Source organism: Larimichthys crocea, chromosome III, assembly GCF_000972845.2.
Source record: "Larimichthys crocea isolate SSNF chromosome III, L_crocea_2.0, whole genome shotgun sequence".
NCBI classification, from domain to species: domain Eukaryota; kingdom Metazoa; phylum Chordata; class Actinopteri; family Sciaenidae; genus Larimichthys; species Larimichthys crocea.
In genome coordinates this window covers 51668124-51812302 of record NC_040013.1, presented here as the reverse complement: position 1 = coordinate 51812302, position 144179 = coordinate 51668124, and the positions used below count along the sequence as shown (strand labels likewise).

Below are 144179 nucleotides of genomic sequence, written 5' to 3'. Positions count from 1 at the left end.
GTGGATGGACAGAGCTTCAGCCAGCCAGAGGAGCTCCAGGTAGAGACTTCAGAGGCAGATCCGAATACTTGAGGAATATACACCCAGAGTCAAGTCAGTTCAGGATTAAAAAGTGCAGTGTTTGGACTGTTAACTAAACTTAACAATGTTGAAGAGTGCCATTATTGTTGGCTGGATGTGGCCAATTACAAACTGCCCTTAACCAAATTATTACATTGTTATGCTGGCAGCTTTACTTCAACATGTTGAGTAAGTGCATGTCTACATTGATTATTACTACATAGTTATCATATCATATCATTCTATATTTTGCTGAATCTCAGATTTCCCTGATTTGCATGTTTGAGGATTTTAATATTTGAGTGGTAGGAGGAATCACTTGAATATTTAATTTAATCTCTGTTTTTGTAATCTGCAGATATTTTGTGTTGTGCAGCATTATGTTTCTTCCTACCATTTCCCCATTTTTTCCATTGCCCCCCCGTCACACTATAATCCTGAATTATAATACAATTGCAGTGCTACTTTGGGCGATGATGAGATTTGGTCTCTGGGTCATCTACTGGCTACAAACCTTCTCATAGCGGGGAATATTTAGCATTTCCAGAGCAGATTGAGATGACACCCATTGGAAATGACAGATACCCAGCTGGATGTCTCAGGATGTCAGCATGGCCACCAAGGAACTACTCTCTCTTCATCTATGCTCCTTCCACCCCTCCTCCTCTCTAAGCTCCACTTACTTTTGTTTCTTCTGAGGGATGATACTGAAGCTTTGTCTGAAAGACCAGTTCCAAGTCCTCAGCCTTGACAGGTTGCTGGGCTTTATGACCAAGCCGATGATATATTGGACAAAGACAGATGGAGAGATAGATAAATGAAAGGAGGTAAAAAGGGAAAGAGAAAGGGAGGACAGTGATTGCTCAAGGGAGGCTGGGTCTGAATAGCTGTAAAAACAGACACTAAAGACTATAAAAACGTGGGGCTTCAACTGAATTGCTAAAATGTTTCAGCCGCTTGCACAAAAGACCCAACTTCTACCAATTCCTCTGAGTCATTCCACTCAATTGGAGAACAATTGGCTTTGACTGAACTCACGCCCTCCTCCCCCCGTCCCATAACCCCTCCTAACCTCTCTCTCTCCTTCTTGTCAGTCTGTATCTCCTCAGTTTACCCCGCTCATGGAGCTGAGCGACTATGCAGACTTTTCCAGCACAAACCCGCAACCCTCCTCCCCCTAGCCTTTCGACACGGTTTCCACGTCAACCAGTGTGACAAATTGGACGATGAGACACATGACATCAGTTCAAACGGGAGACAAGAATAAGATTAGACATGTGATTCAGTGTGGAGAGGTCAGCGGGAACGATTGAGAGCCCCAGCCCCCATAGACGTGCACGTACCCTCCATCCACAACCGAGCCAATACTAATTGTAAACATCTGATCGGCGTTCTTCACCGCAGTAGAGTGGTGTCTCCGTTGCTTGCTGTGTACACCCAGTTTCAGCCTAGTCACTATCAAACTCCAATCAAAACAGAAATATGAAGAAAAGCTAGGGCCTGCCGCTGCAGTGCGGTGGCTCAAATTGAAAGTGACAGCTTGACACATAATATGGCACCCGTAATGTGATTAGGCCAGCATGGCACTCTCTTCTTAAACTCCCACATCCCAAAGAGCGAGCCTCACGTCCAATTCCGCCAAACACACTCAAGCTTTTTCCTCTAAAAGGGGGGCAGAGAGGGCTGTCTTGTCTCCCACTTTAGTTTCTCTTGCAATGCTTCATGCTTTGAGATGAATTGAGATGATGCCGCTGTTGAATCATAACTCCCCTGAGGGGAATCGCAAACACATGTAGGGGGGTTGAGAGAGAGGCTTTTTGGGTTTAAAGGCATCGATGCCAAGAACAGAGGAGCTGAGTGGGAGAAAGTACACAGTGGTATGGATTAGATCAGCCATTATCAGAAGCAGAGCTGGCTCAGGCCGTCCTGTCAATTCATGTGATGTAAATAAGCTGTGACATGACAATGATATCACCCACAGCTACTCTTGACAGAGTTGAGAGGTGAAAAGCAAAGAAATACCAATGAATATAATGAGAAATCCAGATGAAGAAATAATGATTGAAACTGATGCAGTAGGAGGGTTTAAAAGTGGGAAAGACTGGAAAGTGAGACTGACCATGTTGCAACGACTGTCAAAGGCGGAAAAGTGAAACAGCAGTAGGGAGCTAAGCTGGGGTAAAGCAAAAAATGGACTTTAGAGCTGAGTCCAGCAGGAAATCCAATAAAATACTTCAAAAGACCATAGTGGACAGTGAAAAATCACAAAATTATATAATTGAGCAGGAGAAATGAAAAAGAATTATTGTATTTGGCAAGGGCGAGAGGGAACAAGAGCCCAGGGCCACATTTCCAAATGAGCCGTCACAGATTGAGAGATCTTGGCTCTGTTCACATTTAGCATGGAGGGGAGCTGGTACACACTTCTCCTAGCCTTTCCCAATGAAGTTTCCCTTTCTCCCGGGGAATTCCCTATCATGTTAGCGATGACAGGATGAAAGATGTAGCGAAGGGCTTAGCAGGGACACGACTTGGGAAATGAATGGATGGCAAACCCAGCAGCTGACAGGCAATTGGGAATCCAAGTGAGCTGCATCAGTTTGCCAAGCACAGTAAAATTGAAAGTCCTTAGGTTTCCAGAAATGAGGGTCATTTTTCAACTGTGTTTAAAAATGTGTCAACAACCAGCAAGATGAACTCAACCTGCCAGTTTTTTTGCTCTTCAAACCATTTATATCCGTCTGCCTCCAACTGAAATGCAAAAATTATTTTTTTGGGATATGGTGAGCCTCGCCAAACCTGCAATATGTGCCTCATCATAAAAGCAAATGAATGTTCTACATCAGCCTCCAAATCCCTTGCTTGACTCCTTCAAGAAGCATTCTCCTCTTTCTCTGCACTCTCCGTCTCTCCAGCTTCCCTCCCCAGCCTTTTAGTTTAAGAAAAGCCTGTCAAAGGAAATCAAGTCAAGTCAAAGACATAGTTGAGCGCCTGTGACAGGCTGAAAGCCACTCAAATGGGTCTATAATGAGTCTAATAATGGTGTGGGTAAGCATAATTTACCAGGGCTGGGGCCCCACTGAAACTGAGGGAAGAGAAGAGAATGATGACTGCAGCACTGGTTGGCAGGCGATGATGAGCCCTGATTCCCAATGATACGACAAGGCCGGAGCAGAAGGTGGACAAGCTCCAAGCCCGCCAGTCTCACTGTGGGCTGAGCCCTGGGGGCTGAGCCATGGCCAGACCTGCTCATCATGGAGCACTGGACTGGAAAATCACACATGACTGGTTGCTTCCACAGGGCCTCGGCTGGCTCAGCGGCGACCCTGTCTTCTTTGAAATAGAGAACTGGGTGACCTCACACTGCCTAGGGAGTACATGTAAACTGTATCTCCCATTCCCAGTTTGCACAATGTGTGTGTGTGCTGTAATGTGGGGGGAAGCAGTGACAGGCAATAGCCACAAGCTAATCACCCACGCTTCCCGCGGAGACGGCTCCCTCAGGACAGGATAATCTAAAGTCCCTTGGCAGAAACCAGTAAAATGATGTAAATAAATACACATACACACACAGGAAACAGCAGCAGACATACATGTCCTTGTTTGTACTCCTGGCGCTGTCCCTATTGCAGACAGGGTGGTGGTGAAAGGTGGCTCAGGCCCTGGGTCTTTCCCAAGAGGCTTCCACAGCCTGACAGCAGCAGGCTGACCTCCATTCTCCTTCAGCTGTTTACCCTTCAACATGAATGTCACCAACTACTGTTGTGCTCCTACATTTGAAAATGTTGATGTGGTTGAAAAACGTCCAGAAACCACAAAAATGCAGGCATCTGTCAGCTGCAGTATAGAGTTGCAAAAAGCGTGAAGCTGCTTGTTCCGTAAGTATTTCCCCAACTGGAAATTCCCATTTCTTCCTTTTCTCAATGATTTCCTACATCCATCCCAGCACAGAAACACAGTAGTCTTCTGGAGAAACAGTACTCTGAGTCGATGTTACAGCAAGTTAAATTTTACAACGTTTCAACCATTTCTGAGGGGGAACAAGAGTTGTAACATATGCAGAGCACTTTATTGAGAGAAAAAGTTTAGCTCGACATCTGAGGATTGACTGAATTGAACTGTTTAATGTGTTATTTCTAAAGTCTAGCTGGTGTAGCTAGCTTTGCTTTTGCTCATTGTTCAGCAGACATTTAAGCTTGGTGATATTTTGTGAGTAAATGTTCCATGGGAGTCATAGCTGACTTCTTTCCTTAATTAAATTACTGATGATTCAAGCATCTCAAGCCCGTCTAAGCAACTCCAGACCAATGTTCTTGCTGTGAGGCAACAGTGCTAACCGCTGCACCGCTGTGCCGACCAACTTAATATTGTCTTTGCAGAAATTACATCCTGGATACCTGAAATCTCTCTTCAGTCACATTAAACTCCTACATAAAGTGTTCATGTTTGAAAGTTATGCAGTTAGGTGCAGCTTGCTTTGTTAAATGTGAAATAAAAGACAAAAACGTGTGCTTTGATTTTGCAGCATCGCTCCAGTGGACAAAATAAATGATTTTTCTAAAATAAATAAAAAACTTTGGACAGATGAAAATGAGGAAACATGTTTCTAAACATGTTGTTTGGCCGGATCTGGTTCCTAGGCTGGTACTTTGAGACCCCTGCTTTTACATAATTGGAGCAACGACCTGAACCTCATTGGCCTCGGCTATGTCTGTCATCCAGGATACATGGCCTCAGCGTTTGTTTAAATTTTGTTTTTCCTTATTATGCCAAGATAATTAGTTGGGCTGTGTGACAGTAGTTAGCCCTGAGGTGTGTGGCAGAACAGCAGAGTGTCTGTTGCAGCCGTAGGATGGCATACACAGCTGGGGAGTGTGTATGTGTGTGTGAGTGTACGGCAGCAGCAGCGGCAGCAGCAGAGCAGGGGGTTGTGGGAGACAGCCATCAGGGCCAATGCAGTGCCTCCAGTGAGGCAGGTAGATGTGCGACCGCCTGCCTTGGCCAACAGCCACCTCGTCAAAGTCACTTTCCCAAAGTCGCCCGTGACGCACGGCGCCCCAAGCCCCACGGTTTATGTTACAGACCTGGTGAAAGGGATAATAGCCTGACATTTGACATTTCTGTTTGGGGGAGGAGTGGTGAAGGCAGCAGGGTTAGAGCTGGACTTAACCTCTTTCTAAGGATGTGAAATTTCATAATGGTTCCACTAATATAAACCTTTTTGACTTTTTCCTTTGAGCATGCCTCTTTTTCTTTGTCTCCTTCTCGATTTCCATTTCCCTTCTCCAGTTTAGCTTCTGTCTCTTCCACTCTCAAACCTCTCCACACACACACACACACACACACACACACACACACACACACCTTGCTGTCTCTCTGCATTGGCGTTTCTCTCTGTCTTCCCTCCTGTCTAAGGACAAGCGTGTCCCAGTGTGTTTGGCACTCTGACTGTGTCTGATGGCTAAACTGAGGAGACAGGCTGCTGACAGGCCCTGTGCCAGAGTGGAGTATGCCAACAGGGGAGATTTGTGAAAATATGCCCTGTGTCATTTCCTCTCCATTTCCCTGACAACTTCACTCTGTCAAAAAGCCTACGTGAGAGCTCATGGATAGGTAGGCGGGTGGGGATAGAGTGTTTGTTTGTGTGTGCGTTCTCAGGCATAAGATGTCTAAAAGTTTGTGTGGGTGGTGGTTGAGTGAAGGGGTGGAGAACATGATATCTGCATGTGTGTGACAGAAACAGAGAGAGCAATGAATTCTGCCCATGTCATCACAACAAAGTCTGCAAAAGTTGAAGCCAAATCTGTCTACCAGGCATGCCTTGAATTCATCTCTAAGTTCACCTTTTTTGAACCCACACTTTTCCTTTTGGTGTGCCTGCTCTTCAAACGGCTCCCCAAATCTACCCTGAATTTAATCTTTGATCCCTCCTCTTGGAATGCAGGCTGAAAGGTAACATTTCATGCGAGGCAAAGCGGAAGAAAACAGCCTGCAGTAAGCCAGCCCACTGAACATGCTCGCTGTCAGCCGCTTTCGCTTAATTTGATGCCTCTGTCTCTACCACCGCCAGTTGAGTCTAATCTCGTTGAGCGCTAGAAATGAGTGTTGGTGACAGGGATGTCAACAGCGGTTTGTTTCGAGCTCAGTGGGAGAACAGTACCTGCCTGTGTGTCTCTGTTACACAAGTGCCCCCAGTCTTTCTCCCCCTTGTGCGCCCAAGTCAGCTGGTGTTACTGTCAATCCCCCAGACCTACAGTGACGTGCTTAATCACTCTACACTGCTACTCCACACACACACACACACAAACACACATTCGAATGTCCCCCTGGCTGACAGCTTAAATAGAATCCCACTGCACCACACATTTCAAAACATCCCATCCATCTTATGTTTTCATTTGGACGGAATCCGCAGTGAGTGACTTCCAACATGGTGTGTGTGTGTGTGTGTGTGTGTGTGTGTGTGTGTGTGTGTGCAAGCTGACCTGGCAGAGGCCCTGGCAGTTTGTACAGGGGTCACATCAGCTTGTGTGACTCTACAGATGTTGAACTCTCTCTTCTGCTTGCTGTTGATTGACCTCAGAGCTTCGCCTCCCTCCCTCTCCTCCCATGGCTCGATAATTCCCCCTCGGCTGTCAATCACCCAGTGGGGCCTGCTGTAAAGATGTCCTGCAGAGAGTGTGTGTGTGTGTGTGTGTGAGAGTGTTGGAGGGTGTGGGGGTGGGAGGGTTGTTAGTCAGGGTCACAAGTTCAGAGTAAACTGATGAGGGGAGTCATGCTTCGAGTTTAGGAAGAACGTGTGTGAGTTGAGGTGTGAGTGGAAAACTTTCAGCACCATTACAGGTGTACATGTGTGTGTGTGAGTAGAAATCCTCAGCAGAAGAAGCAGCAGCAGCAGTGTGGGGCAGATCTGTTGTGGCAGCGAGACAGCGAATCCGATTCATCCTGATCAAAGGCTGCTGTCAGTGACAAAGGACCGTTTGTTTAGCCTCAGCCTGACATGTATCTGAGAGCCATAAATTACAGGGGGAATTAGAGGAGGTTTGGTGGATTTCATGCTCGTGTGCCTGTCTGTCTCTCTGGGTACAGCGCACACACACACACACGCACACACACACGCACACGTATGCATTGACGGTCGCACAGACCACACACACATATATATGCATGAGGCTCTGGAAGTGAGGATGAGAGATGGGAGCTGACATGTGTCAGGCAGTGGATGAGAGAAGGTTTTAATAAAGGACCATGGTGGGCACTTTGCCCATCAGCTCTTCAGATATGCATCACTTCATTCACAGAAGGAGTTCATAAAAACAAAAGGCTTTTGGGAAATATATGCTTCTTTGCTTTCTGCTTCCTTTGCATCTGTCCATGAGGCTGCACCCAGCAGCTGTTAGCTTAGCTTAGCAGAAATCCTGATGCTGTGCAGCACCTCTAAAGCTCGCAAGATGATTTTCAGAAATCAAATAAAATGTAAAAACTTTTAGAAAAATACCATATTTTAGCCACAATTGTAACAAAACATAAAAAGGTAGTTACATTTAAAATAAAAGCCTTTCTTAACCGCTTCTGACCCCTGATGTGATTACGACAGATTAACCACATTAGCAGTAACAACACATTAATATTAAGGTCTATTAGCGTCATGCTAAACATTATGACATGCAACAAGGACAAATAATCTGACATATGGGGATAGTGGGGGTCTGAAAAGTTTGGGAACCCCTGCTCTAAAGTCTCTATATAGTCTATAGTATATAAGGTCACATCATTTTCTTCTTTACTCCTGACGGACATATGTCTGTTCTGCTGGAGGGCTTTGCTACCTGACAGTGCAGAAGAACAAAACAGAAGAACAGGGCTTAAAGACACTGTGCAACTTGTGTTTACTTCTAGTTAGCAGAGTACCCATAAACTACCTCAAAACATCAGTCCACTCCAGCCTTAGTTGGATTTGAGTACCCCTCTATCACACCCTGCCATCGATGGAGTGGCTTCATGGAGTTAATTTAATATGTCACAGCAGAGAAAAGAGTGACGACAATGATGCTGGAGCCATGTGTGCACATGTGAATACACACATCCAAGGCATAGTGATCCTACAGCTGTTAATGTTTAGCCTGGTTTCTTATGGAAGAACTCAACGTTTGTCTTACTGACTCATTTTCACATACTCTCAATCACATTCTCAACATTTGTCCCTCTCTTTAAGGATCACTGCATTACAATCTCTTTAAGAGCAACAATAAGAAAAGGAAAGTTTATAGTGTGCATCCTGGAGATTATTTGCTGGAAAAGTTGCCGAGTTACAGAGGTTCTCTGCAGCAGCCTTGTTTCTGTCTGGCCTGCATGACATTTGTTTGTCTAAAGCTCTGAGCCAAAGGCATCATCTGTGTTTACTCTGTACTGGCATGTTTGGCAAAAACTTGTCAATAGCAATTATCCCACTTTAGCCGAACATGACTGCTGAATTAACAAAAATACAAGTTGTTGAGCTGATGAGCCATGAATGTTGATCTGATGCTTGGAGACCTTTTGACAGCAGCCCATGGAGATGATTTGGATTTGGGTGGGAATAAATTCAAGCCTATTTCTGTGCAGAGAGAGAAATTGATGGATTTTAGTCCCAGCACACGTGATGTACAGTCGAAGACTTTTAGTTTCCAGAATTATCTTTTCAGAGTACAGCGTGGTACTGGGAAACATATTTCTGGAAGCCTTGTGGAAAGAAAGAAAAACTGCTGTAATGAATTTAAACGGTGGAAAAAAAAGCCAGCGAGATTTGACAAATTAGTTTGAACACTTTTGACTGTCAAGCCGTTAATTTATGACTGAGCAAACTTCCAAGTGTTTAGCTTGGACGCCTAACACAGAGGCCCAGAGCTCTTGGAGGTGACTATTATATGAAATATGGAGGCAGCCTTGCTATTTATTTATTTCTTTCCTTGCCTGGCGCTTTCATGGCCCTATTTGTTTTAATCCTCGCGAGTGTTGTAGGAGAAACCGATTCCTGTTCACATTAATAAAAATAATATTTTGCAGAGCAAGGTCTAATGGTCAAAATGTCACATCTATGACTCTCTCTTTTTCCAACCCACAGCCGTAACTCAACAAGCCACCCTTTTATTTGCTTCATTCTGAGCCTCCAAGGACACATCTGCCTATAACTGCATTTTGCTGGTCCTGCCTGCACACATGTGGTGGTCCAAATTAGGGTTTATGGAGCTTAGATAACAATGCCAATATATTATTTGTCCATTAACATCAAGAAATATAACAGGTTTAGAGGAATACACGCTTCTGAAACAGCACTTAGACCATCATGTGATGTTAAAACTCCATACTAATTGAATCTTTTCAGCTCCTTAAGGCATGCTGACAATAAGTTCAGTGCATGATTTCCCCTGAAAGCTGTTAAGCATAATATGTATTTTAGTTGTAATAAAACACCGCTATCAGCACAATGTATCAATCCTCTGTGCAAATGTCACTTTGTGCCTTTTGACTTTCCAAACTGCTTTTATTCTTCAGCTGTGAAAACGTTAGAAGCTCTTTATCTCTCTGCTTGACTCTAAGGCTCCCTCCCCTTCCTCCCTCTTTCTCTCATGGGATCACTCCCCTCTGAGGAGTTTGACTGAAAACATGCGCTCTTTAATCACTGGGGTGACAGTCCCTGCCCTGTGTTTGCGCCTCTGCCCCGCTGCAACAATAAAGGCAGGGTCACGCTCAGTGTCAGCTCCAGGCGTGATGTTTGAAGGAGGGAGCAAGGGGAAAGAAAGAAAAAAAAAAGAGGGAGGGCGAGAGGAAGGGGGCGGTTAGGGGTGAAAGCAAGAACTGAAGGGGAGGCTGAAAGCTCAGGGAAGTTTTGCAAGCATGTCTGCCACAGGAAGGATCTCCCACTCAACAACAAACATTAAAGAACTGACTAAAAGTGTGTTGAAGAAAAGGACCCACTGAATTTTGTGGGTTAGCTTGACTGGCTGGAGTACCTAGAGTGTGTGTGTGTGTGTGTGTGTGTGTGTGTGTGTGTGTGTGTTGAGATCTAGGGTAGCAGGCGAATCACAGGATCCCATGACCCCGTGACACAGGGGACCTTGTGCTTCTGTTTGTCTGGCTGATTGACAAATGAAGGGGCAGGCAGCAGGGGGCTGGGCCTCTGTGTGTGTGTGTGTGTGTGTGTGTGTGTGTGTGTGTGTGTGAGACTTTTGCTTATGAGAACAAGGGTGTATCCAGGTATTTCCATTATGTGTGAGTTCTAAAGTATGCATGCATGCATGCATTTATTTCTTATGTGCACGTAGGAGCAACATTTGTGTTTGAAATTTACATTTGAAAATCACATAAACAGGTGTTGGCCAGTGTCGCAAAAGCAGCATTTTAAGTTTTATCGTGTGTTTGTGTATGTGTGTGTGTGTATGTGTGTGTGTGTGTGTGTGTGTGTGTGTGTGTGTGTGTGTGTGTGTGTGTGTGTGCGCGTGTGCTTTGTTGTGTGTGTACAACTCTTCAGTGTGTGTGTGTTTGTCTCTGAATTCCTGTGGAGTTCACGGTGAGGCCAGGCCCCATGGCGCAGCGCCGGGAGAGCCCATTAATTACAGAGCAGTGACACCGGGACGGCCGGGGCCTGTAATTGATGCCTCCTGTGTGGCAGGAGAGGCGCTCAGTCACGCAGCGAAAGGAAAGGGTCACCCTGCAGACAAGCAAGGGTGGGTGGTGGTAGGTGGGAAGGGGTGAGGGATGATGGTGGAGGTAAAGGGGCATCAGCTCTTATATCAGCCCCGACTTAATTGAAAACCACCATGGTGACTTATGAATTTTGTCACGCTATAATAATACTCATTATCACTATTGTCACTACAAACAGCAACTCCCAACTTATCCTTCAAAGGACACGTAGATATAGCTAATGGATGGATGGATGTTTGATATGACTTATTCCAAAATCTAAGGCTGTGATAAAACAGACACAAGTTTATCATCGAGTCCTTGAAAACAGCCAATGAGAACCTGTTTGAGGTGCACTATCTGAACTTTGTACGGGGTGAGAAGGTCACTGACATAGTGAATGATGAAAGACGCACAAAGGCCAAGAAATATATGGCAACATTTTTGTCTTTTGATTATGTTCTATTAAAACATTTTTGGTTCTGGTTGGATTATGATAATCACTGGTTTGTCCTAATAATAATAACAATAAATAATATAAACAATAAGGCTTTAACCTCACATAAAGAGTTGCAGTGCAGTATTTTTGATTGTTCGTTTAAATTGAAATAAAACACACTGTAAATATGCAACAGTTTAAAATGGATGTGGCATTTTTATATGGACAGTTTGACCTGCCTGTCAAAGAGTGGAAATGATAGAGATAGTAAGCCTCACTCTGTCCAAAGTAAAAAAAAAAAAAAAGCTCACTAATTAACATTTTGTATCTTGTTTTGTTTAATCTGTACAAAGAAATTAAAAATGACAATTTGTGTTTTTGTGCAGGCTACTTCTCAGAGATACAGAGATGTCACTATGAGGATTCCAGGCAAACAACAGAGAAGCTACACAGAAGTGTTGGGTGGATGGATAAACTGTTCATCTAAAACCAAATTGTCATTTTTGTACTTAAAAATACTGTTATGACAGTATGTTGAGGCTTCTTCTAATAGAGAGACGTTTATGTGTTTTATCATGATCACATCAGTTTTTATCAAAGACAAAACTGTCACATAGAAATCAGCCACATTTCAGGCACAAGCCTGGAGCGGAAACAGCAGTCAGATGGAGAGTGTGCCTCCCTGTCAGCTGAGGATGAGCGATGGCCTGCCAGCCAGATGGACTCCTCCTTGGCAGGGCCCTTTCACTTCCTGCGGTCGTCCTTTGATCCGCCTGATGACTAATGACTACCCTGTGAAGAGCCAGGCAGGCGGACACGGGATCCCCATGTATGTGTGTGTATGTATGAGAGAGGGCTTTTACATGCTGAGCAGGGGGTCCCTCTTTGGAGGCTTTCACTGTGAGGGAGCCCCCTGCTTGGTTTGCTCTCCTGTTGCAGCAGAAGAAGAAGAGGAGGAGGAGATGTGTCTGAGGAGACAGGGGTGATTGAGAGAGGACAGAGAGGGAGGTCAGACACAGGGCATGAGGAGACACACTCAGTAAACCACACACATACTGTGACAGGACCCCTTCAGAGGACACAGATACCCTATCTGACCTCTCAGAGTGCACCATCCAGCCAAGGACTGTTTTACTGACTTAATGGGAGTTAAGATGGGGGTCTGCACTGATACAAGACACACAGCTGCACTACAATGACTGAATAGAGTAATTTGCCATGTTTGATCTCGATCATTAGATTTAAGTTCTTATCAAGGCCCTTAAACAAAGAATGCAACATCAACATTTTAAATCTGACTCACAGTAAATGTTCTTGGACAATTATGATTTATTTCATGTCAGCAGCTGAACTCTACAAACTCTGCCTCCATGCAGACAGACAGACAGACAGACAGACAGACAGACAGACAGACAGACAGACAGACAGACAGACAGACAGACAGACAGACAGACAGATGGCGTCCCTCCTGCAGCACTGATGGAAAGTGAAATGTGAGAACTGCGAACCAGGTGTGTGAAGGATGGGGGGTAACATTGAGCAGACAGAGGAAGGGGGAGGAAGGGTGAGGTGTGTGTGTGTGTGGGTGGGTGGGGGCTTTGCTTGGCCTAAGCAAAGGGTCACCAGGTCAGTCAGAGGTCAGGGAGAGAAGGTTAGGGAGGTGAATCCAGAGAGGGTTGGGGGTGGTGGTGGTAGGGGGCTGCTGGGTGCGTTAGTTTAAATGGGTCACCTCTCGGCCAGTCGCCAGGGGAAGTGACCCCGAGCTGGCCACCTGATTGGTTAATGGTTAGCCAACAAGCATACTTTGCCTTTGGTTAACTGGTGTGGCGTGTTTCATGCTGATTCATCGCTCTGGAACCAAATGAGTGACAGTGCTGCTTTGGCGGGATGTCTTTATCTTGCCAATTACTGTAGCCGGGCCTTTTGTTGCTTTCCTGCCAGCCCTTGGGAGAGATCACACGGGCTGTCAGTCAGAGCCGGCTTCCCACGGAGACACCGAGTGATTGACAAGCACATGGATTGACAGATTGCTGCGGTGGCTGTGTGTGTAGTGTAAATGACTGCTGCTGTTTCAGCATGGGGCTAATGAACTAAGATATTTCTTTTGTCACTCCTTTATGTGATATGACTGATGAAAAATAGCTTAGGTGGGATCAAAGTAGATTAAAGTCATGGAACGCAATCTGATTCGCAATTTAGGCATTTAAAATGACACTTGGAAAGGAGTGACTCATGCTTGGCAGACATAAAGTAGCTGTTGTGAGGACTAAATGTCTGAACTTTTGGGTGTATGATTGCCTTTATAGCCACTAATAGACTGTTTCTCCATAATAATTTAATAACAGCATGCCCATAGGTGTAAAGCTACCTAGCTCACACAGTTGACTGAATCATTTCAATGATAAAGCAGAGCACCTTCACAGGCTCTTTGACTCCACTGTCAATGAATGATCACACCGCACCAGGAAGGTCCCAACCTTATGCAAAATCCACAACTTTTGACATTTAAATCAATAAGCTCTGGCTGCCATTCTTCCCCAGGACTGCAGTGAACTTTTAACACCGACGACGGCACTTTGAAGAATGCAAATATGATCCACCCTTCACGAAACGTTTACAGGAAAATCAGCGGCGGCAGCAAAGTATCTAAACACTCACAATTGATTTATCACCCACAGGATGCATCGGCTCGGGTTGAAAGGAGATGAGGAGCAAACCAGTCCGGGATCAAAGATAAACAGGAATAAATCCAGCAAAAGAAAAAGGGGAGGGAGAGGAGTCGAGGCCTGGAAGGATGTGGAAATGGGAGGAGGTGACAAAAGGGGAGTGGTGGGTAGTTGATTTACTACGGGCCTTTTGGTATTTAAATCATCCACATACAACACCCCTTCTTGTGAAATCATGTGCCGCGTTCCCACCTTTCAGCCCGTTTAACCCCCAGCTGGTGACTCTGATACTCTGGTGACAGGGCCGCATTTTTAACCCAGGCCCGCCAGTGGGGTTGCTTCGCCTTCTTGTCCTTCATGATGGCCGGATGCCAGGAGAGAGCTGAGAGCATGATAGCCGACGTGTCATACCCGTAACCCCTGACAACTTATTGTCTGTAAGCAAACTTTGTGTATTGGCAAAAACCCCAAGATGTGGTGTGTGTGTGTGTGTGTGTGTGTGTGTGCTTTTGCGGGGGGGTTGTCTACAGGGTGTCAAAATGATGTAATGATGGTCGCCAAGCCATGAAAGGAGGCCTATGTTTCATTTTCCAAGCAGTGAGAAAGAACAGGAGGAAGGGAAAGAGAGACGTCTGGAAGGGAGAGGCAGAAGGGAGGGAGGGAGGAGGTGAATGAGCAATATATGAGTGTTGAGAGAGCGGAGGGGAAAAAAGAAGGAACGCCAAGCCTTCAGGTTTGATGTGGGCGTTTTTCTGACAGCTATAATTCTCCAGCCTACAGAATTTCATCAACACAAGTTGTGTTAAAGCTGTGCCGCAGGGCTGCGGCCCTTTCAAGTCCCAAGCTCTGACAGGTAGATTTATTAGTCCTGAAATTTGTACAGATCAGACGTCACTCATGGCAAACTGTCAAAGTGTCAGCGCTGCAATGTTCCTGCAGGGGCCCTTTGCTTTTTCACGGCATTTCTGCAGGGACAGAAGATTTTTCACCACCGCTCCGACTCAAAACATTATCGCTGTGTGAGCCAGAATACGAAGGAACAAAATTCATATCCCACTTAAGTCTCCTGATCCAAACATTTTTGACATCAGGCGGAAATAAAGAGTGACATAAATCATGAAAAAGTACATTTGTCTGAGATTAGCTGCAAAAAAGAGGGGAATAAGTTTAAAAGTAGTATCTGGACTTCTTTGAGTGTCTGAGTGCATAAATTTACCAAGTCAGGGTCTAGTTACACTTTCTGGGCGTAAGTTCAATAAATCAGTAAAAACCTGAATCTGGAGCTGGAGTGTGAAAAAGGAGCCAGTTGGTCAGGAGATGAGAGAGGGAGGAGAATAAATTAGGTGGAGGTGCTGAGTGACACAGAGGGGAAAAGGAGGAGGGGGTAAACACGGGGCATGTGCAGGTTAACTTCACACTGCCAGATTTATGACCTGGTGCAACGTGTTGGTTCTCAACAGGATGGCTCCAACTTCTGAGAAAGCTGCGTGTAAAAAGGGGAAGCCAAGAGTATGGTGGAGGGCAGGAGTAAGCTGGAGGCTGGTGTTATTTGAGGGGAGGTGGAGGGGTGAGAAAGAGGAGAGGAGGAGAGTTACTGGAGGAGGGAGGTAGGAGGTGAGCCGGCTCTCTTGGCTGCCTGTTTAGAACTTCCTTCAGCTCGACATCTGGTTTTGATATTTCAAAGTTAATTAGTCATATTGAGGTTGTCTGAAGATAAATTTATCATCCAGCAAAGAACACAAACATTTTGAAAAATGAAAGGAAGTGAGGTGACACATTGCCTGACGTTTAAATAAATCATTTCAACATGATTAAAAACGTACGGCCTGTTGATGGGAGTGAGCAGCTCGACGGGGAGGGTGGGACGGGGGGAGAGAGAGCCCATCATACAGGGAAAACCTTGTCTCAGCATTTTAATTACTGGGCCTGCTGCATGTGTAGCTCCTCTCCTTCATGTGGAGAAAAGAAATAATTCATTTACGGAGAAAGAACATCTGTGACACCTCTTACAGCAGCTCCATATGTGATTTTTATGATGTACTGCACAACTCTGTGGATCATGGCTACCTTCATGTAGGTGAAATGTCTTGGATGTACTTTGATCACACAGCTTCGCCCTAATTTTGTCTATTTCAATACGTCACATTCCCATGCTAAAGAGTTATTGCTTTCAGTAATAATGTATCTGTCCATAATGGACACGGTTCCTAGTGCAACTAAAATGTCTAGGTTGGTGTGTTATTAGCTATAACTAAGGTAGCTTGATAGGTGGCTAGGTCTTTGTGTGGGTGTGTACAAGTTAAATCTACCTCTGACATGTTGGACTGAAGGCGACTACTGCATTATCAAAGACAGCAATAAAACGTCCCACCATACAAAAGCAAAACTAAATTCTTTCTGTTCTATATTTACTGTCTCTTCTGAAATGGAAATATCAAAAATTCATTTATTATAACTGCAAAAACTTTCAAGTCATGGTGTTCCAAAAGACAGGACATAAAAAAAAAGTTCCCAGAGGAACAAAAAGTGAACAGAGGGAGAAAAAAATAATAATAAATCACTTCTAATCTCTGAAAAGGTCAAAATTAAAAGTGATTAATAGGTAATTACAGATAATCAGATCTCATCAGCAAATTGCCTTAAATTGGATCTGGATCAGTGCATCCAGTATGATCTCAAATGAATTGTGCCAAAATATACTGTCATGTTTCATTAATCTAACCCCAGAAATGTCAAGCTTATATGTCCATTCCAACTGTCACAGATGATATACAATCTGCTAGGCTCTGTTTGAAAAGCAAGATGTGTACTGTCATCCACTCTCACGATATTTCTCTGCGGCTGTCACACTGACTGGTGGCAGTGCTGCCTTTTCGGATCTTTGCTTATAGAATATTTGGCCTGAATTAAGCTACCTAACTAGTTAGGTCTTTTTGTGATTCCCTAGATAGTGTTTCCTTGTTAAATGAAGAAGAAAAGAAAGATCTGATCTGTCCTCAAGACCTCAGCTTTATAATTTATGTGCATTGTGTTTGAATATTCGTTTAGGTGATTATATGATAAAAAAGGCTTCACACACACAGCGTAACTCAGGTGCTGCAGCACACAGTACAATGGATTAAGTCAGACCTGCGGAAAGGCCTGAGTGAAAAAAAAAGAAAGAAAGACTGGCAACAAAAATGGTGTCTGTCAAGAAGAAAAAAGGCAAGATGAAAGAACATGTCAAGGGAGAGATGATATCTCTTCTGAGCCTGAGGCAGATGCATGCACATGCACACACACACACACACACACACACACACACACACACACACACCCTCTGACAGAATTTTAATAAAACCTGTCCGACGCCCTCTCCTTGGGTAAAGTGTGAGTGATGGCCTGGATAGACTCCAGGCTGTGCTGCAAACAGCCAGCCACACACACACACACACACACACACACACACACACACAGGTGAACAGGCAGACAGGCAGACAAAGACGACAGGATGATCTGCCCTGACTGACACTCATGCCTCATGCTTGGCTTCACCCTAATACTTGGCTGCCTTTGCTTTGAACTCACTTTGTTTGTGTGGCACACATGTTCTATATGTTTGTGTACCAATATGGACTTATATACGCATATACCTTACATGCAGGCTATTATCTACATGTGAACACACACAGCAGGGGTGTGGATTCATAGCTGTGTGTGTGTGTGTGTGTGTGTGTGTGCGTGTGTGTGTGTGTGTGTGTATGAAATCAAATACGGCAAACAACACCTTGATGGAGACACTTTTTCTGCATGGCTGCTCTTGAATCACTGTGGACAGACTCTTTATCAATATTTGTGGAGTCAAGAGGGTGAGTTTGTGTTTGATGGAAGGCCTCCAGCTTCTAATTACCTGCAGGACAAAGTGTGTATGTGTGTGTGACTGAAAGAGAGTGAGAGAGGCCAGACCTCCATAGAAGAGGCCTGTCTGTTTGATGTAATCCTGCCTGGTGAGCCAACAAACTCCTCTGCACATCAGACTGACATACTCAAATAGCTCAGCGATTTCTTTCCCCTTCAGTGTGTGTGTGTGTGTGTGTGTGTGTGTGTGCGTGGGTGTGTGTGTGGTCATTAGTGAGGGCACAACAAGACCAGCAAGATGAGACTGTGCAAATGTCATGTGAGCAGGGGTGTGTTTACTAGCCTCTCATCATAGCGAAGTAAGTGTCTGTAGGTCAGCCTCTCTGTACCTTGATTCACGGAGTGAAAAGACAGCCAAGACCTGCACCACTTGTGATTTCTGCTTTCAGAATCAATTCTTTATTGTGAGCATCTATCCAGACGGGCACTGCTCGAGTCTTACTGATAGTGAGAGGCTCCATTGGCCGCTCACAGAGAATCAGCATCAACACCTCTCTATGCTGACACCCTGCTACAGGACAATTACCATACACACAAGAGACAGTTCATAGGGTGTGTAACCCTGACCCCAAGTCCATGATCCGATACACAAACTGATTTGATATAATGCAATAGTGAATCAGAATATCTCCCTCCCACTAATCCAACAAGCATCGCAATGGTGAATCATATTTGATTGCACACAGCCCAGCTCCACAGACACTCGGCTGCAGCAATGTGCCTTTTGTTGACTTCTCCGTTCACCAACTTATCATCAGTGCTAAATTACCAACTAATCATTAGTGCGGTCTCAGGTGCCATCATCAAATGTATCTAATATAAAGATTTCATCCATCCATTTTCTGTAACCGCTTATCCTCATCAGGCTCACAGTGGGGCTGGAGCCGATCCCAGCTGACTTGGGCGAGAGGCGGGACAAATCGCCATTTCATCACAGGGCACATAGAGACAAACAACCATTCACACTTAATTCACACCTACGGACAATTTAGAGATGCCAATTAACAACCCGGAGTATCATGCAAACTCCAGAAAGGCCAAGAACCTTCTTGAGGTGAGGCGACAGTGCTAACCACTGCAACACTGTGCCACCCTATAAAGATGTAGGGCTGGAGAGTGGCTGGTCGCATACATCAACACTTAGACACACACTGATGCTTTCTTAAATTAGTGAGACATTAGGTACAGCGTTTTGAAGACTGTTAACCTGAACATATATACAGGACAGGCACCATAGTGTGCGAGACAGTAACATCCAGACTGACAAATTCCATGCCAGTTTCTTGGTTGGATCTACAGTTTTCTATCAATGTGTCCAAACCTCTGACTCAACCCTTACAGCCCTATTCGTTATCAGAATCCATCTTTCAGATGGGGAAATATTACATACACGGTTCATAGTGTACATAAAAAGAGAAAATCAAGAATAAATCATACCGTTGTTTTAGGATGATTGCCAACTGGCCATAACGGTTTGCCCACCTGCTGCATCTATAGAAGCACACAGTCAGCAGGGTTTAGCAGGCAGGGAGCTGGCTGTCTCCGTATGCAGGATTCAGACGGTGGGATGGTGGATTGTTTTACCGCAGCCTAATAAACCTGCTACTTCATTAACAGGCTGATGAATGGGTGCAGGGTAAATGGGGCAACAGTGCTGACAGGAAAGGGATGACTGTGGTGGCCAGTGTCTACAGCAGAGCCAGGGGAGAAGAAGGAGAGGACACAGAGTCCAAACACTGAGGCGGACTGTCTGACACACACACACACACACACACACACAGACACACACATACACACACAAACACACACACGCACACACGCACACAAACACACACACACACACACACACACACACACACACACACACACGCACACACACACACACAAACACACACACGCACACACAAACACGCACATAAGCATGCATATCAGGCCTAGGGTTAGATGTTAAAAGCGTAACGTTAAAAGGGGAGACCAATTTGCAAATGTACATATTCATTTAAATGAAATAATATGATATAATACAAATATTACTATTTAACATGTCAGAAATGATGAGTTACAGCATGTTCATCTGTCTTTGACTTTGTGATTGAAATTCATGCAGAAATATAAGGATAATCCCAGTTGACCTGACTAAAAATGAAATGTTGGCAAATGGTGTCATGTAACAACTGAGAAAAGTTTGGACTCAAAGTAACTAAGTAACTTGAAGTAACTACACTCAGATACAAAACCTAAAGAATGTGTGTAAAACCATGTGCCCATACAGGGTACACCTGTTTGATGAGCATGAAAATGCTGTGAATCTTACGCTAAAGACTTTGTGTTCACTAGCTTCCAGCCCATCTGTGAGGGATAAAAGTAACATGTTAGACAGCACTCTCCGCCGCCATCATCATCAAAACGAGAAGAAATATACAATAACATAAGTAAATTAACAGGTGGGATGAAAACCCCCCGAGGGCCTGTACAGAACTCGCCAAATGTTGAAATTAAAAACAGCTGTATATGTTTGCCACAGACATAAATATTTATATATAGAAAGCCCTGAGAGACAAGGACTCTACCTCTTTTTAACCCTGTAGATGCACGTGGTTTAGAAGATTTGTCATTTGACAGTTCAGACCTTGTTTATTAAGCCTTATTTCCAGGTTGTAGGACTGATTTACTGAACATAAAGAAGGATCTGGGATGTGGTGAAATTCTGCAGAGCGAGTCACTTCATTTCCTTCACGGTGCAGAGTGTACTTGTAGGATTTGTAGGCGTATCATCATAATATGAAGAGAGAAGGGAGTGAGGATGAATTTGAATCAGATTGATGAGAGTGTAATGACAGTGGGACTGAAATCTACTTTTTAACTGACAATGGGAACATTTTTATCAGTTAATGTTTCTAAAAACAGATAACGTGGAACACAGCTGCTTTTGCAACCAAACAGCAGCTGCTCATGAAGCACTGAAGGGTGACCTGAGCCAAAAATACACCATACAGGAATATCTGGGCTCAGATGATGATCATATAAAGAATAAAAACCTAAAATATTACAAAATATCAGTTTACACAGTTAAAATATTTCAAAATTTAAAACAAGTTATTTTCTGCATTTTTATATTTATATTTATTGATTTTGCCTGCACCAAGAAATGTACATAGTGAGGTACATACAAAACCATGAATTTTATGTAGCATTACATTGCAAATCCTTTATCTGTACGGCAAAAATATGTTCATTATTGTTGTACATATAGTATAGAATGAATACGTTTATTGTAACAATGTGTTTTTAAGTAACATTTAAGTCTAATTCTGCTTGGCTTGCTCCCTCCCTGTAAAAAATGCTTATAGGCCTCCACTGGACAGCCGTTGTAGGGCACATGAACTCAACGCCAACTGGGGTGACAGAATGACCACCGCTCAGTGCAGTAGGAACACCAACAACAACAACACATCTTTTTTTATATACAGTATAAATGTTGTGGCGTAACTAGTCTCAGTAAAACAGTACATGAGCCATTATAAAAGGCATATAATGCAGATATTTAAACACTTTGTAAGAATGTCAATGTTAACAGCAGCACTTATGCGTTTCTTCACAGTGTAGTCATATAGTTTAGTTTACAGCTCAAAAAACACGTTTAAGTATCGCTGAATACTGCTTTAACTTTAAGGGCTTTCAATAATTTACTCAGTGTACATTTTATAAACTACAAAACTCATTTTTCATGTATATAATATTTAAGCAGTCACTCAGTGGAACTGGTTAGAACATTATAATAAAAGTTATGACTGTTGAATAAAACATGCATTTTTAAAGAATTTATTAATTTATACTTTTTCCAGTGAAACCTCTTATGATTATGGACACCATGAATGCTATGTCAACAAGATTTATGACTTTAAACCTATTCTGCAATTAAAATCATGGGCAAACAGAATTCTAGGTCCACCACATTCCTGCGGTACTCTTTCCACCCCTGCGTGTGTGGACTCAAGCCCACGTGTGCTGATCTGCACCATCAGTGTCACAGCTGTGCCGCCTGTCACTCAAGAAAGGGCCCGATGAAAGGAGCCCCCCCCCGCCCCTCCTGTCACCTCCTCTGTTCCCTGTCGTCCCTGACAGCATGGCTGACCCCTTTCCCCCTGTCAGCACCCAGGTATAATGTGACCTGTCACCAAGGCACATTCCAGCACAGGCGGGACCCTGCAGCTGGCTGCCGTGTGGTGAGAGCCTCAGCAGAGAGGGATGAGGGTCATTCTGTCAGGTCATGTGGTACAGTTAAGAGTTCAGTGTGCTGCAGCATCGGCAAGTCCAGATGAATAGTTTAAATGTCAACACCACTAATGCTGTCTACCCGTTCAGAAAGTTTTTATTTTATTTTCTTGGTTTTAACGTTTCTTTCCCATTTAAACTGATGTAATTGAAGTTTTGATCGATGGTGCTAACAGCAGTAAAATATTTCATATAGAAAATGAATAAAAACATCTGTTTTGGTGTATAGATTATATGACATACCCTGACACATATTTACCTGAACGGCCTAAGTGAGTTATTGCCTGTTGGCCGAATTGTCTCTTTATGCAAGCATATATATAATTACACCTTTAACTCAATGCTACTTATATCACCTAGATTTTATTTTCACTTGTCCTATCTGACTTTCAGATGAAGATATAAAATTTGATCTACTGTAGCATTCAACTACCTAAAAGTAAAGTATTATCGTGTCTGAAACAGCAGGTTTTGGTTTCCAAATAGAGATGCCTACTGATTTTGAGGAAAAGAATACTGATGCTAACAAGATAACGAGCGAATTTTGGCTGAGCCTCTTAAGAATCCAGAAAGTCAAGACAAAAAAGAAAAGAGACAGTGTTCCTCTTGGAATAATCCACAGAACACACTGTCCTCAGGTTTCATCTGGACTATTTCTTAGAAGTAGCAGTACCGCTGAAAACTATTATCATTTCAATGTGGTCATTACAAATGTACACAATATGTTTTTTGTAATTTTGGTGAACTGACCTTTTCAATTTATGTATTTCTACACTGTGGGTGGTTTCAGATGTCGTATGACACAATGACATTTTAAAGAAATGATACATCTATGGTGAGCAAAAAAAGGGACATCCACACAAACTTAGAAGCCTGCAAGTCTAAACACACTTGTCTAAGTTACAAAAAAATGTCCCAAGCTTGTGACCCTATTTATTTAACAACAGGCCACTCAGGAATTTCCCAGCAGCATGAAAAGAAACAGCAGAGACAAATGTCGGGATGAAATGTCACGAGAAAGAAGAAAGAGAGGTAGTTACAGTATGAAGATTTCTCCTTTGAGATTTCTTTTGTCAACTGCCAAAAGGGAGGAGCGAGATTCCTATCAGTGCTGCAGGGTGAGACCGGAGGGTATTGTCACACAAGACGAAAAACCTTCTTTACCGAGCGGGAACACAATGTTGCCTGACATTTTGCTATTTGCATGTAATGGTTTACGCACACACACTTAACATTTAACCACGCCACGGGGCAATGTCTCAGCCTATTTGATGGCTTTCTAGCTGCCAACAACACTTGTGTCATGTGAACTGAATTTGACCCGACATACTGCTGATGTTTCTACAGTTACGCCCTCCAGCTTCACAGCATTAGACCTGTCAGCATGTAGCCCATCGCACAGTTATTGTGCCGTAATGTAACATAAGTCTGTTGTGCCCAGTCACGAGAAATCCCAAGAGTAACCATGCTGCTATTTATTACAGTGCATGTCTCTGTTGAATTCAGATGATAGGTTCAAGGACTTCTTCCCATGTGTTTGATTCAAAGAGCCTCCCTCCATTTCAGTGTCATACACACACATACTGTAAATACACACAGGTGACAGTGTATGTTTGAGTATGGGGTGTGTGATTCAGTGTGGTGCAGGCTGTGGATGGGCCGACCCCATTAGAAGCGATGGCGGGGAGGAGGGGTGAGTTGTTGGCTTGGCTGTGGCCTGGGCTGCTCGCTCGCAGGATAATTTACGGCCCCTTCATCCTGGCGGAATGTGTTTGTAGCCAGGCGTAATGGAGGCCATCCATTCTCCCTGTCAGCATTAGGAAACACTTTTTTAGCTGGCTATGGGAGGAAATGTTTGACAGAGAGAGGGCAAAGCTATACATTGGTGGCTTGCAAGGAAGGAACACTTGTGAGCTTCAGTGTTTGTGGGAATACGGGTGTGTGAAAGATGCTGTTTGTTTTAAGCATTTCTAATCTTATGAATGTGTCCACTTATAGTGCCATAATTGCGAGGGCTGCACTGGCTACTGTAGGTTTGGGCTTACAGCGTCTGAGAAACATTTATATGTGCTACACGCCCCGTTTAACTGTTTGTCAATGAAGCTTGTAAAGTCTGTTTATTGCTCTGTCATAAAGAACATGCTATTTCTAGGCAGCAATAATGTCTTGTCATCGACATATCACTGCATCCTCAATACATTTTACAAGGAGTCACTACATTTTATAAGGAATATCCAAGCACAATAATTTGACAGGTCTTCCATAGCAACAGAACTTTGTTGTGAGGACAAATTTGGCAAGGATAAAACAGTTGTGGTCTTGGCACCAACCTGACAAAGACAGCTGTGTGCAGAAGAAAAAACAAGTAGGACAATTTTGGTAAAAACACAGTGTGGAGGAAGACAAGGAGCAGCCCACAAGGGGTAGTACTGACACCAAATCTCCCGTCCTTGGCTCAGCTTTGAATCTTTTCAAGGCGACTGTGGGAAGTTAGGATGTGATGGAAGTCGATGTATCATACTCGACATTATTCTCAGACCTCTGTGTTGAGTTTGCCAGCCCCCTGAGAATGTGCAGGCCTCAGGCACACGTGGAGGGAGCTAAGCTCCAAAATGGCTGAGTAGCATCACCTCTGTTCCTCAGCAGAGCTGTCACATCGACCTTCACTGAGAGCCACAGGAGAGGGAGGGGAGCGCACAGGAGCAAGGGAAATAAATCAAATGCATATACGCTACCTGTATGTGTGGCTCCGCTTGTGAATGCATCTGTTTATTTGTGTGTGCATGCATGCGTCTGCTTGTGTGTGTGTGTGTGCTGCTGTAGGTGGGTTGCCACTTTAATTAATTCCCCTATTCCTTCCCCACTAGTAGCTCCTCCTCTCCTTGTCGAGCCTTGGCAGGTGACTCTTGTTAGCTGCACAGTGAGTGGGGAAGTGACTGTGCCTGACAATATAATTTACATTGTCTGTAGAGAGCGATTGGAGCACGGCAGCCTTATTTATGCCACATTAGGGGATTTGCCTGTGCTGCCGTCTCCAGGTCCAATCCATCAGATGGTTGTTTCCCAATGCCGCTTTATTGGACCGTGCCCTTGAGACAATGCTGAGTAGCAGGGAGTGTGTGACAGTGTGCGACAGAGCTGTGTGTGTTTACATAAAAGCATATGAGAGATCTTGTGTATCTTGCGGTGCTACTTGCATCGATTCAGTCGACAGACTGTGGCTAGCTTTCAGACAAATGGATTCCATTTTTCGACAGACCAAATTACAGCTATAACTTCAGAAGGGGTACAATGATTACAAGGCCATTGTCATATCAGTGTGCATGCACAGCAGAAAAGTGACTTCTTTCCTGCTGTGCCAAGGCTTCTTATGCAGCATGTCCTCCACGGGAGCGCTGAAATCCTTCCTTCTTTGGCTGTCAGATTTTCCTCTATTGACTTGTCTCTCTTTGAAACGGTCCCAAATCACAATCAACTCATTCCCTCGGCATGCATTTCACTGGATACCTGTCTCGATAAGTGAGTTAGATGCAAAGTGACACGGACACCCACACGCAGTGCAAGCATGGCACGAGGCTTAGTGTGCAGGAATATGCATGGGAGAGTTCTGGCAGTGGAACAGTGTAATGAACGACACCAAGGAGCTCATTTTTCACAGAGGATACAAAATGTCGGGTCCGGAAAGACATGTCGGAGCTGCGAGGCGGCAACACATGCGGCTCCAAGTGCTGCTCATTAATCATAAGCCAGGGAGCGGCGGCGAGGGGACCCATATCCATCTGTAGCGTACTTATGAGAGTATTATAAACGTGCAGTGCAGCTGGTTGACTGAGAGAGTAAACAGCCTAGCAGTGTACTGCAGAGTGTGCCCTTACAAGGGCACTGAGCCTGAAGCACCTGTTAGGATACAGTAAAAGCGTATTGGTCACCTGGCCTGAAATGCTGCCATAACACATAAACTCAGAGCTATTTAGTCCACATTTAGGACAAAATCAGTCTGGCCTTTACTCTAAATAAATGTATAATTTCCCCACTCCTGTTGTCTTGTCTGTCCTGTTCTTTGCTTTAATTTGAGCCCATCACTGTAAAAACCTTGTGACCCCCAAAAAAGAAACTCTTTGGGTGCCAAGATAAACACAGCGGTGGACGTACCAGTTTACACAAACTTATATTAGCGTAAGTCATTCTTTTGGGTGCTTGTACTTTCAGTATTTTTCAAGCTTGTGATTTTACACTATTATACTATGTAATCTACCTGGCCCAAGACTATGCTACTTAAAGTTATTGTTCACTGAGCAGACCTACAGTTTGAATTATATCCAAACCTTTCGGATGCCTTTTTTTAGTCACGCTAGGGACACAGAAAGTGGGTTAAACAGCATCTTATTTCTTTTTTACAACATTAGTTTAAAAGTTTGAATCAGTTCACGTGAAGAGAAGATTGTCAGCACGTATAAAATTACAGCTTGTGTTTGGTTAACCTTGTGTCACCCATTGCTCTGTATGCAGGAAGGTAGGGCTGCAGTGGACGCCGTAAACGCCATTTACATACCTTTTTAAGTAATCAGACTTTACTTTTTTGCTACCTGGAACCCGCTACCTCCTCTGTCCTCATGCTCTCTCCTTAGCTGATAGGCTTGACCAAAATACATGGAGCACGGACGTGACACGACACACTGCTGGAGCAGAGCACGGCCATTATAATCAACTGCTACACTGATGCATGCACACCAATGACAGTATAAAGAATGGACAGAGCATGAGCGCTTCCATGTTGGATGTACTGCTTCTTTCGCCTGCAGGCTAATCTAAATATCGACAAAGACGTGGATCTTCAGTGGACCTGAGGTGGGCCAAATGACGCCTGGGTGCTCTAATAAGCCATCTGTAACGACACTTACTGTTGGGCATTTTAATACTGGCTCTTATGGAGTAACTCACTTCTGTAGCCTGTCTCAAGTGGCCATGGCCATGGTCACCATTTGCTTAATTTGTCAGCCACGGAGGATGCAGCTTGGTGCACAGACATCACGCTGCTCATTGTGTTTGCTTTCACGTGCTAACTCGACCCTGTAATCCAGCAGCAATACAGACAAGGAACCAACAGGTGGCACTATGTAGGAAAATATTTTCTGACTGATTATCTGGCCTAGTGGGCAGACTGACCAGTACTACTAGCTGGTTGACTGACTATAGAACATTCATGGACTGATTATGAAAACTGTATTACGAAACCTTGATGAATATTGAAACATATTGATAAAATATTTGTCTTTTTGTAGTCAGCTTTGAAAAGAAAAGAAAGAAAATAGTTGGTGTAGCGATGAGTTTCATTCATGCAGTGTACAGCTCACTGATTATTGTGGTCAGGCGAAGGGTTCTTTGTTGCACCACATCGTAACCTCACCCAGCAACCACCTTCAAAGCATGGTGGCAATCCAACTATAGAATAATTTAGACAGGTACCCCCAAAATCAGGGGTGGTGAAAATCTGTAAAAGCGAACCTCCTAATCCCACCCAAATCTACCCAACTCCACCTAAAACACCCCTGCATATCCTGAGGACATGTGGCAATTTAGCCTGTAATTAATTGATTCTGCTTCCTTGCTGTAAAAAGACAATAAATGAGGGTAGGGTGTGGGGCGGGGTGCTGTGTCAGTTTGTGTAGCTAATGACTGTACAGGGCTGTGGAGTGAGGGTGGTTGATAAATTAGGCAGGAGTGAACTTCACACCCCTCCCTTACCACTGGGAGTGGAAGGGAGGGAGGCAGAGAGTGTAGGAGTAGGAGAGAGGGGAAGGAGAGAGAGAAATGACAAGGCCTATCACAGTGATGGAGTGGCTGTGCTACTCTTGGCTGCACACTGTTGTTTGCTCTCATTCTCATTCTCCGCCTGTTCAGAGACACAGACAGAGACAGAAACACGCTGCCTTTCAAACACACGTCTGCCTCGTCTGTGTCTCCCATAAAATTGTACCGCACCCCTCAGATAACAGAAAAATCTACACAGAGAGCAAAATAAACCTCACCACAGATGGAAAGAGATACATCTGCTCTGCATACATACTGTACCCTGCTAGGACAAAGAGATCAGCATCCAAGCTCCATCACACACACAGATTGATCCACAGACGAAATACTTATTACATTCGTATCTGTTTTCTGTATTAAATATGAAAAGAAAAAGAAAACAAAACTGGCATTGTTAAGGTGAAACCCCACCAGGCATGTCTCATGCTGTTTCGGTCTGTTCCTCATGCGACCCCACCCCCCTTGCTCAGATTTGGTCATTTTGCCTTGGTATATGTGCTTTGAAATATAGGAATATGCTACGAAGTTCATTTGTTTCCCTTTTGGCCATTATTTATTTTATTTAAGTTTGCACATGGTGTTTTATTTTGAAAGTCAACCGGATTCTCTATGCCGATTTTGGGATACTTCTGAAACTATCTACTACACTTTCTGTACAGCTTGAAACATTGACTTGAATGGCAGTGATTAGTTCTGCCTGCTGCTCGTATCAGCTCGTATCTGTGCCTTTAGCCTTTAGTCTGTCTGGCATTCCAACAATCACCACTTCTGTTTAGATGTCAAAATATTCTGGTAACATATTTTATCAACGGAGTCTGGTCTGGTGACTTTGGTGAGTGGTGAAGAGACTATAGATCAGTTCCCTTTCAGAGAGGACTCTTCAGTAAAGTGGTGAAAGTATTCTAAATATAGTATACACTTAAACTGACATAGATTTTTTTAGGTGGCTTAAAATATGTTTTACAGCAGTACATTGCTACACTACTGCTACTGTCCTGGTCTTCCTGATGGAGATTTCAGTGTGATCTTCCCACACAGTCTTGAGAAAAGGTCTGAACTGCAAAATGAGCTGTTCTAGCTGCACTAGGTTTTCTAATAGTTATGAAAGTTATGAAAGTTTGTTTTTATTGCATAGCACAGTTCTAGAGGGTTTAACTTAAACAAAGTCTTATTTTTATTTTTAACTTGTATAACCTGACTGAAAATACAGAGTATCAAGTACATCCTTGAGTAACATTATCGTCACCTGTCTCTCCTCTGCTCTGTGTGTGGTTACTTTTGAAGGTGCGTAATGTCGGATTGTTCCAGCCCTTTTTAACCTGTGGTTGTAAACAACACACAATGACAAGTTGAGGAGCTTACATATATGGGAGGAACTTGGAGTACAGCTGCTACCCTACAATCCCTACAAAGCATGTTCACAATGCCTGAATCTGCAACACAACTTACATTGGATGTAAGTCATAGGTTGCAGCGATCAATGCAGTAAGTAGGGTGCGTCGCAGCCCAGAATTTGATCCATTCAGTGCAATAACATTCAGAAAGTCTCAAAGAACCACACGATTAAATCATTTCATTCCCATTCAAGTTAGTGGAGGGCTGAACCGGAAGTTAGTTACACTATGGTCCACACAATGTGGAAGCACATGCATACATGCATACATATGCACATACATGCATGCATATACAGTAGTTAGTAGTAGTAACTTGATTAATAAAAGTTAGTCTACCTTAACTTAAAGCCGAGCTGTAACCATGATTTTTCTCTAGCTGGGCTACCTTGTTGTCTGTACTCAAGTGTCAGAATGGATCATCCATCGATTGTAGAGTTTGTGGTTTAAATTCACTACTTCACCTAAAGCTTGACTTTTGTAGATAACTTCAGGAGGCCAAACGATGGCCACCGTCCCCCTCTGCAGTATTTCCTCTAATATCTGCACATTCCACTGCCTGCTCCTATCCCACTGAGGTGATAAGTGACTAAACAGGAGTGCCTGCACACTTGTTCCAAATGCCCCGCTGAAAAGAACAATTCTTTGATAAATGAACTCATCATCAGATATTAAAATGAATGAGGGCCTGTAATGGTTTTAAAAAATCACCCTGACCTATTATTCTACGCACACACACACACACACATACACACACACATTCCCTCTCTAACACCTTTTCCTTCTGCTCCTATGGAGTGCAGAGTGGAACAGTCGTCACTGTTTAATTTATGTGGACAGAGGTGAAGGTTGCACAGGGCTTCCCAACTGGCTCTGGGGTTTGTGGGGAGCTGGTGAAGCTGGTGACACCCATGGAGAAAAGGGCACCAAGCAGCAGGGTAGTGTCTGCATTTACATGTGTGTGTATAAGAGTCCATATAAGCACATTTACCTTAAGCTCTTTGCTTGTGTATAACCTTGGTTTTATTGGTAATATTTGTTTCTGCACAAGTTGATTGTGTTTAGGACGGTGTACTTGTAAAGAAGAGAAAACCTTATGAATTGAAAATGTACTGGAATGAGTGCAGTCTGGTTAGTTGCTTTATGTCCTTTTAATTAAAAATCACACCGATCTCATCTACCCTGTAGGCTCCATGGTAACAGGTGGAATTTATTGACATTAATGTAGATTTATAAAACTCTTTCAGATCAGAATGTTGTTTCTGTCCCTCATATTGATTGAAATCCGTTGTCTGAGCACTAAATAATCATGATAATAAAAATGTCACAGATCATTAACATGGTGGTTTCTTTTCTTTTCTTCTCTTTTCTTTTCAGACCAGCCTTGAACAACAGAACCCCTCAGGTTTCCTGCGTTTGACTCTTTGTGGCACACTCGCAGCACTAGAACAACATTTTTTAATGACAGGAAATGTATATGTAACTCTGTTTCACATGATTTATGACTAGATTCTTTATAATAACCAACATAATTACAGGAGCTATTAAAATTACATGCAGCCAAACCAATTAAGTTGTCTGGCTCTCGGAGTGTGTTTCCTGTGGGGGCATTTAAGGTTCATCAGCAGTTAAGGAGCACAGTGATTTTATTGAGATATACAGGAGACCATAACCACTGAACCAGTACAGCATGTACAACTGTACACTCGTATGGGTTGATTTTATGAGGATCAAGGTAAATGTAAAGGTGGAAGGACAGAAATACAGTATGTGCAGTGCCCATTGGAATAAACCATACAGTACATATGAGGGTTTGATCAGTTGCTAAAGGGCACTGTGACACTATGACAGTAGTGGTAATTAACCAACTACCTTCATAATCTGTTGATTCTGATTCTGGTTCTAAAAATTGTAGTGTAATCTCAGATTTAAAAAAATTTACTGGACAGAAATGAAGATTCGTAGAGAAATTCTTACCAAATAGCAGACATCTGCAGAGAAGGATCACCTTGGTTGGAGCTTTGCTAACTACAGTGCACTGTGTTCACTAACTAACTCTCCTTCAAGCTCCTTCTGATTGTTGTGCTCTTCACCTGTGACAGGAGACTTTGCATACATGAACTTTTAAGAACCTGAAATGCCTTTTGCAATGACAAACTTTTTTTTTCTTTGTTCAATTTTACAAATGTGGAAACCTTGAGAATCTGTCCAAACAGTGTGCAGTGGTTGTTTTGTGGTCCAAATTCTTCAATTATCCATTTTTATGGTAAATGGTAAATGGACTGTACTTATATAGCGCCTTTCTAGTCTTCCGACCTCTCAAAGCGCTCTACACTACATATCTCATTCACCCCATTCACACACATTCATACACTGATGGCATTGGCTACCATGCAAGGTGCCAACTGCTCATCAGTTTGTAGATCTAACCATTCATACACATTCACACACCGATGGCACAGCCTTCGGGAGCAATTTGGGGTTCAGTGTCTTGCCCAAGGACACTTCGACATGCAGACCGCAGGAGCCGGGGATCGAACCGCCGATCATCTGATTAGTGGACGACCCGCTCTGCCTGTGAGCCACAGCCGCCCAATGTATAATTGTACAGGCCCATTTTTATAGATTCCCAATGTCTCTAAATGTTGCTGTGTTCACAAATTTTCATTTATTTTTACAGCTGAGCTCTCTTCTAGTCCTTACAAGGACATGGATGTTGTTGTTTGTCCAACACACATAGATTTTAAATGGTTCTTTTGTAAAAAAAAAAAAAATTCAATGGTGGAGAGAAGATAAATGCTGCTCATTGTTTTGTGTTTGTTGTAGGACTCTTTGTGATGAGCATTGGTTACAAATGACCTGAACTCACCATCTGAGCAATGTTTACATGTTACATTGTGTTTTGTGGTGCATTACTGAACCACTGTAACCTCTACTTTACTTTATGGTGCACATGGGTCTGTGTAATACACCACAGTTAAAGTTTAACATTCTTATATTAACATTAAAGAACACTGAAGAAAGTTTGGGCTGAGGATGACAGTACGGTATTACCTGTACCAAGCCAATTCTACTTTGTCAGACCTCAACACTATTATTAAGCAATAGCACAGTAGAGGAAGTTTGTAATTTTTGAGAAATCAGCGTAAATATTGGACAAGTAGAAATTATGGGCTGTTTGTGGCACCAGATCAAAAGTGAAGGAATTCATCTTGTAGGGAGTGTCTGAACCATTTTTCATGGCTATCTTTCGAATGGCTGATGAGATATTTTACTCTAAACATAAAATGTTTAGAGTAAAAAAGAATCTGAAGAGACTTGCATAGGTACAAAATGCTGTTTATGAATACATGGCACTGGAAGCAAGTTGTAAAATTGTACTGATGACGGTTGATAAAGCATGTTCACATAGAAAGTGAAGTGACATTTCATACAAAGTCAAAGCAAAGATACAAATTTGTGTTTGTTGACACTGGCTGATGCAAAATTCTTGTACCATCTGTGAGCACACATAGCACCATTATACTGCTTCATTTAATGGAAACATTGAACAAAAAGTAAAGGTTTTAGTTGTACAGTATTAGTATAAATTCTGACTTTTTACAAATCATCACTGTGGTGTATGTTTTCATTTATTGCAATAAGACTACAGCTGCATCTATTTAATTTGGGGTCTATACCGCTGCATTAAACCAGATTAAGAGCAAATATTTACATGTGTTACTTACTCGCACAAGTAACACATGTAAAAACAAATGATCATGCAAGTAGACTTGCAAGTAACATGCTTGAAATTCGTTTCACTTCACTCTGTGTGAACACAGCAGAAGTTTCCTGTATAAAGCAGAAACGTCACATTTACAAAGTGCTGAACAGTTTTAGGAGCTCTACACTTATAACTTGGAAAGGACTGTACAATTATACGTTGCAAATAATGTTATAAAGCTGCATTGTAATATCGGAGATCAGGCACACTAACTAACCAATATTTATCATTTAATATCACAGGCTGATTTATATATTGTTTTCATTTTGTTTAATCTTATTTCCTTGCGCTAACTGTAACCCTGGAGGATATGAGGTAGGATGCATAACAAGAATGTCACTCTCCTTCTCTGACTGTAACTCCTCCATTCCTTATTTGTTCTTTCTCTTCCTCTCCCCTGCTTTCCATCTCAGGCCTTACACCTGTGCCTGTGCAGTTTGTTTCTTGCAGTTGAGAAGCAGAAAAGGAGGGAGGCTGTGAAAGAGCGGCTGTGTGAAGATAAAGCTATTTGGTACTGTCACAATTTTCCCATTGAGGAAGCATGGGGGGAGCCGAACAAGCAAGGGGAGTGACGGAGGAGTGGATCGCTCCATCCATCATGACCATGCAGGACTGACACAACAAAAGATGGAGTGCTGGGAGAGGCCTCTCAGCTGCGAGGGGCCCGGGAACTCGAAACAATATTTTTTGGCGCCTGTCAGGCTGTCCAATACGGGAGGCCGATATATGAACTATCTAGCACTGATGTAATGTGCCTCATAAATCTGCTTTAATTACTCGGCGTGGGGACAGCCAGTGGGAGCCCGCGCCTCGATTTATGGCATCTCCTTGGCATCTTAACGACTCTGTGCTTTTAATATCATTACCCTATAATTTATTATGCTGCCAGGGTGCACACCCAAACCTTCAGCATAACTCTTGTTTATTTATGCCCGTTTAAAGGCCACTTCAGTGACACAGGCATTTAGCACATTTCAGTTGGGCTTTAATCATTTGTCCTAATGAGGCCATTATGCAGCAGTGTCCTCTGGCTGGCTCCGAATGTGGCTTGATGGTTCAGGCCAAGCCCTGGGAAGCCAGTGAGGTGGCAAGACAGAGTTTGCTGGGTCATGGTCCTGTGTGTGTGGATCTTGCTCCTGCTCCAGCTCCAGCACCGCTCTCTGGGAGGCCAGAGTCTGAATGGCAGCATTTAGTTCTGGGTGTTCTCATCCAGCGAGACTCACATCAGCCACGCTGGCAGAAACTTCTCTACTCTATCTTACTTTTTCTGTCTTAAGATAGTGAGAAGCCCTCATCATTCCCCTTCGATGTCCCTACCATTTTCTACTGTTCACCTCTCATTACCCCTTTGCGTCTCCTTTTCTCTGTTCATCCAGTTTGCGCCCTTCCTTCCTCCAATTCATCCTCCTTTACTCTTCACTTGTCTGACTGCGGAGTAGAATGAACAGAGGATGAGGGAGGAGAGAGACAAGGGCTGGGGGGGGGGGTTAAAAAATGAGTGTGGGGTGAGGACAGGCTCTGCATTTCTGCTGCCATGTCATGCTAATGGTTTCCAGATCAGGCTCCATATTACACCCAGGCGATAGCCCGTCTCACCCGTCTCCCTAATGCTAGCTGCTAAATGCCTGCGCAACCGCCGGTGACAGTGACATATTAGTTTTGCGTCCCTCTGCAATCTGATACCTCTGAGTTTGCCACCATACTAAAGATTTGATTAATGTTGTTCCATTTGGAGACCGTAATTGGCTGCGACTGGAGCGCAGAATAATCAGGCGTTCCTATTCAGAGCAGCGAGCGAGCAGAGAGGGAGGGAGAGAAAAAAGGGGGCAGCAATGCTAACGAGCGAGCTAGTTAATTAAGCCTGCAGCACAGTGGCGACAGTTACTGATGACTCCTATGACAAACAGGCCCTCCTCCTCCTCTCTTCCTCCTCCTCCTCCTCCTCCTGCTCCTCTCATTTCCTCTTCTCAAACACCTACCAACAATTCAGAGTGAGATGGTGCTGTAGGATTCACACACAACTTGCACTTTTTGAGTGCTTCTGCTGAACAGTGGTGATTATTCAGAGTGGGCACAGGTACATGGTTGAAATATCGCGGGTTCAGCTCGGGTTCATGGCTCCACTTAGAATCTTTTTGTCTCTCTCTGCTTCACCATTTCTAATGTAGTGGGATAGCCACGTGTATACTGATCGCTGTAGCCTATTCTCACCTCCATACTGGCTGTGAAGATATACTTTTGCAGAGCAACAACACTGTAAAAAAAAAAGTTATAAAGAGAAACATAAAAAAACACATAAATGTAAACACAGGTTTTAAATAAGATTTGTAACTTTGTACTTTCCTTTAAACAAAAATGGATCTGTGTATGCTTCAGCCGACTGAGTTATTATTGATCCTGCTGACCCTTTCAGCCCACATGACCATTCCAGCGGGGTAAATGTAATTTTACACATTAGTGGTTATGGTTTTGATTTTAGATTTCAACTTCAGATTAGCTTCCTAGCCTTTTATAGTCTTGTTACACTGCAGGAGGAAAACAAAAGCAGTGTGTCGTGTTTGCTGGTCGTGTCGATTGGAGTTTTAGATAAGTTTTTTTCTTTGTGTTTGGATTCTTTCATGAAATGAGATTGTATATTTAGAAAAATCATTTCCAGTCAGCAAGTTTGGTTTATGATACGGACTCCAGTAATCTCCAAACAAAGTGAGTTTTGTCCTTTTTAGCACTGTAGAAATTTTAAGAGCCTCACTGAACTGACAAAGTGCTGAGTCAACAATACTGCAGGGCAGAGAAAGGCTAAGAAAAGAGGAAACAAGAATACATTATGAAAGCCATGCTTCAAACCTCATGTAAATCATTAGCGTGTAGATAGGTATACAGTGTATGTAATGTATAGTGATGAATGAGGATTTAGAAATTTGGGTTACAAATTGGGTTGACAAAGTGTGTTGTGGTACATGTAGCTGTGATATGATCACGCCTTTTGGACGTGGTAAAATGTAGTGACTACACCTAAACAGAATGCACACGGAGATCACAAGAAACTTTTCGTGACCGCAGGCCTGTGAAAAAGGAACGCTGTCTTTCTGCTTCAGTGAAATAATTGCGAGTCAGTTGTTAGGTTGTGCGTGTGACAGCTTATTTAGCTGATGGCTGCCACTGCAATGTAAAACAGCAATTAAATGAGTGTGGGATTCATCATGTTCATGTCGTGGCCTTGTCTCCTGGCATCGCTCTCAGACACAGAATACCTCCACTGAAAGACAATCAATCAGAAGCAGCCAGACAGTAAAACTAGTACTTCTCTATTAAACAGTAATGCTATGTGATGTTCATGAGAGACGAAAGAGAAACCTTCAGCTGGATGAACTGGGATCAGGTCTCTGGGTTTGCAACTTTCTGCCCTAGCTGAATGTCCTTTAGCAAGACACAGAGCCAAATGCACACAGTATCTCTGGATTACGACCAATAGAACACTGAATCATTGGGTAATGTTTCCCCCATTGTGGAAAATATAGCAGTGTTGCAATGAATACAAATCTTGAAAAGAAACATTGGACACTTTATGTGTTATGTTGATGCTTCCTCATGCACATTGTAGGTGTGACTAAAACACACAATTTGGGGTTCGGTATCTTGCCCAAGGACGCTTGGACATGCAGACTGGAGGGGATTAAACCGCTGATCATATGACTGGTGGACGATCTGCTCTACCTCCTGAGCCACAGCCAACCCCAGTAATGTAACTGATCAGATGGATATGTGTAAAGTGAAAGACTACACTCATAACAAACCTATGGAGGGTTAAGAACAAACTCAGTTGCAGTGCAGTTCCCCTCAGCTCTACGGAGCTTTTTAGTGTCTTTCAACTCAGCAGCTAGTTTTGATTTTACAGCCCACAACTGTCATGTTGCAGTCTCATCATTTAAACTGTGGCAACTGTACAGTACCTGCTAAGAACCAAACAGACGAGCAGTGAAAGTTAGTGACTAGCTGTTAAACATATTGCAGCATTTAGTCACTAAAGAGACAGATATGTCCCTCAGGAGTTGGAGAGCAAAAGGGAGCTTAAAAAGAGTGAATACTGCACTCATCAGGTTGACAGAAAGAACTCCATTTAATGATAATGCTGTTTCATGATGCTGGATGTGTCAATAAATCTCTGTTTGGTAATAAGTCATATTGAATTAAAAGGTGATGAGATGTCATCGTTGTTTACCACTTGTCTCAGCAGCCACAAAAGTCCTAAAATCAGTTATCGGATGAGATGACCTCATGACTATATGTGTGTGAGCCTACTCTAAAATCCACTGAACAGAGAGCCTTTATCTCAGTGTAACATGTATTGTGCATTGGGCATGTCTGCTTGTGTGTGTTGTTGTTTGACTCCATGATAAATTTAGTACACACAGACTTGCTCCTGGGAGTTCTGTAGCCCAAATATGGCAGTTTCCTCAAGCTTGTTGTTATTGGGTCACTATATCTTTGTATTTGTGTGTGAGACTGGGTGTTTTTGTGTGTGTGTTGAGAGACCGGAGGTGTGAGAATAGGGGGGATGACAGCAGATGAGTGCTTTGTTTGGAGAGAGTTTTGGCCTTCCAGAGAATACGAGATCGCTGTTTTGTCTTCTTGCCAGCTCTCCCTCTCTCTCTATGTGGGTGTGTGTGAGTGTGTGTCAAGTCGGTGCAGAGCAGTCACGCAGTAGACTAATGACAAGACAAACAGCAGGTTAATTCTGTCTCTCTCACTACCTGTATGTTTATGTATGGAAAGCTCTCTCCCTCTCTGAGCTCCCTGACAGTTGTGACATTACTGAGCAGCAGGGCCAACAGTCCTTCAGTGTGTGTGCATGTGTGTGACTGATGACAGCAAACAGAGAAAAACAGCATGTGCAGCCTGGGACGGCCTGGCTGAGGAGGACAGGGGGAGGAGAGAAATGATTCATGTGTCGGGAAGGAGGAGGAGAAGGGTGGACTCAACGACTTCTTGAACTGATGCTGACCTTAGAATAATCCCTCTGATCTCTCCCTGACCCCAAAGCACTCACCAGGGTCGCTCTAATGAAGAGTGGACCGTCCTTCTTCAGAAGATATTCATCAGACGAGGAGAAAACTCATCTGCTTGTCCTTTAATACCCTTAAAGCAACATCACATAAATAAAAATTCTTATTTATTTATTTAGCGCCCCAGTTCCAGACTGTTACCACTGTGGTAAATACGGTCCGCAAGAAAACTAGGAAGTGAACAACTTTGCAAACAGCCAAACGTGAAGCTTAACAACACATAGCAGCCAGCTAATATTCCTTATGAGTCCAACAGCAAGGAGCCCAGCTCTGCGTCTGTCTTTCAGCCTAGTTGATGGTGCGTAAAGCATTCTGCACTGTTCCTGGTCCAGAGCCCAAAGTTACACAGTGTGAGGAATTTAAAGCACAAAGTGGGAATGCAAGAGGGAGCCATTCACCATCATTCAAGTCAAAATGATTTAAAATCTGATTGATTAATTTTATGATAGAAAAGTTACATAATGTAAAAATACTTGCTGTTTTAGAATAGTGATTCTACTCTTGAGCCATTGTATTATTATAGGATCAATTCCAGATGGACCGTTGGAAAAGAGAAAGAATAACTTGCATATAAAATAAAATATGATTAACTTTGTCTTGACTCAATCCACTGCCACCCCTCTACATCAATAGCAAGAAAGGTTATGGAATATGTACTTGGTGGTTTTTAAACTGATGACATGATTTCTTATGTTTGTTTGCCAAATTGTGAATAGTTAACATCAGTTAACTTAACATGAAGTGCAGTGGCTGGTGTGGTAGCTATAGCTGAAATGGCTGGTGCTCAGTGTGTAGAGATATCAGTGTTTTCAGTTCAGCTAGCCACAAAGTGTGTGTGATGAAGTGTGAAGAGGAAAGTGACAAATGTTAATAGGACCAAGTCCAAATAAATATAAAATATTATTTATTCATGTGTTTATATTGACTTGTCGGATACATTTCATTACACAATGTTTTCCAGGCTCCAGAGACATTTTTACCAACCAACACAACAAGCCTAAGACCTTAGGCCTTGTCTCCTTTGTATACATAAATTCATTCAAATTGTTTTTACAAAGAGTTAATAACTGAAGTGCCATAGTTTCCTGCAGTGCATTATAGTGAGGGCAGCACTGATTGCCAGTTCCTGTGGGAAATTCTGACCTCTTTAAACATAAAAAAAAAGTGTTTTCTTACATCAATGTGTATTTTTAACTCTTATTTGCAGCTCTGGACTTCCATACAAAGCAAAATGATCAGTGGTAATGTAGGCAGCCTTCTACAGCACCAGGATGAACAGTATGAAGACAGAGAAAGTGACACACAAACGGCATCATCCTGTTTAACATTTGATGCTATGCAAAATCACTTCACTGAGGCCCCCTGTGAACCCACGGGGGTTCTCCTTTTGAAAGCTACCAGGCAAATTAGGCCCAGTTCAAAAGGTTCTGGGCATCTCATCCATTTATAAGGGGATGATTTATTGTCCAAGTGCTCCTTCTTTAAGTGAGGTCTGGAGGAGGAATGGTAAACATTGACATAAATCTCGAGGGATTTTCCCAATTGCAAACTGCTCTCTCACTTTAGCTCTCTCTCATGCAGTCTCTCATTCCCCTGAGAATCAACACAAAAAAAATGTCTTGTAAACAAACCCATGTGTCCTGTACAGCAACAGACATGCAAAGAGGAAAACTCTCAAACTGTCGGCTCCCACACTGGGACTTAAAAAGGATGTGATGACATTTGAAATAACAGTCAGTTTTCTTTGGTTATTGTTTGTCACTGTGGCGAGGATGGAGTTTCCTTAACCGTTACTACTGTAAGACAACCTGTTCATATTATGGTCTCTCAGGACAGCTCACTAAAACCAAAAAGCATTTCGCCATTCATGCCCTACAACTGTTCTCAGTCTTTCAAGTCAAAGATGGGTGAACAAAAATATGCACAAACTGAAGCCAGTTGTAAAAGTTTACACAATAATGGGCATGTCCAATGTTTGTATTTCTGCCATTCATGAAAATGCGGAGTGGGAACAAAGATAAACTGATGGATATTAGAGAAATAACTGGAGTTCCTCATACTGTAAGTTCTCACAGAGCGCTCCGAGCTAGGTACAGCTAACGGCTGTACAGGTGAAACAATTGCAGTAAGGGGCAAAGACAGACTGCAAAAACACTAGTGGTCCAGTTTGCAGGGATAATGCAAACAAAGACAAAATTAGTGACTAGCTGGTGAGCATAGCTCAGCATTTAGAAGCTAAAGAGACAGATGTTTCCCTCTAGACCAGCACTAAAAGGAGAATATTGGAGAGACATTACACCAATTGTTGTTTCATATCTGCTGGATGTGTAAAATAGCAACTCTTTTCTAACCTTGACATATCAACTTTTAGGATGAGAAGCTTCCAGTGTTTCTCTACATGCTTTAAAGTACAACAACAATGTTACAAAAGCTGAGTATGAGGGCAAAAGAGACTGCGATGAAGGTAAAGTGGGTTAGGGTTTGACGAACAAGCTCCAAAGTGGAACAAGAAGAAACAACTTCTGTATTGTGCAAAAGAGGAAGTTACAGAATGATTCACGAGCAGTGCGTTTAAACAAAGGAACCAACAGACAAATGTAGGAACTTTGTTCCCGCAATGTGGCAAACATCCCGAGAAAAAAAAAGAGAGCTCAGATTCAAAATGTCATGCTTATCTTCTGTTGCTGGCTTTTTCTTTCTTTTTTTTGTCTGTTTGTGTCTTTTTGTGGGGACGTCAGTTGGTCAGTCGCCGCCCACGCTGCATTGTTCCCATGAAGCGCTTCATGTCAGAAGGCTCAGCTGTTTTGACACTGGAGCTTGGACTTGTTGCGGCTGATTTATGGGTCTGGAGCGGGTGAGAGACAGACAGATAAGAAAGAAAGAAGAAGAAGGGACAAACGGAGAGACAGTGTGGATGAATAGGCCTTGATCACTTGTCTCCTTGCCTTCCTGCCAGTCTGCATGCTGGGCTGTGGCTCTGCGGTGTGTCGACCCTCCCTGTAATTACACTTTACGACTTGCTCCACAGTAAATGCTACATAAATCTTGTGACGCCCCCCGATTACATCCCCCCCTGCCCTCCCCACACACACACACCCCTTATCATGCAAACATCGTAATCCCTGCCTGCAATTTCCTCCCTTTATTGGCAGTCACTTCTGATTTAATGGCGCTTTGATGATTGCACAGTAAAATGCTACATGGGGTGAGATAGGTCCAGATTGTGTGGTGGCAGTGTGTGTGTGTGTGTGTGTGTGTGTGTGTGTGTGTGTGTATGTCCCTGTCAGCTCTCACTGTCAGTGTGTTTGCTGACAGAATCCAGGCCTTGCTAGTTTTGGGTTGGCATCCTTCAATAGAGGCCTGTTCAGCCCAGCCAAGCCTGTGTAGCCATGCTGTTTTTCTGTTTTAAATCACTGTAAACACCCGTCCCCTGTTGCCTCTCTGGCACCAAAGTAACATAAAGGAATCTTAACTCTCAAAGACAAACTGTTTTATACCCAATCATCGTATGACAGGCTTGTCTTTGGCCCCACTGGCCTCGCATGAGTTATATGCTCCTAAACTGGGGTTACACAAGGTGAGGGTGCATTACTTTCTTCAACCAGTCAGAGTGTGTAGGTGGGACTTTTTGTTTTTGGAGTTTTGGAGAAAAAAATACGGTCCAGTCATTGAAAATATAAAGACAACTGATTGGTTACAGATGCTTTTATGTAAGTTCTGTTTACTTAGATTTCCCATTTATAGGGAGAGACTATCAAAGCATGTCTATGTTTTACTCAGTTTATCCAAATGGCTTTAGTTTTTACAATCATGTGAGCTAGCACTGTAGCACTGCGGCTCTACACTTCAATGTATGCCTAGTCATATGTAACACAATTCTCATAGTTTTCTCTGATATTACTAATAGTCGACTTGACAACTAGTCAACTAAGTGATGAACCATAAAGATTTTTGGTTTCAAGTGATACAGTAAAGTGCCTGGGTTGGGGGTATAATTTGGTGTTAAGTGATAATTCCAGTTTGCTACAAGTTAGGTGTTATATTGGTTCACTAAGAATTTGTAACAAAAAAAAACAAAAAGCCAAATTCTGACAGAATGATATTTTTTCTCCTGTAAAAAGATGAAGGTATTCCTGCTGTTGAACACTGCAGAAAAAATGCTATTTATGTAAACAAGAAGGAGTCATGTTCACTAGTCCTGAGACCTGGAATGCTCTTGTAGGACCAGTTTTGCCTTTTAAGGTTGGGTTTATAAAACAGTCAGCAAAATCTGGGCAGAATTCAGATCAGTCCTATTCTGAAAGGATTTTCAAAACCAGACTCACTTTAAGGTTAAATGTGTTGTTTCCATGAAGTTTGCATGTTCTCCCCTTGTCTGTGTGGGTTCTTTCTGGGTACTGTGGGTCTCTCCCACAGTCCCAAGACATGCAGGTTAACTGGTGACTCTAAATTGGCCGTATGTGTGAATAGAAGTGTGAATGGTTGTTTGTATCAGCCCTGTGATGAAGCCTCTCATCCAATCTCCTTGACCCTTGACCCTCATGGATAAGGTGTTATTTAAAATAGATGGATGGATGGATGGATGGATGGATGGATGGATGGATGGATACAACCATCCCAAACATGTCAGACCTTTACTTAGTTCTGCTAAAGTATAGCAACAACATCAAACTAGACTAGACAAGCTGCACATAGAAGAGGCTAGCAGAACACAGGAGAGGTACAAGGGTGTGTGTGTGTGTGTGTGTGTGTGTGTGTGTGTGTGTGTGTGTGTGCATGTGTGTGTGTGTCCATGAGTGACAGATAAACATGGCTCCTCCTGTGGTTTGTTCATCACTCTTTAGCTTGTTGTTTCTTCTGTCACACCTCTGTCATCGTTCATCATGAACAGCTCGGCCACGGGGTCACAGAAAGGAGTGTTTGTGTGTCTCTGCATGTTTCTGTAGTTCTGTGTGTTTGTGTGTCTGTGTGTGTTTGTGTGAGTGATAGTGCACTACCACCGCCTAGAGTATTAGTATTAGTTCCAATCACCTGTTAGAAAGTACAACAGAAGTATCCAAAACAGACAAAAATCTGCCGTTAACATTCTTTAATACTGGTTGCTGAGTCATGCCTTACCTCCAGTCCAAAGCAATGACCATCACGTAAACATAAGATGCATTCCTTTGCATCTTTAAAACAGAACTATTAACTTGTTCCTTCTGAACTTTATTTCAACAACAACAATCAAACAACTCGGATATGTGGAAGTCATTTTCATTCCACTCAGATCTGTTAAGAAAAGCCAGGCTGCTCTAAAGCTGCTCTGCTGTCCCAGGGTGTAATGTGTGTGTTGTAAACACCAGCGTGCCACCATATTGTCTGGCAGCAGATCATATTTTACCATGTTAACACACCATCTGTTTACCCTCATAAGCATTCATTACACATAAATGAGTACACACAGCAGGCTGCCACATCAGAGGGCGGTGGCACACACACAGACTGACAAACACATACAGTCTGCATACATACAGGCATCATATGCATACATACATATATACCATACAAGCTAATACAGTGTGTTGACGTAAGCAAATATGCATACACTGTGTGTTACACAAAGTCATATATTGTCTTTGACACACACACTCTCTTGTTAACACAGACATTCTCACACTCCTATACTCAAACAGCTGGTCCTTAGCATTATAGCCTCGGCTTTACCTGTTTGCAATTCTGTTCTGCAACATTCCACACAGTAAAAGAGTTTAAAAAAAAAGAAGTTACTTTTGATTGCTGTGATCATTCCTACTGTTCATGTGCAAAAATAAATTCCAAGGTTTCTATTAATGTGAGGATTCAGCAGTCTGAGTCAGACAAAGGAAGTGGGTACCTTTCAATGACTTTGTAATGTACTTTTCAGAACAAACATCCCTCTCTGTGTGTTCCTGGACAGTGCTGTTTTGGTAGAGGTCGTAGTAATACTATGATAGAATAGCAGAATAATTATAGTAACCAAAAACATCTCCTGACCACCTGAATAGAGACTACAAACTGTGAACCTTTCCTTTAAACGCCCACTGTGTCAGATTTATGTGGATCTATTTACAGAATGTAAATATTTATAACTATGTTTTAATTAGTGTATATTATATCTACAGATGGGGTCCTCTACCACAGAGTCCGCCATGTTTCTACAGTAGGTCAGAACGGACAAACCAAATAGTGGCTCTAGATAGAGCCTTTTGTGTTTTTTGTGCATTTCGTGGGTGCAGTAGTTTCTCTTTCACGCTCAGAAGTAGAGGCTAGATGCCACTAAATACTACTAAAAACACCTGTCCATACTTTGGATTGTTTCTTTAAAGCAGTGTTTCTAAGGCCGAGAAAAAGAAGAAGAAGAGCTTCAATGTATGAGGAATTATGTGTTTATCTATATATTACCAAGTTGTATTTTTTAAAATAGAAAATTGACATAAATGTATGTGGAAACTGTAATTAAAAGTTACATCAGAGATAGTTAATGACAAATACTCACCATGCTAAGTTTAGCTCAACTCCAATTTCAAGGCATTTGAGCAAATGTAACCATGTAACTTTAACTGACTGAAGCTAAGCTGGGGTTTGGTCTGCTGTTTGGTTGCTTCATGGTGTTGCCTGATGGCCACACCCCCACCAGAACTCTGAGATCCTCGAGTCAGCTGCTACTGGTCGCCCCTAAAACAAATCTGAAAAAAGGTGACCGAGCCTTTGTGGTGGCGGTCCCTGTGCTCTGAAAACTTGCCCTGGCACATCTGATCTGCTGGATCATTTGAGGTTTTTAAATCCTCCCTAAAAACCCACCTTTTCTCCCTGGCTTTTAACCAAGTTTAAATATCTTAGCATTTATCTTAACCATCTGCAATTATGGTATTATATGTATTATATGTTAATTATATGCATTACTCTGTACAGCACTTTGGTTAACCTCAGTTGTTTTTTAAATGTGCTTTATAAATAAAGTTTAAGTTTAGTTGAGTTATTATAATCGAGGCAATGATTACAGACTACAGAATACGAGCAACAAGACGCTGACTGCAATTCACCTAATGACCAAAGGTGTCATTAATAATCATGTTTTCTAAATGTTACATAGAGAACCTTTAATTTGGAGGTAAAACTGGAAGTGAGCAGTGAACCCTAAATGTGCAGCAGGTCAAAGTTGAACTGGGAAGTTGACAGTTTCACACATTTTAAACTTACCCCCACTGACTTTTTAGCATTGTTGAAATTGTTTCCAGATCACAGTTATTCTATCTTTAACACATAGAAATAAAAGCTAAAACCCAGAACAGGAACCAAATTAGGCTGAATTTGAATTTTCCTTTAAAAGGCTAAATCTCTGTCCTGATGGTTTCCTACAGCTGAATATTTTCCCCGTCATCCATGTCCCACACATAGGACGTCCAAACTGAGCTTCTGACCACAGACAGGCTTATTCTAATGGACATGAATCACTTAGCCCCTGCTTAGTGTGAGGTTATTTGCCCATATCAGCTATGTGGCCAGCTGTCAGGGAGAACATTTATAGCAACAAGTAAACAGTTGCTCTAAGTTTGTTTGCGGCTAATTATGAAATAGTATTGGGAGAGCAGGGAGGAGGGAAGAAAGGGGGTGGGACAGAGGGTTGAAGGGGGTTGTGGGGGATGGAGGTGGGAGAGGGGGAGTGTTCTGGCTGGGCTGACAGAGGTCCATTCATCCTCCATGCTAGAGCAGACAGAGAGCTGGCACTGAGGGACACAGCCCATAAATCAGAGACCATCACACTCTGCTGACACACACACAAATACACAGACGAGCACTTACACACAGACACGTCCACTGACACAAACATCCACAAACACACATGAAATATGGATACGTGCACATTTTCTATGCACACACAGACACACACTCACATAATGTATACACACAAACACACAGGCATGTCTACACTCTCAGGCATATAATACTGCCTGCACAGTGACACACAGATTTTCACTTCTCATTATTAACCCATCCTGCTGCAATGTCAGTATATTTTTATATATGTATATATATTTTTATAGCGCCATGTCTCCTGACCTACACATGTATGAATATAAATGAGATTGTTCACTGTTTCCTATACTCTGTGGTCTCCCTATCCCAGCTCAGAGAAACTGCTCCGTTTCCTTATCATCTTACAAAAACTCCCCTGCCTCCCCTCTTCCTCCTCCATCCTTCACTCCCTGTATCTCCTCTCTTTCTTTTACATCCTTTGTTTTGGTCTGTGGGTCTAATAGAGGATGCACTCTAGCAGGCTAATGATCGCCTTGGCCAGGGGTTATTGATCACACCCATGATTGATCTGAGGATCCCTCTGATTATTGGGTCATTAATCAGGCCTGGATTACCCTATCAATGGAGCTGCCACTGACTGGCCCAGTCTGGAGATGGATGACTGGGGGGGTGGAGGAGAGGAGAGGAGAGGAGAGGAGAGGAGAGGAGAGGAGATTACTAGTCAACTAGTAGTCAATTTAAATGTTAAATGTGCCTGATATATCAATATCTGAATTTTTTGTTTTGTTCTATTTTTAAAATACTGTGAACATGATTTGTCCTGTGGGATGTTTAAAACACAATAACAGAATTATTATTGTTTTTGTGATACTGTTTCACATTTACACATATTTTTATGTACTTATTGGCTGACATATGTAGTATTGATATATCTGCAATAAGCCAGTATTGGTGCATATTGGCACAGCCGATTTATTAGCCTAGCTCTGCTAAAAATATTCAGATTCAAAATCAAACAGATTTAGTGAGTTTTTGAGATACACTTTCTGCCGCCACTGCAAACAGTGGAATTGAATGGAAATATGTTTTTGATGTCTAAAACCCATTGATAAACAATGTTTTCTTGTGATTTGGTAAATACCCTTTAAAGAACCTTTAAAAAACATGTAAAGAAATGCTGCAGCTTTAAGTTCCTAGCGTACTCTAGAGACTGTGGAGGCACCCCACAGTCTTGTAGTCAAGTCCACCTGAACCAAGACCAAGTCACGACAAAGACCAGACTGTATAGAGACCACAACACAACCAAGACTGTGAGGTTAACTCAAAACCAAGACTAAGACTAGACACTACTGAGAAGCGAACATGTGGCTAATATTCACCAAATGTCTTTGGGTGAGCTGTGTTTCCTGTTGTCTAAGCGAACTGCAGTATTTACATACAGCTGTAAGTAAGACTGAGTAAAAATCAGGTTAACTGATCTCAAGTACAACAACACTGGCACCACATACACACACCATGCCTGTTCTAAACTAGATAAAATATAAGTAAAAGATCAAAGTGATCATATGGGAATATTAGTTATGCTTCTCATCCTTTATGACTCATCAAAAATCATAGTACAACAGTATATCAACAACCTAGCAGTGTAAAAATAGACAACTTACTGTAAATGTTTGACACCCTGTGGATACACATAACAGATGTTCCATTTCATAACTGCCATCACTGTCATTTTACTTTCCTGTCAAGAGTCATTTGAAGTTTTTATCATCCTGGCTCCTCTTACAGTAAAGCCCCTACAGTCTGTTAATTAAATACATTGGAAATAACTTGGCTTTGGTTGATTAACCGTGTGACAGTCTTGAAAGTGGTGACATACTGTACAAGCAGTCACACACATATACTGAGGCCCTCAGACTTGACTTCCTCGCTGCCCCAGGAGAATTCTCTCTAACAGAGTGTACCATGGGAAAGTGTGTGTCTGGGTCTTGCTGTGGTAAACCAGCTCAATGTCAGGCTGTGTGATTATGCACAGTCCACATATCTGTGGTGGCCTATAGATCATCATCTGTGTGACAGTCTGTTTCTCTCTGTATTATCACTGTCTCAATCTGTTGGTCTCTATTACAGAAACCGAGTGACACATGAACTCAGCTGTAGAACTGTTAGAGACTATAACTGGGTGTCTCGTGTTGGGAATGTTAAGGGAATACTCCAAGGAATTCGGTAAACAGACATAAACACTGAAATCATCCATGTGTTCCTCATAAATCATTTCTCTGGTGCTTCAAACTAACTGCTTGAGTCAACTATGTTTGAGTCACCACCATTACTGCACCTCAAATGTAAGAAAATAAGAATGTGTGATTAATGACATGCAGCCTTGCTTTTAAAATACCAAGGACTACAGTGACCGCAACATCCTTGTGTTTGAGAACCACACCGCCATGTAAAGATCAGTATGGCTCCCAGTGGCTTCTAAGGAGCCAGGAATATTTCAGAATGGACAACAGAGACACATGTGGTTCTGTTTATACTTCAGTGGGTGTCTGCATACGCGAACATGTACATCTACGAGCAGTCATTGCGTACACTTTGTGTGCAATCTGAGGTCGTGAATTTCAGGTTGTACAACTTCCGGTCAATTGATATTAGTTGTGACTTCATATAAAATGTTGCATGTTCAGTCTTTTTCAGCTATGCAACCAGAGGGCCTCTAAAGAGGGTTTATCGATAACTTGGTCAGGCCAAACCACTTTGGTTTGGAGGGGTGTAAGGAGTAGCAAACTTGATTGGTCACTATATAGTACAGGAAAAAAACATAGATCCCTTTATATTCTGTTCAGATTTTTTCCATGAATGGTTTTGCTTGCTTGAACTCCACAATAATCTAAAAATATTTTGCATTTTATATATGGCTTTGTTAATTTTATATGGATAACTTGTCAACAACAGCGTATTTATACACCCAGCATGTCAGAATCAACATTAGCATTAATTTGGAGTTGGATATGTGAAGTTATTCGCTCTTCTTTTGCAGATGCAGCTGCCAAGATCTGCCGGCCACTCCATGACAGGCCCTTGCTTATCTGAAATGACTGAATGGATATATCCAGCTGTAGTAGCCAGATGGGGGCGGCAATACTGAGTGGTTTGTACTGTAGCTCTGTTTTCGCCTCAACTAAAAATATCTGGCTCTTTATCTGCTAAATACTCCACTGCGGTCACCAGCTAGTTGTGAGCATTGTTGTTCTGTGTTTGTTGGACTGTTGTGACATTTATTTATATATTTTAAAAAGTGCTATCAATCATGATTTTGTTGGATGGACTTCTATTTGAAACAGTACATATCTTGAAACGTGTCTTGATATGTGACCATGTTTTTCCCTATGTTAACATATATTAGTTACACTTTAAAAGTCTTCAAAAAGGTTAAGTCTGGGGCAACTGGACTATTTGTAGATCCATGAAGATATTTCACCTCTCATCCAAGAACCTTCATCGATGACCTGGATGACTGAGAACCTTCACAGAATACACTTTAAAAGAGTGTGCGACAAAATAAAATACACACATAATAAAGAATGACAGAATAAAAATAATTCTGCTGCTCATTGTGATTGTACAAACCTTGACAAACTTGAGCTGTTCCTAATTGGGGATCCAGCAAATCTCTCCCTAGAGAAAGGATGAAAAGTAGTTTCTCAGGAGTGAGTATTGATGCGCTGTGTGTAATGGTCCCTTTTGGGTCTGATCCATGTACGTCTCTTTGTGGTCCCAGTCCCCCGCTGAGAGACAGACAGAAATAGGGCCCATTATGGATGAATGCCTGCCTATGATCGATCACCTGAGGGACTAAACACAGATCAGCCATCGATACATGTTTCAGCGCACACAAAAACGCACGCAAACACACACACACTCTCTATCTACAAGCTCTATCATTTCATTTATCATTTATTACAAAGCAGAGACAAAGCCCAGGTTGAGGAGAGAGATAATGATCCAAGACCACGACTGTTTGTGTCTGCAGGTCACTTTAAAGAAAATAAATGTCAGAGATTGTAGGAAAGATGCTTCATCTTCTTCTTGCTTTCCACTGTCTTCCTTTTTCTCTTGCCTTTACCTGCATTTACCAGCACAAACATTAGCTCCTATAATCTGTGTGATCTGTTTCCAGCTCACGAATAACACAGGACATTCCAACTGCTGTGACATTAAAAATGATTTTACACATCAACATCAGTTGATTTGACTTGTCATGAGGAGTCACTGCCTGTGTTCAGTCTGTGATGTGGCTTAAAGTCTGTGTAAAGGCAATTCTGAGATTTCTTTCAAATACATTAAATATGTTGGAAAATAGTTGCTGAAAACACGTGAAAAGATTGGAGATGTTGTGGAGACATTGCTAAAGTCAAAGGTCAATGGTGAGGTCAGGAGGGAAGAAAGTGTTCAGGAGCCTCTGATGTCTTATGCTGTATTATTTATTGACGCTTGGCCAAGGAGAACTAGAGACACTCTCAAAGTACACCTGAAGTGCTTGAGTCGGTCTCGCATTCTGACAAACTCGTGATGGTGGATATACTTTAAACCCAAAGATCACACCCCAAATACTATACGCCCCCGAATTAGTCAAAGAGAATGTCTTTACTCTTGGAGGTGTTATTGTCAACATATTCTAGTCTGGGGACACAGATGTCCGCTTACGCAGATTGGAACGGCAACAACAAGCTATCTATTATGACTAGGAAGGCAGCAACAGGCCTCTTTGACCCTGGACACCACAGTGTTGAGATATGGTGGCACCTAGTCAAAGACAAACAATTAATACTGCTGAGGACCACAAGGCTCACACGTGGCCTCAACTACTAAGGATAGAAAATTCCATAACTGGAGAGACTTTGGGCGGTCATAAACCATAAAGGGTGGCTCAATGGCATGCTGATTCCACCCTGAGCATACTCCTGCACCCCGAGCAGAGAGATAGAAATTAATTCATTCAGTGTTTCAAAGTCAGTCATGTCATTTTCTAAACGCATCTGCCACGTTTCAGTCGCTTCAAAATTGCTGCTTGACTGCTCTCACGAGTGGGTGTGGCTTCAGCACATTCAGTGGACACGCCCCCACAGTCCCAGAGCTGAGAATTCATTTTTACCTGATTTGGACACATCATTTCATAAACTAGTTGATCTTTTTATTTATTCAAATTTGATTGAGTGGTTCTTTGGTCTGACAAATTCAGAACACATATTTATTCTTCCATTACACAGACTTTAAGGTATTTACTGACCATCAACATTTGGCATAAACCTTAACCAGGTGACTGCATGCAGCATTTCAGAAGTCTTACTGTTGTTGTGAGACCAACACAGAAGTGGCAAAAAAATCTCCATAAGGCCCCATGTTAAAATGTCCAACTTCACAGCAGAAATAAACATGTTAACAGCCTGGTACAAAAATCATGATGTAGGGTTTGATTTGATTTCATTTGATTTTTATTTTGTCATGCATATGCAATATTCCCAGCCCAAACCTTAAACTACAAAAAAAAAAATATTGTGAGAATATAGTGTTTTTATTATTTTATGTAACAGACCATGACAACATTACACCAGATTATAGTTATTACAGGGTTACCTATGTAAATACCCAAGTAAACATTTGTTTAATAGCACTATGTAAAGAATATTAGTGAATATTAGAATATTAGCGAGATTAGAGAGAACTGTTTTTTGTTTTTGTTTTTTGGGTGGAATGATGTTCACTGGTTTCACAATTGACCAAAAACCTAGGGCTTCATACTACTCATACACAGTCCTTCTGACCACTGAGCAGTCCCAGTGGGGCAGTCTGGGTCGTTTTTACCCCAGTTGAAAGAGGAGGGAGCGTTTGTGTTATTCATGTTTCTGAGTCATTTCAGATTCATTTCAGGTCCTGGAATTCTGATGACAGGCTGCCATTATGATGTCAGTCAGCAATCTGAACGGTAAATTTACAAAAAGACTGTGAGGCTTTTGCAGCTGCTGAATCTGAACAAGTAAGAAGAAAAGAAACTGTAATTCACAAAGAACCCACAAAGGATGAAATGTACATGTATGCAAATTATATAATATATTTAAATTAGGTTACATGCATACATTTGACACAAGATTGCCCTCATACTATAGAAATAAAAAAAGACCAGTTCACAAACACCTAATACTGATAGGCACACACCGTTAGAGTGTAAATTATTGCATCTTCAGAGAGTTGGTGGTAACTGAAGCGCATCCAGTAATCACAGCAGCAGTGATTGTATCCAGGCGATGCAATAGCGCATCGCAGTACATCATATGTGCACAGATGGCACAGAGACAGTACCTGATATTGGAATGAAACTGTAAAACAACATAAAAACCTACTGCTGTGAGAAACAGAGACGATGGTTGCCCACTTTTTAAGTACTGTGCTTTGCAATTTGTTCTGTTCCCATTTTACCCTCGAACTTTTGATGAAGTTGCTTGTGCATACAACTTGAAATATGGTGTCAAAAAGCCCCCGCACTTCTTGCTTGCTTTGCCTTTCCGAAACTTGCTCACTTCTCTTCCACCTCCTGTGTGTCAAGTGTGTGTGTATGTGTGTATATTAGCGTTTATGTGTGCATGTGTGCATGCGCACATGTGTGGAGACACTCCCTGCTCACAGAGATTAAATTTCAAAAGGATCAAAAATACACCAGACAGTCCTGCTAGGATAATCAATCACTACACCCAAGATATGTGTGTGTGTGTGTGTGTGTGTGTGTGTGTGAAAAGCAGAAAGAGAGAGAAACAGATAGAGACAGAGCTAAAGATAGGGAGAGGGAGAGGGAAGTGTAGCCAAGGAGAGGGGAGAGCTGTGGGGGAAACTAAAATACATACATATAGTTGAGAGTGTGGCCTGCGTCTATGTGTCTGCGCTGGGGAATTGGAGCCATAAATCAAACAGCCTGTCAGAAGTGGTGGTGGGGTTGTTGGAGAACATGAAGGGGGGATAGTGCTATGGAAGAAACAGAGGGACAGAGGGAGGAGAGGAAGAGGGGGAGAGCTTCAGTCATTCACACACTGCATCACACACTGAGCCCGAATGCAATTTCCCCTGAATGTCAGGCAGAGATGCGAGGTGGGGCAGATAAGAAAGCTGTGTGTGTGTGTGTGTGTGTGTGTGTGTGTGTGTGTGTGTATTGGTGTGTGTCCCTGTCCCCGTCCCTGTCCTCGACCCCAGGACGCAAGACACGGGCCCAAATCTCATTATGCCGACATGATAGAATTTGCTCTCTGTGTAACCTCATTATCCTCACTGTTAGATAAGGCGCTGTAATTGCTCACAGCAACAACAGCCATACAGAAACGCCTGTTTCAGTGCGTGTGTCTACACTGTGTGTTAGTATGTGCTTTGTGGCCTAAGTTGGACTGCTTTGTACCATGCAGTCATCATCCCGAGCAATGATATTCCAATTTAGATACTCACGTAGATGAAATGACAGTGTTTGCAGTATTAACTTTAGAAGTCTGTAGCGGCTGTATTATCTCTGTGAACCTGAAGATGTAACAGCAACCAAGCATCCCTTTCCATGATTCCACACACACACACACACATGGACATAGGTTGGGGTTGGGACACATGAACAATAACTCACAGAGTAGGACTAGGTCATCTCGACAGACATAAGCATACTGGAAACAAAGAGCCAAACTAGCACCTGTGAGGCTGTACATAGACACAGCATCACTTTGAGACAAAACAAATATGCTAACATGCTCACAGTGACAATGCTAACACGCTGAGGCAGGTATAATGTTTACAACGTTAACTAGTGCCTTAGCTCGCTAACATATGCTAATTAGCACAAAAAAAGTCTGTTCCAAATTTTATGCAGATGCATCGAGGTATCTCAGTCTGAACCAAGCCAATTTGCCATCCCTAGTGCCACACAACAATGCGCACACGTCTCATTTCTACAGAAAAAAACGGCTTACTTTGTGTCTTTTTACTGAGCTTGTGGTTATTAGATTAGATCCCAAATTTGTCATTCGATTCAGCGTGAAGTGGTCAGTACCTTCACACTTTACCTGCCATCTCAACTTTTGGTTTCTTACTTAAACAAACAGACATATGTATGCACATGCTTGTCACTGTGGAGTTTTAACCTCCAGTGTGTATTTGAATCGCACCAACTATTGCCATTTTATACATTGTTGGTATAACTCACTGACAGTAGAATTAGTGGACAGAACTTCAAGGTCTGAAGTAAAGCCAACTGTGTAGTGTCTTAAACCTGCATTCTTTCTAATTGCTGGCGAAGGGCTGCTCCACTGGCTGCAATATTATGGTCCAGTTGTATCGAACCATATGGAGAAATAATCCTACCTTCCCCCACTGATTTATTTCCTCTTCAATCACTACTTTCAAGTTTTCTCACATATACCATGATAGAGTTCAACCCCACCAAATTTGGGCTAGTGATAAAAGTTTTATTGTAATTACAGAAGTCTCTGTTATCTCTGTGAACCTAAAGTTGAAACTGGAACCAAACATCCCATTCAGATTAAAATAGAAGAACCAAATCCTATCTCACCTGCTAGATTATTTTGATAGCGCCTGGTGCTGAAATTGATCTCCATTGTGTGAGCACAACAGTTACTCACAGAATCACTTCCCCTTTAGTGATTCTGCAAACAGAATACAGTTACACTTTTTTTCCCTGAAAAGTTCTGGTGAAGTAAACCATTTAAGCCTATGTGACTGTGGTCCACAGAGTCACATGTCAAGGAATAATTCTGAGTAAAAGTCAAATAATTGAATAAAATAGTGAGTTCCACCTTACTCTACTTCTGATTGGTCAACAATTCAGAAAGCCTCAAACCAAAGCATAATGGGATTGACAGTTTACCTCAGTATAGTATGATAATTAGTTAGAATGATTAAAATTAACTTATTACCAACCATGATGTACTTTGGCAAAGATCACCTCAGAGGTTAAACTACATAAAAAAGCTATACACAAAAGAAAAGCTCACGCTTCTTATCCATTTATTGTTTTGTGTATAATTTTGCCTTGAAAAACAAAGAAAACTGAAACGCTGGAACCAGGAATGGGGAAGGCTTTTTGACAGATAATCAATTATGGTGAGAAGAATCTTTTTTTCTAATGAAGTGATCTTAGAAAAATGTCTTGGAAGTGTCAGTCTCTTCCTGTAGCTCAGTGTGTCCAAAAGATGTCTTGGTGAATTTGAAGCTCCATCTTTTGCCAGTTTTTCTCAGTTGCTTGGCAGTTTCCTTTGATGGAATTCACATTTCATTTCCTCACTAGTGTTTTTTGTTTTTACTGGAGCAATTATATTAAGTCTGTTTTAAACCGTCGTTAAATTTTCCACAAGATCATCACGTACAGAAGTTGCCCTAAAAAAGATAATCAGCAGATCCTCCCTCATGATGAGGCCTGAACACATGGTGTGAGAGATAAACTGTTGCATCTAAATGAGGAAAATGTTCATCACTATATACATGATGACCTACAAAAATGAGAAACTGCATAGGACCAAAGAGAAACCTGATTGTGGGGAAGATATTGTGTGAAGTGTTCCTTATAATCTTTTTCATTCACAAAGTTTGAAGTTTTTCAGTTTGCTGAGCTGAATTTTTAAGCTACATGTTTATCACACAAAAGTAAACCACTTTGTACTCTTTCACTGTAACAAGGTACTGTAATTCTAGTTAGCCCATGACAGAAACAGACTGAAATTTGTGGAATAAGCACAAATCTAACACTCCCCACTGAACCCAGGTCCAGTAGAGAGGGCTCATGGGAAGTGCAGACATCCCAGATGAGTTATCCTTCAGCAGCATTTATTCAGCTGTACGCAAAAGCTGCACATGTATCATTCTGGTAAGAATAGCAGTTTTGTGGTTGAGCCCGTCGAAACAGAACAGCATGCGGTACGTGTGTGGGTCTGTATGTATTGGTTCGTGCACCCTTCGACCACCCACAATACACCTCACTGGACGTCTCTCTCAGTCATTTTGCCAAAAGCAGCATGGAAAAGCTAGCTTTATGAGCTTGTGGGCAGTGGAGGACAAGAGGGGAAATGTAGATGATTTGTAGGGAGACCATAATGGAGACAGATGATCTATCTCTTGGTCTGTCTGCTGTTGAATCAGCGTTGCCACCCAGTAGGGAGTGTGCACCAATGGCCTGGCTCTCTGTGTTATTTCTCTTTTTATATTGTTCCTCTTATAGACCTGTACTGCAGTCCATTTCACATCCATCACAGAATATACAGAGCACACTGTGTCTGCATATAGTGAATCATTGGGTTTGCCATAAGGCAAACAGGACACCATCTATTTTTTCTCTTTGTGAAGTGGCATAAAAGAATTCTGGCACATCTACAATCCAGTGTCATGCAGGAAAAAGCGGCTGTTTTAATATTTAATATTAGCCTGGTATAATTATCATTAAATATTTATTCATTAATTAATTTTCACCACACATCATTTATGCAAAGTTGACTGCTGGACCGCTTGTCTGTGCTTTGTTGCCCAAAACAGCCAATGTACCAACTGCACTGCTATGCTTTGTGCTAGCATGTCTGTGTGGGTCTATGTGCTGAATATGTTTCTCTCATTCTCTCATCATCTCTGTACGATTATGTGATAGGCTCTTCAAGCCTACATATTTGCCTTTCTTCCTTCCTAGCAGCTCTGTGACTCTAATATACTATCATTTGTTTTGCAGGTATTTGTTCATAAACTACCTACCCAACCTCATGTTGGTGCTAAAGTAAAAGTTAGGAGATCAGTGAAGTTGTTAAGATTCATCCTCTGGGGAACACGGATGTCTGTAGAATTTTTTTCATGGCAAACTCTCCAATAGTTGCTGAGATGTCTCTGAACAACTAAAGAGGTGGACCGATCAGCCAACAGGCCTTGAGGCAATGTGTCATGTTTTCTGACTTCTATCTCAGTGTTGCCTCTTTCCTCAACTGAAACAGGGAAACATCAGTGCATGGTTGAGCTGCTATAACTTGTAGCCACACTAAGACCGGTACCTGTTCACAGACACTGCTTCATTTTACAACAAATTATAAAAAGGTAAGTTCTGAAAGGGACGATATTCTGATGCCCCGCGATGAACTTCTCTCTCAACAACCTCTTACCCAGTGCCAGCTCATCTAAAGACCTAAGGCTTTGATATCCTCTTTAATGCAGGATAATAGATGTAATAATGGCAAATGAATTTACTAAAATTTAATTATGAAACTGCATGAAGACACTTCAGCTGACACAACATATTTCAGGAGGAGGCAGCAGCTGATAGCCACATCCTGTCTGCCTGCAGTGTCACTCAACACACTGATCCTGTTTATCTGGAGCACAAAGTGTACCTTTTCTAAACTTCATTCTTACTTTATACACTTTTACCTGGGCCTACTGATTGGTTAGAAACACACATGCACAATTCTCTTTTTATGTCCCCCTCCAGGTCAGAGGTCTAGGTTAGCCATAAATCTACAGCCTTGAAGCCGGTCATGTCTTACTGAGAGACGCTTAAGTAGGACATGTTATAGGACACATTAGCATGAAAACTTGGGTTAAGTGGTTGAAAGACTGTCTCTGTAATCACCAGGCCACTCTTTCATTGTCCATTAAGCATGCTACACTGTTTCGTGTGCTAACTTGTGGCAGGCAGAGACTTAGTTGTCCTCTGTGCTCTGTTGTTGTCTTGTTTTCTGTTCTTCTGTACGTACACAACTTCGGAGCAAACGTTTCAGACAACACACTGGTAAGCATTGTACTGTCTAATCTCCATGATACCCGGAAGGACATTCTTTAGTGTTATTATGGGTACTTTAGAGATGCCTTTAGATAGTTTAAAGACACCCTCATACCCCATAATCAGAGTAAAGAATGCCCTCATAGCTATTACTGCACTAAAAAGCATTTAAATGACATAATGTACTTAAATATGGAAATTAAACTGATTGTCAGTGTGACCACTGTTCATGTACAGTTCATTTGACTGTAAAAATGACCGAACAATAAGTGGAAGCGATTAGTGGTCAAAAAATGACAGTCTGTAGTGAATTATATTTAGGTTTTTGGTCTAAAGTCCAATCATGTCCACCAGAGTCAGTGTTGGACTCTTCTGTTGTTGACTGTAGACAGAGACTTGTGAGACTAAACTAAACTACACATTCTAGTCTGTAATCATCACAAAGCATATTATATACTTTCATGTTAACCTAACCCTAACTGTCTCAGCATCAACAAACACTTGCAGAACCTGGATCAGTTGCATCCAAAGCACTATGAAGCAGACCAAAAGTGACCACACCATCAGAACACTAAGTGCTGACCTAGTGTATCCAGGATCTGTTATAGATGTCTTCTAGACAGGTAGAGCACCACCTATTGTACACTCAGCTGAATGAACCACTCTTTGCAGGGGCTTGCAGTCTTGTTCGGTGCTGTTTCTGTGCCAGACAGTGATGATCCTGATGGTGCTGGAGTGGAGATGGTGTAGTGTTTGTTTCTGAGTTGAATAGTCTCTGCTTGTCTTTCTCGCCTGTAGGACAGTATGCAGCATCCAGGTAAGTGATGTGGCGGACCTGTGGAAATTAAGGGGAGCATAATTCCTTCTCTGCTTCTTCCCAGAGTTCACTCTCAGCTCCTTAGTCGTGCTGACGTTCAGGAGGAAGTTGTTGAGTGTGTCAGATTCTCTACTTCCTTCAGATAGTTCACTGATATCAGTGAGAGAGAATGGCTGCTGTGTATCAAACCTAGCTACAAGATTAATTAATGTCATCATCATAACATCAAAGATTAATGTGACACATGAAGAATTACCATAGCTAACGCTTGATGACTACAGTTTACTTTTACATTTACTCATGCAACTTGCAACTGCTTGCGAAGGATAGAATAAGAGTTTTTAAAGGCAGAGATCTCAGTGTTTTTCAGGAGGCAGAACAAGCACTTTATCATATAACCATTATCTTTTCCATATTCAGGAATGGAAAGTGGAAGCAGATGAAGCTGCATCTTGTTCTGGGTTTTGCTCTGTCATCATCGCATCGTGGTCCAAAGACAGGTGGTGCTTATTTTCCTTCCAGTCAGCTGTCAACTCAGCATCTGCAGGATGCAGGTCATCCCGCACACTCTCCCACATCAGTCCCTGCATGTAGAAAAACAGACTGCAGTGAGGAGTATGAGTGTAGTTTAAGAAAAGGACATGAGGAGTATTGGCAAACAGATTCATTTATACATTTTATCATTTATATTTTGCTCAAAGTAAATATTTATTTCACGAACCTCCCATTTTTATTGACTGGCTGCCACTGTTAATGAATGGATTATTAAAAAGTAACTAATTGTTATGAATTGAAATAAATACTTTGTACTTTTACTTAAGTATTTTCTAGCAGCAGTAGTTTTACTTGTGGTTTTGTAATATATCAGTACTTCTACAGATTTTCAGTACTCTTTTCACCACTGTTAAATATGTATCATATTTTAAAAACTAGCAGAACAGTTTGTATGTAAAATAATAATGTGCAAAGTGAAGAGTAACTATAGCTCTAAAATATACCTGGCATCAAACATTTAGCAGAATAAAACGTGCAACATCTGCTTCTACATTGTTGCAGAATAGAAGTACAGTATGAGTAAAAATGTAACGTGCATGTGAGAAGGAATAAATCAGTCCAGCACATTCTTTAATGAGAAACAGACACAGATCAGTCAACTCATCCCACACCTGCAACCACCGCACCATTCCCCATCTCAGCTTCCACTCCATTAACTGCCAGCTGCCTGAAATATCTGATACCAGAACATTAGTTTAACACTGTGAACACTAAATATGTAAAAACAAGATGAAGAAGAATATACATTTATTATGTCTGCAATATTAAACCTGTATTTAGACAGTTATGTTTACTTTCCACATCACATTTTTACTCTTACATTAAGAACATACTATTGTTTTCTGGACACCCCTTTGTCTGTTTTTTTGACAATAAGCAGACCAGGAGCTCTAAAGGTGTATTTATACACTTTCAACAAATGTGGCAATTAAAGTGAGCTTTAAAGGTCCTGGTAGGTGAAGTTGTTCCCTCCATCCAGTATATAATGTTGAGAATTCTTCATTTACTGCATGTGATTTTGTTTGTTGTTGTTCTTGAAAAAGCTCTTCGAGTTGACTCAATTTGAAAACAGAGTTTTGTGGGAAGGCAAGACATAGAATTTGGACATAGCTGAGCAGTCTCATCAGTGTGACTGACGATGGGACAGGCCAGCTGCTGTCCCGCTGCAAGGAGGGAGGAAGACCGGAGGAGAGAGAGAGGAGGACAAGGATGTGTATGTGCATGTGTGTCTGTTTTTTTGTGCGTGCCTGTATGCCTGAGATTTGAAGTCACTGTGTCGCCGTCATCTCTTTTGTGAGAGTCCCACATTGTGCGGCTCTTTGTCGGTGCCTCTTGCAGCAGGGTGGGTTGACAGGCTGTGAATGGCCGTCCCTGCTGTGCAGCGGCGGCCTGCCGCGTGGAGTCAAACCTTCAACAGCCCTTATTAGTGTCAGCGGCTCGCAGACATGAAGGGCTTACGGCATGTGCATGAGCAGTAGTGTGCATGTGTTTATTCCTTTACTTTTTCTTTTATCATCTTTAGTCAACCCTGTTTGGATGTTTTGGAAAAACTGTTGGTCTCTCATGCGGAATAACTGAATTGAACTGTGGGACAGAGACACAGGAGGTCTGTGAAAGAATATGTGTGTGTGTGTGTGTGTGTGTGTGTGTGTGTGTGTGTGTGTGTTGCCATGTCAAACCACCCCCACCTCCTCCACCTTGTCCTCCTTCTTCTCCTTTCAAGTCTGACAGTGATTAATGATCCTCAGCTGTCAGGTACATTACTCACTTTGCTCTCTCTCTCTCTCTCTCTCTCTCTCCCTCTCTCCCTCTTCTTCATTAGAGGATAGTATGGACATTACCGGATGAGAAACTGAATAGTATGGGTAGACTCTCTCTCTCTCTCTCTCTCTCTCTCTCTCTCTCTCTCCCAGAAAAACCTTTCACCGGCAACCAGTGCTGAAAAGAATAATACCACTAGTGAAAGGCAAGAAACAGGAACGTGAGCCAGAATACATTCACTAGCCTGAGTGTGTGTGTGTGTGTGTGTGTGTGTGTGCGCGCGTATGGGTGTGAGCTAAGCCCCACTCTTCATGTGCATGCGTGTGTTTTTACATGTGTGTATGAGTGCGAGCCATGAATGTGCCATGCGAAGGCGTTTGAAAGAGGCCAGACGTCGGGTGTCAGGCGTTGCTCTGTCTTTCCTCCCCCTCTCCTCCCACCTCTCCCAGCTCGATGATGGATGACGGTGAATGAGAAGTTTCCTCTCCTGGACTGCCGACTGCAGCCGGCTGCCGTCAGAGGACTGGCCATCTGCTTTCCATTGCAGGGGCCGATGGGGGCCCCGGTTTTGAGCCTGGGTTTTTTGGCTGCTTTGGATGCATGAGGGGCTGCAGCCAGGACCTGGAGGCAGGGTGGGCTGCAGAGGAATGAACAACCCTCTGAAACTGACAAATGAAACATAGGACATAATGTTTATTTTCAACTCGTCGTGATTAATCAGTCTGCGTCAGTTTAGTGCTGGAGCCTGTGATTGGGATTAGTTCCAACGCTGGCATCTGTACTTCCAACATGGTCAAAATGTTCAAAACAGTCTGAAAACTGTAGAATTTGAAGCAAATCACCATTTCATCTGATAAAAAATCCAGTTAGAACTAACTCAGATGGCTTTTTGGACCCTGCATGTTGGCAGAATTTTAAAGAAAACCTCATAGAGCCTTTATTCTTTCCCAGTTGTTTTTAGCTGTTGTAGACAATAGTTATCTTCAACAGATGATGAACAAGAAAAAAAGATGATGGTCATGGTGATCTTGCCAGCGCTGCCCACTGAGAGAACAGAGAGCTGCAGAGTCCATCGTCTTTTATGTAAACTCCTCTGTCAGAATATAAACTGCTCCACAAAGGAGGAATGAATTGCAGACAGTTATGAGACAGGAGTCAGTGGTACAAACAAAACTTTTAAATAAATTGTGTCAAGAATGCTAACTGACAGTGAGCTTGCTAGATTGGAGAGAGGTTTACCCCCTTCTGTAACCCTTTATTGAATTAAATGTTGTAAGAGAAAACAAAAAGAAGCTCAAGGAACTATTGTGACTGACTAGACTGACTAGTTGCTTCAGAGACATGAAATACAATCCAGGAAGTCCAGATTGAGTAACGGATCAGCTTCATCAGACACCAAGCTACAAGCACAACTCTGGAAAATGATCAAGGCATCATGTTTTGTTGTGACAATTTTGAGGTGAACTCAAGGTGATACATAGAATTCATGTGACAAAGATGATAATGACTCTGCAAAATTTTTTTTGTTTGTTTTGGCTAGAGCTTCCTGCCCCAGACTCTTTCACCAGACTAGTTCAAATGAATGGCTGGAGTTTTTCACACAGGCCTTAAATTGGCCTGAATGCAGACTTATTGATTAGCTCGCCAGCTATAGTTTACTAACTCTCAACCTCACCAAGCTTCTGAACTACATGTTTGGTGAGGACAATGGACAGTATAATGTGTGTGTTGTACCTGTGACATCACTCACAGGTTTCTGTAGAGCCGTTGTGAAGCTCAGTGTGGTGGCTGCGGCAGTCGCCATCTTGGTAGTCCTGCCTTTGCTGCTTCCTGGCTTATGTAAAAATTGACAAAGACGTGAAACATCCGTTTTTTGTACCAGGCCGAAAATATGTTTATTTCTGTTGTGAAGTTGGACATTTTAACATGACGGAGATTGTTCTGCAGCCAGCTTCAAGTGGCCATTTTGGGAACTGCAGTTTTTGGCACTGTTTAGCTGTGGATGAAACTTCATTATATCATCATACCAGTAGGGCCAGTTTGAATAGATAGGTCATTTACTTAAGAAAAACACACAGCTTCATCCAACTTCACATCAACTTCACAGCTTTGCCATGTTATGGAACGTCAGAGAGTTACTGGCATGGATGGAAACTGCAGATTTAAACAAACGATTTTAATCAGAGTCCATGCAGGGTCGCGTCAAGCCAAGCCACCGCTTGTTTGTCAGTTCTGATTTATTAAGCCTGGGGGTATTAACTCGGCAGGAGATGAGGACAATCACTGGCAGCACAGAGGAGAGAAATCATAAGACAGAATGAGAAAAGAGAGAGAGAGAGAGAGAGAGAGGAGCAAAGAGGAAAATAATCACTTAGCTCTGATCTCCAGGATCCAAGAGTTCCTGCCTGAAACACTGCAGACCTACAGTTTACGCTGAAAAACGGATAGTCGGAAAACAGAAAGTCAAACAAGTTGAACACATGTTTATTATTACAGAGCATTTTTATGCTATATCTGCATTCTGTTATTTAAATGTGTTTAGATGTTTTGGCCATACTGTGCATGCCAGTTTAATACACCAGTAATGCGTACTGAATTGAAGTGAAATTGAAAAATGGAAACAAACGACTCAAAGAAGAAGAGTGAGATTTGAGACCACACAGCTGCAAATCAAGAACATGTGAACGTCTATTTTTCTGTGTCTGTCTCTGTCCATATAATTTAATTTTACTGAACATGACATTTTCCATTTGGTAGATGCTTTTATGTAGAGAGTCTTGAAGTTGAGGGAGATTATTACACACTTCTGGCTCTCACCCTGGGAATCCAGAAGATACACTACAATAATCACATTGTTATAGTTGCAGTGATACAGTTAGGTATACATTTCAGTTTCAGTCTTCAGTTTTATGTGTCATATGTCGGTTAACACAGGGTCAGTGAGAGAAGAACAGGTTAGTTCAGCTTTAAGAACACTAGCTGAAGCACTAGCAGTCTGCCCTAGTTACATGGGTACATCATTGTGCGCTAGGATACATTAACATTGTCGTATAGTGTGTACAGGAAATATTAGATTTTTTTACCTTACCAGTCCCTTTGGAACATGTGCAGTACAGATAAACTGAACAGAAGGTAGTAGGGGCACACATATATTTTACTGAGTCATCACTAGCCATGGTTTCGCAATGTCATGAGAAAAAAAAGCTCCCAGGTGAATCTCCATTTCCACGAAACCAATCAATCACCATCACAGAGTGTCTCTGTTCCCCATCCCACTCCTTTCATCCTCCACTCCCACACACATCCTCTTCTTTCTCTCTTTGTTTCTCATATTTTACTCACCCACTCTGTCCCCCCATGCCCTCTTTTTTTTAAGGAGAGTGGGCTTTCCACTTCCTTTTTGCTTTTCTTCTTTTTTTAGATTTATGATATGTCTGGAAGCAGGAGAAACACACAGGACTGTTGTGATTCATACCCAGGCAGCCATGTAGCAGCTAGTGGTGGATAATACAAAGGTTGGTAAAGTCTGACCCCCATCAGAAAACTACTTTCCACATTTTCAGTCAAAGTTTGACTACTTAAGCACTGGCAGTGCACCATTTCTGATTATTCTCTTCACTCTCTTGACCCTTTCCAAATGTCTTTCTGTCACAGTGGTGGCCAATAAGCACTAACAATAGAAATCTCAGTGTGTGTGTGGGTCACTGGCTGATAAGTGAAGGTTTTCATGGAGTCATCAGTTGCCTGTCACTTTTCTGACATCTCTCTCTTCACGTGCCTTCTCCTTTTTCTCCCACCATCACCTATCTGTCACTGAGATTAGCAGCTATCCATCTGTGTGTATGTGGGTGTAAATTTCAGCTGTCTCCAGGCCTGTGTGTCTTCATTTTTTATCGATGTGTGTTTTCCTGCGTTCACACACTTCCAGTCGAAAATGCACTCAGCCACACACGGATCAATTGGGGGTCTGGACCGACAGTGAAAGAGGTGGGAGGTTGCATTGATAAGGCAGTAAATGAAGTGATTGGCAGGATCAATGGAGACCCCAAGGGAACAATGAGCATTTCTGCCTGCCGGGGTGGCTGTCTGTCTGTCTGTCTGTCTGTGTGCAGTAGCAGAAGGGTTGGGTGTTACAGGAGACAGAGACAAAGTGTAACGCAGGGGAAGTGAGCGCACAAGCAGAATGTAATACATAATAGAGCTGGCCACGGCCTCTGTTGCTGCTCTCTGCCTCATCCATCCATATGACAGGACAATGGAACAGCATGGCACAACACTGAGCACTGGCTCCCATTGTGAGGACAGTCAAAGGACTGGGACACCATCCATGTAGTTGATCATTCACCACTTCAGACCCACTTTCTCTTTTACAGTCAAGCTTTCTTAGAATTTATTTTGACCATACTTTGAAGGTTTTTTATTTTTATTTGCATCATGTGAAGAGATTAAAGTATTTAAATGTATGTCCCTTCAAATTACGAATATCCAACTCCAGCCTTACCACAGTTAAACCAGTACTTTTCTGATTTCCCTTGTCCCTGATCTTACTTCTAAATATGTATATATGTCCCGTGCTTTAAGTAATTTTTAAAATTTAACCAAGATGATGATCTTTCCCCTCAACTAAGCGCTGTGAGGGCCTAAATATTTATAATATTTTAGCTGCTATCTGTGGATGATACTTAAAGAAATTAAATGTTGTTAGTGATCAATTTGTGACTCAGCAGTTCCATTTATCAAAACTTGTCATTATATTGATAAAAAAAAAACAGGTGAGGCATCTTAACAACATATTTTCTGTTGCTGTTGTAAACAAGTTAATTAATTAGTTTATTTATAGGTCACAGGTTCGGTCTGTCCTCATAACTCATAAACTTCGTCTCATAATTACATTCATACAGAACTAGGGCTTCATAAAGTTAGGACTTAATGCAGGTTGGTTAGATTGCATCAGACTGTGCAATGTTTCTAATTCTATTTCTCTGCATAATTCTGATATGTCACATAGTCAATCTTTAATCTATTGCAAAATCTGTGTGGACAGATATGTATTTTTTTTGGTTCTGTGGTTCTAGAAGCTGCCATTGTGTCCAGTAATAACAAGAGATAAACTGATGCTTGGTTTTTGGGGTTTACTAAATCCAATATCCCAAAATGTCTTACAGTCAAAACACCAATAATCTAGTTTCAACAATAGCCATCTTTTTTTCCAGACGACTGACTCAGATAACATTCCTGCCCTGTGCAGCCTGTCTCCATTTTCACCTTAAGGACCAACTACTTTATGAATATGTATTGCTTGTATACATAAAGGATTGAGATCTCTCTTTCAGTTCCTTTCCACCTCTTTTCCTTCCTCACTCTCTCTGTCTCTCCTCTCAGCTGTTCAAATATTGTCTTTCTATTTATACTGAGCTTGGGGAAATATTTACCCTGGGCCACTGAAGCAGGGTGGATATGAATGGGCATCATCTCAGCTTGTCAAATTAGCTGCTGCTCGCTGCCTGCTAATGTCTCTGTAATTGGAAAGGCTGGCAGTGCAGCCTGTCTGACTGCTGCCTTGGCATGGACGTCACGTGTTGCCGCCCATCTCAGAGGGTTGGGATGCTACGCCACAATCACTAAGGTCACCTTAGAGGGTACATGTTAAAAGCATTTAGATAATACTCATATCTACAGTGACTCAAAGTAGTTGCATTACCATCCAACTATCCAACAAACATTTGGCACACACAGCTCCAAAGCCGATGGTGGATTTTAGCTGAAAAGCTTTTTTTCCTTTTTTAAGTAGATATTTGTCTCTGAGTGCCAAAAATATAAATAACGGACATATTGGGTGAGTTGGCATCAGCTGGTTTGACACTATAAATATGTGTTCATAAAATATTACTAAGCACTCAATGATGACTTTTAAACTAGTTTCATATTTGTGGAATCAAATCAGATGGAGGTTTGGTGTGTTTGTAAAGTGAAATTCAGGGAACACTTGAAGATATCAGCTGTCAGGGGTTTAATCATGTGAGCTTATTATACTATTATATTATAAATACTTCCCAGTATATATAGCCATTGGGGTTTTGTTATATAAGAAGTTATAAGTCAACCCTGAAGATGATGATGTAGGTCTGTCTAACTAGGATATGTCAACAACTCATGGCCATATTACCATTGAACTCCATTGTACTGTCAGGTAATTATTTTTGTCTAGACCAAGGTGTGTCAGTTTTCTAATAACTACGACATTTCTGTGGACAGTCCCCAGACGATGATTCTCTATCATTTAGGTGACCCTGTGACACCAGGCCAAAAATACTCATGGCCAACATTCAGACCGGAAAATAAACTTTTCATGCAAGAAAACTCGTTTTACAATAGTTATACCTCTTTGGAATTTACTGAACCCATTTGAGAGGATAAACAAGATAAATAAGTAGCTTATTTTCTACTGCCTCTAAGAGTTAAGCTTTAAGACTATCTCTGGAATATCATCACTGCAGCCCTCCACTTTCTATATATATCAACCTGTATAGCCATGAAGCTTATCAGTCATAGATCACTGAAAAATAGTCATTGTGTTTACTTTACCATCAGACAACAGAACTGAATCACAGTAAGTAAATTCAATGCACGCCACAGTTGGAAGTTCTGTGATTAGCGCCAAAGAAAAAGGCAGTCTGATGGTAAACATACATAAAACTTAAATGATGTAGATTTTTTAAACTGGGCCTTTTTCCTTCTGTCTGCTTTGTTTCACCTTTATTCCACAACAACATGTATGACTGTATATGAATTCTGGGGAAAGCAAAACAATGGAAATATTTCTCTTTCTGTTTTAGTTTAAATTTCATTTTTATCTGCAAATGCTTATAGAGACCCTTATCTGTCTACAGTTCTAACTGTTCTAACTCAAACACTAACAGACATGAGATGCAAGTACACTTGCGTCATGAATAATTCAGAAGAAACATATGGAATTATGAAGGGGAAAACTGAAAACAGGACCCACAGGAATATAATGCACAGGCGGGTGTTTACCCTTTTGAAAAACAGCTGAAAGAGAGCAGGCAGTAAAGCAGTGATGGAAGTGGTTAACAGCAGAGAGGGAGAAAGCTAATGGAGAGCCACATTTCCTACTAAAAAGGATCCTACTGCAGACAAGGAGATGGGCTCGAGAGTGAGAAGAGAGGGGCGGAGAAGGAAGGGAAGAAAAGCAGCCGCGGCGCTGATATTGATCTTCTGCCAGAGAGATTGATAGAGCAATAAGGAGCTGAGGAGAGGAGAGATGAGAAGTGGAGTGGAGGAGGAGGAGGACGGCAAGGTGAGAGAGAGGATTGCAGGGTGTGAGATGAATGGATGGGCAAGGGCGGGAGAGAGAAGGGGAGAAGGTGAAGAAAAGATAGAAGAGGAAGAGGAAGAGGAAGGGGGGCTGAGAAAGTGATAGACAGAGAATGAAAAAGAAGAGAGAGAACGGGGGAGGTGATGTTGATAAAGTAGCCAGCGAGTGACATCATTTGAAAGGTGAAAGATCAGGTGTCTCTTCCTTAATTAGGTCAAGGAGAGCAGAGCGACGGGGTGATAGATGAATTAGAGGAGTGCAGGGAAAGCGATAGAGACAGAAAAAGAGAGAAAGAGAGATGATTGGATTTCATGTGTAAGAGGGAGTTGTGTGTTAAGCTAGCTGAGACACTAAAGGTGACCCCCAGCTGCCTAATGGCACAATACATATTCTTTAATGAAGTCATAGTGCAGTCACATCTAACTACAGCTCCACAGACAGCTCCTGTGTGCTGAGTGAAGATGTCAGCGAGTGTGTATGTGTGTGTGTGTGCTCCGACAGACAGTGTGACATGTGAAGCATAGCGCAAGCACCATTCATCTGCAGCCCCCAGGTGTGTGTGTGTGTCTGTCTGTGTGTGTGTGTGTGTGCGCACGTGGGTGATATATAGGTGTGTGGCACAGTGAGTGGAGAACCAGCCGAGCCATCACTCAGGTCCAAGGCCTAATGGAGAGTCCTGGCAGACAGCTGGCTGATAGATGGCCTGACCACCACACACACACACACACACACATACACACACACACACACACACACACACACACACACACACAGTTATCAGATAACAGTTCTAATGCCTGACCTCACTCACTATACGTCCTTCAGGAGCGACAGAGGGAGAGAAGGGGAAGAAGAAAGAAAAAGCACAGGAGTGTGTGTGTGTGTGTGCGTGTGTGTGTGTTCCTGCTTGTGTATATCGCGCACTGTGACGCTGGCATGTCTACATGTCTGCCGATATGATCTCAATTTCCCTGTTAGTCCCTCTCCCCAGTTTGTCAGGAGCCATTAACATCACCAGGGATCCCAACTTCCTGCACACACAATCACACACTCATACATATAGAAGACTATGTGCTCGCAATTGCACTAATGCCTGCTCTCGTGCACAAGTATGATCAAGAGTGACGCACACGTATACACACACACAAACACACCTGCAGCGGACGCTGAAGCCACATGTGTTTTGCGTTGGTGCGGGCCGCAGTACACGGCCTGCCTTCACTCTTCATTAGCCTCGATTTGAATGAGATGGTTGGAGACATTAAGGTAATGTTACAGGCCAATAAAGTATTTAAAGCCCCCAGGGTACCAGTGCAGGGGGCGGCAGGGTGGGGTGAGGACACTAAGGGGCCCAGAGAGGAGGGGAAGGTGATAGGAAGGTTGAAAGGAGAGGTCAGTGTTTGTTCAATGACATATTGCATTCCTACATAGTCTTAAGAAAAAGGTTCTTGTTCGTTATTGCAGAAATGTTTCCATAGCAGGATCCAGATACTAAAGCGAGTGAGACACAAATATGTCAGGAGACATTATCATCACAAATAATACAGTACATGATGGGAGCCTGCATGGGTCGATGGCCAATCTGCCTGATGTTTCATCACATGACTGAAGCAATGACAGCTTTTAGTGAGTCAGACTGCCAAACATCGAAATGATGATTTTTAATGCTCCGAAGCCAGGAATCTTATTCTCATAAGTACTTAAGTAGCAAGGGTGGGGTGGAAAATAGGGGTAGTGAACTGCACTTTACACTCCCATGAGAAAAGCCTCAATTCAAGAGGACCCTGTTTACTAGATACTAGCTATGAACTATAAGTAGCATCTACATAAAATCTGTAGTAGTCGTCTAGTTAACTAGTGATCTGTACCTGTATAGTACTTTAGCTGGTATAATCCACAAAGCTAACAGTTACTTTACATGTTAGCACAATAAACCCACACAGTAAACTCACCATGACCTCACACACTGGTTTTGTTTGAAGCCTGGAGTTTGACAGTTTGATCTGAGTTTCAGGAGCCAAGTGGACAGACTCACTGAGAATAATTTGTCAATTACAAGGTAGCCACCATGTTCTTTGACCCAGAACATACCTCTTCACCAACAGAGACCAGATCAATGAAGAGCTATTGATCGATTATCTGGTATGTTTATGATGCTAGTTAGCAAAACTCACTACATTTATAGGGCACTTTATAGGGCACCCATTGAAACACTTGGAAATGTAAATTTCAACCCTGGACTATTATTGATAGATATAAGTAGACATTTTTTCTTTTTTGACTTTTTGAAAAAGTTTTAGGTTGCAAATCAAAGTCAAAGAAGTTACCATATATGGTCCCTCGCCCACCTAAAAAATTCATTTATTAACAATCAGATATGTCTTATGGAACTTATGACACTTATTTCAACATATCACAGGGGCACTCTCAGAAATGCTGTGGGGAGGGGGCCCACTCTGCAAGACATGCACTCATATCTGTTCAATTTCAGGTGCATCTGTGTGAGCAAAACTTTGTCTACTTTTTCTAATAGCTAGCTAACATTAGCTACTATAATCTAGTTTAAAAATAGTAAAAAAAAAAATAAAAATCATCCCACATTAAATGAATGAATAAGTGAATAAATTTGTCAGTGATCTCAGTACAAGGGGGTATATTTCTGTTTGATGATATATATATAGTCAGTAGCTAGATTTATATCCAAATTCAAATCCAAATACACAAAAATGTGCATTTGGTGTTTGGCAGTTGGTGAAACTAATTTAGGTGCCAAGTCAGGTGCCATTGAATGATAAGAAGAGGGTGCATTGAGACAACGTCATTAAAAGAGCACCAGAAAATGTCGTTTAACAGATTTGTCTGTTGCAGACCTTTGCAAATGCTATGGCTTGAACAATGATTCATTTTTCTAAGTGGCTGAATAGTATATTTTTTGATGAAGGCGTTTCAGAAAAGGATTCTTCATAGTTTTTTCTCGCTCCACTGACAATATAAACTTGTAGCTGGAGTGTCGGAGAGGAAGACATCAACCAGCAGCAAAAAGAATACCGAGCTTTCAACTTAAATGACTGCAGACACATTAGGAATGGATCTTGCTTTGTGGACAATGGGTATAGTCCCGCTCCATTGATTTCTCACCAGCTTTTATTGCACTCCATCGACGGCTAATGCCCCTAAGATCCTGCCGCAGTCTGAATTATTCAGCAGGAGTGTTTTGTTTTTGTGTCAGGGCCGCAGGGTAATTCTATATCGGCGATATTTGATGATCTGCTGCAGGAGTAAAATGTCTATTCTCAGGGTAGCAGAGTGACTTTTTTCAATGGCCACGGGTCTGATGTGTGTGTCGTCTATATCAGGTTGAGAAAGGCCCATGACAGTGATATTTAGCGTCTGGCTGCATTCCAATATTGTCCTAGGCAGCATCAAGGCTTTTCATTTCAAAACAGGACAGACAGGTGGAATGAGACGGAACAGGAGATGACCGACTTCTCAATATCATGGGGGATTAAAAGAGGCATTGATGGAATAGCTCAGAAGTGGAAACAATAGCCAAAGACAGAAAAAGAGGGGGAAAGGAGATGAGGTGTGAGAGCGTGCAATAGAGAGTTAGAGACAGAGGAAACACAAAAAGAGAGACTGTGGAGTCAAAGAGAGAATGAAGTAAAGCCACTGAGGATAAGACAACAGCACAGAAGATATATACATATACACAGAGGGAGAAAGAGGGATCCAAAGCGAGGGGAAGAGAAGAGAAGAGAGGACAAAAGTGCGTTGGTTAAGATTCAGGGCAGGCGGTGGCGCAGGGCTATCATTACCATACATCAGGACAATAAATGAGGCTTTCAGCGGGCCGTAATAAGAGTTTGATAAATCATCGGGGCCAGAATTAACTAGACGTCAAAACAATGTGAGGGCTCTGACGGATGGCAGAGGAGGGGCCGATGGCACAGATTAGTCTAGCTGGAAGTGAGGGAGCGCTGAAGGGAGGGGGAGGGTGAAGTGAAGTGGGGGAGAAGAGAAGCACAAGGGAGGAGGGGAGGAGAGGTGAGGAACACAAGGACAGAGGCAGGCAGACTGTTAAACAGAGGAGTGAGACAAAGTCTGCTCTGTCACGTTCATGTTGGGGAAGAAGTTTGTGTGATGACAAGAGGTGTGTGTGTTAGTGTGTTGCCTCCTTGTGTGTTTACATCTGCAGACCTCTGACCTCAGGAGTGTGTGTGTGTGTGTGTGTGTGTGTGTGTGTGTGTGTGTGTGTGTGTGTGTGTGTGTGTGTGTGTGTGTGTGTGTTTCATCATTTTTAGGCATCCATAGCTGTTCATTTGTGTGTGTGTGTGTGTGTTCGTGTCAAGCTCTCAGTGCCCTGTGGCTAATCCCGTTGGTTATCATGATAGGAGGTTACTGCAGTGCTGCTACTGTCCCCGTTCTCCCCCTGCCACCTCCACCACCGCCACCCCTACTCCATCCACACCCCCAGTGGGTAGCTTTAATTGCCAGGCTCTGACCTTTGCCGAGCGGCAGTGACAGGGCCTGTCTGTGGCAGTGGGAGGTGGTAGCTGCTCGATTAGCTGTGACAGCAGAGCCGGGCGATCGGAGAGAGGGGGGGGGAGAGAAAGAGAGAGAGAGAGAGAGAGAGTAGAGAGCTAGCAGCAGCTAATTGGAGCCCCTCATCCTCGGAGCAGTGAGCTAGAGAACAGTCGCAGTGGTCTGGGCATGGTGACGTGTGTGTGTGTGTGTGTGTATGTGTGTGTGAGTTGCATCCAGTATGCTGTTTGAGAGTAATGTGTGTATGTGTGTGTGCCTGAAGCTGTATATTGTTTGTGTGTATTATGGATTCTGTCTATATTTGCGTAAATGTGTGTGTCTGACATGTATCCATTCAACCAGGCTGTATGTGTGTGTTTTTTGTGTGTGTATAAGTGCACCCATCTGCCATACTCCAGTGGAGCACCTTTTGTGTGTGTGTGTGTGTGTGGCCAAAGAGAGACTAAGTGGAATAGACAGTTAGATTGAACAGAACGAGGCACAATTACCAGGTGAGGCTGAGAAGATAATGTTGTCCCAATCTAACTCACCCCTCGGCCCCCATCTCCCTCTCTCCCTCTCTCTCTCTCTCTCTCTCTCTCTCACACACACACACACACACACACACACACACACACACACACACACACACACACACACACACAAACAGACCAACCTGCATACACTCCCAGAATTGAACGATCTCTGAAGAGCCACAGGGTGAGTAGCCTGCAGGCTGAGACCACCCAGTCAGCTGTCTTCCATTCTCCAGCTCATGCATGCTGGGAAAAGTGAAGTTTCAGGCCTGCCCATTATAGAGACTCACCTGGGAAGTAAGTCACATAGTTTGATACTGGCACCTCCACCTGCCAACAGCTTTTTTTATATCTCATCTGCCCCATTCAAGGAACCTCGAGGAAACACTCTACAACCATGCTAGCTGCTGTGAGACTTTGCTTGGCTGATGTTCAAACATCAACACCGACATTGGTTCAAACATGTTCATCAGGTACCAGTAAAACAAAATATCCAATCCAGGAAGTCCAGGTGGAGTGATCTCTGAAAGTGAATCCAGAACAGAGAAGAAGAAGCTGTGGCTGACTGCAGATGTCAGAGAAATCTTCTGTAATCTGGCTACCTAAATCACAAAAAGTTCATCTTCAACAGTTCACACACAGACCAAGGTGCAAATCCTGCAATACAACACTTCCTGAGACAGCTGGCATCTTGTCACAGGGCTCAGTGTAGGCGACGGTAGCAAAACTGGCTAGTTACTGTTAGCAATCTGCCTCTGTACCAAAATACCCCTGAAACCTCTTCATCCCTCACCCATTAGCTATGAACAGCCAGTGTAGGTACTGTCTGGTCCTGGTCTTGACTTGGTGTCAACCCCTCAAAGTCTTGTCTTGGTCTTCATAAAATGTCACATGCTAACATGGCTAAAGTAACAAAGCGAACCTGTAGATGTTCACCTGGTATAATGTTTATCATGTTCACCAAACTGAAGGGAATGTCATTCATTTTGCCAATATTTAGTTATAATATGACCCGATGATGGGGCTAGATGAAAAGTGAATCACAGAGTTGTTAGAAATCATCCTCTGGGGGTCATGAATGTCTGTACCAAACTTCATTGCAATACATCTTATATTTGTTGAGCTATTTCAGTCTGGATCTGTAGAGCTAAAAACACCACCAGACATCTTACCTGTCACTCTTACCTGCAAGTTGCTCTTTCATTGAGAAAACTTCATTTTTACTATGTATCAGTTTTTGGGATTTACTTTTTTTATTCTATTAAAAGTGTTGCAATGAATAAACATGCAATAGATACAGCTACTATACTGAACCGCAGTCAGCAATTTTTAAGTAGTCTATCATACTTAATCATCTAGAAATTTGAATTCAATTGCAGTAACAGATCTCATCTGTGAGTCAAATATTTCAGTGTTCTTTCCAGCACTGATGAAATTGCTCAGCAGCTTGGATCCAGTTTCCAACGAGAATCATCGCCCTCAGTTCACAGTTTATTGAAATGCATCAGAGATCCTCTGTGTAACAACATGGTGTTGGAAAACCAAGTCCCACAGTCAAAACACACTTCAGATTCACCTCTTTTTCTTGTATTCCCTCCTCATTTATGAAACATAATACACTGAAGAGTGACACCAAAGTGGATGACAGACAGAAAGGAAATGAGGTGCAACCTGGACTCAAACCCACAATGTCATAATCACATGACGCATGCACGCTAAACCTCAGCTGAACCCGGAGACCACAACCACAACCTTCATATCTAATCTAACTCTATTGGAAGAAAAACAGCACAATCCAATTCATACATGTAGTACCACCCTCAACTGCTTCTAATATTAAACTTAGTACAACCACACACTGAGTTTTGATGCCACTAAGTGTACATTGCTTGACATAGAGCAACATTGGGTTTGAAACACTGCCTGAGTAAAGCTTACAGTTACAGCTCTATTTGAAATGGACATACACTCTTTTCTGTTAAATATGATACTCTACCACTTGTCAGCTGATAGTTAACTAGAAAATAGACAGGACTGAAAGGTCTAGATCGGGTAGATCTTGATTCTGACCACAGTCAGCCTGAAATATCACTGAAACTGAGGTCATCAAGGTGGAGTTCATGGACTAAAGTATGATACTCTCCCAGTTGTGTTTTGGCTTTGTTCATTTCATGTCTCCAGATTCTACATCTGTGTCTAACTGGCAGTTTATGCTGCAAAATAGTGACACCATAAAGTTTCCTTTGTTTTGGTTTGGTGGAGCGACATAGTGAATGATTGAGAGAGCGCTAGTTGCAAGAAACGCCTGACTTGATCTGAATACAGCCAAAGTCAACCCAAGTGATGTTCAGGGGTTCACAGCAAGTACAAACTTAATCCTGCTCAGTGTGAATGTTTAGTGCCTCCTGGCAACCACACCTTTTTAGATATTTTCATAGTTAATTTTGGTATGAGTTTAAAGCAAAATTAAAACCTTATTAACCCACACAGTTGTTTTCAGTTCACAGTTCTTCAGACTGTGATATTGATTGGTTTAAATCCGCTTCAAATGGTTTAAAATGCATGATGACATTATAAAGTCATTGCAGAAATAAGCATGTACATGTTAACGGGTAGGTATGAGTGGTTATGAAATGGATAACCTTAAACAAGTCACCATCGTAGCATGTACCGATATCATCACACTCCTGGGTTGTGTGTGTGAGCGGCTCTGTCAGTAGAGAGTGCTCAGGGTGGTCTGAGCCACGAGGACATCCTGCAAACTTCACATCTGATCTAATCTAACTTTGCTGCAGGGGGGAATATGTCCCAAAAATAATTCACACATGTACTACTTCCCCTACTCTGTTAGTAACATTAACTAACCCTTTATGGCTCGGTGTCAAGTCTCTGACTGACAAACAGCGGTGTAATGACAACCATCTGGCGTAGTAATGAAGGCAGCAGAGGGAATGAGATGTTTTAATTAATGAAAGCCACTCCATTAACTCTGATGAGTGGCTTATCAGCTACGGCTCATTATGCAAATGGAATTAAGATCGCTGAGTGTCCTGCATTGTTAATAACAAGGATGTTAAGGCGTTTTGTTCAAAGTGACTTCCAATGTTTCAGCTGTACGTGTATTCATATTCACCCTCTAAGCTTTTAAGCCTCTTTCAGCTCATTGTTTTGTCCATCAGGCAAACTCCACTCTCATCACAGTTTTCAGCAGGAACCGGTAACTCTACAAACACCCTACCAGCCCCTGCTCAGCACCAAACGGAAAGTTGGACAGCTAGCAGCTACAGTAAATAACCAGGGTTTTTCTCCAAGAATTGGTGGAAACTAAAGCAGAGCTAAAAGGAGAGTGTATATTTAACTTACTAAAAATCAGTTTATGTTAATGATCTAATGTGCACATAAAATTAGAGAACAAAAAGGATCATCAACTAAAAAGCAACAATGGATTTTGATACTTTTCAGCTTTGGAACTTTTTAAAGTATTTCTCACACCTATTTTGTGCAATTTCAAGCATGTAGATGTGCATCAAAGTGTGTGTGTGAGTGTGATCATGTGTCTAATGTGTGGGTGCGAGTGTGTGGGAGTGTGTGTGTTCACATGGGGCGGGGTTGTGTGGGTCTCTTTGACCCTGTGGTCATTAATCTCACTTGCTGTCAGGGTAATGGACACTGATGGACAGGATTGTGTTTGCTCACTCTCTCTGTCTCTCTGTCTCTCTGTCTCTCTCTCTCACACACACACACACACACACACACACACACACACACACCAGTACCTCTAGGTGCTGACAGATTCAAATAGCCCTCCCTCCACACACACACACACACACACACACACACAATTCAGTTACTCATTCACAGCAGCTGACGGCCATTCACTGAATAATCCACAAGCTTACTGGCTTCTTGCTGGTGCACGTGTGTGTGTGTGTGTGTGTGTGTGTGTGTGTGTGTGTGTGCATGAGTGTTCAGCATTCTCCAGTCAGCTGTCGCTCCCTCTGCTGGTCAGTCACAGCTCTCAAACCCTTTTTTTCCATTCAAACTGGTCAAAGCTGCCATGGGGCCTTTACCTATTCGTCGTCCCATGGGGTTTCTACAATTCTCCAAAACATCTGTACGTAACATTTCCAAAGTCACGGTGAGGTTAGCAACACAACCCGAACACTAACCACACCGTTTTGTCCAGCCTGCCTGCTCGCTTCCTCCACATTTCAAAGCAATTACTCCATGTTGATTTAGCTGTCATTGGGGGCATGTGTTCGAGCGTGATTTATAGAGCGACCGCCTGGTGCCAGTTGACTCGCAATAAATTGCACAATATTCCGAAAGGCTCATTTGCTTAGCGCTACATTAGGGGGCCGATGATTGCTACACAAAGCCATGTAAATGAGTTCTGAGAGAGGCCCCATCACTCAACATGTCATGTAGCCAATCCCATTATTATTTATGACTGGAGCTGGGCCGTGTTTCCTTAGAGGCAAGGCGAGGCTCATATGTGTGCTGTGACAGCTCCACTCTGCCTCTGTATAAGTGTGTGTGCGCATGTGTGTGTGTGTGTGTGTGTGTGAGCAAGAGCAAAAGAGTGTGTGAAATAGGCCCATATCTGTGTGCTGGGCAGGAAGGAGCCAGGCTGTCTGTGTTATCTGCTGGAGGGTGAAGATTAAAAGATGGTGATGATTGTACATGGGGAGATGGAAAGATGACCAACTAACTTGTTCAATCTTGCCTTTTTGCCCTTCTTTCTCTCTTGTAACACACACACACACACACACACACACACACACACACACACACACACACCTACACACACTCACGCACAGAAATACACACTTAACAGACCAATAAATCCAGAGATGTCCCCCAAACAAAAGCCTCTTCAGTGCACAGACAATGGAGGAGATCAGTGCAGTTCATTGTGTTTATTCACTCTTATCTCCGTCATGTCAGGGCCGGCGTGAAGAGAGGCCCAGGCCAGGCCTACAGTGTTTGGCCTTTTTCACGGTCGCTCAGACATGTCATAACACCGCTACTTACATTCACTGCTGTCAAACATGTCAGCTCTCCAAACCATAACAAAGATAACAGAGGCTCTGCTCTCAGATCCATCGCTCAGCAAGTGGATATCTGCGTGTGTGTGTGTTGACATTACAGCTGAGCTGTTATTTGATCAGAATGGTGATCTAAGTGTCTATGGTGATTAGGTGTAATCTGCTTTCCAGGGCTGTGATCTATGGTGTGCAGCTGAATAGGGAGGGTGTGTGTGCGTGTGTGTGTGCAAGCACGTTCAGCAGAATGAGTTCAAACAGGCAGAAATAACATCTACAACTGAAGGCTATGTTGCTTCCACTGAGTTCCTCTTCAAGTAAATGTGCTGATGGCAACGAACACCTTATATATGTACAGCATCCAGTATGAACTATATGTGACAGCTGTATTACATAGTGTAATATCCTCTTGTATATATGTGCTACTGTCACAGGTAACATATCTGTATCGTTAGCCTAAATTAGCCTGTGGCCTCTTATGTCTCTCCTTTATCCTGTACTACCTATATAACAAACAGAACATATACTGTATAGTGAGCAGTAAACTGACACTTATGAATCATGATAATAATTGTTGAAATGTCTGAGGGCATTATATCATGCAAGTCAACATGGCCAATGAGCTGAACTACAGGCAGCTTCTTCCAATTGGAAATTCACAGCACACCTATATAGTTTCCTTTTTTTAATGAATTTATTTGTTTTAGCTGTTTATGTGTAATATTAAAAACATCACGATCTTTATAAAAGAGTCATACACACTAACGGGAGCTGCACTGTTAAAGTTTAAAAGTCCAAACAAAGTAAAGTAGTTGTCCTAAAAGCAATGGCTGCAGCACACACTCGCAGATTTCAAACTTTTCTATGCACACAGGACGGCCTTCCCCAAATACAAGGAGCGTATTTTCACCGTGACTTCATGTCTGGATGTGGACTACTTATTGGTGCTACTGGTTGGCTTTGCTTAATATAGCATCCGTGGTGGCCTGATTATGTATATCGTGAATTCCCTCCCTCTAATAATTTCCAGGCATTTGTTGTTCATGCAGGTCAAAATATCTGGATCAATAATTAAAAATTCAAATATTCAGTTTTTAATTACTTGGAAGAAACAATGCAGATAATATTTGCAGATTCTATATTTTTATCCTAAATGTTGCACAGACAAACTTATGCACACACCTGCAAGAGTCATCATCTGCAGTTATGAATCAACAGAAACATTTTTCGCCCACACTGATGATTGACAGGGGACAGTGCAGGCTGACTTCACCTTGGAATCAGGACTTCTTAGAGTCAATGCACCATTTAATCGCAGGTTATGTAACATTTTGATGCTTTCTTTGAATTATAATCAGGTGAACAGTGTCTCTGTCATTCCCACTCTGTCACCTGTATGCCTGTTTGGGACGATCACCCACAAAAAGTATGTACAGCACCACTAGTACTAAGTCACACACTACCAACTATTTTATTATTATGGTGAAATGGGATCATATTCTATGATTTCTCTCATGTCTCATGTCTCTGCCTTAATAGCTGCTGTTAGTTAATGTTTTCTCTAGCCGGGCTGCTCTGTCTGTGAGCTCAGAGCACCGGTGTCGTGCCAGAACCAGAGCTGGGGAAGCGTATAATGTAACCTGACTTAGCATCTGCTATGGACATAATGACAGACACTGAAGAGGACGTTGACGGAGGAAGCTAAGAAGAGAAAAGGAGAGAGTGAGCGAGCTAGAAGACCCAGACAAGAGTAAATGTGGGACTGACTTTCAGTCATTGGTGAGAGCTTGGTGAAATAAAGGCTGAAAGACAGACGCCGGCTGACTGCTGTTGGACTAGTAAGTAATATTAGCTGGCTGTTATGTCTTGTGTTGTTGACCTTGCTTGATATTGTTTGATATATTAGTCCATGTTTACCACAGTAGGATTTCACTCTGAAAGTGAGAGCACTGAATTGCAAAAATATTCTACACAGCGTTGCATTAAGTGTCTGATAATGGATTCTGCTTTGAAGAGCTTGTGTATAACTGCAGTTAAAGCATCTTCAGCCATTCTCACTTCATTCATTTACTTCATTATCTTTATTCTGTCTCCTTCTTTCTTTCTCTCTCTCTCTCGCTCGCTTGCTCCTCTTGTGTCCTTCATTGCCTCTCCCCATCTCCTCGTCCTCCTCCTCTCCACTGGAGCTTTTTGTTTTCTAACGGATGAGTTATTGACTTAAGCAGGGCCAATTAATCAGGGTGTAATGGGGCAGCGGGGAGACCCAGGGAAGCCATGCATCATGGGCCAGAGATGAGCTCTGTCAGCCTGCTCATACAGCCCTCCTCAATCACTCCCACATTAACGCCAGGCAGGGATGAGAAGAAGGAGAAGGAGAAGGAGAAGGAGGAGGAGGGAGAAGCAGTGAGGATTGGAAAGGAGAAACAGGATGGCAGAACGAGGAATACAGGAGAGGAAGAAACATATGCATGTATGTAGTATGAAGGAAGACAGTGTGTGAGGGACCACACGTACACTGCTTCATATCCCACCCAAGACTATCAACCCTGTTGGCAGCTGTGTGTCATATGATCTTAACTCAGGTGTACGTGTGTGTGTGTGTGTGTGTGTGTGTGTGTGTGTGTGTGTGTGTGTGTGTGTGTGTGTGTGTGTGGTGATGTTGTTGTGTTGTGTCTGGGTCAGATGAGATCAAACACTTGACTGCACTTTACACCCAAACATAGCATCATAGCATGCCAGAGATTAAACCAAAATCATAACACACAGACATGAAAGCTCTTTCAATATATGGAGGACAAAAAATGACAATAATTAACAGTACATATGCTTCTGTTTTAACTAGTAAATAAAATAATACATATATAAGTATAAAATATATGAATTAGAATAGATAAATACACAAATGTTAAACTATCAATGACCTAATTATTTTTAAAAACTTTATTGATCCCTTTAATTATGCATTTAATTAATGCTTTCATTTTGTTTATTTATTAATGTGTTGTTTATTTGTTCATTCATTGGTTCATTTATTTATTTTAGAAATTATTGTGTGATTTATTTATTGATGAACATTGTTCATCTTCTATATTCATATACATTCTGCAAACTCTAAAATGTACAATTGTCAGCAAGGTGATCTGTCGTGTAAACATGTGCAAAATGCTAAACCACTGACTAAAGTTGTAAAATGTTCAGTAAATAAGCGCTGCAAGTACAGATTACTTGTATGATTTGGCTACACGTGCTTCCTTCGTTAACCAAACACCAATCACGTTTAGAAAACCCGACAGGGGAGGATCAAGGAAGGCCAATCAGATTTCAATAGGAGCATGTGCCTCGGCCGTGTCCCACCCCCTCTACCATCAGGCCTGGCCCTGGGCAAACACAGCTTGAGGACAGTGGGTTCATGTAAAATTCATAGCCGGCGATGTCAGACACATGTTGTGTCACTCAACCCGATTGACTTATCTGACTTCCATTGGTGGAGCCTTTGCAAATATCACCGACATGTGTCAGTCAATGGGTTTAGGCCCGCCAAGCAGTTGTGTGTCACATCATAATCCTCCCTGTCACGACATAGTTACACTGAACTAAAATATCCACTTAACATGCCGTCCATCACTTTTATCTCCTTCAGCTAGTCCTCGCCTCCTTTTCTGTCTGAGTCTGTCATGAAATATATATATAATCACTTTTTTCTCTGTGAAATGGAGGGCAGGATGTGAGATAGAAACATAATATCTGACATTTTTATCCAAAGGGCCTCCCTGCATTATTAATGCATACATTTTTAATATGGCTGACCCAACTGAGGGTTGATTTCCTGACCCCTGACAGTGTTGGTGACATGTTCTGCTGATTGACCTTCAGTGGAGAGCTTTCTACATTTCCCAACCAATTCTACAACATCCTATCTTTGTGATTTATGTGATCAAGGATCAAAACTTCACTCTGGGCCCCTTCTGAGAACTAGCAGCCTTAAACAGATTTTCATAATGACGGCTGCAACGCCAACACAGAAGTTCAGCTATGTAAAAAGAATATGCAAAGCAGCGTTATCCTTCCCCTGGAGTGGAGGAAATCTGGTGTCTGGTGGCATCTGCAGTGTTTCTGCCTGGAGGGGGTAAAATGAGTTGCCAAACTAAAGTTGAGAGAGAACAACAGACAAAATGAGAGAATGTGAAGAACAAACGACAATTGGACTGTCTGCTAACATATATTTGTCATATTATTGCACCACAGTATGGATGGAAACTTTGGCCGATATGATTTCGCTACAGGTGGGATAACAAAACACAATATGTCTTTTATTATGTGTATAAACACTTAACTGTGAATCAGCCATAAATCCATTGTGGCATTCAGACATTTGCATGTGATCATTGTGTTGTTGGCTGTTGTTTTAGGTTCGTTCTGTATCTGCAGCAGGAGGATGGATTGACATCATGTCACAACAAGACATGGGATGGACATGAAATCTGTGATATGAGGATGCAGAACGTAAGCATCATACATTCACCACTATGCACAATAGGAAGGGTTTAAAAGTAGAGCGCAACATAAAATATATGGCCCAGGATGTAGTGCACTGAAATTCGATTGAAGGACTCAGGACGTGTCAGTGTGCACTTTGGCAGGAAATGGAGCTGAGAGCATTGATGGTGCCCTCGGATAGGGACTGAGTGACATGAGGAGAATGGTGGTGGTTGGATTTCAGGAGGATAGGGGCTGATGTTATGGCGCCCCAGGGCAGACTGAAAGACATGTTTTGACATGTGGCCCTTAACTCCCATAATCCAGCTTGATCTGATCTCTTTACACGACCAAAAAAACCTACTGTATGTGTCAAGTTACCACAACAAGCAAAAACAAGCAAGAGAGACATCTTTTTCCCCACAGCATCCATCAATGAATATATGTTGAAGAAGAGAACAGGTATGTTTTCATATGGAGGACTCTTAAACAAATGTGCTTTTAGCAAGCTACATGTTACCATTAATTACTGTTATTAATTAATAATCACTGCATTCATCTTAGGGAGTCCATTACTGAGAAGATTAGCATCCTCTACCAGTCTTTACATTGCATTTAACTGTTAACAACACAGGAAGAGGTTACTATACTGTTCCTCCAGCATAAACAGACTGAGATTCAGGCAGTGGCAAATAATGAAACGAAATGTCTATCTCACGCCTACATCATACAGCAGTGAAGATCGGTGAAGAAGCAACCCCAGCCAACCACTGGGTAATCTTTTTCATATGATCCTCCAACACTCTCAGAATGCTACCAAACCTCATGGTGAGCAGATATCACCGTGAGCATTTTGTGACTACTACCAATAAAATGAATTAATTAACAGTCAGCTATATTCATTTTTAGCACAGAAAATAACAGGTGAATAAGCTGATTTAAGCTTTAAAATTTTGCCTTGGACACAACACTTACTCTGTCCATCCTTTTTACTGTTAGTGGATCCCACCTAACTTAAACCCTGAGTATTAGTGATAATACCAGTACCGACAATCAATGACACTTATCTTTACAGTGAAACATAATGCATCTTTAAACTACAGGCCTGTGTTTGATGTATTTAGGTAGCTGCTGTGATCTGTAGCAGCAGTGATTTTGTCTAGAATAACTGTCAATACAGCACAGGCAGTCATTCTGCATAAATCGTATCTGACATCTAAACTCTTTACAGTTGGCTTTCCGACTAAATCTTAAGTTTCAGTCTTCGCTTAGACTGCTTTTCTCTCCAAGAGGAAATATAGAAATACCTGTATTTTATTTTGCATGAATGGGAGCAAGACCTCTGTCAGGGGCCCCTGGGTGCCTCTAGTCTTAAATTTGAGAACCAGTATCAGCATTAGTTTAATGGCAGGTAAAAGTAAAGTAAAAAGGTTTCACACACACACACACACACACACACACGCACACACACACACACACACACACACACACACACACAAATACACACACACATCTAGCATCCCATCCTCCACTTCACCCACCCTTCCCCTCTCTCTCTCTCTGGTGGTGCTTTATGGGTAATGTCGAGTGACACATTTAAGCGGGAGCTGTCAACCCTGTGTATGTACTGCTGAATGGCAGAGCCACTGAATGCTGGCGACAGCCACACACACACACACACACACACACACCATCCACATACATATCCTACCCTCCATTACTGTGTCAAGCAAATACTGCAGAGGCCTCAGTTCAATTCATACTCATACTCACACACACGCACACACACACATACACACACACACACACACACACACACACACACACACACACACACACGCACACACACACACACACACCATCTATAAGTAAGTATATACTGTCAAACACACACATTCGGACATGCAGCATTGGCCTTGGCTGTTATATGGCCCCTATTTGTGTGTGTGTGTGTGTGTGTATGCACTTAAGAAACATCATCTACCACCATCCCCCCCCCCTCCATCCCGCTCCTTTTTCTTTCTATTAGTGCTCAGATCTTCTCTCCTCTCTCTGTCAGCCATGAAGCTGTCAGCAGTGTGTCCTGTGGGCCAAAAGAGAAGAGAAGAAGAAGAAAAGGCAGAAAAAGAAAAAAATTTGGAACATGATGCCCGGCGCTGTCAGAAATCTCCTCTTCTTCGCTGACATTTGGATTTACACATCTCATTTTCCTGAGTGACAAAGTACATAAACACACGCTTCAAGTGGAGGAGCTTGGCAAGCTGCTCCCCTCCAACACACATACATCCAGCCCTCGCTTTGGATTTTTGGAGGAATATAAGGAAGGGGAAGAGGATATGACATCTAGTCTTTGATCTATGGAGCTCTCTTTGTGCTGGTTATGAGCGATGAGTCAAGTCAGATGGGGGATTTTTTTTTTTTTTTTTCATTTGGAGCGTTACAGACAGTGGTAATGAGGGGAGTTAGCCGCAGGCTGCTTTTGTCCTACATAGGACTTCTCCAAGACTCCCTCTGTAAACTGTGTGTGTGCACAGGAAGTGGCTTAGACTGAGCGACAGACAACCGCTGTCCTTCAAGCAGTGTCTAGTCTCCTCCTCCCCGTGTGCAGCACTGACAGCTTGAATGATGAGGTGACACACACCTGTCAGCACCGAGCCTGACACACCCTGACAGACACACAAACACGAGCGAGTGGGTGAACAGACAGAAACACAAATATAACTTTATCAAAACATATGAACATTATAACTAGATTTTAAAGACACAACTGTCCTGATCTGTACATGCAGTGGCATTTTTCTGCAAAAAGGGGTGTACAGCTGTGTGTGTGTGTGTGTGTGTGTGTGTGTGTGTGTGTGTGTGTTTAAATTGGAAGCAGTTGCAGCTGTACCTGAGAGCACACTTTCATCTTTGTTTGTCTGCTGGATTATTCAGGTTTTGTTTGACATGCTACCTATAAATCAGTCACGACTGTCTAGCAAACACTCTGAGCCACAAAATCACCTGCGAGTCTATTTATACATGCCAGAAATTTGAGTTGCAGCTGAAGCTGTATGCAAAGTACATAATGAAGCTGTCAAAGTTATAAACAGGTTGGCAGACCTTTGAACATGACTTGGCACAGCAAAGTTTGTGTAGTGTCAGAAGACTTGGACTGATATATAATGGTTAGCTCAAATGTCGGGCAATGTTGTTTCATGAAAACAGGATCAGCCGGTCTGATACAATAAATGCTGCTTCTCTTCTCAATCAGCACACTAGACACCTGCCTTACTCTGCTTTAAAAACTCTGCTGTCCAGTTTTATTCATCTGGACTTAAAGAGTCAGGGATAGATAGTTTTGGAGAGTACAATAAAATTGAAAAGAATTAAGTTTGTGTTTCTCACAGCATTGTATTATATTTAAAATATTCATCAACAAAATATATGTACATAAACATATGTCTATGTATGCCCCTTGTTGGAGATTAGAAGTCAATGTCAAGGCCAAAAATGTAAATCTGAATCTTATCCAACATGTAACAACAGCAAAAGAGAGAAGCTACTGACATTTCAAATGATCCAAAATGACAGCCCATAGTTTTAAATGAATAATGGTGTCAGCATTTTTTTACTTTGTTTTCTCCATATTTGGATTTTCTCATCGCCATATTTGCATATTCGGACACCAGATTAGTTTATTATGGCACCATAACTTACAATCTCTTCCCTCCACATCTATACCGTTGTCAGATTTCTCATAATCCTCCAACACTTCTTAGGTCCAAGTTAAAGGTCTATGCACACATTTTTGACGCTGTGAAAACCTCTGCTTGAAAGCCTACTGCCACCATTTTGGCTCAGAGGGTTTCCAAACTTCTAACACCATTATTATTTCTGTGTCTGTTTCAGGCTTCTTTTTTTATGTTCCTGAGATCCATGCTAGTGAATGACTTTCCTTATTTTACAGACTTAACAAGTTTGGTTATGAAATACAATAATATATATAAGAGCATGGAAAGTGAACTTTAATATGTTCCAATACATTTTAAAGCACACTTCCTAAACTATAAAGCATACTACCTAACACAATATATAGCCACTCAGCTTTGGTGGTGGAGATTTTATAGACTTCAAAACCTGGACAAATCCAAACTATCTGAACGCTCTGTAAGGCGGGATATCAGTTTAATCATTTTGTTGAACTGACCCTGTAAACTGAGACTATTTAGCCTGTAAACACAGTCGCTCCCTTTTTAGGAGACCAGCAGCAGGTCCTGACTTTATCTGTAAGTGAATGTGAGGACAGATGATGAGCATTTCTTTTACCCCATAGTCACTTAAGGACATACTGGACTCACTTCTCACAGGCTACATATCTTCTGAACATTCTGACACCAATGGATGTTTTTCATAAAAATCAGCCTCTTTCATCAAACTATATCTGATGTCAGTGCAACGGTAAGACTACAGACTACACCAGTCCATGTGAACATTAAATGTTTGGCAGGCTTTTCTGAACACACCTAGTACCCAAGAACACACTTGTACCTTGTCATTTGTACAAGAAAGCCCTTAACAGGCACAGATGGGCTTTTTCTATACATTCATATTCTCAGTTTTTGACTGATGATTAATGTGGCAAGAAATATTTCACTTCTTTTCTACTTGCAAACAAAGTACTACTTCTGGTCAGTCAGGTTGAATTTTCTACATTAAATTGGAACACATAGTTTGTTCGTTTTATTTTACTTTATTTAAAGCTAGTAGCTCTTGCAGGAGATCTTGAATATTTATACTGGATGTATTGTATAACGCTTATAAATGTCCTTGGGGTGTGCTGAAAAGATTGTGCTGGAATATTAAACAGGAACATAAATTCAGCAAAAACTAAACCAGGGCAAAGTCGCTGTATCTAATATCATCTACCACAAAAAACTTTGAAAGCAGCCAATACCCACATAATAACTAGGATGGAACAAAGCAATAAATAGCCCGGCCATAAGTCACCAATCAGCTTAGAGGGAGCATTGGACATGAATATTTCTATAATGTGATTTCTTTTTTTTCAGCTTCCAAATAGTTTCCATTTTATTTTTTATCCTCATAATGAAGATCGAGCAACTCACTGAGACATGGTCACTGGTCACACCTCGCAATACCCAGTGGAAATCTGAGAAATGAAGATCTACTGTTTACTCAGCAGACCTGGGCTGCGAAGACAAAAAAAAGTAGATAACATTGCTGCACCAGCAGAGGGACGGAGGCGCCAGTGCTGCATCCAGATAGAATCCAGTCTTGGGACATAAACAGTAGAAAATGGGGGCAGAAAGATGTAAGAAATTAAGCAGACAGAGGGGTTATTTTTTAAAATATCTGCAGCTTCTTCTCACCTGGCCTCAGACTCACTGTAACTGGTTACTTTAAGCAAAGAATATTGCCTTGGATGAACAGTGTTTTCTTCACCATTTTCCTCTGACTGAGTGCAAGGATTCATTTAATGCATAATTTTACACAAATATCAAGCAAAAGGGCAGCACAGTGGTTCGGATCGCTTTCCTGTGTGGAGTTTGCATGTCCCCTCAATACTCCTCACACAGTCTAAAGACATGCCAGTTAATAAGTTAATTGGTAACTCTCAAATTGGAATTGTCTTGTTTCTGTGTGACAGCCCTGTGATAAACTGGCAATCTGTCCAGGGTGTACCCCGCCTCTTGCCCACCGGCTCTAGATCGGCTCCATTTCCTGCGACCCTGATAAGAATAAGTGGCTTTGCAACAAAAGCAACAATGTTCCTAACTAACAAGTACTGTGTGTGTATTTAAACTCTGATATAATGGAATCCTCTTGTTCATCCTCATCGAACTTCATTGTTGTCCACATAACTATTAAAAACACATCAAATCAAGTTTTTATATATCCAATATGCTACCATCTCAGCAGTCCCTCTCCCAGGAAGCTCAGGGGTTGTACTGTAGGTGCCCCACTTCCTGTCACTGCATGTTTGCTGTTTTTATTCTCGTGGTTTCGCTTTTACAGTGTTTAGGTGACAACCTGTGTGTGGTCCACAGGTTATCCCCCGTGACGTCTGTTGCCTACATAATCTGAGGTGATTTTTATCTTCCTTTTCTTTAGCATCCATCGCCAACTGGCATCAGCGTTAATTTTTTATGAATGATTCTCTGAGCTTTTAGAATGCATACATTATCCTAAATTTAGTTTTAATTAGTGTAAAATAAACTTGTCCATCCAGAGTCATGTCCACATCTTTGTATTACTTTTGCTATTATTTGTGAGGAACCTGTTAATTCAACTTTGAGTTGCACCAGTCTCAGCCCGGGTCACACCACTCTCAATCACCATCCTACTGCTGTAAATGCTCACTCGAGCACCAAATCCACAGCGTATGTTTTTTTACTTATGTTTGAGTAACATTTGCTAAAAGCTTCAGAGCCCAGATGTTTTAGTAAATTACTGAGCCTTTATTAAGAATGAAACAATATGTTTGTGACTTTTTTTTGTTTTTTAACATGTTCAACAGCTGTGTCTTCAAAGACAAATGCTTCTGCGCTGGTCTGCTGTCCATAATAATCAGCACATATTTATACTGTACAGTATTGGTCCACTAATCACACTTCTGTGCTTTGGCTTTGTTTTGTGGCACTCTGTATACACGTAGACAGAATGAAAAGTAAAACACATGTTATTTCAGTGCCACAAGGTGAGTATCATCCTCCAGTGTCACTTTACACTCACATTGTAGTGTGCGCTGTATTTCCCTGCACACACATGTACCAATCCCTCCAACACACACAGACAATATTCAGTGAGTATGTGTGTGAGGTTGGTGTGACAGAATGCCTTAATTATGGATTAATTGTGTCATTAGCAGGTTTCTGCTGTTGCCACCACATTGGGCCTGTCAAGGTTAATTACTGGAACATGTTTATTTGCTGTCAGCCACTGCCGCAAGCTGTCACTTGCATGGAAACACAGACAAACACACACAGACGCTGCTCACTCAAATAATTCACAAGCCTCTCAACATTTTGCTCAGCTCTTTTGTTTCTGCTTCAGCACACTCTGTACAGTTCTCAGTCAACCACCTGAAATACAAACATGCCGTGATCCTGCAGTTTTTCCTCTACACATTAATATCACCAGCAGCGGAAATATCGGCAGCACAGCAGCGCTGGGGCCTGTCCTCCTTCTCTCAAAATGATGTAGATAGTGGCGATTATTAACAAAGGCACTTAATTAGTCCAGTCATAAAACATAGTTGGACTAAAGCAGTTTATGTAATAACTAATGTCTGTCATTGTCACTATACATTTTTAGTCTGTGTCAGGGGGTGGAGTCTGTTTTCAAACCCTTTAACACCATCATCATTTATCCTATTATGTGATTTGATAGTCACCTATCAAAGAAATAATATCATTGTACATTGTGCACTGTGCCTTTTGTGTTTTCTCAGCAGTCTGTAGTATTGTCTGTAGTCTGTAGTATGTAGTATTTCTCTAACAGATTATTATTGTCTGCCCCCTTATAGTTTAATATCCAACAGCAGTACCCTATAATATTCTGATCTGCAGCATGATCACAGCTATATAGCTCTAACATCCTGCAGTTACAGAAGCATCGTCTTAAACTTATGTGACTTTCACTGTGACAATTAAGGGCTAATGCTAAAAGCTAAACTCCTATTTAGCTGTTAGAAATAATGAATGGAGTCACTGTACTGGTACCCAAGTGGAGAAGAGTCATAAAGTGAACTGACTAAATAGCAATATTAAAGCAATATTTACCCAAGGTCTGTTAACAATAGCTGACACTACTATTTGAATTTTATTGCTTGTGAAGTTATATATTACAGTCATATATTAAGTAAGCTTTAGAAGCTTCACTTTAAAAAAGCTGAGCATGTCTCACATCTTCAGACTGTGTGAGCATCTTGTGGTGAACAGGGCCTGTTAAAAAAAATGCGCTCGGACCACCGACACTTGTAGCAAATTTACATTTAATTATAAAGTACTTTTAACAGAAACATATATAAAAAATAAGTTAGAATATAAGAAACTGAATAAACAAGAAGGAAATTAATACATCGCTGCTTTTTTGATGCTGGGACTCACATTAACTAACAGGTAAAATGTGGAATAAAAAAAATATCAACACACGCTCATTGCACATTTTACTTTTTAACACACACACACACACACACACACACACACACTATATAATATAATATATATATATAAACAAAATCTATCATATATACATTCTTTTATAGATCAAAATTACCGAATGTAGAATATTGTATAGAACAAACCAAGATGGAGGAGAAGAGATATGGAAAATAAAAGACCATCATACATAAAATGCTTCATGTTGTTGGATGTTGGCCAGTAAAGTGTTGAACAAACAAAATGAGTGTTTATTTATACTCATCACAATAAATGCAGTGCAGATATTTCTTTTTATTTGAATGTATTTCTTTGAAATTTTGACATTAGATTGCACTAAATCAACCAATCTAAAAACAGATGACAGTCTATGTTGCTAATGTTGATGAGATGGAATAAAAAACGCTATAAAAAAGACACTGTGTTCATATGTATATGTACATGAGCTGACCTTTTCAAAGGAGAAATATAAAAACACAATAAAGAAACACAGACAATAAACAGAGCACCAATCAGATGAATGAACAATTCAATTTATACCCAGCCTACTTTTGTGAAGCTGATCCAGATTCTGATCATTTACGTCAGACTGAGCCTACAGTAGATTCTTTCTGACCCACGAAGTTGGACTTTTTAACCATGAAAAGAACATTATACAGAAGAAAGAGTGTGTGTGCCTCAAAAAACAGAAAAAGATGGGAGAGAGGAAGCAGGACAGACAAAGAGAGAGCAAGCATGGCTGCTTTGATTGATTTCAGCTGTAATCTGTTCACTAACTCATCTCCTGACATCTCTCTCTCTCCATCTCTAACAGACTCTCCGTCCATTAAAGCCCAGTCGGGTCCTGGCTGTGCAGCTGTGAAGAGACAAACCATTTATCAGCCTGTCAGCTCTTGCTGCCTGTTATTCCAGACAGACAGACTGCGTGGCTGTCCGAGGCCCAATAACTCTGACTGAAGAGAGCTGCCACTGCTGCCTTACTCGACACACACACACAGTTATATATATATATAATTATTAGTTATATATATGTTTAGTGTATATATATATATATAATATAGATATATATATATATATATATATATGATAGGTGTGTGTGTGTGTGTGTGTGTGTGTGTGTTTCTAAAAGAGAAGACATATAAATAAGTCTTATGAGTGAATTAACAAGCTCAACCATGGACAGCACTGCCTGCTCGCAAACACACCTCGATGTGTCAGACAGTCATTTAACATGATGACAGACTGATTGATGGTCTGACTGTCACTGTTAAATAACAGCAAAGTCAGCCACCTGCGCCACAGCACCGTGCAGGAAACCTGGACTGAGAGCGCCATCTGGTGTACAAATCCACCATGACAGCCTGCGCAAGAACTTTAAACTTTTGAGTTCATTCAAATAAAGAAACTTTTGGCCAGTTTGATTTGTTTTGTTTTTTTCATAATCGTTTGGGAGCAGACTGCAGTTTGGAATTTTGGTTTGCTAGAATTCATTCATCTTGGCTGTGTGAGCAGCAATGACACACTACAACGATTCAGAGTTCAGATTGTTCTCCGTGTGTGTGTGGTTATGTATTTCTCAAACCTCAAGACGAGCAAAGTTAGGGGCTGGTGAGGTGGACGATGTAGGTCACGCATCCCTCCTGTGGTCAGAGCTGACTCTCGATGCCCCGGTCTTGAAAGGGGTACTCTGGTGGTGCTGGAGTAGGAGTGTGCACACTCTGCAGCTTACTTGACTCCTTGTTGTTTTGGTGGTTGGTTGTTGGTATTCAAGTCATCCACAAAATAACAACCAGAAAATACGCAAGTGTTGTTTGACAGGATAGGTAGATACTTTATATTTCGACAGCTGCCTGAACGAGAATGTAAGAAGTCACAATGATTCTGATGACGTGTGTAGTATTTAAAGCTAACACACCACTGCAGATCACTGTCACTGAAGTATGAAATGAAACCCCAACATCACCAACATTGTCACAGCAGACTTTTTGACTTGGCACAGCATGAAAACTACAAGTTCAAGCACATATTGGTGCTGAGTAAGGAGGCTACTTATGCAGGGAAATGTAGTTTTGTGGTGCAGAAATAACAAGTTTAATATGTTTCCAAAAGCAGTTTCTGAATTCAATCTCCAAAAATGTTTCCTGGAATAACAACCCGACCTTGAGAAAAAGGAAAAACAAACACAGTGTGGTTTATGTGCATTAGCATTTTAATTGGACAAAGCAAGAAAACATTGATTACAGTAGCAGAGTCATCAGTTCTCAGGGCTAACACCTTTCTAAACAAAGGGGTCTGAAAATGTCTGTAGGCACTGCCTAATTAAAAAGAGTATCTTGTCAGGTAAAAGAAACCAGCTCTATAAGGCAACAGTTACAATGTAGGCCTCCCCATTTCTCTGGCAAAAAAGAGCAAGTGTAAAGGTTGAATCCACTCAGATTTTTCTTTTATATAAAATACTGGCGTTTCAATAGATATTTAAAAACCAACACCAAAGTGTCAAACATGTTCACCCTTTAGCAATTGAGTTGTGTTAAATTTTAAGTATGCACTGCATGGCAATGCTGTCTTATCCCTGCATGGAAGAATCGTGTGTTTGCACTGTACCAAGCGTCACATTTGATAGTGCCACTCTGCTACGTACAATGTTGGAGTTAATTGTCGAGTTATCAAAACAAAAGAAAAAAAAAAAAGAAAAAAAAAAAAGCAAGCACCCACAGTTAACAGTAGCATTTTACTTACATTATTTCAAATGAATGCATGGTTATTTACATGTGGTGAAAAGATTTGAGGCTGTCCGAAAGATATGAAGGAGAAATGGAATGCAAAAAGAAAAAAAAAGAAAAAAAAAAACTCTTGGTAGTCAAATTTGTCAAAGTACAAGAGAGGAAAAACTGTGCAATATTTATCTGCCCTTACAGAGAAACAGCAGTGGCAACAATCCCTGCAATTGATTTTTATTCCAAGAGAAAAAAATGAGAACAAATTAAAACAGATTTCCATTCCTCAAATAATAACTAAGGTTCATAACTTAGCACGACTTTTAACAGTTTCTTTAAAAAAATGACAAACCTCTCGGTGGCTGTGTGAGAGGAAAGATGTGAAAATGGAAGCAATTTGTAAACCCGCAACCTCCACCCACCCCGGCCCACCCGTACACCCACCCACCCACACTACCCCCCGCCCCCGCCCCCCAAAAAAATTCAAAGTTTCTCCTTTACAGTTTTATACTCATTTACAGTTAACTTAAAAATGGTAAGAGCCCTGGTTCATGGCCAGTCTTGCCTACCACAAAGGGTGTAAATACCTGTGTGGGTCAAATCGCTTCTCCCTGGCTCCCGTTACCTCACCCACCCCATGAAATCCCATTTACATCTTCTATAGACGTCAACCTTCCCAATAGGTTCCACATCTCAGTAAAAGTCTTAGTCCTGCCACAAATGGAGGCGGTGTTACACAGCCCCGCAGGGCACCGTACAGCCAATAAGAGGCTGATGGTTGACAAATCTCCCACCCTGCCCACTTATCAGTGTGTGGGGTATCCTGCGGCTCCCATACCGGGCTGGTTGGCTAGCATACTCCCATTCAATCCCTGTGTAGGCTCCATAACCCCACCGTTACTGATGGCGCTCATGCCAGTCCACCCAGCACTGGCCGGTAAGTGACTGCAAAAAACGGAGGTAAAGAGAGAGGGAGAGACAGAGAGAGAGAGGGAGAGACAGAAAGACAAAATGCCAGCAGGTTAGAAGAGACAAGGCGAAAGGGAGCAAAAGGGACGGTTTATATTAGAGCTACTAGAATCTGGACAGGCTAGAATGAGAACAAGAAGGCAAACGGAGTTATCAGAGGTTGTGAGGGTGAAGCAGGCTGGGCCAAAAATCAAGCTAGCAAAAAAAAAAAAAAAAAAAAGGAAACAAAACAGAAAGTGGAGGCTCTCTGGAGAGGCCAAAGGTAAGTGTCGTTTGATTAAACATGGGTGGACAAGCAGACAAAGACGTACAGGCTAAGCGCAGCGAGCTAAATATTCCTTTCTACCCCCCCTCCCAACTGCTGATAATCATGAACAGCTGGAACCAGCCTGTGAGGCAGATAAACCACACTGTACAAGAATGTAGATTATCTTCATTCTTCTTGCAACACTTCTACGATTGGCCACATAAGTATAACAAATAAGTAGAATCTCACCTAATTCACATGGTGTATTTTAAGGCTTGTATCATTCATGTAATAAAACTAGAGTCTAAGTTCAGTGTGGAGATAAGACAGCTTATACAAGTTTTATCTTCAAATTTCAAGTCAACAGAGGCCTAGCCTCCGCCTTAGGAATTGTGCATTTACTGTACATTCGACAATCAAACACACTATGACTGCTTTCATTACCTCACACCTTTGTACAGGAGCCTTTTCATACAGCTGGTCAACCAAGAATTATACACTGTCGACAACATATGGCCTCTCCTTTATTTTTCTTGGGTGCACAAAACGTCACTGCACATAGGCTGTCTGAATAAAAACAAAATTTGATGACCTACAAATGATATTCAACATTTCTTACTGACATCATACATGTCAAATCCTTTAAAGGTTGATGCAAAACTAGATCAATGAAATCAAACAAAAAAAAAAAAAAAGGAAAATAATGTAAAAAGCTGACATACATACAAAACAAGTGAACAGCCTGAAGGACACAGTCCTTACACATCGTAGCTGATCTTACAGAGAGAGAAATGAATTCTTCATCGACAAACTGTCTGCGGGTGCAGACAGGAGGTGAAAGCTTTGTTCTGACCTTTAAGGATTCATCTTGTTCAGTTAATTTAGTCATTACGTTTCAATTTACTGAAAATCAAACAAGAAGCTTTTGGCTCGTTCATGTTGGTTCTCTTACAATCGTGTTGGGAGCAGACTACAGTTTGGAACTATCATGGACGAGAATTCAAGAGACAAAAACATTTTGGAACAAAACCCTCGAGTTATTATGCTGTGCTGTGCACAGTGAGCAGTGATGACAAACATGATTAACAACAAAATTAAAGTTCAGATTGTTCTCCGTGTGGGTGTACATCTGTGTATACATATATGTGTGTGTGTGTGTGTGTGTGTATATTTCTCAATCCTGTCAAGATGAGCAAGGTGAGGACTGGCGAGGGGGGGGAAGGATGTGGGGGGGTTCAGGAGGGAGGGGGAGGTCACGCATCGCTCCTGTGGCCAGAGCTGGCTCTCAATGCCCCAGTCTTGAAGGGGGGTACTCTGGTGGTGCTGGAGTAGGAGGAGGCGGTGAAGAGGAGCCCTGTGCACACCGTGCTACTTACTTGAAGCCTTGCTGGTTCCAAGCCTGGCCATAAACGCCATAGGTGGGGACCTGCCACCCGTTTGGGACGTACTGGCTGATCTGGGGCCCATTGCCGTACCACTGGCCCCACTGGCCGTAGGGCTGGGCTGCAGGGAAGCTCATCTTGTTCTGCTGTAGGGTACAGTACAAGTGTGGCTTAAGTATAGAAACAGATATATTTTTAGATGTACTTGGTGCTTAAATACAAGTAGCCTGTGTTTTCTTCTGAATTTATTAGTACTCTTTGCTGATGGCATGCAGGCGTTTGAGGTTGGGGTTTTTCCATATGGGAAAATTTCATGATTTCCTTTTTCTGCTTGGAGAAAGAGACTTTGACCAGAACAAAGTGTGTGTGTCAGTGGGACAAGCACAGCTTTAAAGCCAGAATGAGATGGAAATAAATATAATAAATAAACAACATGAAACCAAAGCATGCACGGTATATGCTGTCCTCACCTGGGGCATAGGCATCTGCTGCATAGGGTTCATCATGTCCGGGGTCTCTTTACCCCAGTAGCATTTCACTATGTGACCCTCTATTGAGGTGCCATTCACTGACACAATGGCATGGGCTGCTGACTCATGGGAGTTAAACCTGTACAAAAACAGAGGGAGAGAAAGAGAGACAGACTAAGGACATGCTGAACCTCTTTTCAGAGATATTTACTTGATAATGATGACCACACCACTGCTGGACACGTGTTCTGTTGCCAGAAGTGAGACGCAGGGACTGGAATTAGAACATTGTGTCACTTTTGTCAACAAAATAACGTTGATGCTACACTGACTTATAATCAGATAAATGATGTCTCTGTCATTCCCACTCTGAGCCCTGTACAACTGTTCCTGCACTATGCAACTTTCAGTGTTCGATCACCCTGACAGACAGTAAACTGCTGCTAACTCTAGCTGCTTCTAGTTTGTTAGCCGTGCTGCCTGGACGGTGAGCTCATAGCACTGTGGGAGCGTTAGTGTGTTTTTAGGCTGGGGCCTGAGCGAATGCCGACGAGAAGGAGAGCCGGTGTCATGCTGAAACTGAAGCAGGGCAAGCAGGCGATTTAAGCGGGCCTCTATGGACATAATGACGGAGGCCAAAAGACTGAAGGGGACGTTGACGGAAGAAGCTAAGAACAGGAAAGGAGAGAGTGAGTGAGCTAGAAGACACCAGACAAGAGTAAACCTGGGGCTGACTTTTAGTCATTGGTGAAAGACAGACGCCGAGCTGGGCCGACTGCTGTTGGACTAGTAAGTAATATTAGCTGGCTGCCATGTCTTGTGTTGTTGACCTTGCTTGATGCTTAGCTGTTAACAAAGTTGCCAACTCAGTTTTTAATTGCAAGTAATGTAATCAGAACAAATACACGTGTACAGCTGTCGGTAATCATTCAAATTAGTCCTGCCACCAGAAATTAGACTGAAAGATCATATGTGAATAAAAAAATCAATGCTGCTTTAATAATTAAATACACATTTCAGTGGTTCACATTAAAGGTCCTCAGTGTTTAGAGCACTGCAGGTTTTCTACCTTGTCATGAGCTCACCGTTTCCCATACATCTCCTCTACTCAGGCAGTCCACTCAGCTAACTCAATGATAAAAACATCTCCCCTAACAGTTTGGCTAAATTGATTTAATCATTGTCAATGATCACCACCTCAGGCTGCTCACCCACCTTCTCGCTAATACAGATGAATTTATGCGACTCCATGGCTTTGACTCAACTAGCTAACATGCTATCCTGTGTGGAAACACTGGAACTGAGTGTCCTTGATTTATTGCTGACGACCAGGATCAAGAACTAGAGCCTTGTACTTTGACCTTGCTTGAAGGGACACTGAAGTAAACATGAAACATCGACACGCACCTCACAAACGAATAGCCTTTGTCTGGGAAAACTCTGATTTCCATGATTTGTCCAAAGGGAGAGAAGGTCTGTCTCATCAGTTGCTCTGAAAGCCAAACAGAAAAGTGACATCGGATTATCTTAATTATCAATTATATAAATTATTACTATTATGAGGAACATTTTCAGAGATCTGATATACTGACACTGGTTAAATTGGGGTGTGAGTCTCTAGGTGTTTGTAAAGTTAAATCCATAGGTTGGTCACAATTTTATAACAGAGTTAACTTTAAGACCAAATTCCTGAATTAATTAATCCTGCTGTAGTATTGCCTGTGCAGCTACAGCTTGTTTGTGTCTGTGTTTGGAATTTCAAATCTCTGAGAGGAGACATGCCAACAACAACAACATCTTTTATTTAGATGAACATGACCAGTGAAGGTCGTTCTACAACTCTTTTTGATCTCTGTACATTTGTAACTTTGACACACTGTGAAGGATATAGTCCAGTTCTATGGCACAGCTGTGCTGCACATATTATACTGTAGGATCAATGGATTGTAGATTTAGGCCTATCTGTTTACTGTGTTTACCCAATACTACCACTGTCAGTATCATTATCACACTGTTGGTCACAATAGTATTTCATTACCTGTCAGTCCTGTGCTGACTCCGCCACAATACACAGTGCAGTTACTGGGGCTGGACTGATTCACTACTTCATCAAAGGATAGGTGCTTCGAGTTATCTGCCAGGAGAAGACGGACACACACATTGTTACTCCTGTTTTACTCCTGGGTGCTGTGTCAACAAGGCAAAACATTTAGAACAACGCACTTTCATAGGTGGTCTTTGGGGCGGGGGGCTTTCTTGTGGCCCAGTTAGTTCGAATCTGTCTGCCTCCTAACCACTGACCACCCATCTGCTGAATGGCGTTCTCTGCATCCTGGAATAAAGAGAAAATCTGGTTATTCCATCGAGCTGGAGTCTAATGACATCAAATCTAAAGAATTCTTTAACGTTTATTTTTTAAAATATAAAACACAATCTCAAAAGACATTAAAGTGTTTTAGTACAAAAGAGAGAAATGGTTCTATTTTCTGGAGAATGTTTTGTGATGTCCAAGATTAAGGCGACGATGCACTAAGATTTTGGTGAGTCATTTTATGAAGTCTCTGTACTAACCCATTTGTTGAAGAAAGACACAAAGCCATAGCCTTTAGATTTCCCTGTAGCCATATCTTTCACAACACGAGCATCTCTGTGGGCAAATACAACAAGAGGAGTACATTTAAAAACACACAGCACGACACAAGGCCCGACAGTACTAAAGCTGCAGAACTATTATGGTTTAGTCTACTTCGAAAACACACAAATATAATAATAATAATAAAATAATAATTAATAATAATAATAATAATATAAACCCTTCTATGAATGTACCTAACTCAGACTTTTTCTGATGATTCACTTTCTTCCCTTGATTAATATCTTTGTCAGTAAATCCGGATACTTACGATATCCTGCCAAAAGGGCCGAAGGCAGCTTTGACATCTTCTGTAGTTATTTCTGGGCTGAGGTCTCCGACGAAGACATGAAAATGATCTATTGTGGGGGAAAAAAACAAAACGTAATTTAGACATGCTGTATGAATACAAGAGATATTTTACAGTTTCCATGATTGTGACTTTCTGTCTGGAATTGCTGCAACCACATTTCAAATAAACGAATGAGATGACAGAAAACAAACATATATATGAAATGAAAATCTCTTGAACTTACTACTTGTGTCTTTTTTCTGGCTGGTTGGCGTCGTGGCCCAGTTGACTTTGACCTCCTGGAGAGAGGGGCAGAGAAAGGACAGGACAGGTGGGGTATGTTTACATCACTCACAGTAAAACTGGGTAACCTCTACTACAAGAGTGTAGAATTTTGCGGCTGTCTTAAGAACTACTTTAAACAAAATGGTGCTCTAGCACTCACTTCTTCACTCCTGTGTACGTGAAGTGACACAGAGCAAGAAAATGTATCTTGCATCAGATCTTAAGATCTAAATAACCTCGAAGGACTATAATCGGTAACTGGCATTCATAACTGGATGTGAACGGTATGATACACATGGGGCATCAATGCAATGTTGAAAAGCAATCTTAAGCCAAAAATTTAAAAATGCACATAGTGAGCCACCAAGTGTGGTTTCTAAGAACTCTAGCGCTTTATTACACCATTCAGCACCACCTTTAATATTCCGTGACCCTGTGCTCTTATAAACATTGCCAATTTAAAAAGGTTGATGCCCCGTTGTTCGATTACTTCACATTAGCTTGTTCAGTGAATCCCTAGCAGCTTTCCATTGTTAGTTTGAAAACTCTAATTAATGAAATATAAATGCACTTTTTGTTGTTGTTGTTCTTCCAGGAGTGATGTCCTAAATTCCCCATGCCCGAAGCCCACCCATCCCAACTCACCCTGTAGACACGATAGCTTACCTTACCCATTATTTTCCTTCCATTCATGGCTGCCAATGAGGCAGCAGCATGCCTGTGGTCATAGAACTCCACAAAGCAGTATGGATCATTTCCAGCCGTCTGTCAACGGGAAAACAAGACTGATATTAAGTCCAGAGCAAAATGTGACAACTTCATTACTGCAGATGACAACAGCCACCTACTGTACTGTGTTTGGGGGTGTCAGGCCTCATAAAATACACTGGGAGGGGGGAAAATCAACAATCGAGCACATCTGTAGATTGAAACTTTCACAAGCAGCAGCAGCAGCACCTTTCAGGCCACCATTGAATGCCATTTCCTACAGTCAAACAATTCAACAAAGGGGGGTAACACTCACATCAACTATCATTTTACAGCTCTTGCAAGGTCCTATCTGTGTGAAGACCTGCAGGATGAGGGGCTCGGTAACGTCCCTGGACAGATTCCCCACATACCTGCAAACAAGGAGAGACATGGGGAGTTGAGTCTTTGTCAAACAGGAAGTAGCATGCAAACAAAGGCTAGTTAACCGGGCTAGCTACAACCCACAACAATTCCTTATATTTACTTAAAGGTAACAGTGATATTGGACTAAATTATATTGGGGATGGTGTTATTTGTGCACAGACGACTCGTGTGTGGTCAGCCCCTCGCTGGAGCTGACCCGGGCCGTCTCTCCGAGCGTTGACGTGGCTTGTCTGCCAGCTAGCTAAAGATAACATTAGCCGGTTCAAGAGGGCCTCATGCTAAGTGGGCTGGCAACTAACTATACTTTATAAAAAATACACCTCTGTCGTGACGGTGCAGCTCTCGCCCGCCTGTTAATAATAAAACACGACTATTTCGTGAATAAAAACAAGCATTCAAATAAACGTGTGCGTTTTAATTTACAGACGAGCTGCGTTTGTGTCTCAAGCTAACCATAACTAGCATGAGCTAACCCTGCAGTTTCATTTTCAGGCGAGTTACGGTTCCGTCTATTTATACGATTAAATCAAACATAACTTCACGCTCGTGTCAAAAATGCCACGCGCCTCGTTACATTTCGAAACGTCGCCATCGTCGCCGCGTAATGATAAAGCAAATTAAATGTTGTTCTGCATTCAAACTATCAGGTTTTACAGTTTTTAATTGAAACAACAACGTGGAAACATTTCACTGTAGTTACACCGAGCCATCCAAATCCAGGACATAGACGGGGCCCGCGGTTACTCACAAGGTTCTGGGTTGATCGTCCTCCATCGTCAAGGTTTAGTGGTCGCGTCCTGAGAGGTCTTTAATCCAATGACATACAAATGGTTTGTGTTGAACTCGAGCGACCGCGAACGTAAAGGCTATATCTACTAATTCGCGATAAATCGGCGGCCGATGCTGCTCTCACACACACCGCAGACAGCCTCAGTCTGATGCAAACAATAGGAAGTTGAAGATGGCGGAGGAGCGGCGTCAGCAGCGTCAACCTGCGCGCTGAAACGAAGCCAAAATCAAGCGCTCGTTCTCCAGCACACACGTACACGCGTCTCCACATCTGTATGGCGCAAGCTGCAAATACAGCGACTTTTGTAGCTTTGCGTAATTACGCAGAGTTATATTTTACATTAGCTTGTCCGAGGTTATAGCTTTATTGAGCAAAGTGCAAAATGTTAGAGAGAATCACAGAAAAACAGACAGACAGACCAGAAGGCACACTGCAGCAGAGTTTATTAATACCTGAACATCATTTGCTGTACTTCAATAACTATTAGTGTTAATTTATAGTTTCCCAAGCAAAAACACGTGCGCCGCCCGGGAATCGAACCCGGGTCGCAAGAATGGGAATCTTGCATGATACCACTACACCAGCGGCGCCGTTGTGCTCAGGACGGGCTCCTCGGCTTTACTTAATCATAGTAATATCAAGGGAGCTCATTATTATTTTTTGGTTGACATGTTGAACACAGAGGAAAAAGCTAAACGACCGTTCTCCTGAAAGGTTGACCCTTCGAGTTCCACCCAATTGTCCCACCTAATGTTATAATAGCCTACAACTGAACGCGAAAATTGATTTCACAATCTCCAAAATTGAACAAAGACAGAGAGGAGGGGAACTGATTTTCACATCATGTGTAGTGGTAAACCGCATGTGCTGCTGCACCGCGGAGCCTCACGCGGAGGAGGGCAGTGCTGCCGCGTCTGTGCTGTCAGCACAAAGAGGGGACGAAGAAGAGGGCTACGCCGTCATTGCACTGGAAGAAGTGCCACATTTAGACAGAAACATGGCTTCACCCGCTGGCTGCGAGCATTACGTGCGCAGCTGTTTGTTAAAAGTGAGTTAACTTTTTAAAACGCGTTGCTTGTATTTGCCTTACATGTGAGTTTAAGTCATATTGGTGTTGAACCTAGCTCCACTAGCTCTGGTGGCTAGCTCGTCACTTAGTAGCCGGTAAGACGGCAGCTGTGTCCATATGACATATTAGTTATTGTCTTATTATGTTTATTGTATGTTTGCTGTGTAATATTAGGGGAATGGTAAGGCCTTTGAGGTTGTGTGAATACTCACGTTTCTATTCACCTCCAGTTTTGTAGTGGACAGTCATAATTTATTGCTGAGGCTATATGTGATATGAGTATGACTGACATGCTCCATGTAATCACATGTGTCTGTGTGCTGCAGGCACCCTGCTGCGGGAAACTCTACGTGTGTCGGCTGTGCCATGACGCAGAGGAGAACCACCAGATGGACAGGTTCAAAGTCAAAGAGGTTCAGTGCTCTGAGTGTCAGACAGTGCAGCAGGTAACTGAGATCTCACACTTTCCCTTTCATGTTATAACTGATGTCAGGAAAAAAATGTATATAAATGTAAAATAACACTCTTTTAGGCACAGAAGACATGCCAGCAGTGTCATGTGCAGTTCGGGGAGTATTACTGTGACATTTGTCACTTGTTCGACAAGGATAAGAGACAGTACCACTGTCAGCCCTGTGGAATATGCAGGTGAGAAAGAGTAATTACATATCTTTTAATAATGATCATTTATTTATATAGCAACTTTACAGTTTACAAAGTGCTTTACAGAGCACTGAACCCCGATCAAAAAGTAAAAATGTAAAACATAACCATGCCACATAAACAGGCAGTACAATGAAGAGAAAATAAAAAAAAGATAAAATAAATAACAAGTGATAAAGAGATGAAAAGAGAAAAAAAGAACATAGATGACATCACCAAAAGGCGAATCTGTAAAAATGAGTTTTAAGAAGTCATTTTAAAGAGTTAACTGAATCAGTGAGCTCTATCTCGTCGGGCAGGTCGTTCCAAACTCATTCCAAACTCGAGGGACTGGTCACCTCTTGTTTTGAGTCTCGACCTTGAAACAACCAGAAGTGACCCGTCTGAGGATGTAAGGCTACACGCCGGCTTGTACAGGGTTGGCATGCTGGTAATGTACTTAGGGAGCAGACCCTGACAGGCTTTAAAAGTGATCAGTTAAATCTTAAAATCACAGGAAGTCAGTGGAAGGAAGCTAAAATTGGTGAAATGTGATGTCTGACGGTTAGATGCCGAGCTGTCGTTACAAATCTTTTTGCTATTCTAACTTTTAATAGAGGATGTACATAGTAGTTGTACATAGTAATTCAAGTTAACTATCAAATACAAAATCTGATGTTTGTTTTATTGGTATCAAATTTCAGAGTTATGGTTAGTCATGTTGGTTCTTCTAATGATTCCTTCTGCAAACAAAAAGAATGCTGCTGACGCCTCGGTGCATTGAAGTAACATACAGCTCAGTGTTAGTGTGTTTTGACTGTCACTGTGTTGTGACCTCGGCAGGATTGGACCCAGAGAAAAATATTTCCATTGTGAGAAGTGCAATCTGTGTTTAGCCCAGGATCTGCGGGGAAACCACAAGGTGATCATGATTCTGATCTGTTCCTGTTTTTGACACACACAGACTTCATATGTATTCTCTGCATCCTCGTCATTTACCATTGTTTTTCTGTTTCAGTGTGTTGAAAATGTTTCAAGGCAGAACTGCCCAGTGTGTATGGAGGTAATGAAACATATACTACATTAGGGACAAGTATGATGAGGGATGTTAGATTTCAGTGCAGTTCTTTACATTTACTTTGAACTGATTCTGTTTTGTATGTACAGGATATTCACACGTCCAGAATCGGAGCTCACGTTCTTCCATGTGGCCACCTTTTACACAAGTATGACTCATCATTCTGTGAATACTAGAGGCTTAGAATTGTGGAATTATTATATATAGATATATATATATAGATATATATATATATATATACACACACACAAATAACTGCAGTAGTTAATCCTCATATAGTAATCATAGATCTGTTATGACATAAAAGTGACTTAATGTGTTTGTTCATTCTCTGCAGGACCTGCTTTGATGACATGGTCAGAACGGGGTATGTTTAATATGTTCTTCTTTTACTGGTAATTATTTAGATGAAATAAAACAGTCTTGTTTTAGGTTAATGTATTACTTATTTGCTTATTTGACATAAATATTTCAGGCATTGCTGGAACACTTGAGTCCTGCATCAGTCAGTGCGTTTACATGCAATTAAATAAGCAGGTCACAGTCTGTTTTTTCCAGCAAGCTGATTTCTTAATCAGCTAGTCATGTAAATAAGAAACCTGGTTCTAGTATTCAGGGTAAAGGATTATGGAAACCTGGTTTGCCCAAGTAGCTTTCACACATGTGCAAGATTACAGATGGGGAACATTACAGCTGAGTGATGGTAAGATGGAGCGATGCGTCCACTTATTTAAAATGATTCCATCTGGAATTGAAACTAACACTCTTTCCACTTACTGGGGCTGTGAGGAAAATCTCTCCTGTCTTCTTGTCTGCCTGAGGTCCTTCTATCAGTTCACTACAGAATGGACACACACACACACACAAAACAAAGAGATCAGGAATCAGCATCACGTATCACTACAGTTAGAATACGTAAGCCATTGTTCCAAAATAAGGTGTGGAGCAGGTGATAAATGTGATCACTGACCTGCTGCAGGGTTCCTACAGTGTGTGTAAACACACTGTTAACATGTTCCTCATTGGTTTCTAAAGTATACTGCCATAAGAATTGCACTAAATCTAAGTTTCCTTATTTGGTTTAGAGCATATCGATGCCCTCTGTGTATGCACTCTGCCTGGAACATGGAGGACCACTGGGATCAGATTGACAAAGAGATCACCCAGTCACCAATGCCCACTGAATACCAGGGTGCCACTGTCAAAGTGAGATGTCAATAATACACACATACAAAATGCACATGTAATATTTGAGTTTGACCTCTGTGACTGTTGGAGTAATCTCACAGCTGGCTATATTTTAAATGTGTACTTTTGTCTTACTCACTATAGATTATATGTAACGACTGCCAAACCCACTGCACAGTACCTTTCCATGTGCTGGGGATGAAGTGCAGTGGCTGTGGCTCCTACAACACAGCACAGGACGGAGGACTCATCCAGCAGCAGCAGCAGCAACAACAGCCAGAGCAGGACACTGAGAATGAGACAGAAACAGACACAGAGCCAGAGCAGCAAGATCAACCTCAGCCACCCACACCACATTAAAATGACAGCCGACCACAGTGGTTGACCTTTACACTTAAGGGTTAGGTTGGTGTCTGGGTTTGATCGTCTGATCCGGGACACAAGCTTAAACTGGTTTGATCACAAGCCATTCAGGTGAATTCAAAAGAGAAGCTGAGTACAGCCGAGTAGATTGTGTCTGCTGTGAGCAGAGTTAGCTGTGCCTTCACGGTAAGCTGCTAACTAGTTTGTAAAATACATCGCTGGAAGGTTAATAAACAACGACCTCATCAATATAACAATTTAACTCCCCGTCACTCATGCTAATTACATCTGCCAGCTAGTGTAGTAAGTAACGCTGCAGAAAGCAGCAAAAGCACTTCCTGTTTCAATTTAAAATCCATCTAGAGTTTCAGCAGAAATAAACTCTTCATTTCAACATGGTGTTTGTGCAACATTTGCAAGAATGTGTTGTGGTAAGCTGCTGCATGCAACACCTAGTAGTAAAATTCAGTCTTACCAATCCGGCCTTTGGTTTCATATCAAACCAGTTTTATTAGTTTCACACCAACCCAGCCCTACTGTAGAGATCTGGCTGATACAATTACTTGTAGTAACTTACACTGAGTGTAACTTTAGACTGAGCCAATGTTCCTAGATTGTACATATTACCCCCCAAAGAAAAAAACATATTTTCAGTACCTGCTTATCCTCTTCGGGGCCCAGAACCTATCCCAGCATGCACTGTGTGAGATGAAAGGTACACCCTGGCCAGGATACCGGTCTATCACAGGACTAAGACATGCATACACATTCACACATACAAGCAAGATTAAACAGAGAGCCTTCTTCTGAATTTTTTTTAGTCCGTCTTTTAATTACTGAGTGCGGATGTCGACCCTTGATGAGTTTTTTTGTTCTTTTTATTATTTCATGCTACAAGTGATGACATTTGTAAAACATTGCTGTCCTTCCATCAGGTCAAGAAAAGAATAAGATGGCAGTAATATTATAGATATTTTTCATTGACATGTCAAACAGCTCAGTTATGGATGTAAATGTATCTGTAATTTAAACGGTTCAAAACATCATGTTTCCATGTCTGGAATGTGGCATCATAACAAGATAACTGCATACACATAAATCTTCTGAGTATTTACCTCTCAGACATGCATACACACACACACACACACAGTATTGTCATTTCTGGTACAGCTGCTATGACAAAAGGTCCCGCAACATTTGCTTTTTGTGTCTTTGGTTCTTGCAAGTATCAAGTTTGGTTTCCTTCAACAACTGACAGTAATATAAACTCCCAATAAACAGCACTATTTTACTAAACGTTGCATTGTGTTGTCTTCTGAAGCAAACACTGAATTAGAACATTTACTCACATTTTCATTCCCAGCTGCTCATACAAATACATTTTTAGCCATGCTGCCGATTCTACAGGTCAGCAGTACTTCAGCTTTACATTTTGACTGTTTACTCATCATGTTCACTAGCACCATTATAATAACATTACATATAAAAGTAAAATGAGTGTATGGAGAGGACACTACCTATATGTACAACAATAACATGGACTGGACACGTAACCTGAAGTGAGATCTGAAACAGTTTCCGTTGTCTGGGTCAAATGCTATCTCCTCTAGGTGGATCAGGCTCAGGGGTCGCAAACTGGAAAGTGATACAAACAGGAACTTCAGTCAGGGTGGTTCCTATGGGGATTGTCAGGGGCGGGGCTGTTGAGAACTGAGGAGGTTTGATGATGTGTGGAGGGAAGGGAGTGGCACCCTGGGGAAATTCTTGGTATGTGGTGGTGACCTGCAGTTGATTGGTGCCATCAGTGCCTATAATTATATCATTTTCTGTGAGCCTGGGGTGTGTTAAGACCTCTGTATGTGGTAGAACATGCTCAGGGTTGGCGTTAATTGAGTCCTGTGCAACATCAGACGGCATGTCCTGAGAAATGTCTCTGCCCAGAGAAGTTTGCGAAGGGTCATCTGGCGTGAGATGTAAAGGGTCTGTGGAAGTTTGAGGGTCCTCAGGGTCTGGGAGGGGTGAAGTATCGAGTGAGGCCATAGAAGGCCCTGCTGTCTTTGCAGTGGGAGCTGCAGTGCCTGGGGAGCCAGTCTCCTCTATAGCATTAAGTATGTCTGTCTCTGTAATCGCTGGCTGAGGAGGTTCCTGCGAAGGCTCGACATGGGAGGCATTCTCCTCCGATGAGTTCGACTCAGTGGACTCTGATGACTCTGATGTATCCTCACCCTCACTTAGGTGGACCTGTTATTAATAAGGAAAGTTCTTAATTTGTCACAAGTCTTCTCGGTTTTGCCTTATAGTGATAGTATAATGATAGTCACTCACAGGTTTAGACATCACGACAGTCACCATAAACGCAGCACAAAGTGTCATCCACAGAATTGCCATTGCTGTTGCCTGTATTTGCTGAAACATGACATTTAACAACATCACATGATCAGCTTCTAAAACATGAGACATTGTAAATATGAAGACATTTTAATCTGGAATTAAGTCCTTGAAACTCTTAGCAAAAGTGAAAATAATCTGCCTTTGTAGTAGCAACATTTCAACACATTTTCAAAATGCAAATCAGAATAAGAATTTTCCAAAATATATATTTCCACAATTACATTGCTAACACTAATTTCTAAAACTGCATAAACTGTTTCAAATGTTGTAACTGCTCAGCAAAATAAAGTTTTTGGGAGTACATTATTGATAAATATGACTGAAGATTGAGGGTTTTCCATATTAGACTGCCCAGTACAGACTAAAAAAAAGCAGGTTCACCTCAAGCACAGCAACATGAATACATCACTTTTAATATCCTGTAATATACATGACAATACTCTGCATAGTGAGTACTTTTTATACATCTAATGGAGAACTCTAACATTGTTGTAATACCACTTTGAAGCAGTAATCTGAATTCCATCACTGAATTAAACTGAAACAAAGAAAATAAGATATTTCTCACAATATATTGTAACAATAGCAAGTGAAATATTAAGTTGTAATATTTTTGGATAATAAAACCTACCCTGTGTTGAGTAACCTCTTATCCCTGCACACCATAGAGAAACAGCAGACGAACTGGGAAATGTCAAAACACTGACGAAGAAGGCAATGCAATAAATGCTCATTTCCTCCTAGTCTTGCATTGGACATCTTTTTATATGGTTCTTGATATGTGTGGGTACAATAAACCAATAACTCATCATCTGATTCATGTCCCTAGCATTATTCACTTCAGCTGTGACCCTAACAATTTAAAGTAAATCATTAAAAACACCAGACACAATGAAATTAGAGAGTGCTGAAAACAATTAGTGGAGAAGAGAATAGGAGCACCAGAAGAAGAACCTACTCGTAAACAAAGTAAACATGTGTTTTGTGGTTTGGGTGTAAACAATGGGAAGAATCCAGTCTTTAAATACATTCCATCAGAATTTCTTGACCTCATCATGCATACTCCTTATACCAACTGCAACAAAAGCCTGATTATTTTTGGAGGGTGGGTTGCTGTGCTAAAAGCTGCAGCAGAGTGAGGGTGTGCACAGGTGTTGAGGTAAAATATCAGAATGTAGAAATACTGTCACTTTAAATCTTACCACAGTGAAAGTACATTACCGGCAAAATGTACTCTAGAAGTACTCACTCAATCGTCCCAGCAGTTTGTTTGAGGTGCTGCTTTTTAAATTTCTTTATGCTATCAGATTGTTTCCATCTACAAGAATGCATCATCTTATATATAAGCGCATTTCCCTCTGAAATCTAGTAAAAATGACAAATTACTGCTCTCTCCTCCTTCTGTGACAGATCCTTGCCTTTGGTCACACTCAACCTTTTGGAAACTTCAGAATGATTTACAAAAGGAAAGTCCTTGTACTAACCGCCATCAACCAGTGTACGAAAATGTTCCTTTTAAAAAAAAAAATAAAAAAAAAAAAATTAAAAAAAAGTCTGAACAAGTCAGTGCCATAACTCCGTTGCAGTACATGTCAAATTCAGCACTGGTGGTCTAACTGACAGTAAACAATGCTGAAATAACTTCACAGGAAACAGTGGAAAATGCAAACTGTTTATTTAAAACGTTGCTTGCCCAGGAACCAGCCTCAATCCACAGAAGATACCACTTCCTGCAAAGAAAGGAACAGTCATCCCACATGCATACTAAGATAAATTGGGAACCTGCTAATTTATGGAATTAAGGAGGTCCACCTCTGGATCATCTGTGTTTGGGGCTGGGGAAATTTGTGTACTTTGCGTGGTCTCTGCTTTGTTCTCCAGGTCAGTCATACTGGTTTCCTTAACTGCTGCGGGGCTAGCTCTCCTGCAGGAAAGGAAATACAAATATAGTGCTGTGCTACCTCCATATAGTTATCTATTGCAATATGTGGCAAACATTTAACTGTGTCTGTACAGACATTAAGTGTAGAGATTCACATCAGTTTTCCTAGAACTGGTAGTTGGCAGTCTGTCTTGATAGCATGTAACTCAATGCTGGAATCAATGGATTGATTGCTGTAAAGTTTTGTATTCATGACTCCCAGAGGATGAAGCTCAGCTGACTTTGGTGATCTGGTGACATTTCCTCCAGCACCACAATAATCCATTAAAGTTGAAACTTTGTATATGCTCTGAGAAGTACAGTTTGTGGTTTCTTTCTTAATTTAGTAATTCAGTTTTTTTGTTTGGTTCAAATGTGAGCATGCTAACTAAGATGTAGGCTAAACATTTTAAACATATTGCCAGATAGTTATACATGCTAATGTGCTAAGCTCAAATCCCGACTGCTGCCTAAGAGCCTCTCAGAGCCGCTAGTATGGCTGTAGACTCTTGGTTGACATCTTGTGAGAACATTTAAAATATTAGGCTACACACCATGTTTGAGTGTTGTGACAGGAAGGTTTCTTCTTATTAATTTCTTATAATTAGTAATCAGTCAAACCTTGTGTTGGCACTCTTCCTCCTCTTAACCACCACTGCCATCACAGCAATGACCACCATTCCTGCACAGAGGCCCGCGGCACCATAGACAAAAGGATTCTGCAAGGTCTTCAAGAGATGGTCTTGACAGGAATCGCCACTGTAGCCCAGTGAACACACACACGCAGTGTCTCCATTGATCACCACACAGCGTCCGTTGCCACTGCAGAGTTTCTGGCTGCACTCCTGGGTGTCCAAGTTCATCAGCTGACCGCCTACATTCAGGGTGTTGTTTGGGCTGGCGACCTCAGAGAGAGCAGGGAAAGAAGAGGGTGGAGTAGAGGAGCTGAGGGGTCTGGTGGGAGCATGGACCTTGGCTCCTGACCACTGCTTAAGTGTGACGCCTAAGAAAAGAGAATAGTTTCAACCAGAAGATCACATTTTAGTGCATCTTTGAGAACAGTTGAATTTAGGCAACTGGACTTTATTCTAGATCTGTGAAGACATTTGATGTGTCATCCAAAAGGCTTCTCCAGTTCAAGAACTGATGTACAACCAAGTCCAGTTGCCCGAAATTTACATCTTCTCAAAAGAAAAATAATGGACGACTGAGAACTTTCAGACTTCTCACTGCAACATGACATTTTCAGTTCTCATTGCTTAAAAAAAATAAAAGATGCATAAAGACTCACAGTTCTCATCTGAGTGGTCATAACAGTCAGTGTGCCCGTTACAGAACTTCTCAACAGGTTGGCATGAGAGTTGATCCAGACAGGGCCTGCTGCCATCTGGGCAGTGCTGCTCTGGGCTGCAGTGGGTGGCATTTACAAGGATGTGGTCATGTGCGCACTTGCATGTTCGACCTCCTGGGGTGGCGAGGCACAAGTGCTGGCAGTTGCCATTGTTTTCTGTGCACTGGTTGGAACCTTTGAAAAAAAGGGGATGAGTAAATGTAAGTCACCTGGCATTTATCACCTCACATTTGGAAGGCCTTCTAAAAAAAAAAAACAGCCAGGAGAAAAGTTACAGTGCGTGGTTCTTACATACCAGTCTGACTGGACTTGCTGAACGCCTTTAGGCTGACCACCTCTGTGCCGACCTCAAACCACAACTTGTTCTGCTGCTGCTCATCTCTATACCAGATCCTGGTCTTATCTTAGAGAGAGGGAACACAAATTAATATAGAAACATTAGAATTTAAGAGAACAGTCAAAAAGGTCAAGATATGAGTTGAAAACATTTTAACAATACTATCACACCAAATGGTTGTAGAACCCTGATCCCAACAAACGGCAGGATGTTGTGTATATTTACAGCAACTAAAATTCCCCATTTTTGTATTGTTTTCAGTTGAATATGGGTCAAAAAGAGTTGCAAATCATAGCCTTCTGTTTTTATGTTTAACACAGCATACCACACTTTTTTCAGCTATACTTTAGTCCATTTGTCATGTAGTCTTGTATTGTGCTACTGATTTATTAAAACAAATGCAGGACTAAAGTTTAAAGTTGATGATGAACAGCACCACCTCCTGGTTTTCACATAAGGCATCATTTTATTTAGTACATACTATATAGGCCATTACCACTGACAGTCATCCAGAGTAGTGCGTCATCGCTCAGAGCCACAGCAGCCAAGCCATCACCAGCTTTCAACTCTCTGTATCCTGAGCCGTCAAGCTGGACAGAGCTGACGGTCCCTAAACCTGGGAAAGAATCCAAGTGATGTTACTGCTTCTGAGCAACAAATTACAGACTTATTCCACAGTTTGACTTTTAATGCTTTAAAACACACGCTAGACAAAACAATACCAAACTCTCACCAGTGTCAACCCAGTAAATTGTATCCCCATTAGTGGAGAAGGCCAGAGATGTGGGCTGGACAGCATCCTTCCACACCACGCTCCGCCCAGCACCATCCATGTTGGCACACTCTACAGTAGCCACAGTACCTGTACCCTGCAGGCCCAGGTTAGTAAAACAAACTCTTCCCCTGGGAGGGTGGAGGGCGATGGACTTCACTCTACTTATACCTTCCTTTATGAGAACAGCGGTATGTGCAGCGGTAATGGAGGTGACCTGCAGACGGGGTTGTTTGTTGCTGCTCCAGTAGACGTTAAATGTTACCCAGTCCAGGGCCATGGCGGTGATTGTGTCTCCCAGGAGTTTTAGAAGCCGGCCCTGAGGAGACAAGTCAGAGTCCTTCAGTTTGAAGGAGCTGAGTGAAGTTGTGCCATCGTCCGTCAAGAACAGGGTGTGGTCATGTAGGCTGTAGTCCATGATGGCTGCTTCATTGACACTGGGCACCTGCAGGGCCAAGTGTTCAGGCCAGCCATTCAACTCGGCTGCTGTGTGTCTGGACTGCAAATAGATCTACAGAGATCGGGATTAAACACATTCATACAAATGAGTACATTTTCATACAGTGATAAATTGCAAGTTATGACCACCAGAAGTACAGCTGATGTTTTATGATCATGTTACGCAATAGACATTTAGAGTAATAGATTACATGCTTAGCACTTCCATGTTACTGCATCTGAGGCTTAAGGAATTGTTGCTTATAGTAGTATAATAGTTCCTCCTTTTGGGGGAATGTATGCTTAAATATGTAGCTGGATTAGTGAGTTTTATGTTTGCTTAAAGCTTTAGGTACTGATAAACTGTTTGTCTACCTAAGACATTTTGCTGAACTGGATAAGAAGATTCATGTCACTGATATTTCTAACTGTTCCTCTAAAATATATTCTGTTATAGCGAATTAATCCTAGAGTAACTATGCATTATGGTAAAACCTGGGTGACAGTGGAGGGAGACAGCATCAGCAGGAATGCAGAGTTGACCAGGCTGGAGCAAGTCAGGCCATTTTCAGCCAGTAAAAGCCCAGAGGGACACTTGCACACAGCCTTAGGTCCTGGGGCCAACACACACATATGGGAACAGTGCGTCTTCTCACAGAGGCCCTCAATACCCATCTGGAGCAACGGGTGGATGATCTACAAACAAGGCAAACACAAAAAAGTTGTAATGTTTTTATTTATTTTTTTTACTTTTTACTTTCATGTATGCTGATAACAAACGAAAATTGAAATTATGAATGTACAAAGTGCTAGACGTAATATTTCAAACAAGTACTTGCCATCAGCGATCTGCACATTTATATATAATTTGTCAAAACTTGTTCCAAAATAATGTCGTAATGGTGTTTAGGCAATTTAGCATGCTGCTATGAGCTTCTCAGACATGTGAAGACGTGTGATCCTGGTTTAGTTACAGTGTCTCCATTACACAATAGCAGATCCATTTCCACCTTTAATTCTGGACTTTAACTCACCTTGACGCCAAATGGCTGTCTCGGTCTTTTCAGGAGAACTTGGCGGTTTTTGCCAGAGATTTTATGAGCAGCCAGCACAACACGTTTTTTGGCATCAGACCAGTACAGGATGTCATTGAACACTGCCAGGGAGAATGGATTGGTCGTCTCTTTCATCTGCAGAATCTGAAAATGACATTTAGGCATGTGGCTTGGGGGTTCTCTGGTTTGTTAGGCTTTTGAGTTCTTACATGAAATGTTATCCATCTATGCTAGAATACATAGTGATAAGGAGGTCAGAAGGACCTTTTGTTGGTAGATTTAGTGTCGAACTTAATGTTTACAGTGGTGTAAAGTAGTTACAACAGGCCCCAGTGCAAGCTACCATATAACATGACCAATCATTGCATATCTGTAGATCATAAAAAAGTTTGAATAGTTTCGTTTATTTAGTTTTAGGCCCTCCAGCCCATGGGACTTTCAAGAGTCTGCAACAAACTTATAAATGTGTCTAAATAAATAAATAAATGGTTAGCATCTTTCAAAGCTTAGAAACAGGTCCAATACTAACAACTCCTGTGTCCCAAAATGATTTACCCGAATGTCATCTCCATCTAGTGTTGCAGATCCAATCGCCCTCAGCCTTTCATCTGTCCAGTAGACTCTGTCAGAGATTGTGTCGACAGCCACACCACCCGGCCAGCCCAGACTGGAGTTAACCACTGCTGTCCTCTCTGACCCGTCCATTCCAGCACGCTCTATCTTCACCACATTACCAATCTCTGTCCAGAACATCAGCCTGGCAGGAACAATTAAAGACTCTGAATACTGGTCTTAATTTTCAGAAACATTGTAGAATAGTTTGGAAGAGTGAAATAAAGTAATGCTCACCCTTTCTGTGGCAACAGTGCTAGCGAGCGAGGCTGATCCAGGTCTTCATCCAAGATGACACTGTGGTTCAGTGAATTCACAGTGGTTGTGGCCAGTCTGATAGCAACAATCTTGCTGTTTACTCCATCGATCCAGTACAGGTTCCTCCCAAGCCAGTCCACAGCTACAGAATCAGCTCTGACACCTGTGGAAACAAATGCTGTAACTTGTCCTGAGGAGGCATCCTTTACGCATGATAGTGTTGTCTGATAGATAAGATATGTAGACGTAAGACACCTACAATACTCCAACCACATCTGTAGTGCACCAACCTTTAATCAGAGTTCCTGTGGTCTTCTGGTCCAATGAGGACCACCTAATGCTCTCAGTGTCCAGACTGACCCAGAAGACCCTCTGCTCTCTCCAGTCATAGTCCAGGGAGAGGATGGCCTTCTTGGCAGAGGAGGACAACACATCCAGGCTGCCACTGCGTAGGCCCAACAAGAAGAGGTCTGTTTGGATTGACGCCAACAGGAAGGGTTCACCTGAGGATGACAAAGTTTCATAAAAATGGTCAAATGGAGTGGATGTATTTATTGAACCACAGTGCCCAACTGCTACTCAGACAGTATCTATAATAATTTCTGTCTCATGTCAATTCTTTCCAAACATGTGTGGCACCAATCTTCTCATCCAACTCTCAGCATGTTGGTTACTATATGAAAAATCCCCAAAGTTTCACTTTGTTTCTATAATGCTTCCTCTCCAGATACTGTATGGCCTTCATGTTTATTGTCTGCCAAAAGGACTTTACCGGTGATCTTGCACTGGCGTCCGTCTGCCTCGATTATGTAGCCGGGGTGACAGTCACATTGGTAAGAGCCTGGAGTGTTGTAGCACAGCTGACTGCACACCCCTGGACTCTCACACTCATCAATATCAGCACAGGTCAGTCCGTCTTCCATGAGCTTAAATCCTGCTGCACAGCGACATCGCTACACAGCAAGAATCAAGTATTAGTCAGAGACACTGCAACATTTAATTAGGATTAGAGGGTAAGCCATCATATAGTCATGATGCTCAACATACACATTTTTACATCGATTTGCAGGACACACATTTGCTCTAATTTGTTCACTTCAAGCACACAAAGTCTGAGTTGCAGGATGCTCACGGTTCCCTGTGGCGTGTTGTAGCAGTTCTGGGAACAGCGGCGGCTATCTGCCTCTGCACAGTTTATCCGACAACTGCCTCCCTCGTCTGAGCCGTCTGCACAGTTGGTAATGCCGTTGCACACCAGGGATGGATCCAGGCACTCCTGGCTGCCACACTGGAACTGGTGAGGGAGGCATGTTACCACCCCACCTGGTTTGTACACACACAATTTTTATGTTGAATACACAATTTTACAGGTATTGGGTTACATTTTGAGAAAAGTGAATACTGTAGACCCTAGAAATTTTTCATATCTCGATGGAACTGCAAGTAGTGACAGCGTTTTATTCTAAATTTCAGAGTGGATCCTGTTATTGCATATGAATTTTATAGTGAAACCAAGGTTAAATGTCAGTACATGTCGATTTAATGGGTTACCTGTGGAATGGCTTAACTTATATAAAATACCCTATTATGGGGCATTTTGACTTCATTTGATAGTACACAGACACTAAAACATAATGTGTAAATAAAGGAAAGATTATGTGCAATAAGTCCAAAGCTGGATTCAAACTGGAGATGTGGCAGTTACTAGGCTATGATGATGCCAAGTACAATTTCACAAATGCCTCCATCTGCTTCTGGGTTAAAAAAAAAAAAAAAAAAAAAAAAAAAACAAACACTCCTCACATTCAGTCTCGTCACTGCCATCATCACAGTCCTTCATGCCATCACACCTCCAGGCTGTAGGGATACACTCGGTCTTGGATTTACATGACCACTGGAACTCAGCGCAGTTCAGTGGAGCCAGAGGACAATCCTAAAGAGGAAGCACCACAACTTTTGGGGTTAAGTTTAAAGAGCATCAGACTAGCTGGCTTTAAACTCCTACGTTAGGGCATTTGCCCACTTGAACACACAAACCCTGCAAGCTTTATTAGCACTGTGCTGATGCTGACCTTCAAATGGCAGAGAGGTATGAGAAAGTGACAAAACACCACTCACCAACATCAGAAAGATTAACATGAAGATATGCTTTGTCATGCATTGCTCACAAACTTGGTGTGTTGCCTTCAACATTCACCTTCTCATCTGTGCCATCTTTGCAGTCCTGATCCCCGTCACAGATCCACTCCTGCACCAGACACTCCTTGCTCTTGGGGCAGCGGTGTTTGGTGGTACAGGCTGGTGCGTTGGTGCAGCTCTCCTCATCCGAGCGGTCCCAGCAGTCTGGGTGACCATCGCAACGCATTGTGGCCAACACACACTGGCCACTGGTACACTTAAAATCTGTGGCACTGCAGCCTTCATCTACTACACAGAGAGAGGGGTGGGAGGAGGCATAGAGCACAAAGGTGTCATTTACAAGCAGACATGAATACAGTCAGTAGATATTCCTTATCTGGTTCAATGACTGCATACCACAGTTTTTCTCATCGCTGCCGTCCCCGCAGTCTCTCTCCCCGTCACAGAGGAAGCTGTTTGGAATGCAGCGGCTTTTGTTATCACATTGGTGAGCGCAGCCCTCCATCTGCTTGGCACATCCCATTTCGTCAGAGCGGTCCTGACACTGAGACACACCGTCACACACCTGGCCCTGCTCTATGCACTTCTTTCCATGGGCACACTGGAACTGGTCTGCAGAGGACATGTGGTGGGGGTTATAATTGGGCTTCAAACTGTCAGTGTGTTCTCAGCTTTGATGGATTCAGCTGTCCTTCATAAATATTTCTGTAAACATAGCCCAACTACCTGGGCTCGCCTCCACAGTTACAGATATGCTATTTGTTTGTGTTCACTCGCTATGAATGATTGATATATTAACATACTTCTTTATAGTGACAATACAGTCCAATGTAACTTCAGACTCCTTCATGTCAGTATAAAGCCTTTGCAACATCAAGAAGCATCCTGTACATTGAATGTAAACAGAAGAAAGGTACTGATGCGCTAAAGCAAAGTTAAATGAATGCCAGCCACTAGATGGCAGTAAATCCATATTCTGAACACTTGGCTCAGGAGAATCACCAAATTACCCTTTGCACAGACTAGTGTGCATTCTTCCTCATCTGAGCCATCTCTGCAGTCTGCTTCTCCGTCACACTCGTGTTTGTAGAGGACACACTCCATGTCATCCTTGCAGGGTTTAGAGCCAAAAGGACACTTGATGGGAGTCGGTGAGACAACAGAGGCAAAAGGCAGAGACGTTGTACTGGTTCCTTCTTCCTTTTCATGCCCATCTTCCTCTTGGTCCTCTGACACAGATGCCAAATAAAATAAACTTTATGACTCAAGACTGCATGTTATGAAATTATTATGAAATATGGATGCGACCATCTCCTGTAAAAGATGTTTTCAAATCATTTTAACCCACCACAGTTGGCCTCGTCTGTGCCATCTATACAGTCCCTTTCTCCATCACAGAGGAGCTTTGGAGGCAAGCAGCGACTCTTGTTGTCACAGTGGTGAACACAGCCCTCAGTTTGCTTCATACACTGCAGTTCATCAGAGCGGTCCTGACAGTGAGGTACACCATCACACACCTGGTCCTTGTCTATACACTTTTTGCCATGGGCACACTGGAACTGATCTGTTTGGATGCAGGCATTTGAGTTATTGTTTTTGATCTGAACAAAATACAGCCCCTCTGTGCTTGCATTTAAATTACAATGCGTTTAATTGGTTGCCAAATAAAACACCTTGAAACTGGGACTTAAATAATGATGAGGAAAAGTTAGCCTAAACTAATGCAGCCCAATACCATCTTGCAATAAATACCACCTTCATTAGAGTTATGATGTTCAGTTTTTGAAGATAGAAAGAATAATTAACTTTATATATTATTTAATATAAACAGAGTGGACAAAACAGAAACTGTGAAAGAAAAACAGCACCACAAACTGCAGCCTCAAATAACAATGACACAACATTTTTTTTTTAATAAACTGGACCTTGTTTAAGCGTATTTAACGTTTTACAGAGTTTTGTTGCTTAAAACTAATAGTTCCCTGATGGAAACAGGTGTTTAAGGAAAGTAAGCCGATTGTGTTGCGTTGCATTTGATTCTACTAGCATGGGTGTGAACCGGACTTTGGTAAAAATGTGTCTGAAAGTTTAGCATCCATCTACAATTTCATCTTAATTAACAAAAGTCATTCATGCAGTTTGATGACTGTGTGCCTTGGCTTCATCCACTATGCACTTGTTTCATGAAACACTTAGGATGAAAGTTTTAATCCATAAAAAAAATCATCCTCTAGAATTTTAAATATGAAAATCACAAGAATAAACATCTGATTTTGATCCAATCACAGTCATTTTAATAATTTCATGAAACATGTATTTCATTTTTTAACACCTGATACAAATTTAAGTAGTCCTGACTAATCAGACTTCTATCAGATTATTCTTCAGTGAATCATTACTATAAAGCAAACATCTGATCCAGTAGGTCAAAGCCAAGCTCAGACAGCAGCAAGTTTTGAATTCTTTACCTTCACTGCATTCTGATGCACAGTCCTCTTCATCTGAACCATCCTTGCAGTCAGGCTCTCCATCACACACATAGTTGTAGAGGACACACTCTGAGCCATCACTGCATGGTTTATTGCCCACAGCACACTTCAAAGGACTGCTTCCAGCTGAAACAACTGTTTGGATCGAGTTCGCAGAAAAGGACAAATTCACTCTCTGCTGGTGAATTCTAATTCCTAAAGTCTAAATAAGGATATTTTTGTAAGACGGTGTAAAAAGCAGTTTTGGTACATTTGGCTCACCTTGCGAGAACCCTGACAACTGCAATAAGACTGCACAAAGAAACAAACGTCCACCCATTGCCACACTAGATAAAACGGAGCAAATGCTGTCAAGTGTAGCATTTTATAAAGATACCAGGTGTGGCCAGTCAACTCGCAGCCTAATTAAACACCTGAGTGAGGGGAGGAGCTATGGCTTCTTGTCGCCCTTGTAGTTTAACTATTTATTTACGATATCATTAATGAAATCTAATCTATACTCTTACTGGACACCTTTGATGAGAAATAGCTACGTGATTTTGTGATTTTTGAGTATTTTGTTCAAATATAAACAATGACACGTCCTGTAAAAATGCTGATTAATGCTGAAAGAAATGTTTTTTTTGCTTCCAAACCTCACGGAATGATAAATAAAAACCCATGCTGTCAAATAGATAGATAGATTTATTTTTTCCCAATCATTTTTATTTGTATTTCTATTTTTTCCAAACAGTTTTATTTTTTTTATTTCTCTATTTTTCCCATCAGTTTTATTTTTTCTATTTTTCATTTATCTTTTTTCCCAATCAGTTTTATTTTTATTTCTATAGTTTTATCATCAGTGTTTTTTATTTTATATTTCTTTTTTCCCCAATCATTTTTTTTGTATTATTATTATTATTTCTCTATTTTTCCCATCAGTTTTATTTATTTATTTATTTTTCTTTTCCCAATCAGTTTTATTTTTATTTCTATATTTTTACCATCAGTTTTATTCATTTATTTCTCTTTTTTCCCAATCAGTTTTATTTTTATTTCTATAGTTTTATCATCAGTGTTTTTTATTTTATATTTCTTTTTTCGCCCCAAATCAATTTTTTTGTATTATTTATTTTCTCTATTTTTACCATCATTTTTATTATTTATTTATTTTTCTCTTTTCCCAATCATTTTATTTTTATTTCTCTTTTTTATCATCAGTTTTTTTATTTTATATTTCTCTTTTCCCGATCAATTTATTATTATTATTATTATTATTATATATTATATTATTATATTATTATTATATTTCTCTAGTTGCTCCCTCCCCATCAGTTTCATAATAGGAGGGCTTAAGAGCTTTCACGTAGCCATCAAGTTTGTTTTGTTGTTCCGGTCTACCTAACTAGCAGCCTAGCCTCAGTAGCACTGTAGCAGCTTGAGGAGGAGAGCGCACAAGCCGAGTCACAATTAGCTGCAGTGCAACGCAGTCCAGGCAGTTTTTATGTCAACAGGGTGTTTAGAGGGCTGTGCGCATCCTTTTCTCCAGAAAGCGGAGCTTTGAACTTTAAAACTGGGGTAACTATTGAAATGCTTTGAGCTGTTTGCAGCCTGCTGTGTGTTTTGTTGGAGAGATGTCGGTCCGTTAGCCAGCGGGAGCTCAGTTTGGAAGAGTTCGTCCAAGATGCTAACTCATTTTTTTTGGTGCCGTGTCTTTATTTTTAGTAAAAGTCACAAACATCCAATAGTTGCGTCGAAATAAAACATTCCAACGTTTAGCTTCATAAAGTGTTTTTTCATCTCATTAGGTTAATGATACGCTGGGTTTATTTGACAAGCTGACGGCTTGACTGTTGCGCACCGGAGCTTTTTTCGTGGATCACAACAAAAGGATTTTTGATAACAAGCTGGCAGCTAGCTGACTGAAGCTAACGTTAGCTGACCGAGCTAGATGATGACTTCTCCATGAATTGCCTCTGGTCTCCTCGGCCACGTTAACTTTAGTTGTTCGCTTCTCGTTTTTAGACTATTGGATGTATTTCGCTGTTCAACACGCAGCAGGCTAACGCTAGTTAACTTATTGTTGTGATTTGAAGCAGGCCCCCCCCCACATACACACACACCAGGTAGCTAGCAGCCGGCCTTCCCGAGCCAGAGACTGTTTTTATGGGTTTCTAACACACGGTGAACGCTGTGAAACGTCCACATTCATTTTCTGACGCCGACTGTGTGATTCATTGTGTTTATCAGTAGCCGGTCGTGAGTGGCTCCGTGCACGGACTGCGACAGGACGAGGCACACCCCGAGTGTTAACTTTACAAGTTTGCAGGCTAGTTAGCTCGGGTGTCGAGCAGCTAACGTCAAGAGGACATCTCTGCTTGTTCAGATCCTTAACTTCACACAACAGGCTGCTATATAACGTTAACAATGCTGCTACCAACACAGCATTTCTGTTTTGTTCATTATTCAGAGTTTCATTGAGTAAAACCGGCGTTTTTTTAATTGTTTTGATTGATTTTTCTGCACCATGTTTTGTTTCTAACACTCTACTTTGTGTGTGACTTTCTCCCAAGGTGTCCATCTCTTTTGACTATACCCAGCTAGCACTGGCTTCCACCCTGTGGCTCACTGGTCACTAGAGGGGGCCCCCACAGTCAGAGCAAGGGCCCAAAACTCTAGCTCTAGGTCCCCCTCTGTCTGTGTGTGTGTGTGAGAGAGAGAGAGAGCGCTTGCGTTGAGTCCTTACGGAGACTTGACTCGGCTTGTCCAAGCTAAGATGTCCTCTATCTTGCCGTTCACCCCTCCTGTGGTGAAGAGGCTGCTGGGCTGGAAGAAGTCGACCAGCGGCCCGGGCGGAGCGGGCGGCGGGGAGCAGAACGGGCAAGAGGAGAAGTGGTGTGAGAAGGCTGTGAAGAGCTTAGTGAAGAAGCTGAAGAAGACAGGCCAGCTAGATGAGCTGGAGAAAGCTATCACCACACAGAACTGCAACACCAAGTGTGTCACCATCCCCAGGTACACTGCCAGACTGCTGTTCAAACTGCTGCTGCTGTGTGTGCATAGAGACATTTGCTTAGCAGATGCTGATTTTTTTCCGGACATAGTCGATAATAAACTAAATGGCTCCTTTTTTAAAGTTGAGACGAAAATCATATCAGTGTTTGTTTACATCTGTACTTACAGTTAGACAGTTTGTATCGCTGTCACAGGCAGAGAGACATCCAGAGGGTCAGGGATGATGTTCTCTTTATCAGCCAGCCGGCCTTGATGGCCCAGACTCACGTTCAGTGGGAACACTGTGTTAACCGTCATTCCTTACTGATGTGCCGCCAAGTACCACGTCACATGTTTGTATGACTATAGATAGCGGGGCTGGTTGTTATTGCCTGAGAATTGTTCAGGCTGCGCCGTTATGTTTGTAGAGATGCAGTGGCTGGATCAGTGTAAATAAAAATAATGTTGCATAAGAGAATTGGACCAGGTGCGGATATCCACAAAAGAGCGGGTGGGTTACGAACCACCAGCCATACTTAGGTTAGTTGGTACATAGTGATTGGGGAAGCTTTTGGCAGGTGCCCATTTGATTTGGATTGATTCTACTCTAAATACCTAGTTTCCTGCAGTAAAAATAGCTGTTAGGATGTTAGGATGAAGCCGATGTGGCCAGTGGACTGCACAGAAGTTTGTTTCCGGCTCTGTCATGAAGCAGACAATTGCAATTTTGGTAGATGAGATCCCACTATAGCTTAAATGTAGTGCCTGTTGTGTATTTGTAGCATTTACCATGTAGAGGTTATTGTCCTGTTCTTCAGAAGCAACTTCTCTCATTTGTCCTCATTTCTTCCAAGTTTTTATTTCTCAGTTTTTGGACACTCTTGTGAATGTTTAGAGAAAAGAAAATTGCACCCCCCCCCCTTCAAGGTCTGCTCTGCCGTTTTTTTTTTTTTTTCCTCCCCTTTTTTGGTGCCATTGTGTGTCTTCAGTGTTTGTTTGAATCTCCAGATAAGTTCAGAGTTATTTTCAGTGTTTGATACAATGCCACACTGTTGAAGAATGCTCTTTGTCTCACCCATTGTGTGTCAGCAGATTCCATTTTAGTTTTGTTTTTTTTCTTTCCCCCTCGTTAATTCTGTCAAAAAGGCTTCTCTTATTTGAAGTTCCCATCTTTCATTTCCACAGCTGAAAATGACTTTGATGTCTTTATTTTGCCATAAATTCTAATAAAAGAGGCCTTTTAATGTTCACATTACCCATACTGATATTTCTGAATGAGCCATGTCCCATGTTTATCTTTTGTTTTTTGTTTTTGTTTTGTTGTTTTCTCTGTGCACAGCAATTGCTCTGAAATATGGGGACTGAGTACACCAAATACGATAGAACAGTGGGATACATCAGGCCTATACAGCTACCCTGACCAAACCAGGTGACTATTCTCAACTATTGTATGGTGTTGCACACAACTTTGATGCAGGAGAGTTGTCATTACAATGTTGGAGGTGACAGACATTGAGAACATCTTTGTTTCTCATTCTCGCCACCGCTCAATCCTTTCCATCTCCATTTCCCTCCCCTACCTGGCCATATTATGTGTCATCCCCCCCTCTCCCCTGTGTATCTTTCACCCATCTCACCACCATCTCTTATTTGGTGTTCAACCAGATCACTGGATGGCCGTCTGCAGGTCTCCCACAGGAAGGGGCTTCCCCATGTTATCTACTGCCGTTTGTGGCGATGGCCAGACCTCCATAGCCACCACGAGCTGCGTGCCATCGAGGCCTGTGAGTATGCCTTCCACCTAAAAAAGGATGAGGTCTGCATCAACCCCTACCACTACCAGAGGGTGGAGACCCCAGGTGAGACTCAGTCCACTGGACATTTGTTACCTATAGCATGCACATCTTTTTGTACTTGTGTGTCTGATTGTGTAACTCTCCCTCGCAAAGCTCTGCTGAAACAGTTGCCTTTGGTTAACTAAGCAACCAAATCTTTGTACCGATATTTATGGGGACTATTTTGGCCTCAGAGTAACAAACGTAAGAAACAGAAACTACTTCCTCACCCTTATTTTGAAAAATGCACTCATTTGCTTTCAGTTAAAATAATCATATTTTATAAGTCTTTTGTTTTGTTTGATTTAACAGTCATCCACTCAGAACATTTCTTTACGGTCATTATTTCAAAGCCATCTGTCTCCTTTTTGACAGAGGACAGACTTGTATTTGAATCAAATTGAAAAGGTTCCCATCTTACCCTGTTAAACTTTCTCGTTCTAGCTCTGCTTTAAAGTTTCTTTGCTTACATACCAGAGTAGTCTGGACTAAGAACACAACTAAGTTATCAGTTACTTTTCTAAATCCACATGAACCACTCTTCACAGGAACATGAATTAGATCCACCAGACAAAATCATGACTGGTGTGTTAACTGCATGCCACATTAATCAGAGCACATACAACCAGATTGCCCCCTCAGTTAGCGTATGATGAGTAGCATCTTAAAGGCTGGTTTTTATATGGAGTCTGCCTCAGTGGACACAGAACAAAAACGGCATCACAGATCTGTTTGAACTGAATATTCTCTTTAGCGCTGCTGAAACTACAGAATCTATCAGCACGTTAGTGTGTTGTTCACTACCTGGAGTTTTGTGGTCATCTTCAGGTTGTGGATAATCCTCAGAAGGTTCACATGTTTGTGAACAGATTATATGCAGCAGATATAACATGTAATCAGTGAACTTTCCAGGTGCTCATAGGCAAATATTTTGTTACCATTGGACAGAGCCAGGTTAGCTGTTTTCTCCTGTTTCCAATCTTTATGCTAAGTTAACTGACTGTTGGCTGTAGCATTAAACATAGTATTTAACAAACAGATGTGAGAGTGGTGTCCATCTTTACATCTAACTTCAGCCGGGGTAGCATAAAAGTGCATTCTCCAAAATGTCGAAGTGGTCCGTAAAGAGTTTGAGGGGTGGCCAGGGTTAAAATCTGCAGTGAAACCCGCCTTAACAAGCCATTATCAATTGTAATATTTCAGTTTAAGCTCCACTGGGGAGTTCTAGTGTTTCATCATTGTCTTGTTGCTGTTGCAAAGATTTTTCCACAGCAATAAGACTCATTTCGAAGTGCTTGTTCATTCGTTTCCATTTAAACTGTCCACAAAAGAATTGACAACAACTTTTGGAGAAGCAGATGAACTGATAAACGGAGTCTTAACTCGCTCTCTTCTGCCCCTTTTACCCAACCCTGTAGTGCTGCCTCCTGTTCTTGTGCCAAGACACTCAGATATCCTGCCAGAGCTGCCACCTCTGGATGACTACACTCATTCCATACCCGAGAACACAAACTTTCCCGCAGGAATCGAACCTCCAAACAACTATATACCAGGTGAGTTTATCTGCACTGGGTGGGCGTGACTCTATTTGAGTAACTCGCTGAGGCGTTCCATAATGTGTTAATGAAATCTGATGTAGATATCTTTCTAGACTGTATTGCATAATATATAGTTTTTATATGCTAAGTTTTGGTCTTTTTTTTCACAGTGATATTGTATTAATAAAAGAGGAATGTGTGATTCTTTGAATTTCCTTTGCTTCACTGTTTACACCAGTTGTGATTTTAGTAACAAAGGCATCATTTCATTTGAACAGAAACGCCTCCACCAGGCTACATCAGCGAGGATGGGGAGGCAAGCGATCAACAGATGAATCAAAGTATGGACACAGGTACACTAGACTAGCACCTCCTTCTCCTTTCCTCATGAGTCTGCCTCACTCCCCAACCAGGTCAAAGTCAAATGCATGTTTTCATGGAATAATTAAAGGATTCATACGCAGGACTTAAAGTTCTCGTGCACCATGTCTGATCTTAGGCACAGAGCAGTCTTTTTCTCATACGTGATAAACAGTCAGCAACACAACAGTTGACAATATTTAGAGTAGAGCCTGATAATAAAGTAAGATCACTGTAAAGCTTTATCCTTGAACAGATGTGTTATCTGTGTTTTATAGATCAAACATTTTGAATGAGATGCAAATACTGATTTTGACCTGGTCTGATTCTGAACCTAGCCTGGTCCAAAACATGGTATAAATACACATTCTATAGTATGTGTAGATCAGTTTTATGTTATGGTAGCATCACATCACCCAAGACTATATAATTTTGATCATACATCTTTGATCTGGTCCACATGTTCTGTTGTCCTATCGATGACTTCATGTTTTCTTCATCAGGTTCTCCAGCAGAGCTCTCCCCCAGCACTCTCTCTCCTGTCAATCACAGCATGGGTAAGATGCAAATCCTTCCCACCTGAAACAATGCAGAACAAACAGACATATTGTTACATTAAACCTAGTTAGAGTAATATTACTGTATGTGTACACAGACATGTTTCCATTAGCAACATTAGACGATTAGTGTTGTGTCTAAAAACTGAGACGTGTTCTTCTTCTGTAGACCTGCAGCCGGTGACTTACTCGGAGCCAGCCTTCTGGTGCTCTATAGCCTACTATGAGCTGAACCAGCGCGTGGGGGAGACGTTCCACGCCTCTCAGCCCTCGCTGACAGTGGACGGATTCACAGATCCATCAAACTCGGAGCGTTTCTGCCTGGGCCTGTTGTCTAATGTCAACAGGAACGCCACTGTGGAGATGACGCGAAGGCACATAGGTAAGACGCAGCTTCAGGTAGTGTGTTTAGTCTCGTACAGTAACACAAGTTATTCAAGTCCAATATCTTGTTGTACTTTGGCTCTGTTCAGAATGTGAAGCAGGTCGTCCACACAGTTGGAGGTTCAATCCCAAGCTGCCTGGCATGCTAGCCATTGGCATGTGTTTGCGTGTGTGAATAAGAAGCGTGATATAAATGTAGCCATTTCCCATGTACTTGATGAGCAATTGGATTGTGCCTGTTTGTGTTTTACAGGAAGAGGAGTTAGACTGTACTACATTGGAGGGGAGGTATTTGCTGAGTGCCTGAGTGATAGTGCCATCTTTGTCCAGAGTCCAAACTGCAACCAGCGGTATGGCTGGCATCCAGCAACAGTGTGTAAAATTCCTCCAGGTAAGATGCTGAAGATACAGGTGACTTCTGTGGATGAATGTATGGAGCTCTTTGCATGTAAATGAAGATGCGGACGGCAGCTGTAATCAGTCTGGAATCATTTCAGTTGCGAAGGAGTCACAGCTTTGTTTCACAGCGTGTCTCAAGCCACAATCCACTTCTCCGCCACTCATCTGTAGTTCTAGTCTAAATTGTGTTCATCATGTGACTGGAGTGCCTGTTTTTTGTTCCTTCCAGGTTGTAATCTAAAAATATTCAACAACCAGGAATTTGCAGCCTTGCTGGCTCAGTCGGTCAACCAGGGCTTTGAAGCTGTCTACCAGCTCACCAGGATGTGCACCATCCGCATGAGCTTTGTCAAAGGCTGGGGAGCAGAGTACAGGTGAGCACTGCACATCAACCCTATAATCCAACTGCATTTTTAATTCCAAATATTCAGGTATGGAGTGAAGAGGCTATGTCAGCACAGCCCAGACATTAAAGTGTGTGTGTGTGTGTTTCCAGGCGACAGACTGTCACAAGCACTCCTTGCTGGATCGAGCTGCATTTGAACGGTCCCTTGCAGTGGCTGGACAAGGTTCTGACCCAGATGGGTTCCCCTTCTGCACGCTGCTCCAGTATGTCCTAAACAGCTAAAGGAAACGCCCCCAAAAAATCGCAACCCATTACATGATCATTAAATTCTAAACTTGTGAGTCCTTTCATGAAAAAAAAAAATGGAAACCCCACAGAATGAATTTTCTGTAACATTCTTCATAGTATTTGTGGCCCAGTTCCACATCCCTCTTTTAACTGTACACACACAAAAGAACAAATGCACTCACTCACACACAGATGCACACACACACACACACACACACACATACAGACTTTTCAGTAAAGAATTTGGCACTTTGTTACCCATCTATGTGATGCACCTTGTTAAATTGCTTTTCCCCAAATCCTTAATATTAGATCTATTTGTGGTACAAATAAAATGTATATTGGTTTTTAGTCCAGGAAGTAGGGGAAATACCAAAAATATCTGTGAATAGTTTCTCAGTATTGAAGATTGCTTGTATGAATAACACGAGTTTGAATGCTAAATTGATTTTTAGTTCCAGCCCACCCCAACCATTGTTCTGAACCTAAGTTTACTTTTCTCTGGGAAACTTGGCCCCATCTTTTTTTTTTTAGGGGGAGGAGGCTCAGTGAAGAGACGATGGTCTTGGTGGCCTTTCTTCTCTGAAGGAAACGCCACAATGTGTTTATGAAATTTGATTGAATTGACATTGTAACGCTCGACATGTGTCGTTATAAGACACACTTCGTAATGGACAAATAGTAATAGTAATTCAAAACTACCCAAACAAACTGCATGCTCGATCTGGCTGTAGTTTATTTCTTTGTCATTATATGGCACTCTACGTGTCCTTGGTTTGGTTGATTTACATCCCCACTGAACAGCCTGGTTATGGAAGCTAACAGCCAGGCCATGCAAGGTGCACTGGGCAGGGACCAGAGAATATCAGCAGTTATCAAAAGCTTTTTTTTTCTCTCTCTCTCTTTTGACACGACACTGGGAGTCCTGGGGCTCTCCGAGGTGAAGCATTAAACATCTCACCAGGAGAAATTGAAGGTTTCAATGAATTCATTGTGTTTTTAGCCTATATCCCCATTGTTTTGCTACTTTTTTGTATTCTCATGTATTTTTATATATAAATATACTTAAAATTTTCTGTCGTTCACTTTTTATTAAAGTAATATTTTCAAGACCACAGCTGTTTCTAAAGTGACATGGAGGGCATTGATCATTCCTTCGTTTGACCCAAAAGGTTCCACATGACGTGTAGCCTCTTTCTATCCTTTTGTTTTTCCAAAGAAATCTGGTGCATTTAAAGTACACAAAACAACAGATTTGCCTGACACCCCAAATCTACTTTCCTGTCATGGATTTAATGATTCCAGAGGCATGTAAAACTTTGTAATGGCCATTCATACGTTCATCTCTTGACTCTTGACTTTTTGTTTTGTTTTGTTTTTTGAACAACACACGTGACCTCTTGTAGCCTTTTGGTGCTTAGTCAAGCGGGTTAAGGTCAACAAGATATAATTGGCTTTTTCAAATGTTACAGAAACATGGAGGGAGAGCCTTTTCTTCCATGTGAGAAGAGCGAATGTGCCTGCACACTGGGACATTCTGTGTTAATGTGTGTATTGTATTTGTTCTGTCTATAAAATACAGTATGTACAACAAGATTTACTAGCTTAAACTCTGCCATTATTGTCATTACGTGGCTGTTGCGAGTTTAACATGTCCCCCCCCTCCCTTCTTTTTGATGTAAATGTGTTTACCATATGGCACTAGTGATTGTACTTTAAGTGCACCTAGTGAAGTTTGGATTTGGGGAACTGAACCATGTGTTAGGGTCCCGTGTTACAACAACAACAACATATGAATGTGAAAAAATACATGACACAAACTGACGTGGACCAGACGTACATATACATAACAGTAGTACAGTGTGTGTATTTAACAGTAATCTTTTTTGCAAAGCAGTCAGTACAGTAGATGTCGCAGTTGTTTTACCAGTAGAGGGCGGTATTGATAGAGCAGTTCTTTTTTTTTTTTCCTTCTTTTTTTGTTTGTTTCTTTTTTTTCTGACCATAAGCTTCTCAGGCGTGTGGCATATTATGCAGACTTCATAAAACACTAATAAAGATTTTTATTCTCATGATTCTGTCTGTTATGTCTGTTTCTTTCTTATAGATGTTTTTTTATTCAATGAAATTTTAACCATCAGACCTCATCTTGTGTTAAATGGTAGCTGACGATATCTATACTTTAGAAGCAGTGCATGAAAGTACACACCTTCTCATTCGATTGTTTTTGTTTTCTGTATTGAAGATGAACACTGGAGACATTAAAATTATGAAACAACACACATGGAATGATGTGATGTTTTATATTTTGGACCTTTTGAATCAGGCTTAAATTTACTGCAAAGAAACCACTACTGAGATCATATTGCATATCATACGTACTGTACTTGAGTATAACATTTAAAATTCTGACTGTGTTATTTTTGTACTTAAGAATTCTACTAGTTACATTACAGAGGCAAAGAGTTAATAGTTGCTGATTCAGATTTTACATAAAAAACCTACAATTAGCCTATAAAACACAATGTATTTCTCACACCTTAATCTACTCAACAGTATGTAAATACTAAATGTAACTGAGTACATTTACTCATTGTAAACTGTACTGGAGTGTAATTTAGAGGTTTTAGATTGTTTCCATTTTAACTGTACTGTATACTTTTACTACATTTCAGGGTAAAATATTGTATGCTGCTCAAAAAAATTAAAGGAACACGTTTTAATTAGTAAGCATATGGCATCAAGTCAGTTCAACTTCTGGGATATTGATCTGGTCAGGTAAGTAGCTGGGGGGGTTGTCATATCATTTTCATCTGTTTTGGTGTTAATGAAATTAACAACAGGTACACGAGAGGGACAACAATGAGATGACCCCCAAAACAGGAATGGTTTTACAGATGGAGGTTGCTGACATTTTTTCCCTCTTCATCTTTTCTGACCAACTTCTCATCAGTTTTGCATTTGGCTAGGGTCAGTGTCACTACTGGTAGCATGGTGCGGTACCTGGACCCTACAGAGGTTGCACAGGTAGTCCAACTCCTCCACGGTGGGACATCAATATGGGCCATTGCCAGAAGGCTTGCTGTGTCTCCCAGCACAGTCTCAAGAGCATGGAGGAGATTCCAGGAGATGGTCAGTTAATCTAGGAGACCTGGACAGGGCCGTAGAAGGTCGTTAACCCATCAGTAGGACCAGTATCTGCTCCTTTGTGCAAGGAGTAACAGGATGAGCACTGCCAGAGCCCTACAAAAGACCTACAGGAGGCCACTGGTGTGAATGTCTCTGACCAAATAATCAGAAACAAACTTCATGAGGGTGGCCTGAGGGCCCAATGTCCTGTACTGGACTCTGTGCTCAATGCCCGGCACCATAGAGCTCGACTGGCATTTGCCACAGAACACCAGAATTGGCAGGTCCGCCACTGGCGCAGGTTCAACCTGAGCACATGTGATAGATATGAATGGGTCTGGATACACTGTGAAGAACGTTATGCTGCCTGCAACATCATTCAGCATGACCGGTTTGGTGGTGGGTCAGTGATGGTCTTGGGAGGCATTTCCCTGGAACGACACACAGACCTCTGAAGGTTAGACAACTGAACCCTGACTGCTATTAGATATCACCATTAAATCCCTAGACCCATTGTCAGATGTTGTCAGGCATGCATACAAGCACGTGGAGGCCATACAAACTATTGAGTACCATTATGAGTTGCTACAAAGAAATTTTGGCAAAATGGACTAGTCTGTCACATCATTTTTTTTGCTTTGATTTTGGGGATGTCTTTGAATTCAGCCCTCTGTAGGTTGATAGTTTTCATTTCCATTAATGATGTGGCATCCTTTTGTTCCTAACACATTACCCAGCCCGTATTAGGAAAGATATCTGGCGTGATTTCTTTTCCTGTTGAGATCTGAAGTGTTTTCAAAGTGTTCTTTTCATTTTTTTTGAGCAGTGTACTTTTAGTTTCACAGTTTTACTTTACTTTGATTTTACATGCAAAACATGATCACTTTCTAATGATTTATTGCTATAGATCAAACTTTTTATACCATGTACCACCTCAGAAAATATTCATCTCTCCAAGTACCACTATTTTGACAGATATTGCAGTCGTTTACATTTTAGCAATATCTTGGTTCAATTTCACTGTCGTAGTCAGAGATTCCTTCAAGTACCTCTACGGGTTAGTCGTGTACCATTGGTAATACTTTTACAATTTGAGGACCAGCACTATAGATGAAATGATCCAAAAGTATATAAATTAGTTAAACCAACTATAACATTAAATTACTGTTTGCATGTTTATGGTCCAATCAGTGGCAGACTCAGGCAGAGTGAGGGTAACCCTAAAGCGCACTCTATCACATTTTATCCACTGAAAGGAGACCTCAGATGACACTTTTCCAACTGGATGGCACTTCATCACTTGTTCTCTACTCAGAGGGCACACCAGAGAGTATTCTTATCACCTTTGCTACATTTGTTTTGAACAAAGGACCAAATAACCCTGACAGGGCCTATTCTACCTTACAGTTGCTTTTAGTTTTCCATCTTTTGATACTTTAACTACATCATGCCGATGATACTAACAGTGTTCTTGACGTTTATAATGTGAATACTTCCTTCACCACTGTTGCACATAGTACAACCTATCAACGCGCGGTTCTTAGGTTTGTCCTTGCTACGCCACCGTAGGCTACGTCAGACGTAAATACTGTCGGCTAACTTAGAGCTAGCTGGCTAGCCGCTGCTGAGACAACATGGCTTTTACTTTGTACTCTCTCATTCAAGCGGCTATCCTGTGTGTCAACGCTGTCGCTGTGTTACACGAAGAAAGGTTCCTCAGTAAAAGTAAGTGGCCGCAGTTAAAGCGGCGTAACAGACGTCATGTTTACTTCCAAACAGGTTAGCTAATGCTAACTAGCTCGTAACTTGGCAGCTAGAAGAATTTTAATAATTTAATAATAACACATTTGTTTGATTTTACGATGAAAGGTTTCTTATCATAGCTGTGCCAGAAGCTGATGAACTGAGAGAGGCTGAAACATAGTCAAACAACCTTTTTTGAATCAACTTTATTAAAAGATACACAACAATCAGATTTTAGGATGTGTCTAACAAGAATAGGTTTTATTTTAATTTTAACAATGAGTCTGACTGTCTGTCTGTAGTCGGATGGGGAGTGGACCAAAGTGTTGGAGGTTTTGGTGATGAACCAGGCATCAAAGTGCAGCTGATGAACCTCGTCCGCTCTGTGAGGACGGTGATGAGAGGTGGGTGTTTGCTCTGACACAGGCTCTGATCACCTCTCCTCTACCTCTCCATACTCATAATAATAATAATATTTGTATCATAGTCACTTTCTTTGCAATATTTCTTACACTATCGTCACTTTACATTGCAATACTCTTTTTATATGTCTTGCCACTTTTATCCTCAGTACTTGTCTGTTTTGAAGGTTGATTGTTTTTCGTGTTTAGTGTTTAGGTTATTGATATTTCTGTCTGTTTTATTTCTGTCTGTTTATTGTGTTTTTTTGTACTTTTTTCTAATTCTGTAATGTATGCTACACTTTTCTCTGCTGCTGTAACAGGTTAATTTCCCCGTGGTGGGATGAATAATGTATATCTAATCTAATCCTTCTTTTCCTCGCAGTGCCGTTGATCGCAGTGAACTCAGTATGTATTGTGCTGCTGCTTCTGTTCGGATGAAGAGGAGCAAGTGAAGTTGGGACACACCAGCCTGCTGTCAGGAGAACATCTCCATCATCACCTCAGGAACTCTTCTGCAGAAACATTTTTATCTCTCTGACACGTATAATGTCTCCTGTCAGCCTGATATTTCTGTTATTTCATTTGATTTTCCACATGACACAATTGTTGAGGCCTGTTTTTATAGAGCACAGTAATTCAGTAAAAGTAAATGCAGATGTTTTGAATGTAAATAAAATAGAATAAAATGGTTAATACTTAACACATAATTTGCTTTTGATTGAAGTCTTAATAAGAGAAACAAATGTTTTTACACTTTTCATAGAAAAACCTGTTGACTGAAATCTTTGTGAATAATAACACATTGAAAACATGCAAATTATGGTCGTTAAAGTGCTTGAAAAGAAATGTTTTCAAGTTTTACTAGGCTAAGTAATGAATTTATTATAGAACTGGATACCTGACCTTCCATAGATGGTTTGGCATTGTTTGGCCCATAGGACAAGCGCAATATAGACTTCTGCTGGCCGAGCCAGGACGGTAGCCACACTACACATAGCCACACTATGGTGACACCAAAGGGATAAGCCTTTATAGAAATGGTGTGCATTTGCTGATTGTGTTCACTTCATGGTCATGACTTAAAAAATGAAGCTGGTCATTTTGTGGGGGTTGTGATGCTCCAAAAAATCCTTCCACTATTTTACAGCTGCTTCTTTCACAATGTAAGCTTGAGGGGGAAAGTCATTTTGGGCCAGTGTGTGTCATGTGATGGATGTCATTGCATCAAATTGTCTTTGAAGTCTGGTGCTCGTCCTGGGTCTTAGCCCACACACCAAAAAGCTTTGCAGATTTACTTCCTGGTCATACAACTTTCCAGCCTGTGGACTTCTGGACTAAGTCCTACATACTGTGCCGTGTTCGCCGTCATTATGTCGTGTCTGCAAGGCAAGACTGCAAGGCCTCAAGTCTGTTTAACCAAAGATTCTCTGTAACACAAGATAACAAAATCTGTGTCAATGATTTGAAACAATATACACTTCCTGTCTCCTAAATGGGCATGACCTCCTCGCCCAGACTGATGATTCAGCACCAACAGAGAGAAGAGATCTGTGTCCAACAAAGTTCATGTTCACATCACTTTAGCATCAGAATGTTCAGAAGATATGTAGCCTGAGAGAAGTGAGTCCAGGGTTTACTTACTTTACTAGTGACTATGTGGTGAAAGAATCACTCAAAATTTGTTCACGTCAATTGGAGTCAATAGATTCAGGATGAAATGACTTCAGTGCTGCTTCTTTTCTCTAAACCGTCTCTGATATCACCAGATGTCCACACACACACACACACAAGAGATGCTCACATTTCTGTAAGTATTATGCATTTAAATATTACCATGACTTAACTAACATTACAATTAAGTCTTTTTTATTTTATTTTACACACTAAGTCTTTTAATTTTTTTTAGTCGACAGTTAGAAAAACTACAACGTCACGTCCGTTTCGCAATGATTCCTGGGTAATGGTGTTCAGGCTCCGGCTGGTCGTCGCAGCACGAAGAAGTGAACACCAGTAACAACTCCTAACTTAAATGAATAATGATGTAGCACTTTTGGTAAACTCGTTGTGTTGCGTTGCAGTTATTAATTTGGCGCCAAAATGGGCAACACGCAGACTTACATGGCTGTCTCAGCCGCTGTGTGTTCTGCGAGTTTAGTTTATGTTTATGTTTATGTTTACTGCTCTCATAAGCTGTTGAAGACAAATGTACTCAACAACGACAGGCTTCCAAGTTTCGTGTATCTTTACATCAAATATTTGTCCAGAGCTGTGACTCGGAGGACAGGCTGCCTTTACACAGCAGCTGCAAACTCTGACGTAGTTTACACGGTCCTTAACTGCAGGTGAGCCTCGGTCCACCTTAAAGTTTTTAAGGAGGAAGCTTTTGAAACTGAAAAGGTTGACAGCTGTTCATCCGCATGTTTGTCTCCATAAGGCTGGAGACGTCCCTGCTGAGGAGGTTCTGCAGTGCTGCAGGTTATGGCTGGGATTATCCAGACACCGAGTACAGAGACATCCCGCTGTGCTTCCCAGAGTTTCTCTGCTGCAGGCTGCTGCTCATGGTGCTGACTGATGAAAAGTTCAGGCTCAGCCCAGCAGGTCAGACATGACATCAGCAAACTTGTCTCTGTAAACAGCCTGCAAACATGTTGAGTTCATTACATTTATCCCTACTGCACAGATACTCACATCTTATCGGTGTGCTTACAGTAAAACGTTGGTGATTGTGAATAACTTTTGCAGGTCTGGTTCGTGTGCGCCAGAGTATGAAAACCCTTCAGCCAGTTGATGAACTGAAAAGAGGCCCGTTCATGCTGCGGGTTCAAGTCGTGGAGTACCGGCAAATTGACACAGGGATGGAGGTGGACGTCGGTCTGTCTGCCACATCTCATACCAGTTGCCCAGTGTGGGAGAGCGTCCTGACACTGCTGTCCAAAAACAGGCTCCACAAAGCCAGAAGATGTTTACCAGGGAAAGAAAACGAGAGTGAGCGACGATATGCAGATTACTGCTGAGAATGTTTGCTGCCTGTTGAAAGCAGATTGCTTTATTGTCAGTCTACACAACGCAACTTAAATGTGTCTTTTTGCATCTTCCTAGTTCAGTACAATCGTAGTAAAGAACAGGTATTTATAATAACATAATATAAGACACTTGTCTTAGAGATTTGGCCCCCCCGATCGCCATAACATACGTGGGTGCAGACTCAAACTCTTTCTGCTCATGTTTCCTTCTTCTGACAGGCCAGCCAGATGACCCTGTGCCAGAAAATGTGAAGCAAGTAGAGTTCAGAGTTCCCAGCACTATCGACCTGCAGTGTGTGTGGGCCTTCTCTGACTTCTCCCCCTGTCACATCCTCTCTGTACTGGCCAGGCTCTGTGGCTGCAGATCACAGACCTCGCCGAGTCTCTGGATGCTGTCCGTCTGCTTGGCTGAAATTGAAAAGCACAAAGGTAATAGATTTTGTGGGAAGACCAAACTCATATGTTTATGTGACAATGAGATGAAATATTAACCTGCAGCCAGTTAATGACAACATTTATATTTAGTACTTGTCAGATCTTTTCATTGCTCTGTTTTATCATCAGGGGTTGGAGTCATCACAGCTCCCGTCAACATCACCGTCCAGTTTATGGAGCCTCTTTTGGTTCCAGGCAGAGTGACAATCAAGTTTTGGGAGATGACCAAAAATTGGGGTCAGCGTTCTCCCCGAGGCCTCAGTTTCCATATGCTGCAACATGGAAGCAACATAACTCACATAATGGGAGTGATTTCTGGGTCTTGATTAACAGAAGGTTGATGTTTGTAGGCATTCTGTTGGACCATGGTTGGTCCCAGCTAATCCACATTCAAGTATTTATTCGTATCATCATGAAATAAGGTCTGTGTTTCACATCTTCAGTACTCGTAATTATGTTGGACAACACTAAAAAATCTCTACTGTAAAATCAAATTTGCCGTGTGCAGATGTGTGTCAGGAGGTTTTCAGCCTACGCTTTGAGTTTTCTCTAGATGTGTAAGACTTCTAAAGCAAGCCTTTTGTTTTAGCATCTCCTGCAAATGCTTTCATTCATGTGCACTAATAATTAAATGAATGACTGGTTGATTGGCTGACACAGGTAGCGTGAGACAAAAAGGAGACGGTTGTAGACTCTGACAGAAACTCTTTCACCACCTGAAAAGCAAAAGAAAAGAGGAAGAGAAGAGGTCAGCTGGGTCAATAAATCAGACCCACCAACTGCTGTTTCTCCACAACTGGGGCTCTGCTCGGATCTAAGTACCCCGTCTCTCGCCCTGTATTAGCTGGGATAGGCTTCAGCCCTCCTTCAGACCCTACTATTTTATCTCACATAAAAAAAGATCACATAAAATATGTGACATAAAAATGTAAAATGTGTCTTCAAAGGTTCCTTCATTACCTCACTGGACTAACCATGCAAACAATATGCAATCCTAAACATATGTGTTAGATATAACTGTAAAATCTTTGAATCACTCTGTCATTGCAGATTAAAACATTTTAACTGTTAAAGAATCACATAGTTGTTTGTAGTAATGTTCATGCCACGCATTCGTTTTTTAAATAAAAACTGTTAGTCTCTATAGATAATTTAATTATGATATATGTTTTACACATAATGAATGCAAATATAATTGTAGCTATTTTAGACACATTAAATTACTGCTTGTTTAACCAGTTAGTTATACATCAAATATTCCTTTGTGACAGTCATTATATATCCTGTCATAACAGCAGCAGAAGCAAATGTGTATTAATAGCATTAAAAAGGAATAGTTCAACATTTCTGATGGTGTTCATAATAAACAAACCAGATACGTTATTAGTTAGGAAGCTTTAGATGTGTGGGTACACTTAGGCTATTTTTAGAGTTAAGATATTCATGTAAAATGTCAAACTACTTATGGCTTCATTCATTTGTCAGTTAATCATACCACAGTAATGTTACTTACATCATTGTGTTGTTATCAGGTATTCTTTTAAACCTGAAAGGATCAAAATAGCCTGGAAAGAGTTTGAATTTACAGATTTCTTATTCGTTTGAACAGCAGGGCTTTGTGCTGTAGGTTTCATAGATCTACTCTACACGAGCACTTTGTCAGCTGCCACCTCTACCACTTGACTATACTAGGCTAATGCAGACATCATCTCTACAGGGAACAAAGACTTTTCAATATTTGATCCCTCCAATATTCCCATTTGCAGCTTTCATGTAAAGTCTGTCTTCTTGTATTATTTATTGGAAGACATTCAGTGCATGGGACTGAGAGAAGTGGCTTTTCACGCACGTCTGCACCACTACAACATTTCAAAAAGGAATATGGGTTCTTTACTTAAAGAGGAGGGGAAACTGAATTTACTTTTCACTCTGAAAAGGATTTAAAGTCATTTATCTAAAATTAACACTCCACTGGTGAATTCCCTTTATTTTAAAATGATAGGAAAAGTCAGATTGGGATTTTTTAACAATGGATTTTAAGAAATTGTTTGATATTTTGGGAAATACACACTCCCTTTTGGCCAAGTTAGGTGAGAAGATTTATACCATTTTCTTGTTTGTATGTTAAGTATAACACTGTAGTCAGGACATAGTTATCTTAGCATAAAGACTGGGCAAAGAGCTAATCCTAAATTACCAACCAACCCGTCTAAATCTCACAAATAAACATGCTATGTCTTTGTTAAGTTAATAGCCTTGCAGCCTGTAAAAACATCTTATTTTACATGAAGGGTTTTGCATAAATCAATCAAAGGAGATCAGGAACATGTTAATTACTGAGCATTGTGCTGCTGGTATGCCAGGTCGAAGGCTGAAGTTTTCCCCAGGTTCCAGTCTTTAAGTTAAGATAACTGGCTTCATATTTACCATTGACAAGAGGTATATTTGGTATTTGGCTGTACCCTTTGTCTTAACACCTTCAGTATCAAAGTATTTCTTGGTATATTACCTTCTTGTCATATTGTCTTCCCTTCTCGTTCAATGAGAACAGAGAAAAGAATCCAAGATTTTATCTTCTGTATATACTAAGTGTATCTAGGTGGAAATATATGCAGCTGTACCGATGTGAATATCATTCTATTTGGCAAAAACACAAGTTCAGCAGTAGCCCAAATAAAAACAAAGCAGTACTGCTGCTGTGATTTTGATGAGAGGAGCAGCCTGCCTCCCTGCACACACTGCAGTTGTAGTTCATAAGACGAGGAGGGCGTGCGTGCAGAGTCTGTTTATAGACATCCAGACGAAGGAGAAGTCAGTCTCACTAGCTGTACTACAGCTCAGAGGGACACACTCTGGGTCATCTCTCCTCTGCCATGTGATTTTCATTACAGCATCTTGGGGAAGAGTTCAACCACTGAAAGCTTAAGGTAAAAACATTTACATTTAAATATTTGAATTCAAGTGGATTTTCGAGAAAATTTAGATTTCTGTATTTATGATCCTGTAGCTATTGTTGTTATATAACTTGTGTGGTTGATGTATAGTTTGATGGTCCCGTCAGTGTGTAGGACAGTGCTGGGTATGTTGTGTAACTACTGTACAGTATTGCTGTTAGAAGTGACACTGATTTAACAGCCTTTTTTTTTTGCCAAAAAAAGTCTGATCTTGAAGAAATTGTGCTGTAGAAACAATCATCAACTGATTATGTTTGTAACTATACAAACGTGAGGTGAAATAATCATATAAGTTCCGTGCGCTCCACTGCTGTGACAAAAACAGCCACCAACCAAGTGCACTAAAGTGGTAATGCAATGAATGTGTTTAAATCAAATATTGTTGCTCAAACATCACCACGAGCTAGAGCCGAGTAGAGCAGCATGTACGTTGATGTTATTATTCATTTATAGAGTCCTGATTCTGTCATGCATACGAGTCAGTCAAGTGTAAGAGGGTCAGTCTGTTAAACTCCTGTGTGGAGTGCATTGCATTTATCATGTGACGTAAAGTGGAAACACTCCTCTTGAAGTCTTTTAACTTTGTAATTTGTATAAATATATAATTTGTCTTAATGTAAGTTGTATGTCAGATGTGTTGTTTCTTTTTTTTAATTGTGTACCACAAAACAAAATGTGTATTTTTTCAGAAATACTAATAAGCCTTTTGTGCTACTGTATGTCAGATCTCTACAGTACGTACCTTTTTAAACACCCGACATTCTGCCTAATCTACACTGTGAAGTCACTCTGAGTGAGCATATTCATCGCTGAGGAAGCGGAAGGTGTGCCTGCATCTGTGAGTGTGTGTGTGCATGTGATGATGATTCTTCAAAGAGTTAATCCTCAGAGAATTGAAGTTATTTTTGCTTCTTTTAAAAGGACTTCATTTATTTATTCAGAGAGGTCAACACTAAATGACAGCTTGTTCTCTTTTTCTGTTGTTCACAGAACAACTACACTGCACTTACTTATTACGTGCTCCAGTTGCTGTGTTATGTGAATACTGCAACTGAACATGCTTTCATGTATTGTCATGGAAACATTGTCTCACATAATAGTATGTGTGCACTAACATTAGACAGGTGGAAAATCAAAGTAAAAACCTGATAACAAATGTAGATGCTTCCCTACTTGGCTGAGTGAACGGTTTATAAATGGAGTATGAAAATGATGTGACTCGTGTGCTGTAACCTTTATAGTCAGTTGAATACCTATGGGAAATTTTTGGAGTAACCAATATTTAGATAAAGCAGGACTGCCAACATGGTGGCAGCCAAAGCCACAGATTTTGAGCATCAAAGCTTCTCTTTAGAAACCTGTGGGTGACGTCACATATACGCCGTTCATTCTTTATACTGTCAGTGGTTAGACTGAATAAAACCTTTGGATGAATGGTGTTCACCCCTCCGTTAGAGTTCCAGTGGGAAGAAGGCCAAAGAGCATTGAAGCTGTTCTGAGGGTTCACAACATTTTATGTTAGTTGATTGGTCAGTCTACCATTTTGGTCCAAAGGCCATGAAGATTGGTAGATATTCATGGTCCCCATAGGGTGAATCCTCCTGACTTTGGCAATCCCTTGACTTTCCTTCAAGTTCCTCTAAGAGGGTCACATTTGTGGCTTTGAGTGAAATGTCTTGACACTGAAACAGACATTCACGCTCCCCTGAGGATAAATTGCAAAAACTGATACCATAACTTTTGATCTAGTGCCATTCATCAGGTATATATTTTTGACTGTCTAATTTGTCTAATACTTTTGTTTTTTCCCCATCAATCTCACTTCAGGTTCAGATTTAATGATCACATGAATATGGTAATAATCTCACATTAAGGACTGAGTCAGGTTTAAGGAGAATTAGTGTGCCATGACAGTAAAGACAGTCATTTCCTATTGCTGAAAAAGAAGTTGATAATAATAATAATCCACGGTTTGTCTGGTCTTTCAAAAATATCTTATAATCTTTGTTATTGAACTAGCTAGTAAATACATATCTCTCTTTTCAGACTACTGTTTTCAAGTTTAATAATTAACTTCCAGTTTTCTGTTCTGTCTCAGTGCAGCGAGGGAAAATACATGAAGAAGCAAGATAAAGGCGACACTGCCAGCATCCCCCTCTCTTCCCCAACAGGAAGTAGCAGTGTGCAGGTCTATCATGACTACCAGAAGGTGGCTTTTAAAATGTATTCTGGGAATGGTCATGCCACAGAAAATGGTTCTCACATCAGAAGAGACCAGGTCACCAGTCGAGATGGTACAGGCAAGATGTCCTCTGTTCCAGACGTCATCTCTAACAGCCGGGACCAGAGGTACAACATAAACGATGAGACTGTTCAAAGGAACTCCGCATGGATGATGGATTCAAGCAGCCAGGCCTATTCAGGAGCAGAGGACGACTCCACAGACCCACATGAGACCATGACAGAGACTTCAACTCTGACCTTTGTGGATGCCCACACCATGGAGGAATCAGTGGAGGACCACAGCCTCCACAGGGTGGAGATGGTTTACCTCAAAGAGTTTGCAATGATAGATGATGATGATGATGGAGACATGTCACTGAGAGAGAAAACAGTGACAGACTTGTCTGTCATGAATGGAAAAGCCGCTGCCTTAGTGTGTGAGAGGCTGATGTCCACATCCAGTGGCTCAGTGTCAGAGTGTAAGGAGGAATCTCCAGCTCCTGAGGCACCTTCACCTGAGGAAGTTGAGACACATGAAAAGAAATGCTGCCGTTTCTGTGCTATTTTATGACCAAGCAGGACATGGAAGATCATAGTTCTGAACCCTGCAGCAGCTCCAAGATCAGGACTGTGAAGCTGTCCTTGACAACTCTAGGTTCTGATAACTCTGGCAAAACACTGCTACACACTGGGCTTATATAAGTTCCTGTTGAAGCACAGATATGGCCTACAGTCTTGTCATTTTGATTTCTGATTTAACTTTTCTTTTCATTCAAATTCATAGCATTTCTGTTAAATCATTTAAAATTTTATATTTGCAGAGAACAGTAATGCTCTCATGTACGTTAAGATAACCCTTGTCTCAGTTTAACAAACATATCTGTGAAATCTATTATAATATTTTGATACTAAAAAATGCATGTTCTTGTAATATTTGATCTAAATTACAGACTTTGTGATAATTATACAGAAGGTCTAGAAAGATCAGGTGCTAACAACAAATAAAGACATCTTCAATTACCACATTTTGTGTCTAGTTGTTTTCTCTATGTACACACTCTGTGTTAGCCATTGGACATGGGATAACACCAACCACAGCTGTACTGCAAAAAATACAACAATGATAAGAATGCAGAATAATTGTGTCATTCTGCCAGGGTATTATGCAATGAGTAGACCCAACAATCTTGATTCAGTCTGCACTGGATCCTTCAAGGTACCATAAGGGCTCTTTGACCTGTAGTAGTGCTATGGAGCAATGTTGCAAAGCATGCAGTCAGTGAAATACAAAGTGATGATGATGGTTTCACTGACTGACAGCAGTGTTAAGTTATTAGCAAGCTGCAAGCTAGCTTGGAACTATTCCCATTACTTTACATGACAAGAACATTGTTGTCAAATGTTAATTCTGTACAGTGGTAATGTAACTAAGAGTTTTTCCACTGCAAACTCACAAACTCACACTGAAAAAAACTCACACCTTCTGAAACATTACACTACAACAATACACCTCAAACAAACTGGATTGTAATCATCAACAGCAGGCTACGAGCAGAGCTAAAGAAGTTTGTGGCTGATATGTAGTGAGTCAAATGTCTCTATGATTGACTCTCTGTCTTTGGGAAAATACCAGTCACATAAAATAGGTAAAACATTATTTGAAATAACAGAAGTTGTTTCAAAGATTGTGTTTCATTGTTTTTCTGTTTGTGAAAAAACAAATGATCCTGCCATTCACACAGAGGCACACATGAG

The 144179-nt window shown here is 41.7% G+C and overlaps 7 protein-coding genes and 1 non-coding gene across 17 annotated transcripts; 4 read left to right on the top strand and 4 right to left on the bottom strand.

Moving 5' to 3' along the window:
* Positions 1-94013: 94013 nt before the first annotated feature.
* On the bottom strand, positions 94014-101935 carry LOC104924987 (nucleolysin TIA-1). Its single transcript, XM_010738486.3, has 12 exons — positions 101692-101935; positions 100834-100930; positions 100476-100574; positions 99769-99823; positions 99504-99591; positions 99172-99247; positions 98824-98932; positions 98639-98734; positions 98008-98092; positions 96601-96739; positions 96125-96276; positions 94014-94477 (listed from the first exon to the last, which is right to left on the bottom strand). Exons 1-12 carry the CDS (start codon positions 101715-101717, stop codon positions 94339-94341), a joined length of 1161 nt encoding a protein of 386 aa, XP_010736788.1. The 5' UTR covers positions 101718-101935; the 3' UTR covers positions 94014-94338.
* A 317-nt stretch (positions 101936-102252) lies between these two features.
* On the bottom strand, positions 102253-102323 carry trnag-ccc (transfer RNA glycine (anticodon CCC)). Its single transcript has one exon. It is a non-coding gene; the product is annotated as a tRNA-Gly (tRNA).
* Positions 102324-102580: 257 nt separating this feature from the next.
* rchy1 (ring finger and CHY zinc finger domain containing 1) lies at positions 102581-107364 on the top strand. 2 transcript variants are annotated; one of them, XM_010738487.3, is made up of 9 exons: positions 102581-102781; positions 103129-103248; positions 103335-103450; positions 104288-104366; positions 104463-104507; positions 104612-104670; positions 104860-104889; positions 105608-105728; positions 105855-107364. In XM_010738487.3, exons 1-9 carry the CDS (start codon positions 102596-102598, stop codon positions 106068-106070), a joined length of 972 nt encoding a protein of 323 aa, XP_010736789.2. In that variant the 5' UTR covers positions 102581-102595; the 3' UTR covers positions 106071-107364. The 2 variants fall into 2 exon arrangements, with proteins under 2 accessions (XP_010736789.2, XP_027133299.1); XM_027277498.1 differs by lacking the exon at positions 102581-102781 and adding an exon at positions 102827-102897.
* A 91-nt stretch (positions 107365-107455) lies between these two features.
* On the bottom strand, positions 107456-109406 carry LOC109139773 (mucin-6-like). Its single transcript, XM_019264383.2, has 3 exons — positions 109096-109406; positions 108399-108479; positions 107456-108314 (listed from the first exon to the last, which is right to left on the bottom strand). Exons 2-3 carry the CDS (start codon positions 108459-108461, stop codon positions 107664-107666), a joined length of 714 nt encoding a protein of 237 aa, XP_019119928.1. The 5' UTR covers positions 108462-108479; positions 109096-109406; the 3' UTR covers positions 107456-107663.
* Positions 109407-110122: 716 nt separating this feature from the next.
* On the bottom strand, positions 110123-120234 carry lrp13 (low-density lipoprotein receptor related-protein 13). 4 transcript variants are annotated; one of them, XM_019264406.2, is made up of 21 exons: positions 120098-120234; positions 119816-119971; positions 118696-118911; positions 118358-118576; positions 117744-117959; positions 117406-117635; positions 117012-117141; positions 116341-116531; positions 115981-116161; positions 115499-115711; positions 115188-115371; positions 114894-115095; positions 114318-114482; positions 113779-113979; positions 112807-113356; positions 112555-112689; positions 112032-112139; positions 111677-111910; positions 111007-111388; positions 110277-110388; positions 110123-110194 (listed from the first exon to the last, which is right to left on the bottom strand). In XM_019264406.2, the coding sequence occupies exons 1-21, from the start codon at positions 120153-120155 to the stop codon at positions 110171-110173; spliced, it is 4107 nt and encodes a 1368-aa protein (XP_019119951.1). In that variant the 5' UTR covers positions 120156-120234; the 3' UTR covers positions 110123-110170. The 4 variants fall into 4 exon arrangements, with proteins under 4 accessions (XP_019119951.1, XP_019119952.1, XP_027134288.1 ...); XM_019264407.2 differs by having other exon boundaries at positions 112570-112689; XM_027278487.1 differs by lacking the exons at positions 118358-118576; positions 118696-118911.
* Positions 120235-121184: 950 nt separating this feature from the next.
* Positions 121185-130588, top strand: LOC104924990 (mothers against decapentaplegic homolog 2). 3 transcript variants are annotated; one of them, XM_010738495.3, is made up of 11 exons: positions 121185-121393; positions 122389-122827; positions 124146-124235; positions 124472-124665; positions 126060-126194; positions 126458-126520; positions 127043-127096; positions 127266-127478; positions 127734-127871; positions 128109-128253; positions 128376-130588. In XM_010738495.3, the coding sequence occupies exons 2-11, from the start codon at positions 122592-122594 to the stop codon at positions 128497-128499; spliced, it is 1392 nt and encodes a 463-aa protein (XP_010736797.1). In that variant the 5' UTR covers positions 121185-121393; positions 122389-122591; the 3' UTR covers positions 128500-130588. The 3 variants fall into 3 exon arrangements, with proteins under 3 accessions (XP_010736797.1, XP_010736795.1, XP_027133551.1); XM_010738493.3 differs by having other exon boundaries at positions 121186-121393; positions 126458-126532; XM_027277750.1 differs by lacking the exon at positions 121185-121393 and adding an exon at positions 121455-121941 and having other exon boundaries at positions 126458-126532.
* A 2606-nt stretch (positions 130589-133194) lies between these two features.
* Positions 133195-134496, top strand: LOC104924991 (immediate early response 3-interacting protein 1). The gene is made up of 3 exons (XM_010738496.3): positions 133195-133367; positions 133688-133789; positions 134172-134496. The coding sequence occupies exons 1-3, from the start codon at positions 133277-133279 to the stop codon at positions 134225-134227; spliced, it is 249 nt and encodes an 82-aa protein (XP_010736798.1). The 5' UTR covers positions 133195-133276; the 3' UTR covers positions 134228-134496.
* A 1185-nt stretch (positions 134497-135681) lies between these two features.
* Positions 135682-143433, top strand: si:ch211-12e13.1 (hypothetical protein). 4 transcript variants are annotated; one of them, XM_019264382.2, is made up of 6 exons: positions 135682-136131; positions 136224-136387; positions 136532-136774; positions 137032-137241; positions 137377-137484; positions 142300-143433. In XM_019264382.2, exons 1-6 carry the CDS (start codon positions 135887-135889, stop codon positions 142332-142334), a joined length of 1005 nt encoding a protein of 334 aa, XP_019119927.2. In that variant the 5' UTR covers positions 135682-135886; the 3' UTR covers positions 142335-143433. The 4 variants fall into 4 exon arrangements, with proteins under 4 accessions (XP_019119927.2, XP_027134099.1, XP_027134100.1 ...); XM_027278298.1 differs by lacking the exon at positions 142300-143433 and adding an exon at positions 137908-139104; XM_027278299.1 differs by having other exon boundaries at positions 135683-136131; positions 142305-143433.
* The last annotated feature ends 746 nt before the right edge of the window (positions 143434-144179 follow it).

Coding starts and splice junctions, on each gene's coding strand:
- LOC104924987 (XM_010738486.3), bottom strand. CDS start 101,717: ATGGAGGACGATCAACCCAGAACCTT. Junction 100,931..101,691: donor GACGATCAACCCAGAACCTT/GTGAGTAACCGC, acceptor CCTTGTTTGCAG/GTATGTGGGGAATCTGTCCA. Junction 98,933..99,171: donor TGTCTTTCTTCAACAAATGG/GTTAGTACAGAG, acceptor TCTTTATTCCAG/GATGCAGAGAACGCCATTCA.
- LOC104924991 (XM_010738496.3), top strand. CDS start 133,277: ATGGCTTTTACTTTGTACTCTCTCATTCAAGCGGCTATCCTGTGTGTC. Junction 133,368..133,687: donor AGAAAGGTTCCTCAGTAAAA/GTAAGTGGCCGC, acceptor GTCTGTCTGTAG/TCGGATGGGGAGTGGACCAA. Junction 133,790..134,171: donor TGTGAGGACGGTGATGAGAG/GTGGGTGTTTGC, acceptor TTTTCCTCGCAG/TGCCGTTGATCGCAGTGAAC.
- si:ch211-12e13.1 (XM_010738497.3), top strand. CDS start 135,887: ATGGGCAACACGCAGACTTACATGGCTGTCTCAGCCGCTGTGTGTTCT. Junction 136,132..136,223: donor TACACGGTCCTTAACTGCAG/GTGAGCCTCGGT, acceptor TGTCTCCATAAG/GCTGGAGACGTCCCTGCTGA. Junction 136,775..137,031: donor ACCAGGGAAAGAAAACGAGA/GTGAGCGACGAT, acceptor TTCTTCTGACAG/GCCAGCCAGATGACCCTGTG.
- LOC109139773 (XM_019264383.2), bottom strand. CDS start 108,461: ATGGCAATTCTGTGGATGACACTTTGTGCTGCGTTTATGGTGACTGTC. Junction 108,315..108,398: donor CTGTCGTGATGTCTAAACCT/GTGAGTGACTAT, acceptor TATTAATAACAG/GTCCACCTAAGTGAGGGTGA.
- LOC104924990 (XM_010738493.3), top strand. CDS start 122,592: ATGTCCTCTATCTTGCCGTTCACCCCTCCTGTGGTGAAGAGGCTGCTG. Junction 124,236..124,471: donor AGCTACCCTGACCAAACCAG/GTGACTATTCTC, acceptor GTGTTCAACCAG/ATCACTGGATGGCCGTCTGC. Junction 127,479..127,733: donor GATGACGCGAAGGCACATAG/GTAAGACGCAGC, acceptor TGTGTTTTACAG/GAAGAGGAGTTAGACTGTAC.
- lrp13 (XM_019264406.2), bottom strand. CDS start 120,155: ATGGGTGGACGTTTGTTTCTTTGTGCAGTCTTATTGCAGTTGTCAGGG. Junction 116,532..117,011: donor TGGCAGTGACGAGACTGAAT/GTGAGGAGTGTT, acceptor TGTACAAACCAG/GTGGGGTGGTAACATGCCTC. Junction 111,389..111,676: donor TGACCACTCAGATGAGAACT/GTGAGTCTTTAT, acceptor CTCTTTTCTTAG/GCGTCACACTTAAGCAGTGG.
- rchy1 (XM_010738487.3), top strand. CDS start 102,596: ATGTGCTGCTGCACCGCGGAGCCTCACGCGGAGGAGGGCAGTGCTGCC. Junction 103,451..104,287: donor CAGCCCTGTGGAATATGCAG/GTGAGAAAGAGT, acceptor TGACCTCGGCAG/GATTGGACCCAGAGAAAAAT. Junction 105,729..105,854: donor ACCAGGGTGCCACTGTCAAA/GTGAGATGTCAA, acceptor TACTCACTATAG/ATTATATGTAACGACTGCCA.